The 144,179-nt window shown below is 37.9% G+C and overlaps 1 protein-coding gene and 1 non-coding gene across 51 annotated transcripts; both read left to right on the forward strand.

Annotated features, from left to right (window-relative positions):
• Positions 1-1,836: 1,836 nt before the first annotated feature.
• On the forward strand, positions 1,837-114,857 carry KTN1 (kinectin 1). Of its 50 annotated transcripts, XM_078334998.1 has the most exons (47): positions 2,191-2,335; positions 18,274-18,374; positions 19,002-19,080; positions 35,595-35,737; positions 36,143-36,695; positions 40,888-41,025; positions 42,408-42,578; positions 43,604-43,734; positions 57,812-57,928; positions 59,519-59,659; positions 62,979-63,085; positions 64,885-65,017; positions 66,809-66,896; positions 67,512-67,678; positions 68,063-68,131; positions 69,480-69,517; positions 70,178-70,268; positions 70,611-70,679; positions 71,140-71,177; positions 71,330-71,411; positions 71,898-71,966; positions 76,898-76,932; positions 77,322-77,412; positions 78,080-78,148; positions 79,057-79,094; positions 79,586-79,676; positions 79,824-79,892; positions 81,138-81,175; positions 82,094-82,184; positions 82,263-82,331; positions 83,147-83,184; positions 85,964-86,054; positions 88,432-88,500; positions 89,826-89,863; positions 91,608-91,698; positions 94,042-94,128; positions 97,349-97,438; positions 101,043-101,123; positions 101,890-101,979; positions 102,108-102,200; positions 102,926-102,997; positions 103,218-103,301; positions 103,460-103,543; positions 106,060-106,143; positions 108,551-108,643; positions 109,766-109,886; positions 114,365-114,857. In XM_078334998.1, exons 5-47 carry the CDS (start codon positions 36,173-36,175, stop codon positions 114,367-114,369), a joined length of 4,074 nt encoding a protein of 1,357 aa, XP_078191124.1. In that variant the 5' UTR covers positions 2,191-2,335; positions 18,274-18,374; positions 19,002-19,080; positions 35,595-35,737; positions 36,143-36,172; the 3' UTR covers positions 114,370-114,857. The 50 variants fall into 50 exon arrangements, with proteins under 50 accessions (XP_078191126.1, XP_078191127.1, XP_078191131.1 ...); XM_078335009.1 differs by lacking the exon at positions 103,460-103,543; XM_078335012.1 differs by lacking the exon at positions 94,042-94,128.
• Positions 82,607-82,710, forward strand: LOC118145264 (U6 spliceosomal RNA). The gene has a single exon (XR_004730392.2). It is a non-coding gene; the product is annotated as a U6 spliceosomal RNA (small nuclear RNA).
• Positions 114,858-144,179: the final 29,322 nt, after the last annotated feature.

A 144,179-nucleotide genomic window follows, 5' to 3' on the forward strand; every position in this document is an offset into this window, starting at 1 on the left:
GATGGAGTTTTGCTCTTGTTACCCAGGCTGGAGTGCAATGGCGCGATCTCGGCTTACCGCAACCTCTGCCTCCTGGGTTCAGGCAATTCTCCTGCCTCAGCTTCCTGAGTAGCTGGGATTAGAGGCACGCACCACCATGCCCAGCTAATTTTCTGTATTTTTAGTAGAGACAGGGTTTCACCATGTTGACCAGGATGGTCTCGATCTCTTGACCTTGTGATCCACCCACCTCGGCCTCCCAAAGTGCTGGGATTACAGGCATGAGCCACCGAATCTTTTTGTTTTGATGTGAATAAATAGAAAGCTTATAAAAAATAAAGCATTCAATCACTTCCCTTTCAATAGTCAAAGTTCGAATGCCAGAAAAGCTGAAATAGCTGATACAAAGTCATCCTTGAATATAAGCACTAGTATATTTTGAGAAAATCTTAAAACTTCACTTACTATCTTACAAGTACACGGAAATATTGCCTTTGAATGTCACTGTGGTTTTACTGATCAGGAAAATGATATAAATTTTTAATTCTAACCTAAAACCTGCTTTAGTACTAACCTGAGGAAATTAATGGTTGTTTGTAAGCTAATCAAGAGCCCTTAAACTCCATTACAGAAACGACACACTTCCCCTTTGTATTAAGGAACTAATGGCTTCGCTTTTCAACAAAGCTGGATCTTCTGGCACACGCTCAGAAGACAGCCAGTACTTGAGAGATAGATTGCTGTGAGGGCAATGGAGCCGCTGAGGGGCAGAGTAATCCTAATGAGAAAGGAAAAAGAGGACGCCTCTGGAGTTAAAATAAGACAGAATGCATCTGTGGAGAACACAGTGACTGAAGACTGGCAGAATTCTCAATATCTCAGGTCACTACACACTGTGGTTTTCATTTGTAGTTTGAAAGTGCTCTAGAAAACTTAAAAATGATTAGAATGAAAAGTATAGATACTGTTAACTAGCCCATGTACAAGAAATTCTGTTGGTGTAGAAGCGGTTCTGCTGTTCATTCCTTAATTGCTTCTGTTCCCACTTTGTCAGGAGGTGGTGGTCGTGGGTCCCAATTTTTTGTATCTCTATCCACACTCTGGAAGCATTTGGATCATTTTGAGCCTTCATGATATTTGCGGGGAGCTTGGAGCGTTTTGTTCATATAGTGGGCAGTGCCCGGCCTTCTGTGAGAGATTGAAAATCGGTAAATAATCCACATAAAACTCATTTGCCACTGGACCAGGAGGATCGCTGCCATCCTTTCAGCAAAGAGCAAACGAATAAGAGATCCGGGCCCATCCCTCCTCGCGCAGCAGTTTCTAGATATTTACCCCAGCTTCAGGAATGCCCACCAGCTGGCAGAAACAACACTTTCATAATACTTGCACACACCTTATTTGGGTAGCTTTCTTTTTTTTGAGAGAGAGAGAGAGACGGAGTCTCATTCTGTCGCCCAGGCTGGAGTGCAGTGGCTCGATCTCGGCTCACTGCAACCTCCATTTCCTGGATTCCTGCGATTCTCCTGCCTCAGCTTCCCAAATAGCCGGGACTACAGGCGTGCGCCACTACGCCCAGCTAATTTTTTTGGTAGAGATGGGGTTTCAGTGTATGTCGGCCAGGCTGGTCTCGAACCCCTGATCTCAGGTGATCTGCCCGCCTCGGCCTCCCAAAGTGGTGGCATTACAGGCATGAGCCACCGCGCCCATTAACTGGGTCGCCTTCTAAATTCTTTCTCCTTTTATCGCTAGCGTTGCCTGATGGAGAATTCAAAGAGAGGTCCCCTGGAGACAAGGACGGAGGAGGTGTTTTCCATTGATTTATGGGGGAAATCTGGGACAGTCGGGGGTAAATGTAGTGCCGTTTGCTGAAGTTAAAGGAAAGGCATGGGGAACGAGATGGTGCCCGGTAGCAAGGGCCACGCGAGATGAGACCAACCTTCTGGAAAAGAGAGAGCAGGGCTACTGAACGCAGGGCATTCCGCGGAGCCTCCAGCCGTTGAGCGCCCACCCTCGGCCCAGCTGGGGGACGCGGTATCGGGAGGAAAGCCCGGAATCCCGAGGCGGCCGGACGCTAGCTGCGGGTACCGGAACGCGTGGACGGGCGCGCTGAGGTAGAGGCGGGTGGGTGTCTGTCCCTTTAAGGGGCCGGTCTCCGGGCGCCGCCGGCCCAGACGCCCGGACGTGCCGGGGCCGCCCCGCCCCGAAGCCGCCCGTTTCCTGCCGAGCGGCGCGGCGGCACCTGAGCGACTGCGGCGGCGGCAGCGGCAGCGGCGGCGGCGCCTCCGAGCGGGCGGCCCGGGCTGTAGTGCCGGCGCCGCCGCGTCTTCCCGGTCTCCTTTCCCGGACGCGCAGGGTGAGGGAAAGCAGGCCGCACCGCGCCGGGCGCCGGAGGCGGCGGGGAGCGCGGGGGGAGGTGGCGCCGGCCGCGGGGTCCTGGGGCAAGCCGGAGGGCCGGGCCGGGCGGGGGGGCGCGGCCGTGGGGCTGGGGCGCCTCCCGCCGGGTAGGCCTCGGGCACGGGGTCGCCGGCGCCCCGGCCCTTCCTTGGGCCGGGACGCCGCAGGGGGCGGGCTCCGAGGGGCCTCCTCGGCCTCGCGGGGCCGCCCAGGGCCTGACCTCGGCTCTTTTGCGGCGCTCGGGGCGCGGCCGAGGTACACCCCCCTCCTCTGCAAGGACGACTCCCGAGGGCGAGGTCGGCCCGAAAGGGCCCTGGGGTGACCGAGGCACCTATTTTTAGCCAGGCCTGAGGGCCCCCGGGAGGGAAGGTGGATTACCGTCGCCTCGGCCGGTGGACGGACGCAGCGCGTCTCCGGCGGTGTCCCCGGGCCGGAGCTGGGCCACGCTTACGCCATGCTGGAATTCCAGTCCTCGCTGTTGCCTCCGGCTGCCCGGGGAGCCGGCCGGGGCGCTCGCCTCCTTCCCTGGCGCCCCTCCCGCTGCCTAGTGTGAGCCCCCGGGTCAGGGCGGGAGGCGGTTGGGCACTGAAAGCAGAGTGAGGGGAGACTTTGGAAAAATCCATGGAGCACCCTCGAGATTGGCGAAGTTATCCCTTCCTCTCTCCGAGGGGTGTGTCTTAGTGATTCTGCCGGACCCCTTCAGTTTCTCACAGTGAGATTTTTGGCCTTGGGACCTCGCCGGAAAACTACAGGAGTAGTCTGGAGAAGTCGTCTGGCCCTCAGCCATGCGCTTGGTGTGGGATGTGCAGCCCCGCACGCTGGCGGTGGAGGCGCTGGGTGCACTAGACGCGGGCAGCCCTGGACGCCGGCAAAGGTGTCCCAGCCTCGCCCCGCTGCACCTTGACTAGGTTAGGTTAAAAGTAAGCTGATCAGTGTTAGCCCATCTTCCTCTTGGGAGGATGGGGGAATCTAAATTCATAACTGTGTTGGGCTTATATCATAAACGGATTCTTTAGCAGCTGTTTGAGTTAGTAGTGCTTAAAAAACTGTAGTTGAAGTTAACTGTTATAAAGTTGTGGATTTTTTTTTTTTTTTTGAAATGACTTCGTGGAAAGCCTTGAGAAATTTATACACCTATAGCCAGCTCAGATAAAGATAAGCATCTTGAGGTGAACGAAACGTTACGAATTGTGTAGGAGTTGACTTAAAGTTAGAATTTTGGCTAAATTAGATTGCATTTGTTTTCCTTCACTCACCTAGCAAACAAATGGCAACAGTGTCTCCAGTTTGGTCCAAACAGTAGCTAGTGAGACTTCGGATAATGTTTTGGGTAGACATGCCTTGTAATAGTGTTTTGGGATGAGTGTTTTGGGTAGACATGCCTTGTAATAGACTTTCATATTTGATGTGTTGCGTGGTAAACAAGGCTCTCCCCCCCCCTTTTTCCTTTTGTCTTTATTTTAAGGATTTAACCTGAAATAGCTGGGTCTATTTTGGTAAGTTCCCCTCCCACCCCAACTTTGAGTTACAAAAGTCTCTTCTAATTTTGTACTTTAAGCAGACAATACCTTATCAAGTGAGCTCAGAGAATAAGATGTTCTACTTAATTTATTTGACTGATAATGAATCTGAAAATAAAACAAGCTATTGAAAAATTTTCTTAAATATTAAATACTTGAAAATTATAAAGAATATCAAGTATTTAACTCTTAATGATTCAGGGTCAGCATTATGAAGGGACATTTATTTACGATTTTGTTTCCAATTTAGATCTTTATATATTCTTTTAATACCGGTAGTCTCGTCTGTTTGATGTGTTTTTCCCTAAAATTTCCTCACTTCAGGCCTCTTTCTAGTTTATAGGCTTTAATCTGCTGTTGGTAGGGAGATCGTTTTAATAATTATATGTTTAATACTAGTTAATATGGCTTTTTAAAAGCGTCTAAAACGTGAAAAACTTTTTGAGGCTTAACTTCTAAAGAACCCCATATTAAGATTGTCACTGTTAAATTCTTAACTTGAAATTTAAGTTATGGTTAAAAGGTCTTAATCAGCTTGTCATGGTTAAGATGGCACATAGAATAGTGAATCAAACTTTTTTTTTAAAGTTGAGTATGTCTTGCACATTTCCTATGTGTAAGTTCTTAACTTGAATGGAAGGTGTATTTTTCGTTGTATGCTTATAATTTTTATAGCAAATGAAATTGTAACCTAAAAGATTTCCAATACTTTGTAAAACTATAAAATTGTTACTGAACTTAATAGTTTTAGTAAGGTTTTGGTTCTCTTGGGAATCTGACCTAATATGTAATAAATGAGAAAAACTGTGCTTTGCAAGATCATTCAGATGTTTGCTTGTTCTCTGTACTGTTTTCAGTGACTTTGAAGGTAAATCCAGAGTATACTTAGAGGATAGAAGCAAGTAATTATTTCTCTAGAAGTTGGCCGGGCGCTGTGGCTCACGCCTGTAATCCCAGCTCTTAGGGAGGCAGAGGCGGGAGGATAGCTTGAGCCCAGGAGTTCGAGACCTGCCTGGGCAATATAGCGAGACCCCGTTCTCCACAAAAAGGAAAAAAACAAAAAGACAAAAAAAAAAAAAAAAAAAAAAAAAAAAAAAAAATAGAAGTGACATTGATGATCACTCATGCACAAAGAAAATTGCATTTCATTGCTTCCTTTTTCAGTTTCTGTGAACATGACTTTTGAGTGTCCTGATCAGAAAAATGTAATTTATTTGTAAATCACCAGGAAAACAATTGGTTTAGATGAGAATATAAGGCTTCCCCCCTCTATAACTAGAAAATTAAACAGTAAGGAGAAGAACCTTATGTGCTGTGAACTAAGGAGTTTAATTTAACCTTCAGTATCTGAGGTCTAGAAGAAGAGAAATAATGATAGTATACAACTGTGTGCCAGGCTGTTGTGCTTAAATGGTACAAGTGTTTAATTGGCTTTATGTAAAAAGAAAATAGGCAAGATCTACTTTTAATTCTAACAATAATTTTAGTAGACACTCTGATAGGAAATATAATGTTCCTAGGAAATATATAGGATATACTGTGAAAAAAAAGTTATGGCTTAGTATTTTACGACTCACCTTAACTACTACAGGCTGATTAAGAACTTTTAACCATAACTTAAATCTGGTTTCAGCAAAGTGATTTATACACTAAGTGTAATTTGTTTGCACTCTTCTTCCAGGACATTCTGCTTTTTGGGCTTTCTTCTTACTAATTGCTTTGTTCATTGTATCTTATGGATTATCTTCTACTCTTAAAGTTGACATGCTCAGTCCTTGTTTCACTTTTCTTTTTATATTCCTCTGACAATCTTATCGAGTGTCATGGTTTTAAATACCATATGCTGATGCCTCCCATATTTATATCTCCAGCCCAGACTTTCCACGCATCTCGTTAGGCCTATCCACTTGGATGCGCAGTGGTCAACTCCAACTAAACTTACATATTTGTCCTTAAACCTACCTCATATGCAGCCTAGCCCATCTTATCTGGTGGCAACTCCATCCAGCATTCAGGTAAAAAAACTTTGGAGTCATCCCTGACTTATCTCTTTCACACTTGGCATTCTGTGCTCTGTCTTATCTTGAAAATATAACCAGAATCCAGTCAGTACTTACTGTCTCCACTGCTCACTAGCCTGGTCCAAGCCATTCTTATCTCTTACCTCAATTTCTATTAGCCTCCTAACTGATCTCCCTGCCTCTGCACTAGCTCTCTACAGTCTTCTCAACACAGCAACGGGATTGTATCACTTACCTTCTCAGAATGCTACAGTGACTTTCTCTGTGCAGAGTGAAAGCTGAAGTTCTTAACGTCATCAAGGCCATACAGAATCTGGACGCTTCTGCTCTCCCCATTCCCCCTTACCTCTAAGGTTAGCTACTATCTTCCCTCTGTTTATTTCCCTCTGGCCCGATTGGCTTTCCTAGGGGCAGCTATATATGCCAGATACTGCCCTAAACACTTAGGATCCATCAATAAACAAAACAGATGAAAAGCTCTGCCCCAATAGTGATGTAATAGTGTGTGTTTGAGGGCAAGGGAAGGAGGTGGTAAACACAATAATGAGGAAATTATATAGTATTTCCTTCACCTGGGAAGAAGGTGACAAGTGCTATGGTGGAAACTGCTGTTTTTTACACTGGCTGTTGCCCGTCTTTAGGTCACTTTTTTTCTGAAGATACATGCATGACTTACTGTCTTTGTCTAGTCTTTGCTTTTAAAATGTCACTTTCTTTAAAAGATCTGCTTGTTTTATTTAAAACTGCACTCCCCTACGTCTAATTCTTGTACTTTGCTCTGTTTTCTTTATAGCACTTGTCACCTTCTGTCATACTGTATAATTTCCTGATTGTGTTTATTGTTTCTTCCCTGTACTCCTGTACACATAGTATTATATAACTTCTGTGAGGGTAGGCTTTTTGTCTGTTTTGTTTATTGATGACTCTCAAGAGTTCAGAGCAGTGTGTAGCATGTAGCAGGTCCTCAATAAGGATTTGTTGAACAAAATGATAAAATCCTGGCTGGGTGTGATGACTCACATCTGTAATGCCAGTACTTTGGGACCAAGGTAGATGGAGTGCTTGAGCCCAGCAGTTTGAGACCAGCCTGGGCAACATGGCAAAACCCTGTCTCTACAAAAAATATAAAAATAGCTAGGCATGGTGGCATGCACCTGTGGTCCCAGCTTCTTGGGAGGCTGAGGTGGGAGAATTGCTTGAGACAGGGAGGTAGAGGTTGCAATGAGCAGAGATCCTGCCACAGCGCTCCAGCCTGGGTGACAGAGTGAGACCCTGTCTCAAAAAAGAAAAAAAGAAATTCTCATCTTGCATTTCTTCCTTTGATGGATACCTCGTTATTGGATACATGTAGTTTACAGTTTGCTGCTTTCCTCTTTTAGGGATGGGCAGAGAGTGGAAGAAAGTGTCATGGAGCCTTTGGGAAGTGCTTGGTGGAGGGAGTGATATTAGAGTGTGGTAGAAATCCTCTTACATACCCCCCATCATTAGGACAATTCATTAGTTAATTCAAAAAGTTGGTTAAAGCAAGGACTCAAACTATATGTACACCTTAAATATTTTCACTTAAAACATTTGCTTCTACTTTTATTTGTCTTTTTATTTGTACTGATTTCTTAAAATAAAGATTATCCTGATTTTCCTTTCATAGATTGTACTTTGAAAGCATTATCTATGATTTTTAGTATTGGTTTATTTTCTCTTTTATTTTTCTTACACGGAGTCTTGTTCTATCGCCCAGGCTGGAGTGCAATGGTGTTTTTGGCTCACCACAACCTCCGCCTCCTGGGTTCAAGCGATTCTTCTGCCTCAGCCTTTTAAGTAGCTGGGATTATAGTTGGCTGCCACCATGCCTGGCTAATTTTTTGTGTTTTTAGTGGAGATGGGGTTTTACCATGTTGGCCAGGCTGGTCTCGAACTCCTGATCTCAGGTAATCCGCCCACCTCAGCCTCCCAAAGTGTTGGGAGCTGCCGTGCCCAGCCTGATAGTGGTTTCTTTAAAGTGGAATGAAAATGTAGGAACTGGGAAACTCTTCAATTATAAAATCTTTATGGATTTTTTCCAGTTATTCATCAAGGCTTTCCAAAGGATTTAATGTCATTTTTATAGAAATAATACCTTTTGACTCTATTTTCACATTTAATGGATTGATAGAAATAAGTGAGTAGAGAGTAACTGCTAGCCAGAAACAGCTTTCTGAAGACACCAGACAATGTATTTTTACAAAGGAGGAGAATGTCAGTTAATCCAGTGAGAGAGCCTTTAAGACAGCTTCCACTTTGAACACTTTGAATAGGTTTCGTAGGGACCATAGGATCATAGCAGCCTAATGATTACTAGAGGAGAATGTTATTTACCTGTATTTATTTATTTTGACTCTGAGTAACATCTACAATTAGTTATCAGAACCTAACATGAATTCAAGTAAATACATTGTCTGTCAGGAGACATGATGCTATACTATATTTTCACTGGAAAATGTGGGACAATTCTTCCTACATACGAGTCAATGAGTTGTCAAGGAAACAGTCTGGTCTGGTATAACAGGCTGGAATTCAGTAGTTAGGAGACCTACAGGTCTTAGACCTTATTAATTCTAACGTTTTATGCAAGCTCTTTATTGTCCAGTTCTTTAATTACATAGTGTCCTGTGCTGTAGTGGAAAGAGCGTGAATGCTAGGGAGTCTGAAGAACTTGAGCTTGAATTTAGTTTTGCTAGTCGTTGCCACTTACTGCATGTGTGATCTTAACCTGTATTAACCTGCCTACGGCTCACTAGGGAAGTATTTTATCTCAGTAGTTGCCTCATAAGTGATAGCTAACATTAGAGTACCCATTTGCTGTTAGATTATAAATGCTTTATGTGCATTATCATATTTAGTCCTCTCAATAACCTTATGTGGTAGGTACTGTTTGGTGAAAACCAGGGAGACTAGTTAGATGATTTGTTCAAAGACGCAGCAAATGTCTTTAGGAGGAGCCTGAATTTTAACTGATGCATTCTGACTTAGCCCATTTTTACCCATTGAGCTGTTTTATAAGAATGCTTTCTGAAAAAAAAAATAAAATGCTGTCTGTGTGTAGTTTTCTAATGTTAGGTGTTAAAAAGCTATATTAAGGTTATAAGGATTCCTCCCCACCATGGGAGTTAGAAGATTAACTGTTTAGTGTTTAAATTTAAAGGCTTGAAGTTTTTCATTTATTATTTTCAAGAGAAAATAGTAAAAGCTACTTAAACCACATGCTACAAAATATTTTAGTTACATGAAAAGCAGTAGATAGAATGTCATCCGTTTAGTTACCAAGGCATTTTTCTGTCTCATTTCCTGCGTATGTTCATTATGAGTTATTCTTACGTGATCTTACAGACATTTCTTAATGGTTACTTCAGAAAAGCTAACCCTGGTTACATTACCTAAAATGCATACCCTCCCTGTTCTTTGTTGCAGCCTTATTTTTCTCCATTGCACCATCAGTCACTACCTGACATTATAATATGCTTATTTCTTTATATAGTTGGTGTCTAACCTACAAGAATATAAGTGTTGTGAGGCAGGGACTGTGTCTTGTTTGTCACTGTGAGCTATATGTCTGACCCTTAGGTAGTGCTTAATTTGAATGAAGGATGCTTGAAAATGATTGGGACTCATTGAGTTTTTTGCTTTACTTGCCATCTTTTATTAGCATGGCTGAGTGGTATTTGGAATGCCATATGAAGTGAAACTCTAAGAATAAGGGTTTCATGGAATACTATGCAGCCATAAAAAGGATGAGTTCATGTCCTTTGCAGGAACATGGATGAAGCTGAACACCGTCATTCGAAGCAAACTAACACAGCAACGGAAAACCAAACACTGCATGTTCTCACTCATAAGTGGGAGTTAAACAATGAGAACACATGGACACAGGAAGGGGAACATTACACACTGGGACCTGTTGGAGGGTGAGGGGCTAGAGGAGGGATAGCATTAGGAGAAATACCTAATGTAGATGACAGGTTGATGAGTGCAGCAAACCACCATGGCATATGTATACCTATAATCTGCACATCATGCACATGTACTCCAGAACTTAAAGTATAATAATAATAAGGGTTTCAGGTTTTTACTCTTGGGAGAGTGAAATGGAAAACAATTTAAAACATGAATTTCAACAAAATACTTGTGCTTAGGTTGGGTGCGGTGGGTCACGCCTGTAATTCCAGCACTTTGGTAGGCTGAGGCGGGTGGATCATGAGGTCAGGAGTTTGAGACCAGCCTGGCTAATATGGTGAAACTCCGTCTCTACTAAAAATACAAAAATTAACCAGGCGTGGTGGCGCAGCTGTAATCCCAGCTACTTGGGAGGCTGAGGCAGGAAAAGCATTTGAAACTGGAAGGCGGAGGTTACGGTTAGCTGAGATTGCGCCACTGCACTCCAGCCTGGGCGAAAGAGTGAAACTCTCAAAAAAAAGAAAAAAGTAACAAACTTGTGCTCAGTACCAGTTAATCTTGTTCATCAGTAATGTAAGTGTTCTAAGTGGAATCTGTACCTAAATAATTCAGTGAATGCCTGTGTTTAGATCTAATTAACTTTTGAAATAAAATTGGACAGAGTAAGCTGTGCACCAAGAACTCCCTAGTGTTCTGAATGCTGTGTTGCAGAACATTGAAGATGTTTCCTTAAATCTGTAATGTCCACACAGATTGAATTCACTTACGTGCTACTGACTTGTACTTACCTGCTTTATTGGGAAGTCATATTCATTTGAAATGTTTCCTATAATTATTTTACATAGTTTTCTATAGCCTGGATCTCTTTGGGTTGGCTGAATGTCATGATTTCTGTGAAGGGAATTTCTCAAAGTAATATTTAGTGCTCTTATTTCTGGGTACAGTTTCAGGTACTGTGCTGTATAATCTGCTTGGTACTCCATTGCTGGGGAATCATTTCTTAAATAGCTTCCAGTTTGACCTAGTTGTTTGCTGTAAATTTTAAGTTTAAATTGGATACTTCTGTGAAAGTGGCTTAGTTCTTTCGCTTTGTTTTTTTTTTTTTAGTCTAAATAATTGGATTTAGTTTTAACTTGAAATATTTCTGAGCTTGAAAATTTTGGAGTACTTTTCAAATAAAAAAATTCAGCTGACCTTTGGACAATAGGGGCTCCAGCTCTCTGTGCAGTCAAAAATTTTTGTGTAACTTTTGACTCATCAGAAACTTAACTACTAGTACCTTACTGTTGACTGGAAACCTTACCAATTATAAATAGTCAATTAACATGTATTTTGTATGCTTATGTATATTATGTACTGTATTCTTACAATAAGAAAACAAAATGTTACTAAGAAAATCAAAAGACAGTACATTTTCAATACTACTGTTTATTGATACCATAAGTTTATATCATCTGTTTGTAAAATGAATCATCTGTCTGAAATGGTGAGCAACTGCAACTGTGGACCTCAGTCTACAGTACATATCAAGTCATTCAACTTTTCCCCTCTAACGTCATGATTTTTCTCTGCTTCTCGGGAGTACTTCCTAGCGTTACTAGTGGCACTTGGCATGGGTCCCATGGTGTTATTCAGGGTTTACAGTGTTGTGCTAAAAAAAGATGAAAAATAATGCAGGAACTACAAGAGATCAGTTTTTGCTGTGATACTTTTACTTGAAGGACGGACTACTCATATGGAGATAGAGTCATGGTTAGGAGTCAAGGATATTTCAGACACTTGAGCTGACAGTAATAGCAACAGGAGGTGGCTACAGAATTATTACAGTGGTACAATAGCTACTGCAGTTAATTTTATGCAGTTGTAATTTACTACTGTATCTTTACGTTTGTTTACATTTCCTTCCATTGCAAATGGCACCATGTACAGTCACCATATAGGGTCTGGTTTGTGTTTGTGTAAGTTTTTATAAATTTTAACTGATTTGTGTATGTTTTATGGTAGTAAATTATAAAATAGACCGATATCTGCATATATTTTATGTATTAATGACATACCTTTTTCTTAATTTTTTAAATATTTCTAGGCTGTGGTTTCTTTGCAAGTTTTTTTCAATTTGTTGCATTCTCCAAAATATTTTCCAGTATAGTTACTGAAAAAAAATCTGCATGAATGGACTGACATAGTTTAAACCCATGATGTTCAAAGGTTAGATATACATTCAAGATTAGCCTTGGAATTATATGTAAAATAAAGCCCAGGCATTTATCCTGTCTGAGGTGTTGGGGAGAAAAGAAATAATTCATAAATCTTAAGTTAGCTGTAAAGTGATGAAAGCTGAATTTTTGTCTATTCTTCTAGGATTAATTGCCTGGCATAAATTGGTAGTTATATTTCTTATCCTTTCAGTGTTATGTAATCTTCATTTAAGCAAGAAGTCCTGGCAGCATTCAAAATAACATAGTACTTTTGGTATAAAGGGATTCTTTTTTTTGAAATGGAATCTCGCTCTGTCACCCAGGCTGGAGTGCAGGGCACAGTCTTGGCTCACTGCAACCTACAACTCACTGCAACATCTGCCTCCCTGCCCAAGGGATTCTACTGCCTCCCAAGTAGCTGGGATTACAGGTGCCTGCCACCACACCTGGCTAATTTTTGTATTTTTAGTAGAGACGGGGTTTCACCTTGTTCGTCAGGCTGGTCTTGTTCTCCTGACCTTAAGGGATCCGCCCGCCTCAGCCTCCCAAAGTGCTGGGATTGCAGGCATGAACCACCATGCTGGGCCAGAGATTCTTTAGTTATTATTCTTCATTACTGTATCTGATTTCTTAAGATAGCTTTGTACTAGGTAAAACACACACACAGCCACCCACCCAGATATTTTCTGTAAATATTTTTAATAGATTTCTTATGTTAAAGTACTTGTTTTTCTTTTTGAGAAAAATTTCTTGCAAAGTAGGAATACCTTTCTAGAATTATTCAGTGCTTTCATTGTAATTGTATAAATTAAGAAGTAGGGAATCTTAATGTTTGTTTGATTGATTGTTTTGGTTTACATTTTTTCTCTTTCTACTTGTCTTTTTATTGTTTTCTTCTTCTTTTTTTTATTTCCAAATGATTAGGCAACTAGAATCTTTTTATTGTTAAAGTTAAAACCACCATTAAATGATTCAGACATAAAAGAGAATATATAATGTATACGTACAGTTTAAAGATAAAATATAAAATGAACATTTGTGTACTGAACACCTGTGTACCTTTCAGCTTTATTTCAATTTTTCTTTTAAAATACATATAAAATAATGTTTTAAAAATATGTGTAAGATACAAAGACATAATGAACAGCTTTGTAGCTAATACACAGTTTAAGAACGTAATCCTTTTTATTTCTTTATGTCCCTCCCCACACTCTTAACTACTACTTTGCTTTTCTTTTCGTTTTGCCAGATCTATTTGTATCCCTAAACTACTTTGTTGTTTTGTTGGTTTTTGAACTCTAAATGGAATCCTTCTGTATGAGTTTATTTGTAACTTCCTATTTCCCCTCAACTCTATTGTCTGGATATTCTTTTTTGTTGTTGTTGTTTGTTTGTGATGGAGTCTCTCTCTGTTGCCCAGGCTGGAGTGCAGTGTTGCGATCTCTGCTCACTGCAACCTCCACCTCCTGGGTTCAAGCAATTCTTCTGCCTCAGCCTCCCGAGTAGCTGCGACTACAGGTTTGTACCACCACACCTGGCTAATTTTTGTATTTTTAGTAGAGACTGGGTTTCACCATGTTGGCCAGGTTGGTCTCAATCTCCTGACCTCGTGATCCACCCACCTTGGCCTCCCAGAGTACTGCAGTTACAGGTGTGAGCCACTGTGTCCAACCTCAGATATTCTTTCACCATGTTGTATGTAGCTGGAACTGATTTACTTTTGCTACTTTATCTACAAATATTTTACAGCCTATTTCCCGTTGTTGGACATTTGGGTTTTTTTAGTTATTTTTGTTGTTAGAATACACAGTGCTGCGATGAACACCTGGAATAGCATAGGTCTTTTTGTTGTACTTGTGTCTCTAGGACAGTGTTTTCTTTATTTTCAAACTTTTTGTTACCACTCACAATAAGAAACACGTTTTAAGTTATGACTCACTATATTATCAGGTGTACTATTCCATGCTATTCTGTTTTATTAAAAGTGAAAATGCTGGTCAAGACTTAAATTTTTTGCTAATCGTTAATGAGTTGAGACTTAAGAGTTTAGATAGTTTGGGGACTTAAAACTAGTAATAGAATGCTGGATTGTAGGAGACATATATTTTCAACTCTACTAGTAAGTGCAAACTTGTTTTCTTTCCAATGTAAGTGTGTCAGTTTATTCCCATCAGCAGTATATATATGTGATAGTTCTGCATTCTTCCTTATACATGATGGTGGCAAAAACTAGTCAGCCTATTGTGTGTGAATTGATACATTGTGCATATTGTGTTTCTTTTTTTCCTTTTGCAAGGAAGTTCCCTCTTGTTGTCCAGGCTGGAGTTCAATGGCTTGATCTCTGCTCCCTGCAGCCTCCACCTCCCGGGTTCAAGTGATTCTCCTGCCTCAGCCTCCCAAGTAGCTGGGATTACAGTCATGCGCCACTACGCCTGGCTAATTTTGTATTTTTAGTAGAGACGGGGTTTCTCCATGTTGGTTGGCTCCTTTCGAACTCCCAACCTCAGGTGATCTGCCCACCTTGGCCTCCCAAAGTGCTGGGATTACAGGCGGGAGCCACCACACCTGGCTTTGCATTTCTGATTAATGAGAAGAAACATATTTTCAGCATTTACTGGGCAACTAATTTCCTTTTCTCTGAAATAACTTCATTTTTCTGTTGGGTTTATCTTTCCGGGTGGTGAAATTTCTTCACCTGTTCTGAATACTAATTATTTGCCAATTATGTGTTATAAATGTCTTCTTCCTACTTGGTGGCTTGTCTTCTGACTTTCTTATGTTGTCTCTAGTAAAAGGTAAAGATTTTAATGTTGAATTCATCACTGTTTTCATTGCATAATTTGCGCTTTGTGTCTAGTTTAAAAAATTCTTCTCTACCTTAGATTATGAAGATGTTCTTGCGTGTTGTCTTATAAAGTTTTATGGTTTTATGTTGTCTCACAGTTTTTTCCCTGGAATTGATTTTTGTTTCTTCACCTTTATGCTGTTTTCTTTTCTCCAGGATTTCCACTACTGACCATTTCAGTGTTCATAAGGGCTAAAATGTGTTTATTTACTAGATGCTTTGAAACAATACTTTAACAGTTCACTACAATATGGGGTTGTTTTGAGATTCAAGTTGCATCTACAGCTTACTTTTAGAGTCATAAGAAATTAATTGCAGTTGACCCTTGAACAATATGGGTTTGAACTGCATGGGTCCACTTATACGTGGAGTGGGATGGTGAAATCTGAGTAGATGGACTATGGGACTTGACTGTGGCAGATTTTGGTATACCTACCTGTGTTCTGGAACCAATTTTCGGTGCATATTGAGGGATGACTATATGTAGGAGTGTTTTAAAAAAGAAACTTTGGATAGTTATTCGGTAAACTTTGAAGTCCCTCCCTTTCCTGGTCCCTTTTTGATATCCTAAGTGTTTTGTAAACATTTCAAAGTGATGCCAGTGTTTGCATGTAGTTTTTCTTAAATTGTTTTGCACATACATTGTGAAGTAGATCTTTGTGCTTGGTATTTTGAGTAAGTATGAACAAATTTTGTTTATCCAACTGGTATTCAGAGTATACTTACAGTCTGAGGGATTGAATCTTTAATTTTGAAAAACTCTCACCTCTTTAAATTTTGCTTCTGTTATTTTCACTTTTCTCTTTTGCTAGACCTGTCTTAGAGTCTTTTCGTTTATCTTGTGTCTTTAATTCTTCTATCATTTTTTTCTCTTTTCTGTGCTTCGTATTAGGTGAATTCATTACTGTCTAGCAATTTATCATTTTATTCTATTCTGTCTAGTCTAGAGTATATTGTATTTATTGAGTCTATATGCCAGTATCTGTAATTTTCATATTTTAGATTTGGAATTGCTTTTTCATATTCACCTGTTTCAAGTGAATTCTCTTTTTGTTTTGCAGAGCTTTTGCTACTTAGAAAACCTCTGTCTCTCTCCTTCTTTAACATGTTCGAGTTTAAAAATCTTCGTCAGACTATTTCATAAAACATCTGGTGTGAATTCATGTTTTTATGTGATTTGTTTTTTTCTCATTAAATTTCTTGCTATGTTTTGGATTAAAAAAACTGGCTTTACTGTTGGACTGACTCATTATTTTGACAACTAGAAATAAGCAGTTGCCTACTTTTCCTCTGTGATTTGTATCTTGAGATAACCAAATAGGTCATAAGTTTCTATGGATGTGTTCTAGCTAATGAGGAATTAAGGAATTAGAATATCACCATTTTGCATCTCCAAATGAATAATGCCTAGGCAAAGATCACCAATAGCTGCTCATCTGGAAAAGATGTTCGCAACGTTAGGTACTTCCTGATGAAAGTGTGCCACACTGTGTTAATCTTGCATTCAAATCAAGAACCTGAAATTTAGTCTTTGAATTTAACTATGAATTGATCAGAAAGACACCCCCCCACCGCCAAAAAAAAAAAAAAAAACAAGAACTTGTTAAGCACAGTGAGGAAGCTCTCTTAAAAAACTAGCTGCTTTTTTTTTTTTTCCTTTCCCCAACTAAAAGTTCTAAGAATTGTAAGAAACTGAAGTAAAGAAGAAGGTATGGTAGGTGAAAGGAGACAGAGTTTACAAGTCAAGGAATAACGTACTTAGAAAGCAATTGGGAAATGGGAATGAACACTGGCTTTATATTAAGGAGGTACTAATTGTTAATTTGCTGTGACCTTGGATGTTTCGTTGTCTTTTTTTTTTTCAGGCTCAGAGCTTCTATGAAGTTATAACTCTAGATTTGCATTGTCATTGGTGTTCTCTCCTCCCCTCTCCTTGTTTTCCTTTTTATTTTTTTTAAAACCTCTTTTTACAAGCTATCCAAATCCTATTTTTGCCCTACCACTTGGTGTCAGTCCATGAACCCGCTTCGTGTTTTGTTGCTGTTACCTTTAGGGGCTGAGCTATCCAGCCATCTTCCCGTTTCCTTCTTCCCTGTACTTCACCTATGATGTGGGTTACTGTTTGAATTTTTATTGCATGTCTCACCCAGTACGATGTTTATCTTAGTTTTGATTTTAGCCGTATCTTGTAAATAATTTCCCTTTATATTTGTGCAAAAGGTTGATGCAAAAGTAATATTTCACACCATTATTAAGTGTTTGGAAGGAGGATCCTTATTGGAAGTCTTTATCTTCATTTCTACCTATCTTAGTCTTACCTGTTTTTTGAATCCCAGCTTATGTATTCTGGGTAGTATTCATAGTCCTGAGTGCTCTAGTTCAGTGATCTATTCCTTTCCATTGCAAAAATCTTTTAATTTTGTTGAAAATTATTCAACTCTACAGAACACATCTGATTTTAGCATCACACTGATTTATGATTATATAATAATTAGAATCCTTAAGGCTTGAAATGTGATTCTTGCTTTTGCTGCCTGATCTCTTGTCCTGTGTTTCTTCATTCTGTTTTGGAGTTGCTATTCCCACTCAAGCAGATAGATTACATTTTTTTTCATTTTTGAGTTTGTACTGGTATCCATTGTTGTCTGAACTATTTTTGTTTGTTGTCTCCAACTTGAAAATCAAATATTCAATGTTTATAATTCGTTCTTGAAAACCCTGCTGCTAATTTAAAAGCTATTAAATGAAAGCATATTTCCATTAATTTTAGTAGGGAATTACGATGTGGTATTTCATCCCAAACAGTTTTCACACGTAGGTAAATATTAATCTAACAGTGAAGACGAATTTGTGTAGATATATACAAGTTGAAAGTAAATACACCTTATTCATAAACTGTAATGTAGTATAATGAAGGCTAATTGTATTTGCCGGAGGAGAAAGAAAACTTAATAGTGAATGGTGGTGTAGTTGGTAGAGTGTTACTTTTTAGAAAGTCTGTTTCTTCTGTACTGTTTTTTTTACCACTTCAGACTTCCTGGAGTTCAGAGTTATTTTGCATTCAGTCTGCACTTAAGTCGCACAGAAAAGCATTACTAGAGCAATAACAGATAAACATAAGTTGTTTAAAACGTGGGAAATAGAACGCAGGCAGAAAAGACGGAGTGTAGGAGCTGGAAGCTCATTGCTTTCTTGCTCTGTGTATGTACACAAAGCATATCTAGGTTCATCCTGTATACCATATGTACAGTATATATCTGTTCCATATGATATATACTGAGGGGACATAATTGTGTTGAATTAAACATTGAGTGTATCTTTGTCTGAAATCATAAATGTTGAAATTTCACTCCATAGAATATTTTTGTGTTGTGTGTGTTTAGGTAAACAGTCGCTAATTACCAAAAAAGGTAATTTCATGAAAAGTGGTAATTTTCAAGAGCCATTATGATGAAAACTAGTAAATGAACAGCTCATATCTGGGGTAAGTCTGTAGACTTAACGTGTGTATCCCGGCTTGTCTGAAGTAGTTGTCAGAATTTCTGCTATTTTAACCACGTTTTCTAAAACCTTTAGTTGGCTTGCCCTTTGTTCTTATCTTTGTGTTCAACACATTTGTATAAACTGGCAAGCTTATCTTTATCTAAGTAACTGATTAAAATGTTATTAAGGTCAGGCTAAGCACGGAGTTTTTTCGTACATTATTAAGATAGTTTCTAAATCATTAATTGGCAATTTTGGGATATTATTGCTTAACATTTTAAATCTCCAATTCAGCCATGTTCAGGATTTATCAATCTTGTCTCCAAGGATAGCCTGTTTACTTTATTGAGTGTTCTGCCAAAATCAGACATTCTATAATGTGTATTGGTTTTCCTGATTTAGTAACCAACCCTTTTATTTAAAAAGGTATTGGAGTGATTTTCTTTGTCGTTTTCTTCTAATAGTGACTGGTTTATAGTGGATGGCTTTTGATATGCCTAAATTTTTTAGTTAGTAACGTTGTCTGGATTTACCTAAAACAAATTCATCAATTTTAATTTGACTATTTTCTGCTATTTTTAGTACATGATATTTAATAGCTTTTACTTTTCTCCCCCTAACTCTTTAGACGTCTTCTTATAGTGAGGAAAGCAGAAGCCTTTCATGGAACTTGAAATGTAGGATCATGGTAGCTATGTCTGTTGAAGGTAACATACATCTATCTTTGCATGGCTGTTGAGGTGGTTGGGTTGTAAACATGGTTTCTAAGGATGGCCATAGCATAGGAGCCTCTACTTGTGGCTATATTTCAGGTTCTGATAACTGATCACTTTTCATACTCTTACCTAATACTTCCATTGTCTGGAAGGCCTTTGCAATCACAAATTTTGAAGGTGTCCTGGTATGCAGTGTTTTAATTATGTTAATTACATAATTTACATACTTAAACCAGCTTTCAGTTGGTGAAATCACAAGGACTACTTTTCTTGGAGTTAGCTCCCTAAGATGGTTCTTAGTGTTGGTTCTTTCGCTATTTTTTGCTTAAGTCCCCTAAGGTTCTTAGTGGTTCTCTCACTATTTATTTTGCTTAGGTTTCCTATTACTGAGAGTGATGGCGAAAGAATAGAGCCTTTTTTTTTTTTTTTTTTTTTGGGAAGAACTTTCTTTTTTTTTTTTGGCTACTGTAGACTTAAACTTTGTTAATATATCAAAGCTACACTTATTTCCAATTCAAGGTAATTATATCTGTACTTTTTGATGTTTCTTTTGTCACATACTCTTTTCGAAGCTTCAGAAACGAAACATTATAATTAAGTCCATATCATGATAAAACATACTGGATTTTGTGTTTCAGAGTACTTGTGAACACAAATAGGACAATATATACTGTATATATAAAGTCTTATTTTGAAAAAAGGTCCAAAGGGAAGAACTCACAAGGATTACCTATATAAAGTTATTTATGTTAAGAGAAGTAAATATTTGACAACACTGTATATTGGACTCTGTGTTGGGCTCCCAGATAGATGGGAGAACGTACATTTGAAAAGGGGAGTTACTCATTTGACTTAAACTTTGAGTAGTATAAAACTAAACCTTGCATAATAAAGAAGTAAAAATCTTCAGTGAATGTTTTCTTAAGCCATAGTTCTTAAGGTACAATTTCACAGAATGATAAACACATAAGATTGTGAATGTATTAAAAGCAAATGCCTCTTAATTTCAGTAAATCAGAATGAGAATATTTCTTAATTTTATTGGATTCTTCATTTGTACTTGTTTTTAGAATATGTGTGAGATTTTGCTGTTTATTCACAATTTTACTGTTTATATGGACATCAGATGTCTTTGCTTTGTTAAATAGCAATGATAAGAATTTCCTTTTGGAATATGAACATTAAAATTGAAGTGTAGAAGGCATGGTGGCTCATGCCTGTAATCCCAGCACTTTGGGAGGCTGAGGTGGGCAGATCCCTTGGGGTCAGGAGTTTGAGAACAGCTTGGCTAACATAGTGAAATTTCATCTCTACTAAAAATATAAAAATTAGCTTGGCGTGGTGGTGGGCACCTAATCCCAGTTACTCAGGAGGCTGAGGCCAGAGAATCACTTGAGCCCTGGAGGTAGAGGTTGCAGTGAGCCAAGATTGTGTCACTGCATTCCAGTCTAGGTTACAGTCAGACCCTGGCTAAAAAAAAAGTAGAAATGTAGGTTGTAGAAGTGTAAGGTCAGCTGTAATCCCTAATGAAAGAATATTGGTTTCTCAATCAGTCATACTGTGGCTGGAAAGATATACTGTTTATTAAAAAAAAAAAAAATACTTTTTAGATTAGCAAATTTCCTTTAAAGTCTGAATTTTTACTTATTATTTACTAATGTTCATCAGTTTCGTTAGTTGCATAGCTGACAGACTTATACTGCTTCTGAAAACTAATATTCCAATATTCAGCAGGGTATACAATTCTGTGGTAATTAATGGTTATTGTTTCTATGGAGATTTTTATTACATTATCCTTTGGCATCTATTTGTAAGTACTACGTAAGTCTAAATTCCTTTATAGGGTGGTCTTTTCTGTGTTGCTTTCAAGACTTGCTTGAGTTACACAACATTACAACAAGTATGTTTAATTATCTTTTATTCTGTTCAAATTTTGTTGCCTTTCCTGAATTGGAAGATTCATAGCTTTCAACAGTTATTGAAAATTCTCAGCCACTATGTTTCTTTGTTCTTTCCTCTCCTTGAATTCCTGTTTGATTTATTGGACATTCTCATTATATCCTTTATGTCTGTTAGTTTTGCTTTTATATTTTCCCTTATGTATCATTTTTTTGTGATACATTGTCAGTTTTTTGTGGTTTGTTTTGTTTGTAATTTAACTTTGTATAGTTTTCAGGCCATTTAGCTTTTAATTTCTAGTTGTGTGTCTCTGTGTATATTATGTATGCACACAGATAATTTATAAAATACAGGTTCTAATTTTTCTGTTTATTTTAAGACGGGGTTTCACCATGTTGGTCAGACTGGTCTTGAACTCCTGACCTCAGGTGATCCGCCTGCCTTGGCCTCCAAAGTGCTTGAATTACAGGCGTGAGCCACCATGCCCAGCCAATTTTAATTTTTTTAAATGAGTGTTTTCTGTGTGTCTGATTTCTTTTACAGCTCTAATGGCTGAAATTTTTATTTTAATTGTCTCTCACATTCTGTTATCAGTTCTTTGAGATCTACTCCCTGTTGGTATGTGCTACTCTTGTTCATTTGACTGGAAGTTCACCTTTGACAGGAATATATCTGCAAATACTATACTGTGCAGACCAGACTGGATAGAGGTAGTTATTTTCCAGAGAGATTTTATTAATTAGCCTATTGCGTTTAATTTTAATACCCTAGCTAAACTTTTCCAAAGAATGATAAATCTTTGTGAATGACAAATTTTGAGGTAGGTTTTTCTATTTGCTGGTAAATTAAATTTAAATTTAATTATTAAGACTACCTTGTGGTAGTGGGATTGGACAGATTTGTTAAGGTTAGGGTAGAGGTATGACCACTGAGAGATGTTATAGGGTGATGTCATTTTGGATCAAAACTAAAAAGAACTAAAAGAAATAAAGGGGCTTAAATGGAAGGTGTTCATTTCTGTTTTCAAGCATAGGCTGAATGCCCATCCAGCTGGGTATAATCTCTGAGTGGCTAGTTGGATTAGATGGTCCTTTCTAACTCAGAAATCTTGTAAAAGGAAAAGTAGGTCAAGATGATAGATTTTAAGGGGAGAAAAGCTTCTGTACATGGTGCAGCTGTTTTACAGTTACATTATTGGTATGTATTTCATGTTGTAGTGTTAATTTTTGAACAGTTTTGGAGAGGTACGTTCTTTTGTGTTTGAAAACTGATTTTATGTGTGGATTTGTAAGACTGGGTATTAAAGCTTTCAGTTTGTCTAATTATAAATTAGATTTCTTTACAGAATAAACTTTTAACCAGATTATTTCCTATGGAAGTGTTTTTAAATGAGCAATGCCTTTTCCTGAGAAAATGGGCTGGTTTGAGCGTGATGAGTAAGCAAAAGTCTAAAAGATAATTTCAGCAGTTACCAGCCCTGCAATTTCTTTTCAGTTTCTTGGAAAAGCTATTCAAATGGATTTATCTGTTCTCATATTAAAGGGAAAAAAGTTTACTTAAAAAATAGAAGTTTCATTTGTTGTGACATGATACCTAATGGAGAAACTAAATTTCATTACTCATTTCTGGCATTAGTTGTTTTCATTTCAGATTGGGGTAGTAAGTAGTACTTTAGATTGGGTATTTCTGAATAAGGGTGTGTTAATAAGATGTAATTCATAGAAATAACTGTTGCAGTTTAAAATGAGAAATTGTACCGTAGCTTTGAAATTTTAGTATGGTCTATAAAGTTAATTTTAGAAAAGATGTTGTAAATGAGGTTCCTGTGGTGGGGAATTCAATGTTTGGGTTTACTAGTTGTCTTTTGCTTACTTTGAATGTTTTTCCTCTTATTTTAAAAGATAATTACATAATTGTATTATGCATTCTGGGGCCATTATACTTTTGTGTAGTGACGGATTAGGACTGTAGGAATTTAGAGGAGTTTTTGCCTTTTGATGGCCGTTTCAGGAAATGATTAATGCTTTGTCTATTTTTCTCATTGAATTTTTTGTCTTTTTAAATCAATTTGTAGAATCATTTATTTTAAAAAATTCTTATTACAAATGGAATATACTTATAAACATGTAAACATAAAACTATATAAAATAAGTCTGTCTATTTTCTTGTGTTTTCAAGTACTTTATATTTTTTCTTTTCTTTTCTTTTTTTTCCAGATAGGTTTTCACGCTGTTGCCCAGGCTGGAGTACAGTGGCATGATCTTGGCTCACTGCAACCTTTGCCTCCTGGGTTCAAGTGATTCTCATTGCCTCAGCCTCCTGAGTTGCTGGGATTATAGGTGCATGCCACCACACCCAGCTAAATTTTGTATTTTTGGTAGACACAGCATTTTACTATGTTGGCTAGGCTGGTCTTGCACTCCTGCCTCAAGTGATCCACCCACTGTGGCCTCTGAAGGTGCTGGGATTTCAGGTGTGAGTCACCATGCCTGGCCCTCAGTACTTTACATTTTTTTATGTTTGAAACTTTATTTGGATGTTTTTATTTGATCTGAATGATACAGCCTTCTACTGAGTTAAAATAACTTACCGTAAACTAAATTTTTGTATGTATTTGGATTTGTTTTAGATTTTGAGTTCAATTATCTATTTTCTTATCTTTATCACACTGCAGTATGTTGCTGCCTTGCTATATTAGTTGAAACCATTTACTGTCTCATAGAATTCTTTGCATGTGTATGTACATAGAGAGTAAGTGCTTTGGAATTTTAGGAGGAGAGCTAGCTATAGACATGCTATTTGAGCTGGAAGAGTAGAACCTCATCGAGGCTCAAGTTAGGTTTTTTGCTCTAGTTAGGTTTGTAGATACTATATACTTCCTTTCTCAGCAAGATTATAAATTCATTTAAAGTCAACAAATTTATTTGTGAATACCGTCAAATACCCTGCATTCAAAAATTTAAGTGGAACATTGAATGCAACTTATTAGAATGAACAAAATTAACAATAATTATAATGTGTTTTATAAGACCTTCAACACTGTCTTTTTTTTTTTTTTTTTGAGATGGCGTCTCCCTCTGTTGCCCAGGCTTGAGTGCAGTGGTGAAATCATAGCTTACTATAGTCTTGAGCGCCTGTGCTCAAGTGATCCTTCTGCCTTATTTTCCCAAGCAGCTGGGAAAATAGGGACTACAGGTACATGCCACCACATCCAGCTAATTTTTTATTATTTGTAGAGACAGGGTTCTGCTATGTTGCCCAGGATGGTCTTGAACTCCTAATCCCAAGCAATTCTTTCTCCTTGGCCTCCCAAAGTGCTAGGATTACAGGCGTCAGCCACTGTGCCTGGCCACCATCTTTTTTACCCTTATTCTCAGCTAATGACATTGATTTTCATTTCATAAAGAGAATAGTAGATTAGGAATAGAATTTTCACAAACGTCTATACCATCTACCTCCTTTCTGTCCTGTGTCTGTGCTTTTATATTCTTCCTTCTTTGTTTCTACAGATGAACTGGCTGTGCTACCATCTAAGGCCACTCTATCTGCTTGTATGCCAAATTCTGTTCTTTCTTGCTCTTCGAAAACATTGCCTCACTCCTGCATCATTAGACTTTCCCTTTTTTACTGGATCTTTTTTTTGGTCAGCATATTATCGTGCTGTAATTTCTCCCATCCTTAAAAACCAAACTCTTAACCTCATATTCTCCTCCAGGTTCCATTTTATTTCTCTGCATACCCTTCACAGGAAAGCTGCTCCAAAGAGTTGTCCACACTTGCTAAAGTTCTTCTAACTTTTTTTACTAAAATGGTGAGGAAACTGGAAGAGTTCTTCTGACTTTTAAATTCATTTCAATCAGGTTTTGATCACCACTACTCTACTAGGGCTTTGGTCAAAGTCACCAGTAATGTCTATGTTGCTAAATTCAGAAGTCAATTACTAGTTTTCATTGCATTTTACTTACCAACTTCATTTGACAAAATTGATGCATCTTTCCTCCTTAACAGACATTTATCTAGTGTCCAGGACAGCATACACCTGGTTTTCTTTCTACCTCTACTCAGTCTCCCTTGAGAGTTTTTCTTCTTCCCATTGTTGAATTTCAGTGCTTCAGTCTTGAGACCTGGTATGTATCTATACTCATTTGGGATTTTATCTAAGTTTATGGCTTTAAATATAGTCCATTTGCTGAATACTTGCTGAATACTTCCAAATTTATATCTCCAGCCTTCACTTCTCACGTGACCACTCTTACTTAACTGTCTACTGGACATCTCCACTTAGATATCTAACTCCTCGTCCTCAACCTTAACCATGTCCCAGCTACGTTTCCCGTATCTCAGAAAAGGGCAGCTCCTTTGTTTTTGGCCTAGTCTAAAAGCTTTGGTATTGCCTTTGGCTTTGCTTATTCATTCATACCCCACATCCAGTCCATTAGCAAATCATCGTGGCTCTACCTTTATAAAGTATGAAAAATTTGATCACCTTACCTGCTACCATCATTTCTAAATTATTTCAATTGTCTCCTGACAGTTTTCCCTGCTTTCACTTTCTCCCTACACCCTTCCCTATTCAGACCCCTCCAGTAGTTTTCCCATATTACTGAGGAGCGCTAGCCACAGTTCTTTTCCTGTAAGAAACTACATGAATTGTTAACCACAGCCCCTGTCTCTCTCAAATTCTTTCTTTGACTTTGTCAGTTTATCCTTTTGTTCATTCTACCTGAACCACATTGTCTTTGCTGCTGTTGCTCAAATATAGCAGGTTTGTTACGGTCTCATGATCTTTGTGCTTGCTCTTCCCTTATTCACTCTGTTTTCTCTTCACTTAGGTATACAAATAGCGACATGGCTCTTTCACTTATTTCAGGTCTTTATTGAGATGTCATTTTTTAAAAAAATGAAATCCTCCCTGACTATTCTACCCAGCATTTTATTTTATTTTTATATTTATTTTTTTTGAGACGGAGTCTTGCTCTGTTGCTCAGGCTGGAGTGCAGTGGCACGATTTTGGCTCACTGCAACATCTGCCTACGGGTTCAAGTGATTCTCCTGCCTCAGCCTCCCGAGTAGCTGGGACTACAGGTGCGTGCTACCATGCCCGACTAATTTTTTGTATTTTTAGTATAGATAGTGTTTTACTGTGTTAGCCAGGTTGGTCTTGGTCTCCTGACCTCGTGATCTGCCTGCCTCAGCCTCCCAAAGTGCTGGGATTACAGGTGTGAGCCACGGCGCCAGCCTTTACTCTAAATTTTAACCATTAGGAGTTCGAGACCAGCCTGGGCAACATGGCAAAACCCCATCTCTATATTAAATAATTAAAAAATAAATAAATAAATAAAATTTAACGACTGTCCACTTTCCTTCTTCCTGTGCTCCCTATTTCTCTTCCCTGCTTATCACTATTCTTGCTACTTATTACCCTTTTATATACTGCATACTAGTTGTTGGTCTGTCTTAACACTTAGTAGGATGTTACCTCTGTAAGTGCAGGGTTTGTGGCCCTTTTACTGCTGTCTACTCAGAATGTCCTAAAACAGTCCTGCATGGTCACTGCTTAATAATGAATAATAAAGACTACTGTGGAAGAGAGTTGAAATGATATATTCATAGGTTTGATTTAAGCTGGGTTTTGAAGTATAGGTGGGATTTCATACAAAGGACTAGGCAAAGATTTTTAGATTTGATTCCAGGGATAAGGTGAAATGCTTTAAATTGAACTTTAGATGTGGTTCCTTTGGTTGCCTGATTTAAAATCCAAAGTAGCCTCTTACTGCTGATTTTTCCCATTTGGTTGACTGCTGATCTTCTCTAGCTGGTTGTCCCATATTTTCTTCCAAATCTGATCTAAAACTCTCTGATAGGAACCTATTCCTGTATTCTTGTTGGAACCTTACAAGCATGACATGTGGGACTTCTCTTAGAGTCCTCACTCGTTTTCAGATAGTTGCATTTTTTTGTTAGTTGTTCCACCCAAGTATTTGTCTGTGTTGAAATCGATTTACTCTCATCAGATCTACTTACACTACTGAAAGTCGTTTTAATTGGTCTCCTTGCAACTATTTTTAACCTATCCATTGGGTTTTAAATTTTGTTTTTTATTTATAGACCTGCCTAGTCACTTTTGATAGTTTCTGTTCTTTGTTCATTTTCGGATTTCTTCTCTATGTATGTTATTAATAGAATCAGTGTCTGAATTCTGGTATCTTAAATCTTTGAGGATATAATTCTTTAGCTTGTTTCTGCTGCCTCTTGCTCATGATGGCTTATAACATGTTCTCTCATTTTGTATTGTGGGCTCATATCTGGATAATAATTTTTGAAAACCTTAAGGAGCCTGGCTTGGGGAAGGATTCCACCAAAGAGGTTTTACATTTGCTTTTGCTATGGGTATTCTGGGCACTACCAACTGGGGGCCACTTAAATTTTTTGGCTGGCATATCCAAGATCATGCAAGTAGTTTGGACCCTAAAGCTATGTGAGAAGAAAGAAACACATGGTTAAAAATGTTTAAGTAATACCGAGCGAAGGCAGAATTGGTACTAAAAGCCAAGACTCTTGCCTTCCATTTTACTGCCTCATTATGTTGCTATTCACTAATTTTAAAATAATCTACTTTTGCTCAGGATGTATCTGCAGTGTAACACACATACTACAGGTTATCAACTACATCAACTACTTGACGCCTAGTCTTTAATTTTAGCAGGATAAGTTCTTTGTAGCTAAATCTTCTTTGGAATGGAAATTTGATTAAATTATACTTGGCTGCCAATAATAAACTTTTTATCACTGTAGACTGCTTACCATAAATCATTTTTCTTAAAAAATGATTAACTTGTCTGTTAAAAAAACAAGATAGCATTGTGGCTTTAAAGAAAGGGAAACGTGGTATGAAGAGTGTGGCACGGTTGGAATGCCAAGTATTTAGATTCAGTGATCAGATTACAGACAGATTCAGTGTGATCAGATTACAGATAGGTTTTTTTTTAAAATTTATGAACATTATTTTTACAAGTAACCTGCAATACTAGCTTTCAGCTTAGGCCTCACAACTACTTTTGTAATATTTTAACTGTATTCAGATAATCAAATAGAGCTCTTACAAGCTACTCTGGGAGCCTGTATATCTTAAAGATGTATTAATTTAGTTGTTCAGACATTGATTTATACAGGAACTTTTAGGAAATTAATGCATTTCTATGTTGAAAACTACCTTTCTTTCAACTTACTGTTTTTGTTTTTTTCAAATGTGTCTGCTTGCTTTGTATGTTTTTTGGTGTACATCAGTGGAAAAAGACTTGCACTGTGTTCAGATTTCAGTCTCGAATTCTGATGTGTTAAGTTTTTGCCAGTGGTTCTTTTGAGTCACCCGAACTGGTAAAATTGTGTGAAGGACAGAAATATTGATAAAATTTGTTTCTTTGTTACATTGTTTTCAATGTTTTTGATCTGAAGAAAATAGCAGAAGCAAGAGCAACTGAAACACCAGAGTGTTGTACTGGCCCGAGCATAGAAAGTCAACACCAAGACATAAGTATGCCAAATTGCAGGATCTTTATTGCTGGCAGCCACGAACTCGCGTCTCTCCAACCCGTGGCCCAGAAAGGAGGGTGTCAAGACCTTTTATACCTGTAAAACTACCTTGGGAGTGAGGATGAGGGGCAGGGGTAGGGGTGAGGGGCTTCAGATGTTCTAAGGGCTAGTGGATTCTGTAAATCACCTCCTGGGCGGAGATGAGGGTGAGGGGCTCTGGACTCTCTGAGGGCCAGGGGACTTTGACATTCTGCTTGTTACTTAAGTGGTTCACAAAAGTCAAGATTAGCATTTGTTTACACATTGTCTGGGTAGGGTGGAAATTACAGTCCTTAATTACTTATTCACATTTGGGTTATTGAGAGCAGTTTCAACCGAAAGCTGAGGTATGGTTGAGGTATGCAGTTTTAGGGGGCTTTTATCATGTCACAGTAGTAGTAAGAAAATAGAATTCAAAATTTTGAAATTTAATAGTATACTTACCAAACTGCCTCAGTTTTTTTCCTCATAATATTAACTATAATTCTGTGTTTATGTGTTTAAGCTTTTAAAAGTTTCATATTGTACATTCAGGTTGGTTACTTAAATTGTTCTTTTAATGCGAATTTTTTTATTTTGGAGATGAAGTCTTGCTCTTGTAGCCCAAGCTGGAGTGCAGTGGTGTGATCTGGGCTCACTGCAACCTCTGCCTCCTGGGTTCAAGCATTTCTCCTGCCTCACCCTCTTGAGTAGCTGGGATTACAGGCATCTGCCACCATGTCCGGCTAATTTTTATATTTTAAGTAGAGATGGGGTTTCACCATGTTGGCCAGCCTGGTCTCCAACTCCTGACCTCAGGTGATCCACCTGCCTCAGCCTCCCAAAGTGCTGGCCGAACCCGGCTAATGTGAAAATTTAAAAGTTGAACAATTAATTATACAGTAAAATGTTTGTAATAATCCCGCTTCAAAAAATGTAATGATTCTCATTTTTTTGGTATCATCTCTGTGTGTATATAATGCCCATCACAAAACTTTTAGTCTTTCTGCTATGTAATGTATCTTGCTGCATTACAATCTTAATTATTTTAAATGGTTATGTGATGTTTCTTCACATGTCCCACACTGAAGCAATATCATTATTTTACCATTATATAAACAGCGTGGTCTGTCTTTAAATACATAAACATATTATCCTTTTTGGTTTAGCAGTTCTATTGAAATTCTAATAATTGCTGCCAGATTTTAATTCACTTAAAAGTTTAGGTTTCACTTTTTTGTTATATTAATATGAACAGGTCATTGTGCCTTCTGAGAATTTTATAAAATTTAACTCAGTGCTATGTGTCTCAGTTTTTATATTGAACAAATAAAAGTTATAGGAGGGTGAGTAAATAGAATTTTTGTTTTGAGACTGAGTTTTGTTCATTTCCTGGGCTGGAGTGCAATGGCGCGATCTCAGCTCACTGCAACCTATGCCTCCCGGGTTCAAGCAATTCTCCTGCCTTAGCCTCCCGAGAAGCTGGGATTACAGGGCATGCCTGTTAATTTTGTATTTTTAATAGATACAGGGTTTCTCCATGTTGGTCCAGCTGGTCTCTAACTCCTGACCTCAGGTGATCTGCCTGCCTTGGCCTCCCAAAGTGCTGGGATTACAGGCGTGAGCCACCGTGCCTGGCTTAGAATTTTAAAACTATTTTATTAGTATTTGCAATACACACTCTGATGAAACACAACTTACATATTATTTATGCATGTTGTTAACTTATTTTTGTAGTTCCTTTAAGACAGGGCAGGAATGAAAACTTTCATTGTCGAGCAGGGTTTTAAACCTGGGGCGCATGCATATTCTTCAGGGAATCCAGAAACCTTTTGAGCTTATATGTAAAATGTAGTGAGTGTGGATGCTTTTTTCTTTGAGAAAGAGGTTCAGTACCTTTATCAGTTTCTTGAAAGATTTCCGTCCAGGTAAAAGATAAAAGACAGTGGTGTGGAATGTAGTTTTAAAATAGTTTTGACTTGGTTTCCTGTCATTCCATGAAATTTCTCTCCTGATTCTCTTGACAGAAATCCTATTTACCACCACTGGCTGTTTATTACATTCAGATTGGAATCTATTATGACTTACATATGATTAGATTAAAGAGGTAGCTAATATCACAAAGGGTAGTCCAGGCTAGGTGGTACATGACTGTAGTTCTAGCCACTTGGGCGGCTTAAGTGGGAAAACCTCAAGTTTGGTGCTGCAGTATGCTATTATAGGGATTGTGAATAGCCACTGTGGTCCAGCCTGGGCAGTGGATGTATAGAGACCCCATTTCTTAAAAAAGTGTAACAATATTACACATTTTTGTGATAACTAAGGTTGTGAGTTAGCAAAAATCACCAGTATTATTTCTTCCATGTATATGAAAGAACAACATGAGCCTCTACATGACTCTCAACTCAATAAACGTGCTGAATTGCATACTGTAGACTTAGAAAATTTAAACAACCTGGTTCTTATCACCCAAAGCTAAATTAGCTTTGTTTCAACCTCCCCTCCCCTTTTATTTTTCAATTTTGCCTCCCTGCTTTTAAATCTTGCTGTGTTTGTTCTTCCCTGAATTTTCTTCAGTTTCATTCCCGGTTCCTTTTTGCCTCCTTTTTCCTCTTTATGTAACTTTGATGCTCACGGGTAGAATGTGAATCTAAGGTATATTAATTGGTGTTGTAGTATTGATTCAATAAGTACTTGTTTTGCCTTTTAAAAATAACGAATATATGTACATATTTTGTTTACTTGTTTTTTCTTTTTTTTAAGTTCTGGTGTGCAGAACATACAGGTTTGTTACATAGGTATACATGTGCCATGGTGGTTTGCTGCACCCATCAACCTGTCATCTACATTAGGTATTTCTCCTAATACTGTCCCCCTAGCCCCTCACTTCCCAACAGATCTGGTGTGTGATGTTCCCCTCCCTGTATTCATGTGTTCTCATTGTTCAACTTCCACTTATGAGTGAGAACATGTGGTGTTTCATTTTCTGTTCCTGTGTGTGTTTGCTGAGAATGATGGTTTCCAGATTCATCCATGGCCCTGCAAATGACATGAACTCATCCTTTTTTATGGCTGCATAGTATTCCATGGGTATATGTGCTACATTTCCTTTATCCAGTCTATCACTTATGGGCATTTGGGTTGTTCCAAGTCTTTGCTATTTTGAACAGCACTGCAATAAGCACGTGCGCATGTATCTTTATATTAGAATGATTTATAATCCTTTGGGTATGTGCCCAGTAATGGGATTGCTGGGTCAAATGGTATTTCTGGTTCTAGATCCTTGAGGAATTGCCACACTATCTTCTACAATGGTTAAACTAATTTACACTCTAATCAACAGCGTAAAAGTGTTCCCATTTGTTCGCATTCCTCTCCAGCATCTGTTGTTTCCCGACTTTTAATGATCGCCATTCTAACTGGTGTGAGATGGTATCTCATTGTGGTTTTGATTTGCATTTCTCTAATGACAAGTGATGAGCTTTTTTTATGTGTGTGTTGGCCGCATAAATGTCTTCTTTTGAGAAGTGTCTGTTCATATCTGTTGCTCACTTTTTGATGGGGTTTTTTCTTGTAAATTTAAGTTTTTTGTAGATTCTGCATATTAGCCCTTTGTCAGATGGAGAGATTATTCCATCTCAATGGAACATTGTTCAAAATTTTTCTCCCATTCTGTAGTTGTCTTTTCACTCTGACGATAGTTTCTTTTGCTGTGCAGAAGCTCTTTAATATCATTAGATCCCATTTGTCAATTTTGGCTTTTGTTGCCATTGCTTTTGGTGTTTTAGTCATGAAGTCTTTGTCTACGCCTATGTCCTAAATAGTATTGCCTAGGTTTTCTTACAGAGTTTTTATGGTTTTAGGTCTTACATTTAAGTCTTTAATCTGTCTTGAGTTAATGTTTGTATAAGGTGTAAGGAGGGGGTCCAGTTTCAGTTTTCTGCATATGGCTAGCCAGTTTTCCCAGCACCATTTATTAAATAGGGAATCCTTTCCCCATTGCTTGTTTTTGTCAGGTTTTTCAAATATCAGATAGTTGTAGATGTGTGGCATTATTTCTGAGGCCTTTGTTTGGTTCCATTGGTCTATCTCTGTTTTGGTATGAATACCATGCTATTTTGGTTACTGTAGCCCTGTAGTATAGTTTGAAGTCAGGTAGTGTGATGCCTCCAGCTTTGTTCTTTTTTAAAATAAAGAATATTTTATGAATTTCTTGTAAACAAAATTTAAAACTAGAGTATTTAAGGCAAATGAGACTGTACCCATGATTCTGGCACAACTTCTTTGTTACTGAATTTGCATATATTAAATGTTTTGATCATATAAATACATATATGATTTTGACTTTTTAGCAGTATTGAATTGAATTAAACAAAGTTTTAGTGTTCATGGTTTTAATACCTATACTTTGAGTTAATATTTGCTAATTCAAATCATTCTGATATTGAATGTTTTATTTCTTTCTTCAGTTTTAATGTAAAGTTGCTGTGAACATCTTTCTATATGTTTTTTTCTTGCAAATAAATTTCTAGGAATGAAGAATTGGGATTATTGGGTTAAAGGAATGAGAGATTTTCTTCTTCTAAAAAAAAAAAACCAAACAGGATACATATACAGAATGTGCAGGTTTGTTACATAGGTATACATGTACCATGGTGGTTTGCTGTACCTATTGACTCATCCTCTAAGTTCACTCCCCCTCAACCTTCACTCCCTTACAGCCCCCCCTGGTGTGTGTTGTGCCCTTCTCTCTCTGCACATGTTCTCAATGTTCATCTCCCACTTAGGAGTGAGAACATGTGGTATTTGGTTTTCTATTTCTGTGTTAGTTTGCTGAGGATGATGGCTTCCAGCTTCATCCACATCACTATAGAGGACATGATCTCATTCTTTTTTATGGCTGCAGCAAACATTTTCTTAATTCTTAATGTCTTCATGTCTAGTTACGTTCCTCTAAATGCATAGTAAGACTCAGGTGAGCTCAAGTGAAGGTGAATTGAATTGTGTGAAGAGGCACTCCCATGAAAATCCAAAGACAGAAAACTTAATTCGTTTAGGCCTATATATGGGACCTGGAAAAGGAAAATCATCAAATATTTGAAGAATCAGTGCTTCAGAATTCTTGTGGTCTCATAGCCTCTTTTCTCCTTGAATATTTACTACTTTTTCTTTCTACACGGTGAATTTGCTGTGCTTGATCATAATTTCTACTTTCCTAAGACGTAGGTTTGCACAGGGCTGCAGCTTATTCTTAGGCCTTTTTGACTTTGGCCCCTTTTTTGAGCTTCTTTTGTTGCTGCTAAGTGCCTTAGCATCTCTTCTTCACCAAAGCAAAAATGAAACATTCCAACTCATTGTTTGGTGCTTTTTCTTCTTCAGCTCGCCAGCTATGTTGAATAGGCCATGTATTCTATGGATGCTGTGTTTAAAATAAAATTCTTGGCTCTTTAAAACCATTCCTGGTTGACGAATCACACTAAGGCAGGCACAGTAAAATATGTCTAATTTTAAAACCTGGATAGTTCATGTTAATTTGAATTATCAGGGAAACAATTTTGTATGAAATTTCTTTTAGTATTTTGTTAGCACATGATTCCTTTTCCCCCTTGCTATAACTTTGTTTTGGTTAATCTAGAGTTTAATTAGTACTATTAAAATTGCTTATGGAAGTATGAAATGTCACTTCAGTCATAAAGATTAATAGCATGCCTGTTGAATAAACAACAGTCATTCTTTGGTATATGCGGGAGATTGGCTTTAGGACCCCTGTGTATACCTAAATCCAAGCATACTCAAAATCCTGGAGTAGTCCCTGTGGAACCTGAGAATACAAGGTTGACCCTCCATATACTTGGGATTTCACATCCTGTGAATACTGTATTTTCAGTAACAATTTTTTAAAAAAAAATTATGTGTAAGTGGCCTTGTGCAGTTCAAATCCATGTTGTTATAGTTCTGGTGAAGTCGTATATTCAGTAAGCTCACATTTATCCAATTTAAAATCAGATGTTTTCTTAGATGTAAAATAATTCTTAGAAAAAGTTCCCTGTTTAGGTAGAATCTGGTTTCTTTATCTAATCACTACATATCAAGACTCTCCAAATTGATACTTTAAAAACTTTAAAAATTCTTGAATTTATTTTTACATTAAAAGTGCAGAAGTTAACTTTAATTTGCTTTAAGTGTGTCCTGGTGTTTACTTATATCTGTATTCTACACCTTGACTTTTTCTACAACACATTTAAGATGACGTAAGAATACAAGTCACTTTTATGTGGCTTAAGCATGTTTGTAGGAGCATCAATATCTAGAATCTAAACATCAGAATCATTTTTGCTTTGAGATTTAATTTTAGCAGAAACTACCTTCCATGTAAGTGATATAATATCTATATTCAAGGCAGATGTTGGTAGTCAGGTTACATCTTTTTTTCCCACTGTACTTACTGGGTTAATGTAAAAATAGGGCTGGTGTTCCGTCGATGAGGTAAAGCCTTTTATTTAGCATTGGGTAGAATAATGATGGCAGCCTTGCTTTTGCTGTATAACTTGTTTCGTGTACTTTGGGGTGCCTTTAAAAAATTGAGGTAAGTTCCTAAGTTGTAATTTATTTCACTATTTTAGTGTTTTGAGACAAGGCCTTGCTCTGTTGCCCAGATTAGAGTGCAGTGGCACAGTCACAGCTCACGGAAGCCTCGACTTGCAAGGCTCCCGTGATCCTCCCACCTCAGCCTTCCAAGTAGCTGGGACTATAGGTTCACTTCACTATGCCCAGCTAATTTTTTTGTATTTTTTTTTTTTTTTTTGTAGAGACAGGGTTTCGCCATGTTGCCCAGGGTGATCTGGAACTCTTAGGCTTAGCTATTGTGTCTTCAGGGTATTAAAGCTACTTTTATAGTAGGTTTTATTTTAGTGCTCAAGTAATCCGTCTGCCTCAGCCTCCCAAAGTGATGGGATTCAGGCGTGAACCACCGTGCCTGGTAATTTATTTTAATGCCAAATGCAACATCCAAACATTCTGATTTTGATTTTATTATATTTTTATATCCTTGATAGATCCCATCACATCATCAGGCTGATAGTCACTGGTGTAAAGATGCAAGCAGGTTGTGACTGGTCTTAAATCTGTAAATAAACCACCTCTTTTTGTGTGTGTGCATTTCAGAATACGACACTTTTAATGAAGGTCCAGTGAATTGGTAATAGTTAATACCTCTTTATTTTCACATATAGTAGTAGTCATCAACACTGAACAATAAACAAAATAGTTACTACTAATAACGTACTAAATATGGATACTGGGGGAAAGAAAGTAATGAATATTTAAATTTTTTATCTTCAATTAGGATATTTTCACATGATTTAGAAATGAAAGGATGTGTTCCACTCTTTCTAGTTACTACTCATCTTACTTTTCATAGTATATATGAATTGAAGTTGGCAAAGAAATCAAGTATGTGATTTAAAGAACTAACCTGTTTAGATTTGTAAGTCAGGTTAGATTTGAAATGCCACTTGAAAGAGCAGCGGTTTTGATTTTAATTTTTATAAGACTGACAGGTTCTTTTTTGTTTTGTTTTGTTTCCACCTTCTCCCCTATTTAGGTTTTATAGGATTGCATTAACAAAAGTACCATGGAGTTTTATGAGTCAGCATATTTTATTGTCCTTATTCCTTCGATAGTCATTACAGTAATTTTCCTCTTCTTCTGGCTTTTCATGAAAGAAACATTATATGATGAAGTTCTTGCAAAACAGAAAAGAGAACAAAAGCTTATTCCTACCAAAACAGATAAAAAGAAAGCAGAAAAGAAAAAGAATAAAAAGAAAGAAATCCAGAATGGAAACCTCCATGAATCTGATTCTGAGAATGTACCTCGAGACTTTAAATTATCAGATGCTTTGGCAGTAGAAGATGATCAAGTTGTACCTGTTCCACTGAATGTGGTTGAAACTTCAAGTAGTGTTAGAGAAAGAAAAAAGAAGGAAAAGAAACAAAAGCCTGTACTTGAAGAGCAAATCATCAAAGAAAGTGACACATCAAAGATTCCTAGCAAAAAAGTAGAACCTGTCCCAGTTACTAAACAGCCCACCCCTCCCTCTGAAGCACCTGCCTCAAAGAAGAAACCAGGGCAGAAGAAGTCTAAAAATGGAAGCGGTATTGTAATCTATTTAATCTATTTAGTTTTATTGTATGGTTTGGAGCTTGGAATTGAGATATCTGTTTGGTGCGTACATAGAATGTTTAATACTGAATCTGAAACCAAGATTATTCTTTTCCTTATATGTTTGCTTCATTAACATTAATTGCTGGTAGAAATTAATACTGATCATAAAACAGCACTTAAAACTAAACTTCAGGGTCAGATTTAGGGATTCATGCCAAATGCCACATCCAAACATTCTGATTTTGATTTTATTATATTTTTATATCCTTGATAGATCCCATCACATCATCAGGCTGATAGTCACTGGTGTAAAGATGCAAGCAGGTTGTGACTGGTCTTAAATCTGTAAATAAACCACCTGTAATCCTAGGACATTGGGAGGCTGAGGTGGGAGGACTGCTTGAATGCAGGAGTTTGAGACCAGCCTGGGCAACAAAGTGAGACCTCATCTCTACAAGAAACTAAAAGAAAAGAAAATTAAGTAACCCCCCTACATCTTATAAATATCCTACTTTGACTATTTTACTAAAACCACTTAGGACCTGTAAGTATCAGCAGTTACGAACTTCTACATTTACTTCAACCAGCCCTTTCTAAATCATGTGATAAGAATTAAGATGAAAAGCTAAAATAAGATATCATTTCTCACCCCGATTGCTTCATTTTGCAAACATTTGTCATATATCTGTTTTATGCTAGGCATTATGCTAGGTAATAGGGCTACAAAGATGAATACATTTTTGAGGGAGTCATGGACTAGCTGTAGACACAAATAGGTCATTATAAAAGGTTTAGTGTAATAATCTAGATATGTCTAAACCAGTGTAGGAATTTTAAGGTAGACCACTTAAAGCATAAAATGCCAGAAATTTTTAAAGTTTGGATAAATACTAGTTAGATTTTTTTTTTGGGTGAATGGGGAGGGGTAGGATAGAGATTCCAGGGAGAGGGGGTTGATAGGTACAATGGAAAAAGACTTGAGAAATGGCAGGTGATGTGTGAAACTGTAAACAGTTTGTTTTACTTGAAAGGACTTATATGTACCATTAAGTCATTTGTGTGTCTTAACCTGTAGAAGGTTAGATTGGATTTTTTTTTTTTTTTTGAGACAGAGTCTCACTCTGTTGCCCAGGCTGGAGTGCAGTGGTGCCATCTTGACTCACTGTGTCTTCTGCCGCCCAAATTCAAGTGATTCTCCTGCCTCAGCCTCCCGAGGAGCTGGAATTATAGGCATGCACTACCACGCCCAGCTAATTTTCACAGTGTTGGCCAAGCTGGTCTTGAACTCCTGACCTCAGGTGATGCACCCGCCTTGGCCTCACAAAGTGCTGAGATTACAGGCACGAGCCACCGCACTCGACCCAGTTATATTGAACTTTAAATATTTGCATGGAAGCTAGGATCAAGGCATAGTAAGCATAAGCACTACGTGTTTTAGTTGAGGAAGAGTACATGTAAGCCAGTAACAAAATGTGATTTATGTAGGAGACAGAGAAAGTATAGAGGAAATACAGAGGCTAAAGCAACTACTACTTATGCTGGGGTGAAAGGCTTTATAGAGGAGGCAGTGCCTGAATATTGAGTTGCTTCATTAAGCAAATAGGATCTCCTTCCCCATTGGCAGAATATCACGTAAAGGCACAGAGTGCAAGTGTACAGTGTATTGTTGAGCCATAAAATGTGAGGTAGAGAGTGGTAGGGAACAGAGCCAAAAAGATGGTGGTGGCTAGATCATGATGGTTTTTGGATGCAGTGCCAAGGAGCTAAGACTTCTTGGGTTAGCCGTAGTTGAAGATTTTTAAGCAGTTTAGTTACATGGTCAGATTTCTGTTTTAGAAAGATGTTTTTGGCAGAGCTTACAAGAACAGATTTTATGGAGTAGTATTTGATGGCAGCAGACTAATTAAGAGGTTATTGTAGTTTTCTAAAATTAAGATGGAGGCCTGAACTTGGTAGTGACAGAAGAAATAACGCTGAGAAGTATACAGAGCAAGAATGAAATGAAAAACCTTACTATATAGAAGTGTGACAGTTAAAGGAGAAGATAGGATAAAAGCTGATCTCCCAAGTTCAGAGTTAGGTTGGGGTTGGCAAACTGCAACCTGTGAGCCACATGTAGCCCACTTCCTTTTTTTCATGCCCATGAACCAAGAATAGTTTTTACATTTTAAATGGTTGGGCAATAAATCAAAAGAAGAATAATATTTTGAGAAGTGTAAAAATGTAAAGAAAGTCAGATCTCAGTATTCATTATGTATGCAGCTACATTGATTCACTCATTCATAATACGTTTATGACTGGCTTTTATGCTTCAGTGGCAGACTTGATAGTTGTAGCAGAGTCCATATGGCCTACAAGGCCTAAAATTTTTACTGCGTGGCCCTTTGCAGAAAAAGTTTGCCAGCTTGTGCTTGGCAGATGGTTGGTAGCACTAAGATAAGTAAAACTGGAGAGAGACCAGATGTGTATGGAGAAGACAATACTTTTAGTTTGTTTCCGGTGCCTATGGGGCCATCTACATAGACAGCAACTCAGGATGCGGTAGGTTTTGTAAGAGTAGAAAAGTAGATTCAGAAGCCTAAGCATGAAGGTAATAGAAGTCATGGGTGTAGATAACCCATCCAAGGGAAGTATTTAAATTGAAGCCCTAACCCTGAGAACCAGCAGAGTTCAGTAGAGGCAGTTCCCAAAGGATACTGCAAAGGAATATTTCAAGTGTCAAAAGACAATTTTATTTATTTTTATTGTGGCAAATAACATATAGCATGAAATTTACCATTTTAACAACTTTTAAGTGTATAGTTGTGGGGTGGTAAGTACATCCACACTCTTGTATAATCGTCACCACTAGCCGTGTCCAGAACGCTCATGTTCTTCAAATGAAACTCTGTAGAAATTACATACTAATTCCCCATTCCACCTGCCTCCCGGGTCCCCCCCATCCCACCCCCACCCCACCCCCATGCCCTGACCATTCATCAGAGCCTGAGCAACAGAACAAGACCCTGTCTCAAAAAAAAGAAAAGGAAAAGCAAAAGAAAGGGAAGGGAAGAAGAAAAAGGAGGAAGGTAAGGAAGGGAGGAAAGGAAAACCCTTCCCCATCATCATAATTCCCAGCATCCCACATCCATTTCCTTACATATTGACAGAATACTCTTAGTTCCTTTTCTACCAGTCATTCCTTTCTACTTTCTGTCTTTATGAATTTGACTACCCTGGGAACATCATGTAAGTGAAGTTATACAATATTTGTCTTTTTGTCATTGCCGTATTTCACGTAGCATAATGGAGAGGAGAGCGTTTTAAGAAAGGGGTAGAGAACAAAAGTATAAAATGTCAAAGAGTAGTCAAATAAGGATTAATGGCTGTTTGTAGAATACAGCATTTGGGACACTGGGGGGTCTGAGTTAATCTTTTCATGGAATGAAAGAGATAAAAATCAGGTTGCAGTTAGTTGAGGAATGATTGGTAGAAAAGGAACTAAGAGTATTTTGTCAATATGTAAGGAAATGGATGTGGGATGCTGGGAATTATGATGATGGGGAAGGGTTTTCCCTTCCTCCCTTCCTTACCTTCCTCCTTTTTCTTCTTCCCTTCCCTTTCTTTTTCTTTTTTTTGAGACAGGGTCTTGTTCTGTTGCTCAGGCTCTGATGAATGGCGTGATCTTGGCTCGCTGCAGTTTCGACCTGCTGGGCTTAAGCTATCCTCCTACCTCAGCCCCAGAGTAGTTGGAACTACAGGTGTGTGCCACCACACCTGGCTAAATTTTTATTTTTTTTTTGTAAGTTGGGGTTTCACCATGTTGCCCAGGCTGGTCTGGAACTCCTGGGTTCAAGTGATTTATCCGCCCACCTCAGTCTCCCAAAATGCTGGTATTATAAGTGTGAGGAACTGCACCCTGCTGTTTTTTTTTTTTTTTTTTTTTAAGATGATAGAGACTTGTTCATGCCTGTAGGCTGAATAGGGTAGAAAATAGCTGAGGAATGGGAAAGGGAGAAGCAAGTACATTGAAGAACTAGTGTACTGGAATAAGAAAGCTAGAATAAGTTATTGGTGAGAGAATTCTATATCAGACTTTAAATTTCTAGTGGTAAAGCATTCTGGGAATTACTCAGTGATTGCATCTCTTCTGTTATGTTCATTGTTTGCCACAATTACTTTTTTCATGTGTGTTTAATAAAGATGACCAGGATAAAAAGGTGGATACTCTCATGGTACCATCAAAAAGGCAAGAAGCATTACCCCTACACCAAGAGACTAAACAAGAAAGTGGATCGGGGAAGAAAAAAGCTTCATCAAAGAAGCAAAAGACAGAAAATGGTGAGATGTTTAGCTATGTATTATTATAATGCTAATTCTAGAGAAGTACACCAGCACAAGGACCCTGGAAATCTCACATGCTCTTTAGCTCTCACTTTAATGTGTGCTAATGATGACTGTAATACTAATGCAGGTCTAAAATTGTCTTTAGCCTAATGACTTTGTAGTGCTTTGACAGATGGCCAGAGTGTATGTTTGAGATGAAAAAGTCTATCTGCCATTTAAAAAGGGCAGAGCATTTATAAATATTCTTAACTCAGTTTTGAAAAAAAGAAAAAGCATACAGACCATAGAAGAAAAACATTCTTGAAATATTTGTACTTTTTAATATCACTTAAAGATTATGCTTAAGGATATTAGCTAGATTGGGCATTAGCTTACATTTCTAGTTCCTAAACAAACATGCATGTGTATATGGTAAGCATCAAATTATAAAGAATGGAACAACCTTATTCATTCAGAGTTTTCCAGTGAAAGCTTGGTTGTGAATTTTGTGAAGACTAAACAACAGTGATTTCCAAATAATACTGGGCTTTGGTATCAACTAGTGCTAGAAAATAGTAAACTTGGAAAGGGAAAAGATGAAATTCTATTATTTGTATTAAAATTATGACATACCAATTAGGTATGAGAGAAATATTACCGGAATATATATGTTAAAATTAAATGTTAAACACCTTTAAATAAAAGAAGAAAACTATATAAGCTCAAACGCTCTTTTTAAAAGGTAGGAATGAAAAAAATATTTTTCATCTGGGTGTGGAAGTTTGTTATCTCTAACCAGCAGACATTAGGCTTAATGTTCAGACTCTTCAAATTCTTCCCATTTAAATTAGGAACAAAATAAAGAGGTTTCTTCTTCCACTTTTAATGTTATTTTGGAAGTTTTGGCAAGTGTAGATATGCCATGGAAATTAGAGGCATAACTTCAGAAATGAGAAGCTGTCTGCAAGGAACAGTGATTTTTGCGCTTAGTAAGTACAAAGAACTTGATTAAAAATTATCAACTACAGCAAGTCAGTAAAGTACCAACATAAAGACTAATAGTTTTCCTTGAGCACTAATTAAGTGGAAATCATTCTTAAATTAAAACAAAAATTAAGACCTAAGGATGTGTAAAAAGTTTGTAGATACCATTAGAGGAGATATGCTATACACTTCTAGATAACTTAAGTGATTTACTCTAAAATAAGACTTGAACTGGTACTGCTTCATTAGAATGATTGTCTTGACTTGTTAAATGATGAAATAGAATTTAAAACCAAATTGAGCTTCTATTAGAGGTTTCAAAATAACTGCATTTATCATTAAAGTATGCTTGTGTGTCATTTACTCTGTTTTTAAAAAATTCTAATTATGATTTTGTTGAACTTAAATTGCAGTCTTCGTAGATGAACCCCATATTCATGCAACTGCTTATATTCCTTTGATGGATAATGCTGACTCAAGTCCTGTGGTGGATAAGAGAGAGGTTATTGATTTGCTTAAACCTGACCAAGTAGAAGGGATCCAGAAATCTGGAACTAAAAAACTAAAGACTGAAACTGACAAAGGTAATATATGGGATTTATAATCTGTGTTGTACTATAAAAACAAATTTGTGAGTTCTGATTGAGTCATAGATTTCATTTTCTCATAGAAATAATGCATTGCAAAAGATTAATCAAATCCTGGTAGTAGAAGACTTATTGGTAGTCTTTTAGTCCAACCTCCTCAGTTTTGTAGATCTAGAACTTGAATTTGATTTGCTAAAGGTCCCACAGCTATTTTGCTATCTGATGATCATTTTCCAGCTACTACTGTCTCCTGTGAGGTTTCTTAGCTAATTCATAACTTTTTAAATTTAATAGACTTTTTTTTTTTAAGAGTAATTTTAGGTTCACCGCAAAGTTCACTGGAAAGTACAGAGTTCCCACATGTCCCGTTTCCATATGTGCACACATCTACCTTTTAAAACTTACAGTTTAGCTGAAGTATTAAAAGCCCTAGGCTCCTTTGAGTCTGGTGGGTGGCAGTTCCTTTAAGAAGAGGATGTTAGTGCCTGATATGAGAACCTTGGGAAAAATAAGGATGGGTGGGTCAGGAGGTGCTTGATTTAGGGATTTTTAAAGTGTCAGAATGGTTTGTATATATTTGATCTTCATAGAATCAGATTTCCTTTTTATAATTATCTTAGAACTTATTTTCTCATATGTGGAATTATGTATGTCTCAGGATTGTTTTTCACAGTTGGTTGTCAGTGTGCAAGGATTATTAAAGTTGAATGAGAACATTGTGAATATATCTAGTGCAGGTACTAGCATGTACTAGACTCGGAAGTGATTTATTTTTTAAGTCAGGACATACTGGCATTTTAGTGTTTTGCAGTTTGAGCAAACTTTTAGTTAGTATAATTATTCTGTATTATAGATGGTAAACCCATTTTTTTCCTCTTCGCTGTAGTATTTATTTTATTTGACCTGAAGTGTGTATCTGTTTTCTTTTGGTTATTGGCTTTCTAAGCCATGAATTCTTCAGGCTTACCTTTGCTAGAGTTGTCTTTTAAATGCCAATTCTTTTTTTTTTTTTTCTAATTAAGAAAACGCTGAAGTGAAATTTAAAGATTTTCTTCTGTCCTTGAAGACTATGATGTTTTCTGAAGATGAGGCTCTTTGTGTTGTAGACCTGCTAAAGGAAAGGTCTGGTGTGATACAAGATGCTTTAAAGAAGGTAAGCGTGTGTTTTGATTATGTGCATATTTGTGAGCAGTCATTAGAAGTTCACTAAACAAGACTTTAGCCAGAACAATTTATATCTTCTTCCATCCTTAACATCTCAGAACATGTAGTCTGGAATGCCTTCAGAAATTACTTCATATTATTGTATTAGTCCATTTTCATGCTGCTGATAAAGACATACCCAAGACCGGGTAATTTATAAAGAAAAAGACTTTAATGGGCTCACAGTTCTACATGGCTGGGGAGGCCTCACAATCATGGCAGCTGGTTGAAAGCAGGTCTTACATGGTGGCAGGGAGGAGAGAATGAGAACCAAGCAAAAGGGATTTCCCCTTATAAAACCATCAGATCTTGTAAGGCTTATTTACTACCATGAGAACTTTGTGGGGGAAATCACCCCCATGATTCAGTTAGCTCCCACTGGGTCCCTCCCATAACACCTGGGAATTATGGGAGCTACAGTTAAAGATGAGATTTGGGTGGGGACACAACCAAACCATAACATTCCACTCTGCCCTCCCAAATCTCATGTCCTCACATTTCAAAACCAAACATGCCCACCCACTGGTCTCCCAAAGTCTTAACTCATTTCAGCATTAATTCAGAAGTCCACAGTCCAAAGACAAGGCAAGTCGTTTCTGCCTATGAGCCTGTAAAATCAGAAGCAGGTTAGTTACTTCCTAGATACAATTGGGGTACAGGCATTGGGTAAATACAGCCATTCCAAATGGGAGAAATTGGCCAAAATAAAAGGGCTACAGGTCCCATTCAAATCCGAGATCCAATGGGACAGTCAAATCTTGAAGCTCTAAAATGAATGATCTCCTTTGATTCCATGTCTTACATCCAGGTTATACTGAAGCAAGAGGTGGGTTCTCATCTTCTTGGGTAGCTCCACCCCTGTGGCTTTGCAGGGTGCAACCCCCCTTCTGGCTGCTTTCATGGGAGAGTCTGTGGCATTGAGGGTCTGTGGCTTTTCCAGGCACATGGTGCAACCTGTCCGTGGATCTGCCATTCTGGTATCTGGAGGATGATGACCCTCTTCTCACAGTTCCACTAGTCAGTGCTCCAGTGGGGACTCTGTGTGGAGGTTTCAACCCCACATTTCCCATCTGCACTGCCCTAGCAGATGTTCTCCATGAGAGCCCCACCCTGACGGCAAGCTTCTGCCTGGAAATCCAGGTGTTTCCATACATCCTCTGAAATCAAGGCAGAGGTTCCCCAAACCTCAATTCCTGACTTCTGTGCACCTGCAGGCTCAACACTGTGTGGAAGCTGCTAAGGCTTGGGGCTCACACCCTCTGAAGCTACGGCCCACGCTGTACCGTGGCCCCTTTTATCCATGCCTAGAGTGGCTGGGATGCAGGGCATCAAGTTCTAGGCTACATAAAGCAGTGGGGCCCTGGGCCCTGCCCAGGAAACCATTTTTTTCCTTGTAAGTCTCCAGCCCATGATGGGAGGGTCTGCTGCAAAGGTTTCTGACATGGAGACGTTTTCCCCATTGTTTTGGTGATTAAAATTTGGTTCCTCATTACTTACTCAAATTTCTGCAGCTGGCTTGAATTTTTTCTTAGAAAGTGGGTTTTTATTTTCTATTGCATCATCAGTCTGAAGATTTTCTAAACTTTTATGCTCTGTTTCCATCTTAAAACTGAATGCTTTTAATAGCACTCAAGTCATCTCTTGAATGCTTTGCTTCTTAGGAATATCTTCCTCCACAGACACTAAATCCTTTCTCTCAGATCTCTAGGACAAGGCCATAATGGTGCCAGTCTCTTTGCTAAAACATAGCAAGAGTCACCTTTACTTCAGTTCCCAACATGTTCCTCATCTTCATCTGAGATGACCTCAGCCTGGATTTTATTGCCTGTATCATTATCAGCATTTTGGTCAAAGCCATTCGTTCCAAATTTTCCCACATCTTCCTGTCTTCTTTTGAGCCCTGTAAACTGTTCCAACCTCTGCCTGTTGCCCGGTTCCAAAGTCGCTTCCACATTTTTTGGTATCCAGCAGCGCCTCACTCCTGGTACCAGTTTACTATATTAATCTGATTTCATGCTGCTGATAAAGACATACCCAAGACTGAGTAATTTATAAAGAAAAAGAGTTTTAATGGACTTACATGGCTGGCCTCACAATCATGGCGGAAGGTGAAAGGTATGTCTTACATGGTGGCAGGGAGGAGGAAATGAAAACCAAATGAAAGGGATTTCCCCTTTTAAAACCATTAGATCTTGTGAGAGTTATTCACTACCATGAGAAGAGTATGGGGGAAAACACCCCCATGATTCAGTTATCTCCCACCAAGTCTCTCCCACAACATGTGGAAATTATGGGAGCTACAAATTCAAGATTCACAGCCAAACCATATCATACATTCACACTAATCAGTTAACTTATTTAAAATGTCATCTGTTGTCATCTCATTCTTTGACAGAAGCCAATTGCTTAAAATAAGTAAGATGATTTATATTATTATTATTATTTTTTTTTTGAGATGGAGTTTCGCTCTTGTTAGCCAGGCTGGAGTGCAATGGTCGATCTTGGCTCACCGCAACCTCCACCTCCTGGGTTCAGGCAATTCTCCTGCCTCAGCCTCCTGAGTAGCTGGGATTACAGGCATGCGCCACCATGCCCAGCTAATGTTTTGTATTTTTAGTAGAGATGGGGTTTCACCATGTTGACCAGGATGGTCTCGATCTCTTGACCTCGTGACCCACCCGCCTCGGCCTCCCCAGGTGCTGGGATTACAGGCGTGAGCCACCGCGCCCAGCCGATTTATATTATTTTTAAAGTCATTTGGCCTTTGGCTAAACTGTACTGTGCTTTGCTCTGACTAGAAGTGCTAAAGGCAGTGAGATGATTTCTGGATAGCATATATGAACTATACAGTTCATGAAGATCACACCGTTCAAAGAACCTTGGGACTATTGTTGGGTGGGTGTGTGTGTGTGCGTGCGCATGTGTGTGTTTGTGTATGTTGTGTATATGTTCTGTTTGTAATAGTACTCTTCTAAAGGAAATTATTTGGATGGCATAATCACTGCTATGGCTGATATTTTTAAAAATTGTAAAACAAAGACCCCAGGCAGTTAACATCTATATTCTTACAGGTCATGTTTACTATAATATGTATATATCATACTGGAAAAGGTGACAAGTTTTCAAGGGTTACCTGTGTAAAATAAAGTGACATGGTGTCTGCTATTCAGTATTAGATGGTTTATTTAACTGTTTTTATTCTAAAAATACATACATGCACACATCTTTCCCATAACCTCTCACATACTTTCAAACTTTCAGTGGTTTAATTTTTTCTTAAAGACTAGTCTAGATGATTATCTCTCACCTGATTACCTGGAATGGTCTCCAAATTGATGTTTCTCTTTTTCCTCTTAGTTCTCTAACTGGTTTTTTTCCACCTAACTGTAAAGTGACCAGTAAGAGACAAATTAAATTATATTATTGCTTTAAAAAACCCTTTGGCTTTTTTTCTCTTTTGCAGTTAAATCATAAATCCAGATTCCTTAACAGGTCTATGTCCTGCCTGCAGCCTCATCTAATGGCGCTTTTTCTTATGCCCTCAACTGAATTTCACTCATTCGGAGTTTTCTCTGGTTCTGCTCGCATACTAGACTTTTTTCTTCTCTGTCCTGTCTCCCCTTTCCTCCCAAACCCGCCCCCCCGCAATTTGTTCTTATGCCTAATTCCTCCTGTAAGTCTCCACTTAAATGTCCTTTTCTTATATAAGGCTAACCTGAATTCAAAGTCTAAATTATTTGCCCTGTTATTCTTTCTTAAAACTGTCTGGACATTTTGCCGTAGCATTTATCATAGTGTTATAAGTCTGTCATATTTCTGTTGACAGTGTATTTTATACAAATCTATGGCAATTTTACAATGTAGTATACTAGTTAGACAGTCTACATGTGATGCTAGCAATGGCCCAGAGTAAAAAGGTAATCAGAGTAAATGTGACAAATGTGACTTTAGAGTTAATGCTTTTTAAGATTAAAGGTAATTGCTTTAAGTGTCTCTCTTTTAATTAAAGATGGGGGCAAGAGTAATCATTTTATTGTCTGAGACAGCTTTGAACTCTAGAGTCTGGTTAATAAATCATAGACTACCCTTTATCTATTTTAGGCAGGCCTTGGGAGAAGTTGGGAACTGTTAAAGATAGCATAGAGGAAGTGTTTTGAAACTCCACCTTTTTCCCCTTTTCTGAGCCTTTCAGTTTTAGATTAAAATCTTCTTGTTCTTGGTTTGTCATGGGGCGGTTCTGTTCTCTACTGAAGGAACTCTGCCTTTGTAGATGTCCTGTATCTGAGTAAGACTAGGTAAGTTTAATTTCTCTTTTCCTGCCTTAGAAACTGAGTTGGTCAAACCTTTTCACAGATTGTTCAAAGTCCCAGATATAATTGAATCCTTGTGCTGAATAAAGACCACCTTAGAGCAAGAGGGAAGATAAATACAGGGTACTGGCATAGGATAGAGGGGTTAAGGGATTTGCTGACCAGTTGAATGTAGTGGCTAAAGATGAGTCAGTCTATGGTGACTGCTTATTTTCTCTTTTGAGTAACGACAAATTGTGGTGCCAGTGGTGTTTATGAACACTTGGTAGAGAGAGTAGAGGATTGGGAAATTTCAGAAAGCTGTTTTAGACATCCCTTGTGCCATTTAAATGGATATAGTCATTTTACAATTAAATACATATTTCTCTGGAGTAGAAGAAAGGCTATAATGGGAGCAATTAAGGAAGATAATCCACTACATCAGTACATATGGTAGATGTGTATTAGATCAGGGAGGATGTGGGAGGTGATAGAGGGAAGGCTCAAGAATGAACCCCAGGAAACACCAACAATTAAAGAGCAAGGAAGACACTAAAGAGGAGCAAAGTGGGAGGAACACCAGGAGATAGTGGAGTCACAGAAACTTGGAGTACGGCGAGTAGGGAGGTTGGGAGAATGATCAACAGTAACATGTTTTAGAGATGTCAAGGAAGATTAAGATTGTAAAACTGGGTTTGATAGCCTTAATGAAAGCAGTTTAATTGCAGTATAAGACTATAAATAAGTACCAAATGAAAGAGAAAAGTGACAGGGACTGTCCACCATGAATAAGCTGAGGTGGGAAAGGAAAAATAGAGCAAAAGCTAGAAGAGTTGGGGCAAAGATGTTATTTTGTGTGAGTGTACATGTGCCCTTGTTATAAGAGATAAGAGGCAGTTGAGAGTGTGGTTAAGATCCTGAGCTCTGGAGTCAGAGTTCCAGGATTCAAATCTGGATTCTGCCACTTGCAGCTTTGTGGCCATAGGTAAGTTACTTAGCCTCAGTGCCTCAGTTTTCCCATGTCTAAAATGAGAATCATCAAGTTTTGAGAATTAAATAGTAATGCATGTTAGGTGCTTAGAGTCCCTAGCATATAGTAACTGCTGAAAAATGTAAACTATTAATGTAATTATTAGTAAGAAAATGTTTAATTATTTTTTGTCATTGACCTTTAAATATACTTGCCTTTGGTTATATTTTAAACTTTACGTTATTAACAATTTGGGCCCCATGCTATGTAGCAGGAGGAACTGCTGTTATACCACTTAAATTTTCTTCCTAGCTTCTTTCTTCCACCCCCTCAACTTTTGTTAATCATAGCTTTTCTGTTTGTCAGATACTTGTAATATTTAACATTTCTTCTGTAACTACAACTTTCATGTTTTAGTTAGAATTTTATAGTTTAATAGTGGGTCAAAATCTCAAGTTAGTACTTTTGTCATAGCTTCTTTATTTGTCTTTTGGTTAGCTGAAGTTGTTTTTCCTGGGATTTTGTCAAGAATTTAACCTGCCCTTTGTTGTACTTATATTTAAATAATAGTTTGGTGGGGTATAACCTTCCAGAATTTCATTTTCTTTCCTTGAAAAATTTTATGTATTTGTTGTTTTACTGTTCTCTTTATTTATATTGCTGGTTAGAGGTCTGAGGCCAGCCTGCATTTTGTACCCTTTTCATGTATTTTTGTTAAACTGCACTCTTACAATTAAAACATTCTTTGAATAATCAATTACGTTCATTATTTAGTGGATTTTTTTCAGTGTCTGACCTACTCTACACACATCAATGGTTTCAGTTTCTTTGGCATTTAGTAATTGTACTATAATATGGCTTGACATTGATTGCTCTATTAAATTTCCCTTGGATACAGTATGCCTTTTCAATCATTAGATTCAAGTCAGCTTTTTTTTTTACTGGGCATTATATATAATGTCCTTGACATAAGTAAAATAATGGACATCAATTAAATACATGTAGGTTCTCCTTTGCCTATCTTCCTTATCTTTCATACTTTTATTTATTTATTTATTTTTAATTGCATTTTAGGTTTTGGGAACATGCAATATAGTTGCATAGGTACATACGTGGTAGTGTGATTTTCTGCCTTCCTCCCCTTCACCTATATCTGGCATTTCTCCCCATGCTATCTCACCCCAACTCCCCTGCTATCTCTCCCCACTGTCCCTCCCCTATTCCCCCCGACAGACCCCAGTGTGTAGTGCTCCCCTCCCTGTGTCCATGTGTTACCATTGTTCAACACCCACCTATGAGTGAGATCATGTGGTATTTCATTTTCTGTTCTTGTGTCAGTTTGCTGAGAATAATGGTCTCCAGGTTCATCCATGTCCCTACAAAGGACACAAACTCATCATTTTTGATGGTTGCATAGTATTCCATGGTGTATATGTGCCACATTTTCCCAGTCCAGTCTATCATCGATGAGCATTTGGGTTGGTTCCAGGTCTTTGCTACTGTAAACAGTGCTGCAGTGAACATTCGTGTGCACGTGTCCTTATAGTAGAACGATTTATAATCCTTTGGATATATACCCAGTAATGGAATTGCTGGCTCAAATGGAATTTCTATTTCTAGGTCCTTGAGGAATCGCCACACTGTCTTCCACAATGGTTGAACTAATTTAGCAGTGTAAAAGTGTTCCTATTTCTCCACGTCCTCTCCAGCATCTGTTGTCTCCAGATTTTTTAATGATCGCCATTCTAACTGGCGTTAGATGGTATCTCCATGTGGTTTTGATTTGCATTTCTCTAATGACCAGTGATGATGAGCATTTTTTCATATGTTAGTTGGCCTCATGTATGTCTTCTTTTGTAAATTGTCTGTTCATATCCTTAGCCCACTTTTGAATGGGCTTGTTTTTTTCTTGTAAATCTGTTTTAGTTCTTTGTAAATTCTGGGTATCAGTCCTCTGTCAGATGGGTAAACTGCAAAAATTTTTTCCCATTCTGTTGGTTGCCGATTAAGTCTAATGACTGTTTCTTTTGCCGTGCAGAAGCTGTGGAGTTTGATTAGGTCCCATTTGTTTATTTTTGCTTTTGTTGCCAGTGCTTTTGGTGTTTTGGTTATGAAGTCCTTGCCCACTCCTATGTCCTGAATGGTTTTGCCTAGATTTTCTTCCAGGGTTTTGATGGTGTTAGGTCTTATGTTTAAGTTTTTAATCCATCTGGAGTTAATTTTAATGTAAGGTGTCAGTAAGGGGTCCAGTTTCTGCTTTCTGCACATAGCTAGCCAGTTTTCCCAACACCATTTATTAAATAGGGAATCCTTTCCCCATTGCTTGTTTTAGTCAGGTTTGTCAAAGATCAGATGGTTGTAGATATGTTGTGTTGTCTCCGAGGCCTCTGTTCTGTTCCATTGGTCCATATCTCTGTTTTGGTGCCAGTACCATGCTGTTTTGATTACTATAGCCTTGTAGTATAGTTTGAAGTCCAATAGTGTGATGCCTCCTGCTGTTTTCTTTTTGCTTAGAATTGACTTGGCTCTGCGGGCTCTCTTTTGGTTCCATATGAAGTTTAAGGTGGTTTTTTGCAGTTCTGTGAAGAAGGTCATTGGTAGCTTGATGGGGTAGCATTGAATCTATAAATTACTTTGGGCAATATGGCCATTTTCACGATATTGATTCTTCCTAACCATGAGCATGGAATGTTTCTCCATCTGTTTGTGTCCTCTCTTAACTTCGTTGAGCAGTGGTTTGTAGTTCTCCTTGAAGAGGTCCTTTACATTCCTTGTTAGTTGTATTTCTAGGTATTTTATTCTCTTTGTAGCAATTGTGAATGGTAGTTCATTCTTGATTTGGCTCTCTTTAAGTCTGTTACTGGTGTATAGGAATGCTTGTGATTTTTGCACATTGATTTTATATCCTGAGACTTTGCTGAAGTTGCTTATCAGTTTCAGGAGATTTTGGGCTGAGACGATGGGATCTTCTAGATATACAATCATGTCGTCTGCAAATAGAGATAATTTGGCTTCCTCTTTTCCTATTTGAATACCCTTTATTTATTTTTGTTGCCCGATTGCTCTGGCTGGAACTTCCAGTACTATATTGAATAGGAGTGGTGAGAGAGGGCAACCTTGTCTAGTGCCAGATTTCAAAGGGAATGCTTCCAGTTTTTGCCCATTCAGTATAATATTGGTTGTTGGTTTGTTATAAATAGCTTTTTTTATTTTGAGATACATTCCATCAATACGTAGTTTATTGAGGGTTTTTAGCATAAAGGGCTGTTGAATTTTGTCAAAGGCCTTCTCTGCATCAATTGAGATAATCATGTGGTTTTTGTCTTTGGTTCTGTTTATGTGGTAAATTACGTTTATAGACTTTGCATATGTTGAACCAGCCTTGCATCCCCAGAATGAAGCCTACTTGATCATGGTGGATAAGCTTTTCGATGTGCTGTTGCAATCGGTTTGCCAGTATTTTATTGAAGATTTTTGCATCTATGTTCATCATGGATATTGGCCTGAAGTTTTCTTGTTGAGTCTCTGCTGGGTTTTGGTATCAGGATGATGTTGGTCTCATAAAATGTTTTGGGAAGGATTCCCTCTTTTTGGATTGTTTGGAATAGTTTGAGAAGGAATGGTACCAGCTCCTCTTTGTATGTCTGGTAGAATTCGGCTGTACACCCATCTGGGCCTGGGTTTTTTTTGTGTGGTAGGCTCTTAATTGCGGCCTCAATTTCAGATCTTGTTACTGGTCTATTCATGGTTTCAGCTTCTTCCTGGTTTAGGCTTGGGAGGACGCAAATACCTAGGAATTTATCCATTTCTTCCAGGTTTACTAGTTTATGTGCATAGAGTTGTTTGTAATAATCTCTGATGATGGTTTGTATTTCTGTGGAATCTGTGGTGATATCACCTTTATTGTTTTTTATTGCATCTATTTGGTTATTCTCTTTTCTTTTATTAATCTGGCCAGTGGTCTATTTTGTTGATCTTTTCAAAAAACCAGCTCCTGGATTTATTGATTTTTTTTTTTTTTTGAAGGGTTTTTTCTGTCTCTATCTCCTTCAGTTCTGCTCTGATCTTAGTTATACTTGTCTTTTGCTAGGTTTTGAGTTTTTTTGATCTTGCTCCTCTAGCTCTTTCAATTTTGATGATAGGGTGTCAATTTTGGATCTCTCCTTGCTTCTCATGTGGGCACTTATTGCTATATATTTTCCTCTAGAGACTGCTTTAAACGTGTCCCAGAGATTCTGGTATGTTGTGTCTTCATTCTCATTGGTTTCAAAGAACATTTTTATTTCTGCCTTCATTTCATTGTTTATCCAGTCAACATTCAAGAGCCAGTTGTTCAGTTTCCATGAAGCTGTGTGGTTCTGAGTTAGTTTCTGAATTCTGAGTTCTAACTTGATTGCACTGTGGTCTGAGAGACTGTTTGTTATGATTTCCGTTCTTTTGCATTTGCTAAGGAGTGATTTACTTCCAATTATGTGCTCAATTTTAGAGTAGATGTGATGTGGTGCTGAGAAGAATGTATATTCTGTGGATTTGGGGTGGAGAGTTCTGTAAATGTCTATCAGGCTTGCTTGTTCCAGGTCTGAGTTTAAGTCCTGGATGTCCTTGTTAATTTTCTGTCTGGCTGATCTGTCCAATATTGACAATGAGGTGTTAAAGCCTCCCACTATTATTGCGTGGGAGTCTATGTCTCTTTGTAAGTCATGAACAACTTGCCTTGTGTGTCTGGGTGCTCCTGTATTTTGTGCGTATATATTTAGGATTGTTAGCTCTTCTTGTTGCATTGATCCTTTTACCATTATGTAATGTCTTTCTTTGTCTCTTTTGATCTTTGTTGCTTTAAAGTCTGTTTTATCAGAGACGAGAATTGCAACTCCTGCTTTCTTTTGCTCTCCATTTGCTTGGTAAATCTTCCTCCATCCCTTTATTTTGAGCCTTTGTGTACCCTTGCGTGTGAGATGAGTTTCCTGGATACAGCACACCAGTGGGTTTTGGTTTTTTACCCAATTTGCCAGTCTGTGTCTTTTGATTGGGGCATTTAGTCCATTTACATTTAGGGTTAATATTGTTATCTGTGAATTTGATACTGCCATTTTGATGCTAGCTGACTGTTTTGACCGTTAGTTGATGCACTTTCTTCATTATGTTGATCCTCTTTACCATTTGGTATGATTTTTGGAGTGGCTGGTACTGGTTGTTCCTTTCAATGTGTAGTGCCTCTTTCAGGAGCTCTTGTAAAGCAGGCCTGGTTGGTGACAAAATCTCTGAGTACTTGCTTGTTTGCAAAGGATTTTATTTTTCGTTCACTTCTGAAGCTTAGTTTGGCTGGAAAAGAAATTCTTTTCTTTAAGGATGTTGAATATTGGCCCCCACTCTCTTCTTGCTTGTAGGGTTTCTGCTGAGACTTCTGCTGTGAGTCTGATGGGCTTCCCTTTGTGGGTGACCCGACGTTTCTCTCTGGCTGCCCTTAGCATTTTCTTCTTCATTTCAACCCTGGTGAATCTGACGATTATGTGCCTTGGGGTTGCTCTTCTTAAGGAATATCTTTGTGATGTTCTCTATATATCCTAGACTTGAATTTTGGCCTGCCTTGTTAGGCTGGAGAAGTTTTCCTGGATAATATCCTGAAGCATATTTTCCAGCTTGGATTCATTGTCTTTGTCACATTCAGGTACGCCTATCAAACATATATTAGGTCTTTTCACATAGTCCCATATTTCTTGGAGACTTTGTTCATTCCTTTTTGCACTTTTTTCTCTAATCTTGCCTTCTTGTTTTATTTCATTGAGTTGATCTTTGACCTCTGATATCCTTTCTTCTGCTTGTTCAATTTGGCTGTTGAAACTTGTACATGGTATATGCTTCGCGAAGTTCTCGTATTGTGTTTTTCAGCTCCATTAATTCACTCATATTCCTCTCTAAGTTGTCCATTCTTGTTAGCATTTTGTCACATCTTTTTTCAAGGTACTTAATTTCTTTGCATTGGGTTAGAACATGTTCTTTTAACTCATAGAAGTTTCTCATTACCCACCTTCTGAAGTCTGATTGTGTCATTTCATCATACTCATTCTCCATCCAGCTTTGTTCCCTTGCTGGTGAGGAGTTGTGATCCCTTGTAGGAGGAGAGGTGTTCTGGTTTCGGGTGTTTTCCTCCTTTTTGTGCTGGTTTCTTCCCATCTTTGTGGATTTATTCACCAGTTGTCTTTGTAGTTGCTGATTTTCAGATTGGGTCTCTGAGAGGATGTCCAGTTGTTGATGAAGTTATTTCTGTTTCTTATTTTTCCTTCTAACAGTCTGGCCCCTCTGCTGTAGGACTGCTGCTTGCCTGGGGATCACCTGCAGCAGCTGCAGAACAGTAGGGTTGCTACCAGTTTCTTCTTCTGCTATCTTTGTCCCAGAATGATGCCCCCAAATGTCAGTCTGATCAGTCCTTTGTGAGGTGACTCTTTGGATATACGGGGGTCAGGGGAGCTGCTTAAGGAGACAGCCTGTCCTTTATAGGAGCTCAGGTGCTGAGATCTGAGCTCCGTTGTTCAGAGTTGCTGGGCAGGTATGTTTAAGTCTGCAGCAGCAGAACTCATAAACCCCCCCTTTTTTTCCCCAAGGTGCTCTATCCCGGGGAGTTAGGGTTTTATTTATGAGTTTCCATTGTGCTGCTGCCTTTTTTTTCAGGGTTGTCCTGCCCAGCAAGGAGGCAACTTAGTCACTGTCTGCCTGCAGAGGCTTTGCTGAGCTGCTTTGGGCTCTGCCCTACTGCCATGTGAACTTCCCTGCAGTCCTGTTTATATGGATGTGGTTAGAACTGCCTCGGCAATGGTGGCTCTCCTCTGTAATGGCGGACTCTCTCTGTAGTGGCAGGTTGCCTCGGAAATGGCGGGCTGCCTCAGCAATGGCGGACTACCTCTGTGGGGGTGGAGTGCCTTGATAATGGTGGACGCCCCTCCCCCACAGAGCTGGACCATCCCGGGTTCAGCTGTTGCCTCGTGCTTGCCGTTAAACTCTTGGCCCAATGTGTTTCCATTTGCTATTTTTTTGGGGGGTGGGACCCCCTGAGCCTGATTGCCTGGCTCCTTGCCTCAGAGCCTTTTTTTTTTTAAGTTGAACGGTTGACTCTCTCCCAGGTGTTTCAGTCTCCTGTTGAAAAGGCGCCGGGATCTGTGTGATTTCCTGTGCTGCGACCCACTGCACTGGCTGAAACAACAGTGCTGCCTGGGAATCTCCTGGCCTGACTCCCTGTTTAATCAGATGAGCGGGTGACTCTGCCTCTTCGGAGCTCCAATCGCCAGCTTAAAAGGGCAACCAGACCAGTGTATTTTGTACAGAGAACTGCCATGCTGGGGCACCGGCAAAATAGCCGCGCCGGCCAAGATAGCTGCACTGGCGACCCGTGGGGCTCCTCTGCCTGGGAATGTCCTGGTCTGTGGGCAATAAATATCCGTCTGGAAATGCGATGTCCACTCACCCTCTGCGCTTTCACTGGGAGCTGCAATCCTCAGCTGCTCCTAAACTGCCATCTTGGATTGATGTCCTGAAGCTGCTATCCATACTTTTAATAAAAAAAAAAAAACAAACCTAACACATAACCAAAACTATTTGTATTTTTTATTTACTTCTCTCCACCATGGACTCTGTGGCTGTTACTGTAATTACAGCAGCATATGCTTTTCTGTTTGCTGCTTATAACTAGATTATATGTCTGGGATGGTGTTACTTTTACTTCCACTTTAGTTTTGCCAGCTCATGTTTGATATCATTTTGTGTTATCTTTTCTCTGAGGTCTTTTATTTTCCAGAGATGATTCCTATATTATATTTTTAACCACAATTTTTATCTGCTCTTAGATATCCTTTTTCTCATGATTTTTTTTACTTGTTTATGTTTTTCTTCTTCTTTCTTTTTTTTTGGTATCTTTTATAGATTCTGTTTTATTTATTTTTTTACTCGTGCTGTTCTTCCAATGAGGGGTGTTTTTCTTGGATTATCTTTATTCTAGAGCTTGATATTGTTGGAGGGTCGAGCCTGACCGGTGTTCCCCTTGGAGACTGTGTATGTGTAATGAGTTTCTTTTTTAGCCTTTACTGCTTTTCAGATAAGAGACCTAGGGCCTCCCTGTAGAGAGAGAATCTTTTGACTGCCTCAAAAGATTGCCTTTGAGTGATGTTTTTTCTTCGAGATGTGTGATTTTATCTGACTCTTTTTCCTTCTTGAGACCTTCTTCCAAGAAAGTTCCTGCTTTCAATCTTTGCACTTGTTTGTTGTTGTTCCCCATGTCAAATTGGGGATTGCTGGTTTTGCCTTTCATGATGTGCCTGTTCATTTCAGAGAACTACACATTTATGGAACCTGTATATTCTCACAGGGTCATAGAGCATCTGAAATTGATATTTACTGTATTCGGCAGTCTTTCCTCATATGCTTTGAGATTACAGGTTACTGTTTCATTCATAGCAGCTTACATTTTGGTTTCTTATTCTCTCTCGATCTAGGAGGAGAAGCAGGAAATTGACTCTGAGTTTAAAACTGGAATTCCCATAGTTCTTTGTAAAAATCTGTTTCTTGATTGATGTGTACCTAGTTGGTAATTTCAGGATGTATAACATTAAAGAGATTTTTCTGAATATTTCACTGATCAGTATTTAATAGTCATTTTACTTTTTATGTGATACAGAACTCTGCATTGACCCAAGCATGACACTTGATGCTAGATACTTCATTTTCATAGGTTTTACATGGTAACTATTACTAATTCTGCATTGCTTTGTCAATTGCAGTCACATAAGGGGGAATTGACTACACTCATACATCAGCTTCAAGAAAAGGACAAGATACTCGCTGCTGTGAAAGAAGATGCTGCTGCTACAAAGGATCGGTGTAAGCAGTTAACCCAGGTGAAGGCATTCTTATGTACAAGGGATGTACTTTCCAAATCAGAAGCAATGAGAGATTTTAGAAATTGTCCATAATCAGTAATTTAAATATTTGTTATATATATGCAACAAAAGTAACTTTCTTTTAGAGTTTTGGAAGGGTAGATAGAGCTGTCTCTCTCATGATATTATAGCCTACAGTTGGATTATTTAAGATAAGCGTACTTACAGATATCCTAACTTCAGAATAACAAAAGCATTCTGTACAGAAACATGGGGATTTGTTTTAATTGGATCTGACCTAGATCTGTTCTCTATAGAAACACAAAACTTAGTGTGATGTTGTGTAAGTCTGATTAATGGAATAAATGTGAACCCCTTAACATAGATAATTTATTTATGGAGGTTCTTGTGATAAATACAATTTTTTGTTAAGTTCTTCATACCTCAGAAATTTTACTTTTGAGAGGTTAAGAATAAAAAAAAAAAAAACCAGAAAAGCCAGTCTTTAAAACATCATGAAACTGAGAGAAAAGAATTGAAACTATAGTCATTCTTCCTGAAGTGCTTATTTCTCTTTCTAGGGATTAAATGCAGTAGAGTACATGATGTTTATTTTTGAGTCATTCACCTAGCCACTTGATGACATTGTAAGAATGAATGGCCTTGTTTGAATATAAATCCTTTACATGAATTTGAAGTAAATTTAAAAAGTTAATGGAAAAAGTTGGCAAGATTAAAGTTGTTAATAAAATTAGAAACTTTAACGTAGTTTTATGTGACTATATGACTGTATTTTAAAAATTAAAAATTAGGTTAAATAATTTGATAATTCATTGAGCTGTATACTTAAGATATGTATACTTCTAAGTATGTTATACAGGAGTATAACAATTTATAAATATGAATGAACAAACTCTTGCAGGCAACCATACATTATGTAATATCTCAAATTTTGTCAAATAGTTGCTTTAGAGCAAGGATGTGAACTAATCATGCCTGCAGCTAACTTTAATATTGCTTGGCTTTCATGTACTTTGATAATTAATATTTGTTTTAGGAGTTCTTAGTACTGGCAAAACAAAATGAAATCCCTCATTTAAGATTTGACTTAGGAAGATGGTAAAACTTTGGTTTCTGGTTTTTACTTTCCCTTGTTTCAAACTTTGACTCTAATATAGGCTTACCTTATTCCTATTTCTTCTCTTAGGAGAGAGATTTCTGTTTCCTTTTAGGCCTTTTTTCCCTGAAAGAGAACTTGTACCTGGGAATGATAGAGAATAAACTGTTGTGTTTTAAAAGGTTCTTTCGTGTAATCAAGTTAGAATGTAGGATTTATTCTAGGTTCACAGTCTTAACTTATAATAAACTAGAAAATGCATTTAAGACTGAAACACAGTGGTAATGTTTATGAAGTGAATTGGTGTGAAGAGCAGATGAGATGCAGAAGACTGTTTATAAAATCTTTTGACCTTGTGTTTTTTAAGCAGGTACTTAATGTTTTATCATTCATGATTATTTTACTGATGTTAAAAATATTTTCTTACTGTTGCAGGGTTATAATACTTTTTTAATAACAGCTTTTTAGTAATTTTTGCCATATTCTTTTAGGAAATGATGACAGAGAAAGAAAGAAGTAATGTGGTTATTGCAAGAATGAAAGATCGGATTGGAACATTAGAAAAGGAACATAATGTATTTCAAAACAAAATACATGTCAGTTACCAAGAGACTCAACAGATGCAGATGAAGGTATGTTTTCATTCTTTGAAAACAAGAAGAAATGTGTGCATTCACTTTATTAGCAAACCTTTAAGTAGCTAGTATGTGCAAGGCCCTTTGCTGGGCCATCAACATACAGTGGTTAGTGAAATTCACTCTGTGTTCTAAGTAAAACAGCTTTTCTAGGTGGGGATGAGGTAGGGAGGCTAGACGTAGATAAATATGATGATAGAAATAAGTATTGGCTAATTTAGAGCAATGGTAATGGGAGGTAGGGAAGAGAAGGATTGATAGGGAAGACTTGTTAGAAGTGATACCCAGACTGTTCAATCTTTTAAAACAATTAGGCATTATCAAGTAAGAGGGTAAAGAAGTGGGCACTGAGGATAAGAGCTACTTGGTGTGACTTCTTGGTGTATTTCTGGAGATGATGGTTCAATGGGTATATTTTGGGACCCAGGATTGGATTTTTTAATGTTTGCACTCCAGGTGTTACCAGTACAGATTATCTAGAGTAACTGCTCTATGAGACATACAGTAAGAGTTGTGGTATTTGGGAATCAGGGCTGAAATGAAGAAGGCGTGTAGAGAGGTAGATAGAGGCCCCATCTTAAAGAGCCTTGTACCTGAAGGCTGGGGAACCAGTGAAGGAGTTTGAGCAATGCAGCAGTTGCTGGGATTATACTACTATTTAAAATTTTTACCTTGGCAGCAGTGGGGAGAGTAGAGCAAGGGATATTGGAAGATTTTTGCCAGAATTCAAGTCAAAGAACAAGGGCTTGAAGTTAGATGTTGACAATGAGAGAATGAGTTTGAATGTATAGAGAGATAGTTAGATTGGGCTTGGTGTTAGTGGGGAGGGGAGAGGTGATAGTGAACTATGACTTCCAGTGTTTTGGCCTGAGTGACTTTGTTGTTACTTCCTACTCAGTTTTTACATTCTGTCTTTTGTATATATCTTCCATTTTCATTATCCTAGTTAGGATTTGACCAGTGTTTTTTTTTTTCTTATTTTTAAAAAGATTGAAATATCTTTATTACTGCTAAAGAGGCTATTAAAGAATATGGCTTGGGTTTGCTTGCCTAGTGGTCATATAATACTTTTCTTAATTTAAATTTCTTGACCAGCGACTTTTTGAAATTGTTGCTTCCATCTGCTGGCTGATCCTTCAATTTGGAAAATCTGTCATTACCTCAGATTTAATATATGTCTAAAAACTCTTGTCTATTGATCGGGTTGTTTTTTTCTATACATACATATATATATTTTTTCTATATATATGTATATTATTTTTTCAGGCAAATCATGAGCAATGATGTTTTTAATGTTTTGAGGCATTATTATCTTTATGCTTGAATCCTTTGACTTCTCTCTGCCTCACTCAGTCTACGATTTGCTATGAAATCTTAAAGACATTTTATTTCTATGGCCAAGTGCCATGGCTCATGTTTGTAATTGCAGCACTTTAGGCAGCCAAGGTTGGAGGATCACTTGAGACTAGGAATTTGAGACCAGTCTGGGGAACATAGTGGGACCCCATCTTTACAAAAAAATTAAAAAGTTAGCCAGTTGTGGTGGTGTGCCTGTGGTCCCAGTTACTCAAGAGGTGGAAATGGGTGGCTTGAGCTTGGGAGGTCGAGGCTGCAGTAAGCCATGATCACACTGTTGCACTCCAGCCTGGGTGACAGAGTGAGACCCTGTCTCAAAAAACAAAAACTCCAGACCACTTTATTTCTAGTTACTCTTGCATTTAATTGTTAGACATGTTTTTATTGTTACCTACTAGGATAATTATAGCCCATATTAATAGGTTTGTCATTTCTATTTCATCACATATTTGGTACCAGATTTTGTGTGTGTGTGTGTGAAATATTGCTTTGATAGTATCGCCATTCAGCTGAAACTTTTAAATTATTCTTTGCTGCTTTCAGAGTCCCAATATTTTCCTGATAGCAAAAAATAAGTGAATGATGCTATTTTCATGTTCTTACCGTATCCACTGCTTTTAGCGTTTAACTAATTCCTTCATCTTCTCATCCCCCAGCAATTTGAATTATTGAAAAACTGATTTTCCTATCCTCAAGTGATCTTTTCTTCTTAATTCTTACTTCCTGTTATTTTGAAAATAAGTCAAATACCTGTAGCAACATCTTTTGTTGAAGGTGAAAGTTATTTCAGTGATTCATCCTTTTTTACTTGATTACTTACAGATGTCAGGATATAGATTGCATAGGATAAATTCTGTGAAATTTCGGATTGGCTCACACCTGTAATCCTAGCACTCTGGGAGACTGAGACAGGCAGATCACAAGGTCAAGAGATAGAGACCATCCTGGCCAACATGGTGAAACCCCGTCTCTACTAAAAATACAAAAATTAGCTGAGCATAGTGGCGCATGCCCGTAGCCCCAGCTGCTCAGAAGGCTGAGGCAGGAGAATCACTTGAACCCGGGAGGTGGAGGTTGCAGTGAGCCGAGATCGTGCCACTGCACTCCAGCCTGGGCACTCCGTCTCCAAAAAAAAAAAAAAAAAAAAAGGGCTACAGTTTATTTTGAAAGAATTATTAATAAGATTATTTTGTGTTCTTTATGAGAATGTAAGAGTTAGTGTGCTTTATCCTCAGATTCTTTAATCCAAAATTTAAGTGGTAGTTGCTAGGGTCTGTGGGGAGAGAGGAATGAGAGTTACTGGTTGAAAGATGTGGAGTTTTGTTTCACACAATGAAGGGAGTTATGGTGATGAATCATGGTCATGATTACACAGCATTATGGATCTATTTAATACCAGTGTACCATATACTTGAAAATGATTAGAATGGTATGTTTTATGTTAGGTTTATTTTACAACGTGAAAACTTGGAAAAAAGAGGTCAGAATATTTTAGCAAGCAGGTTTTTGTGTCATCTATATGATTATGGCTCAATTGGTAGCTTAATATAAAGTATACCAAACATTTTCCGTTTTTAAACTTTGGCTTACTAAAACCTTGATATTGCTAACATACAGTTGACATGGGATCAGGACAAGCTTAATTCTGTATGAATCTATTTGGTATGAAAGAAGTCCTAAATTATCTTTACTTCTAAAACATTATCTCTAAGCATGTATTGTATTTCAATTATGATAGCAGCTAGCATCTATCTATTTGTATTCTTGAATGCAGTGACAGTTTATATTTAATTTTCAATATCACTAAGAAAATAATTCTTTCTTTAAATTTGTTTATATTTATTTGAGATGATTCTAACTTCATTCTGTTGATGCTTTTTTACATTCTATAAAGTTTATTTTAAAAGTTAGCTTTGACAGTCTGTGTTTCCTAAATCTTACATGTGTAAAATAATTTTAGTTTCAGCAAGTTCGTGAGCAGATGGAGGCAGAAATAGCTCACCTGAAGCAGGAAAATGGGATACTGAGAGATGCTGTCAGCAATACTACAAATCAAATGGAAAGCAAGTATGTTTCCAGTTGCCTTATTTTTAATTGAATGGCAGAGTATTTTCTTGAATCATCAAAATATTAAATGTGTTTGATAGTAATTGGTTAGACTTTTGTTTTTTTACATTTGTTTCTAAAATGAGTTACTTTTCAAAAACAATTCTCTGGCTTTGTGAAGAACTTCTTCAGTTATACATATATAACCTATGTTACATACAATGTCATACTACTATATACTTATACAAATGCATTAATATATATTACATATGTATATAAACATGTATGTGTATATTACATATAAACTACATAGTAAATACTAGTACCACCAATGGAATGGTCTACAAGCTTATGAATTTATAAATTTTTTTTTTTTTTGAGTCAGAGTCTTGCTTTGTTGCCAGGCGCCAGGCTGGAGTGCAGTGGTGTGATCTTGGCTCACTGTAACCTCCGCAGGGTTCAAGCAATTCTCTTGCCTCAGCCTCTTGAGCAGCGGGGACTATAGGCATGCGCCAGTACGCCCAGCTAATTTTTGTATATTTTTTTTTTTTTTGAGATGGAGTTTCGCTCTTGTTACCCAGGCTGGAGTGCAATGGCGCGATCTCGGCTCACCGCAACCTCCTCCTCCTGAGTTCAGGCAATTCTCCTGCCTCAGCCTCCTGAGCAGCTGAGATTACAGGCACGCGCCACCATGCCCGGCTAATTTTTTGTATTTTTAGTAGAGACGGGGTTTCACCATGTTGACCAGGATGGTCTCGATCTCTTGACCTCATGATCCACCCGCCTCGGCCTCCCAAAGTGCTGGGATTACAGGCTTGAGCCACCGCGCCCGGCCTTAATTTTTATATTTTTAGAAGAGATGGGTTTCACCATGTTGGCCAGGATGGTTTCAATGTCTTGATCTCGTGATCCGCCTGCCTCTGCCTCCCAAAGTGCTGGGATTATAGGTGTGAGCCACCGTGCCCTGCCGAATTTGTAAGTTTTAAACCAACCATCTGTTCCCTTTCACAGTAGCTCCCAAACTTCATTATTTTGAAGAATACCTGGCATTCTAGTTAAAAAGTATATTCTTGAGTCCTATTCTTAAAAGATTATGATTCACTGACTCTGAGGTCGGGAATCTACATATTAAGACATTTTCTGGCTGGGCATGGTGGGTCATGCTTGTAATCCTAGCACTTTGATTGGCCAAGATGGATGGATCACCTGAAGTCAGGAGTTCGAGACCAGCCTGGCCAACATGGCAAAACCCTGTCTCTAATAAAAATACAAAAATTAGCTGGACATGATGGCATGTGCCTGTACCTTCAGCCAGTTGGGAGGCTAAGATAGGAGAATTGTTTAAACCCGGGAGGCGGTGGTTGCGGTAAGCCAAGATCATGCACTGCATTCCAGCTTAGGCAACAGAGCCAGACTCTATCTCAAAAAAGAAAAAGACACTTTCCTTGTGAAAGTGATTGGGTCTGAGGCCATACTTTGAGAAATAGTACCTTAGAGAGACTAGTAATATGGTTGCACAGTACCCTGACTGGTCGATTTTTAATATGTTTTCAGAAGACCAGTTTGAAGGTGACACTGTCTATTAGTTTGTGGTCATGTATTTTTCTTGATATTTTACATTGATTTTAGAATTTGTATAACTCATTAGAATTGTGAAGGAATTACACAACTAAATTTTTAAGTAGTTACTTGTGTTCTGTTTCAGTTGGCTGTAAATGGAACTACTAGCTTAGCTCAGCAGAACTAACAAAGTATGTCTTGTTTATTCCTTATATATATTTGTAACAATGGAAAGCTCCTAATCCAGATACTGTTTTCAGGCAGTCTGCAGAACTAAATAAACTGCGCCAAGATTATGCTAGGTTGGTGAATGAGCTGACTGAGAAAACAGGAAAGCTACAGCAAGAGGAAGTCCAAAAGAAGAATGCTGAGCAAGCGGTTACTCAGTTGAAGGTGATATATTCCCACCTTTATTTGTCATTTAATGAGTAAGATAGGTGTATTAGTCTGTTTTCATATTGCTATGAAGAACTGCTTGAGACTGGGTATATTTTTAAGGAAAGAGGTTTAATTGGCTCACAGTTCAACATGGCTGGGGAGGCCTCAGGAAACTTACAATTATGGCAGAAGGTGAAGAAGAAGCAGGGCACCTTCTTCACAAGGTAGCAGGAAGGAGAAATGCCAAACGAAGGGGAAGAACCCCTTATGAAACCATCGGATCTTGTGAGAACTCACTCACCGTGACAAGAATAGCATGTGGGAACCAGGTCTATCATTCTCCCTTGACACATGGGGATTATGGGGATTACAATTCAAAATGAGATTTGGTTGGGAACATGGAGCCTAACCATATCAGTAGGTATTTAATTTATTGACTTAAACGTATATGTAGGTTTGAGAAATACAGTTTGAGGCTTAGTGGGACCTGTAGTCTAAATGCTATGCCTTGATGAAAGAAAAAGAAGCATGTACTCTATTGAAAGAGTTGAATATAGGCTTGAATTTGAACTTAAAGACCATTCGAAGATACGGTATATGATGATAGCTGATTGACAGGTGTAAATAGTAGAATTTCATCTTATATATGGGGGTTAGGGTCTACACATATAAGGCAGAAATCATGTAGTTAAACTTACCTTTAATACCAGTTTATCACCAATAACTTGGATTTTTCAGTAGGTCCAATAGAACCTGTTTTTCTTTCATCATTGGAATATAGGTAGTTTTTCCTTTGCTTCAGTGCAAGACTAAGTAGTGCTCCATTGACTTGCACTTGATCCATGATGTACAGAAATCACATACTGTAATGTTAGACACCGGAGTATCACTTGGTTTGATGAGATGGTCATACTGTGAAGAGATGCATGGCTTTGCTCATGCTGACTGAGAGAGGAGCAGATTAATTTGTCTCATTTTATATGCATTCTGGAGCATATGCACATTGAATAGAATGATGAGTATAATTCTCTTCCTCTTTTTATTAAAGAGGAGATTTGTTGAAAATATAGTTCAATTTGTATAAGTTAAATGCTATCTCATTATATTAGGTAGATTCCCACCTAGGTCATTGATACAGTTGTACTTTGGTACTGGTTCCAGAGTAGGAGTTAAAAAGGCTTCAAGAGTAATTAATAAGTGGAAAATAGTGTGAATAATCTTTGTTTTTCTTTTCTTGGGTCTTGTGGGAGGTTGGTATAAGTATCCTTTCTTTTATTTAATACTGATCTTGGCTGGTGGGTTTACTACTGGCATAGATATGGAAGTCTGCTCTCTCTGGATATGGATAAATAATTAAGGATTATAGTCTTGATTAGAGTGTTGTGTTATAAAAATAACTCAACATATGAATTTTAGCTACTCAGATTTAGTAATAAAGACACCATCCTGTCCTTTGGAAGCTTATCAGCTGAAGGAAGATTAATGGGAAACAGGCTATTGCTAAGTGGATCAGATATGTATATAGTAATAACTATCTTGATCCAAACTCAGCACAAATATTGAGTCTCTGAAATAATCTCCAAACTGTAAACCCTGTAATGTTGAAGGATAGAATGGCTATGGCTGATAAATAAGTGCCTTTCAGACTGTGTATATCTGCCTATCTTATGACAATGTAGGAGACTAGTTACAATAAGCAGTTTTATGATACAACAGTAAAGGTAGAGGATGCTTCCCCCCCCTTTTTTTAAAGTAGAAATTCTGTGTTTCTGCTGATTTATCCTTTCTACCTTTTAAAATACCAAGGTTCAACTACAAGAAGCTGAGAGAAGGTGGGAAGAAGTTCAGAGCTACATCAGGAAGAGAACAGCAGAACATGAAGCAGCACAGCAAGGTAAGGTGAAGAGGTATTCATGTAAACTTTGTATATAATTTTGGGTAAAATTTCCTCTCTCCTCCATCTGTGAAGAAAGTATAATTTGGCATTTTGGTTATAGCTCAATAAAAATAGCTTTTATAGTTTCAGAATATCTTTCTTTCTTTGACATTTGTTAGTGGTTTAAAGTTAAGTAACGTACTAGCTTTGCCTGAAGCATTTATGTTGCAGGCAAAATTACAGCACATGTTAGGGTAAGGGAATCCTAGCTGTGTGTGTTTCTTTTCTGTAGTTATTCCTTTGGTTCTTTGGTTAATTCTTCATTTTACTTTTTGTGCCTAAGAAAAGACTCACTTCTTATTTTGAAGAGAAAAAAATAGTAACTTTCACTAGTCATTTATTCTTAATTTTATGGATCTATGTGGGGATAATGGAGTACGTGTTATGTGTAATATTTATTTCTCTATTAACTCCCCTTCTCCCATGAGACGCAAGTATAGGTTGCTATAGGAGCATGCAAGAGCAGAAGCAGGAGAGATTCAAAGATGGGTTTCTAGAGGAGAGAATGCCTGCATTAAGATTAGTACCAGTAGGCAAAGAAAGAGACCTCTAAAATGTAGTGTTTTATTTCAGATTTACAGAGTAAATTTGTGGCCAAAGAAAGTGAAGTACAGAGTCTGCATAGTAAGCTTACAGATACCTTGGTATCAAAACAACAGTTGGAGCAAAGACTAATGCAGTTAATGGAATCAGAGCAGAAAAGGGTGAACAAAGAAGAGTCTCTACAAATGCAAGTTCAGGTATTTTTCCTTCTTTAAAAAAAATACAGGTGGTCAGTTATTAGGTCTGTGTGTCTAGAAGAGAAAGGTCTACCTTATCTTAATTCTGAAATGATGAATAATTTTAACTTTGTCCTTGAGCCATTGTTACATATGGTGTGTTTGAAGATGTGCTCACCCATAGTCTTAGGCTCCTTGTATTAGATTAGGAATAGCACAAACATGTCCTTAACTTCTGTTTTATAAGCTAACTTCAAATGTCTAATTATTGTTTAAAATAATGCCTTTTGGAATCTAAGAATGCCTTTTTTTAAAGATAAACATGTACCTATAATACATTGTATTCATGTACATGGGGGTATTTATTAGCATGCTTTTTCTCTTTTTGGTTGCTATTTATAAAAGGATATTATGGAGCAGAATGAGGCTTTGAAAGCTCAAATTCAGCAATTCCATTCCCAGATAGCAGCCCAGGTAATGATGCTTTCTTATTGCTTATGATTAATGATGTCCAGCCATTTAAACACTCATCTGATTGCCTGTTGAGTGCCAATTACTGGATTAATAGCTGGAAGACTTGTCAATTAATCAACAAATGATGATCCAAAGTGCTAAACACTTGCTAATTGTGTATGGTGCTAAGGGAAAACACTTAAGAAAGAAATCCATAGCCAACTAATTGGATGAGGGGAAGGTTAGAGAGCTTTTATTACACACAAAAATTCCCAGTTCTATCACAAAACAAGGAAAGAATTGGCCACATGCTATCTAGAATAGTGGCTTGTGTATTACAGATGTTCATTAAATATCAGCCAGCTCTGGAAAATCCTCATATATCAGCAGAGGGAACAGTATGGTAACCATAGTTCACAGATTATATTTGGAAAAGGATTCATTGAAAATATTGTACCTCAGTTTAGTTAGTGATTCAACCTTCCAAAGTTTGCAGGTGATGGTGTAAGACCTGTTACTCTTTGACGTGACATACATGTCTTTATAAATAATATAAAGAAAATCAAGTAAAAAGAAGTTAAGTACCATGAATTTTAAGCTTCAGTTTTTCAACTTGAAAATTCTAAGACTTATTTGTAGTAAAAGGTATTAGCTTAGAAGTCTGACATTTCTGTATAAAAAGTGGTTTTAATATTAAAATTTTGTTTTTAAGGTTCAGAGAAGTTCAAACTCTCAAAGCTTTGAACCATGTAAACGTATTTTTTCTAATTGCTTTATTTGTAGAAATCCTAGTTTAAAATTAATTTGAAAGAATTAATGCAGGAAAGGGTACTGGTGTGGATGTGTATGTTTATGTGGATTATCAACTCAAATTGGATTGTGATCTTTAGTTATTAGCTGAGAAGTAGGTCTAAAAAAGTGTATCAGGAGTTAAATAGAGAATGCTGTAAAGTACCTTTTAAATAGTAAAGATGAGCATGGGTATTGCCAAACTACTTTGTTTTAGTCACGAAATGGATAATTTTATTATTAAAAGTTGTTACCAAGGAGGAGAAACACAGGATGACAAATGGCCTTTGTCTGTTTTTTTCTACGCATTTGTTACTTGTCAGTTATTTAGTTTCCAGGCCTGTCAACTTGTTTTATTCTAAATGTCTTGTGATATGTAATTCCCAACTACTGGCTGTTGGTGATTAAACTTGCTTTCAGAATGATAGTTACCCTATTGAACACTTACCATGGGCCAATACTTTCTTAACAATTTATATACATTAGTTTCTCTTAAAATTTAAAGCCCTGTTATGATTATTGTATAGCTTTAAAGCTTTTTCTTAAATACTTTTATGTTGACACTGTTTTTCTTTCTTAGACCTCCGCTTCAGTTCTAGCAGAAGAATTACATAAAGTGTAAGCCTGCCTTTTGACACTCTTCTAATTTTGTAGTCACCACTAAATGATACTTGTTAGAATGACACAATTAACTTTATACTTCTGACCTGTTCAGAAAATACTCTGAACTACATTTGGAGCAACTTTTGCTTTTTTGTTTTTTTTTTCCTTTTTCCCATTAGTGAGTTGGTCCCTAAACATTATGTATTCTGCTTTTATTTATGTATTTATTATAAAAAGAGTTGGGGAGACTTTAATTTGAGTCTTAGCAATTATGTGGAAGAGGTAATTGTGTTTAGAAAGTAGTGGAAGTAAATTAATTTTGTTGTTTAATAATTAGTTACAGTTCTTCTGTGACCAGCTCTGTGGTAGTATACCCAAAACAAAGTTGTTACATGCTTTTTTGTGCTGTGTAATTTTGCATAGACATTGACCACTTATTGCTAGCCTTAAGCTTTAACAAATTAACCTCTTTATCTCGAGTTTTAAAATAAGGGTATGTATTTTAAGGAGTTACAGTAATATGTATGACAGTTTATAGTAAACTGAAAGGGGCTATAGAAATGGAAGGTATATGAGAACTACTGAAGTAAGGATGATTCTCTTTAAGGCTTTAAATTCTTTTGATTTGTGACTTCTAAATGTTTATTGAATGTTCAAATGTCTTTCCTTCTAAAGGATTGCAGAAAAGGATAAGCAGATAAAACAGACTGAAGATTCTCTAGCAAATGAACGTGATCATTTAACAAGTAAAGAAGAGGAACTTAAGGTATAATAATTTGTATAAATGGCTGCAATATTTTACAGAACTGAAATTTAAATTTCCTTGATCCACATAATCAGTAAGTATAACATGAAGAATGGAAAATAGTCTAGAGTTCATTTGAAATACTGTTTTCTAAACTACAAAAATCTCTAGCTGAGGAAAAATTATAATTTATAATAATATACAATAATTTGATAGGAATATGCTAAAAGGAATTGGAGGTTTCTCTTAGGAAAAAATTTTTAAGTTGAGACACTTGTTTAACTCTTTTATAGAAAAGATGCTTTACAAACTTTAAAAATCAATTGTATTAAATGTTTCAAATGCTATTTTTCCTTGTTCTAGGATATACAGAATATGAATTTCTTACTAAAAGCTGAAGTGCAGAAATTACAGGCCCTGGCAAATGAGCAGGTAGATCTTTATTGCTCTTGGGCATTGACGTCAGAATTTCAGTTTGTCTATTTTTACTTTCATTGATATTGTGAGTTCCAGTTTTATTTGTGTACGTAAAAAATATAATGGTTTCTTTTCTTTGGCTGCATGGTTTGATGTTAACTATTTTTATGTTGAAATAAATGTTTGATCCAATGAATTAATCACTTGATATCACAGGAGTCAATTAAAATGACCTTAATATGCTGGTTTGTTTGAGCCTCTTGCTGTTTAATTAAAAAAGAATATATACCTTTTACTAGGATAAAAATGAGAAGTAAAAAATATCGAACAGCAAAACATGTTACAGAAATGTATGGTATTGCTGTAACTTCAAGTATATGGAAATATAGCTTTTTAATATGTAAAGGTTAGTGAAAAAAATAGTTTGGAGCATTTCCTGAGAAGTGATATCATTTTCCTCTCATTCCACACACAGGCTGCTGCAGCACATGAATTGGAAAAGATACAAAAAAGGTGACTGAAGTATTGTGCATGTAACCATTCTTACATTTATCTTCAAGTATAATTGTTGCAGAAAATGTTGGTACTTACAACTGATAGTTGTGCCCAATGTTTTTGTAGATTTTTTGAATGTATGAAGTAATTTATTTTTTTCACTCTTACAGTGTTTATGTTAAAGATGATAAAATAAGATTGCTGGAAGAGCAACTACAATGTGAAATTTCAAACAAAATGGAAGAATTTAAGGTGTGTGAGTAAGCTTGTATGTAAACTTAGGTTTCTTAGAACAACTTTATGTAATTTGCAATTTTGTGAATCCAGAAGTACTACTTTTTATGTGAAGTCACTCTGAAACAAATGTTTCTGATTAGGGGACTTATATAAACCATGAATTTTATCATAGACTTTTCCCCTAGATTATCTGTTCTTTTAGTAGAGTTTAGAGATTTATTTTGCTCCCCAGCCTTTTCTCAGCTGATAGTTTCTATTTAGGACTGTCTTTCTTGTCTCCGTTGTTACTGTAGTTCTAGTTTCTGGTCATGGCCAACCAAGTGCTAGGGTGCATCTCTGTGTCCAATGAAATTTGAATTATGTCAATGTTTGACATAAATGACCTGTCACTTTGAATACTGAAAGCAGCGATAAAGGTTTAATTGTTCAAAAACTCATTCAAATGATTGCTTTATTGCCTTTTTTCTTAATAAAACAGTAAATTGAGATTATTTCTTCCAGATTCTAAATGAACAAAACAAAGCATTAAAATTAGAAGTTCAGAAGCTACAGACCCTTGTTTCTGAACAGGTAAGGTTTTTACTAAATTACAAGGTAAAATACTTAATACATAACAGGATCTGGTTCTTCTTATTTAGGTACCAAATCACTAATTGAGAAATTTTGTTTAAGCTTAGATATGTCTGTTAATTGCCTTTCTATTCATCCAGTATCTAAAGTAAGGAAAATTTTTCTCCCTGAGGTGAAGCTAATGCCAATCTGCTCAAAAGCACATTCCAGCAAAACAAAAAAGTATATTAGGATACATAAAAATAATTTAAGCCATTTTGATACATTTGACTCTCAGAATAAATGTCCTGCCTTACACCTGAGGCCTCAGCTTTTTCTTTTAGGCAGCATGGTGTCTTTAAAGGTTGAAACTTAATACTAGCACTTAAAAGCAGAGTGATGTTGATCAAATGGCTTAACCTTTCTGACACCTCTCATTCCAAGTCTTTCACATGGGGATTATATTAATACTTACACCATAAGGTTGTTAGATTTGAAAGGAGAAGCTTATGTATCGTGGTTAGCCGATACAGTGCTTTGTTTACGGCAGGTATCTAAACCGCAATTCTTTCCCCTTAGAATATTTATTTTATTCATCTCATCTCCATCCCCTGTTACCATCACTATTCATTTTATATTTATAGCAGTGCATCAAAACTGTACCAGCTTTGAATAAGCATGGTTCCATAAGTTAGAGCTTAGTGGTATCTGTTCTCTGCTTATTCCTAAGTCCTGCCTTAATATTCTTCTCCTACACAGCTCTTACAATTACAGTTTATTGATAAAACAATATTCTGGAAACTCTTGATGACACATTAGAAGTTTTGCATTTGTTCCTAATATTAAGTTTTTGGATTGTATTTTTATTGGAAGATGAAATGTAAGTTATTATAAATGATAGCACTTCCTTTAGCAAATGCATACATTCTTCTTTCATTTATTTTAAAATTCACATTTATGCAGATATTGAGCTGGTGTAAGTAGCTGTGCCTCTTGAAGTATTTTGTTAACTTGTCAAGAAATAATCCATTTATTCTATCTCCCCATATGATATTGAGTGCATTATTGCATAGTCTTTATTACTTTGTATTTGTTTTATCCTTGTAAACTAAAGGTAATAAAGGAGAAGATGCTGAAGGGATGATATTTAGTTTAAATTCTCATGCCTCAGCCTCCTGAGTAGCTGGGACTACAGGCGCATGCCACTATGCCTGGCTAATTTTTGTATTTTTAGGAAAGAAGGGATTTTGCCATGTTAGCCAGGCTGGTCTTGACTCCTGGCCTTAAGTGATCTGCCTGCCTTGGCCTCTCAAAGTGCTGACATTACAGACATGGGCCACCATGCCCAGCTGAAGCTTATTCTTGTCTTACTTCCTTTTCCAGTATAGCTTACAAAAGATATGATATCTCATCAATTATAAGATTTCCCCTTTATCCTTCCCCCCTCCCCAATTTACCATCTGTGAAATACAAATGTATCTTGTAGTCTCTGGTTACAGTTTAGTTGGCAACATTTAAAATTTTTACTGTTAAATAGCAGTGGTGAGATATAACATTGGTGACTTGACTTAGTTAGATTAGATAAAATGTAATAGGTGTGTGTGTGTTTGTGTGTGTGTGTGTGTGTGTGTGTGTTACTTCTTACTTGGAAAAACAGAGTACAGTTTCTGTGTGTTAGTCACCAGAGATTTTTGAAATGCCGATTTCAGTATATAAAGTTTTAACCTTTCTAAAATTAACTTCATGAAGGTAAAACAAATGCTTAGAAACTTCTGAATCTGTCCTAGAATTCTTGTATTTTAGTAGTAACCAGGTGATGGTGACTGTTACTTAAACAGAAAACTTTTTTATTCTTTACTAAAAATGGTATTCTCCTTCATTAGATAAAAGTAAAACTACCAGCCTTAAATTTTTCTTTTCCCTTATGATTAAAAAAAATATAATACCTTGAGTAATGCCATTATGTTATGTAAAATTCCCAATCATATTTATGAAAGTTAATACTATTGCTATCTTATTAAATCAGCCTTCTATTATAAGGTTTCTGTGTACTTTTAGATGTTCTGTTAAAATGACAACTTTTAGTATGAGATGTACTTTTGTTATGAAGAATAACAATTCACAGAATAAAATTTTATAGCCACAGTTTTTTACTTATTTAAAATAATTACTTGATAAGAGGAGAAACTCATTTTGTGGTATTAAGATCTGCAATTGGGTAATTCTTAGATTGTTCTAACTCTGAAAGCTTCTTATTAATAGTCTAGAAAGCATATGACTGATATTCTGGTTATAGTTGTGACTTTTTCATCTTGGCAAAGAATCATCTTTGTGGCTTCTTTAGTTGTTTTTATTCTTGTTGCTAGTGAAAGAAGAGAAAAGATTGATATAACCTTAATTTCTGTCATTTCTGCTTTTCTTTAACCCCTTTCTATCCTGCAGTCAGAATTCCAAGTGACAGTTGAGAGATTGAACAGTTAAGTTATGTAAAAATTTTGGTCCTTTTACCTCATGGATTTTTATTCTGGAGGAAAAGATTAAGTTTATGAAGGCAGAAGCCAATAATGGTGCCAAGTTATTGTTTCCTCAGGTGTAGGAAACAGAAAGATAACAGGTACCAGGTAAGGTATCTGTTGCTACTCTAAAGGAGAGAAAGCTGCATTTAGATTTAGGGTTGCCCATGGTCAGATAATGCAAATAAGTCATTTACTAATACCTCATTTACTGAGAATAAGACCTTTTTTTTTTTTTTTGCTGGGGGAGAGCACATATGACTTTTAGTGAAAGAGCGGCATGACTTTTTATTCTTATTCCAGAAGATTTTTAAGATTCAGTGGTCAAGATTAAGGAAAAACTATAGGAATTTTCTTCTTTTTGCCCTGCTGCGTTGTTATATTGTATTGCAGAATAATTTATTATTGTATATGGTATAGTTTTGGAAGTCATCTAGGGAGGAAATAGTAGGACTGGATTAAATCAATAAAGTATGAAGTAAAGTAAAAACGTTTGAGGAGATGCATACTAAGCTGGGTCAGTTTTATGCAATTGAATATTTGATGAGCTGAAGACTGAGAATACTTTTTAAACTGTAACTTCATTAAAGAGATTAAATTCATCAAATACTTATTTACTAGTTGAGTATATGCTAGGTAGTTACCTATATGCTGAGGCTACACAGATGAATGAGACTTGATTCTTGCCTTCTTAATATGGAGATAGATGTGTTAAACAGAAAATTATGGTGAATAAAATTTCTGAAGTCTGTGTACAGGTTTAGAGGACGAGATAATGCATTCTATTAATATTTGAAGGAGGTGCAGAGTTAACACAGGGAACGACTAAACCTGATTTTGAAAAATAAGCACGAATTTGCCAGAGAGCTAAGAGGCAGTACAGGCTGAGGGAATACAATGTTCAAAGACGTGACAGTGTGGCAAGATTGGCATATTCAGAGTATTGGTATATTGTAGAAGTACAAAATACAGGAAGGATGTAAGGAATAGAGAAAGATTTGCTAAGACCTAATTATGAAGGACTTTGCATGCTCTGTGGGGACCATGAATCTGATGTAGCATGTTGTGAGCCACTAAAGGGTGTTGCAAGGATAAATGAGCATTTACTCTAACATTTTAGAAAGAATACTCTGGTAGGTAGGACTGAGTAAAGGTACAATATAGTGAATGGTTAAGGTGCAGGTAACTTAGTATTAAATAGTGTTATATATTTTTGTGAGATGGCATTCATTGTAAACAAAGATGACAAAAACCATCTTATGAATGATTTAAAAGCTTAGTGCGTTATCTGTTTTTCACAGTATAAATCTGATTTAATGTATTTTTGAGAACTCCTCTTTCCCTTCTGATGTTTGGATTATTTTCTCCTTTTGGGAAGTTTTTCCTATGCCCCCTACAAAACAGTCCTTATGAACTGGAAGCTGGGAGAAGAATTAGGGTATTATGATATTTGAGATGAGCAAGCTGAGGGCCTAAATTTAGGATTAAAGAGAAGGGTTTAATTTCATATATATTTAAGGAGTGGACTTTTAGGACTTGGATATGGCAATGGAAAATTAATATTATTTGTGAAAAATGATTGTGATAACATTGAGAAAAACAACAGAAAACAAAGATTGGGGAAAGAAGAAACTAGCAAAATTGGGAAAGGGGTACACAGAAGAGAATGTTCTAGGAGAAAGACCCTAAATCTCTTTGGTCAGGCTGCTTGGCTGTCTGAAGATATGGGAATACTGAGGGAGAAATTTCCACTTTGTACATAAGATAAATTTTAACAGTGAGGACTTGTGTGTGTACTGGGGGGATGCCAGGAGAAAGTTCAAATGGAACTCATCTTACATGTCATGTATGCTTTATAAAGAGAATGTATTCCTGTTGCTTTTGCAGTTTACAGTTGGTTTTAAAATACTTTATATCTTGATCTGGTTGGTATATGCATAATATCTATCTACCAAAATTCACTGAGCTGTAAACAGGATTTACACACTTGCTTATATAAATGTTATACCTTAGTATGGGGGAAAAAAAAATCAATTAAAAGAGCCTCCCCCCTCTACCTGCCCCCACTTCTTTCACAAGGTCTTAGAGTCTGGGCTCTTTATATTTGAAGAATTGAATTAATGTAAAGGAAGTGAGGCAAATTATCTTATCCTTAAGTTAAGGTTATCTCTTCTAGTGATTAAGATTTTTTTCATAAGATACTAATTCATTTTGCCAGCCATTTTATAGTACTACTTTTTCTGTGTCTCTTGTGTAGGTGTATCTCTTCTGTTGGTGTTTTCTGAATTCAGTAATTATCAAGTCTTCAAATAAAAGTTATTGTCCTTAATTTTGTATCTATTTAATAACCCTAAACAATTTTCACAATTCTATTTCTCATCTGGTTTTATTCCATACATATTTAGTAAAGTTAAACTTTTTTTGTGATTTTTATTTTAGCCTAATAAAGATGTTGTGGAACAAATGGAAAAATGGTGAGTTTAGTTTTCTTTTTATATTTTGATGAGTCACTTCTGTGAAATTAACTACATTAATCTAGATTCTTAAAATTCTCTTTACATTTTGTAATGTAACAAAATGTGTAATGCTGTTGATTTGGGATTTTATTACTGTTTGTGGGTTTAATGTGTGGCAGTAATTTTACTTGTTTAGGCTAGCATGTAAGCGTTAATTACTTGAATATATTTTACTTTTAAAGAGGCAGTATCCTCAGACCATGATCAAGGATCCTTAGAAATCTTTCTAGAATTAAAAGATTGTAAGAAATGATGGACAAAGGAGTTGATCCGTGTAAAATGTTTAAAAATAATATGATTAACCTTAAAAAATAGTTAATACATGTGTTATAAACTTATAATTTCAGCATTCAAGAAAAAGACGAGAAGTTAAAGACTGTAGAGGAATTACTTGAAACTGGACTTATTCAGGTGGCAACTAAAGAAGAGGAGCTGAATGTAAAGCATTTTGTAGTTTTATTTTCCCTGTGATTATTTAGTGACTTAGAGGGATTTCACTGTAATTCGTTTAAGGTTTTTTCCATAGATCTTAAACTTAATAGTAAATATTACATTTTCTAAATTTATATAGTGCTTTTTTTATTAACAGTTTATTTTAGAAGTTAAAAATACATGGTTGATTGTAACATTCACTGCCTTAATGAGGTAGATACTATTGTTACAGTTTATCAGTTTCCCCTCTTGCACCCATGTCCAAATGATAACTGAATAACCAGCAGACTTATTCATGAAATGGTATTAGAGGCCAGAGAAGAGATTGCCATTCTAATTTATGTTTGTCATTAGCTTTAACTAATTTGATTGGGAAGGAATTGCAGGAAGAAGTAAGGTAAAAAATGTATTTGAATTTAGGGGAGAGGAGTAGCTTAATTAACAAGAGGTATACTATGTATTTTTGGGGTTCAGATATGAGTAGAAATATATCTGGGTGTAATTAAATTAAAAATCCATTTGGATAGCTATAGAAGTTATAGAATTATACACACAGAAAAATGAAAGTTTTAGGTCTTCCAGAGAGGAAAAGAAGCAGCTTAAATGTATTTTGAAGCTACCTGTATTTTTTCAGAAAATAAAAGCATGTTTTGCTTATGTGTCTTTGAAAAAGGCAATAAGAACAGAAAATTCATCTCTGACGAAAGAAGTTCAAGACTTAAAAGCTAAGCAAAATGATCAGGTAATGTATGTAGTAAATTTTTACAACTATTCTTTCTCTCATTTTTTTTTTTTTTTTTTTTAATTAAAAGAGGTGGGGTCTTGCTCTTTTGCCCAGGCCAGAGTGCAGTGGTATAATCATAACTCAGCTTAACCTTGAACTCCTGGGCTCAAATGATACTCCTTTTTCAGTCTCCTAAGTAGACAGGACTATAGGCTCATGCCACAATGCCGAGCTAATTTTTCTCTTAATTTTTGTAGTGATAGGGACTCGCTATGTTGTCCAGACTCACACAAACTTCTGGCATCAAGCAATCTTCCCCACTTAGCTTCCTAAAGCTCTGGGATTATAGGCATGAGCCACTGTGCCCAGGCTGCTCTCTTTTAAATAGTGGGCAAACTTGCATAAAAACAAGTCTGTTGTTTCTTTTTTCCAGGTTGGAATTCATTAATTGTAGTTTTAATTTATGAATGATAATCGGTAATAGAGGCTGCAGTTTAATACTGATTGTATGCCAGATACTGTAATGAATACTTCAGATAGGATGCTGTTGCCTCTTAGTAGAGTGATAAAAAAGTTCTAAGTATACAAATGTAAAGTAAGACTCTAGTAAAAGAGGCTGGCTGAAATTAGGCAGTTTCCCAGTTGTATTTTTTCTATGGTTGGAACTGTTGATTAAATAATCTTAACATTTACCTAATGATTTTTTTCTTTTGGCATATTTATAAGTGGCCTTAAAATTGCTTATTTTCAAAATGCTATTTATTGTCATTAATATGACATTTAAAAAGTCTTGAAAAAATGCCTGGGCTTGCTTTTCCTATTTGGATTTTTATTGTAGTCAAAACTTTAAGGATAATGTACATTTCTATTTCTGACCCATTTCTATTTTGAGCAAACTACTAAGTAGGATACTTTCCTATTTCTAGGTTTCTTTTGCATCTCTAGTTGAAGAACTTAAGAAAGTGTAAGTGATAACATTATTATTAACTGACCTTTTTTTTTTTTTTGCTCCATCTTTTTTTGTGCTCAGAAATCTAGTTTTATTGTGCAATTGGGATAGCTGATGTATGTTTAACTTTCACTCTAGAATTTTTCTTAATGGAATATGAGAACTTAGCTGTGCTTTCCCAAATTCATATAATTAAAAAAGATCTATATCCAGAAATTGGGAGTCAATATAGTTGAATGGAACTTGATTCTCTCCTGTGTTTCTCAGGGTCCAAATCTCATATTTCTGATGTACTTTTGACTTAACTGACTTCTTGTGCATATAGGCTTCAGCTCTCTGTTAGGAGGAGCTTTAATTTCAGCCCGAACTGTCTACAAAGATATGTTACTATTTTATTTAAAATGGGGAAAGGGTTGATTTGGAGAGCCATTTCATTATTTGGTGGTATTTTTATATCTTGGTGGATCTTGGTGATTTCTAATCAAATTATACTGCATTTATTTAAGGATTCACGAGAAAGATGGAAAGATCAAGTCTGTAGAAGAGCTTCTGGAAGCAGAACTTCTCAAAGTTGCGAACAAGGAGAAAACTGTTCAGGTATTGGGAGACAGAGAACTGTGTTTTATATTTTGTTTATCAACTTTAGTTAATATCATTTAATTTCATGTGTTTGTCTGTGTATTGCATTTTATGTCAATTTCTGTGTTTCCATTGTCCAATCTTGTCTGTTTTGTCATTGTCAAGGATTTGACACAGGAAATAAAGGCTCTAAAAGAAGAAATAGGAAATGTCCAGCTTGAAAAGGCTCAACAGGTAAAAATCCCAGAGCCATAGCATGACAGATTTATTAGTTATGTGTTATTTATGAGCTATTTGGTTTTTTTTTCTTGTTGCTCAGAAAAATCTTTTAGTAGTATGCTGTAAGCATATTGGGTGATGTGCTTTTGATTTTATTTTTTGCCTGATTTGAGAAAGTATTCTTGATATTTTAATCTAGATATCTTAAAAATTTTAACTGTTAATCGTTATTTTCTAGAACATTTTTTGTGTTAATGTTTCATTTTAGTTTGTCAACTAAAAATGAAACACAAAACACTTTGGCAATTTTTTTAAATCCTCCTCCTTTGAAAAACAACTGCATGGACCAAAATGTTACTTGAATATACTTTGCTCAACCTCTGTATTAGAACGAAGTTTCATTGGGATTTCAGACATACATGTGATTACTGGAAATTGATGAGTTTTGCTGATTTTAATTTGATAAACTTGCATTGAAAAAATGGTGAGATTTCATTGAAGAGATGATTGATTCATCTCAGATTTATTCAGCAATATTTATTGTCAAAGCAATACTTGTCGAAGCACTGTGCTTGTGATTGGTGGATCATTAGCTAGTGATTGGAGATAATCTGTTGAGTGAAACAGGTAGGATGAAAAGATCATACTTTTCTGATATAGATTGAGAGTCAGGAAAGTCTTCTTCTGAGAAACTGACATCTAAGCCAATAATCTGAAGGGCTGTGAGAAGAGATTGGAATATAAAAGGTTTTATCAGACTGTGTATGATTAAGAAAAAATTTAAAAAGAACATAGAGGACTGTTGAGTAGTTGGCCTTGAAAACTGGGATGGAGAAGAGCTCTGATATGTTAGGGAGGTATGTGGAGAGTGAATATTCTAATTTTCATGACTGTAGAAGCATCATGGCTGGTCTGAGTGCAGTGGTGTTTACAACTAATCGATCACAGCCAGTTACAGATACCTTTGTTCCTTCTCCACTCCCACTGCTTCACTTGACTAGCCTAGAAAAGAGTGTCACATTAGTTAGACTTATTATTCATAACTATTTTCCTTGTCCCTCCCCCTTATTATTTTTAGTTTGTTACTTTTATTGTTATTGGAGTTTAGGAGGAGGTGAACTCAAAACACATCTTATTTTGTTGTGAACAGTTTAGCTAGTTTCTTTGTAATTTGAAGTGTACACATTCTATAAAGACTTACAAAGCTTAGAAAGTTAAATTGAAAGGATTATGAATTGATTTCTGTGTTTTGTATTTCAGTTATCTATCACTTCCCAAGTTCAGGAGCTTCAGAACTTGTAAGTAACATTTATCTCATTTCCTTTTACTATTTCGTTTTCATGAGTTAAATAGAAGTATAATGATAATTATAGCTTCTTGATTTCAAGTAGTGTTTTAGAAAATTCACAAATATCAAAATTCAAAAATACCTCAAAAGTCCTTAGGGTCCTGAGTTTCTCATTTGGCTTTAACTTGTACATTTCTTTTGAGGGAAGGAGGTAGGAAGTCTTACTTTTCATGATTTATAATTTGAATATAACTGTAAATTGAGATGTTGCTCTTTGCCTATTTTAATAGCCATATGAAATTGGTATCTATTTCACATCCAGATCAATTGTAGTAAGTTTTCCAAATTTATTTATATTGATTTAAACAAGGTGATATAAGGTAGAGTTACAGCTAAACTAACTTATCTGGGTATTCAGTGATGGAATGGTTTTCCTTAATCATCCTGTATCTCTAATTTTATTGTCTCCAAAATCTTATATTCCTTTTTTTTTTTGGAGACAGAGTCTCGCTTTGTCACCCAGGCTGGAGTGCAGTGGTGTAATCTCGGCTCACTGCAACCTCCATCTCCTGGGTTCAAGTGATTCTCCTGCCTCAGCCTCCCGAGTAGCTGAGACTACAGGTGCATGCCACCACGCCCGGCTATGTTTTGTATTTTTAGTAGAGATGGGGTTTCACTGTGTTAGCTAGGATGGTCTCAATCTCCTGACCTCGTGATCTGCCCACCTCAGCATCCCAAAGTGCTGAGATTACAGGTGTGAGCCACCGCACCCAGCCTTGTATGCCTTTATATTTGATAAGTTTTAGTTTATTTTAATCAGTTTGGATTGTGAGTACTACCCAAAATATACTTTTTTCAATGTCTAAAATTTGTGCTTTTTATAGTCATGTAACATTTTCATTTAGAGTTCTGATTAATTTATTATCAGATTAAAAGGAAAAGAGGAACAGATGAATACCATGAAGGCTATTTTAGAAGAGAAAGAGAAAGACCTAGCCAATACAGGGAAGTGGTTACAGGTGAGAAGTTAAAAACAATAAAAAAATCGATTTTTTTATATTTGACTATCAACTTAATTTACACCTATTCTTTTTAAGGATCTTCAGGAAGAAAATGAATCTTTAAAAGCGCATATTCAGGAAGTAGCACAACATAATTTGAAAGAGGTATAGTATAAACAGATTACCAGCATATTACATAAGGAATGAGACACCTTTGTTTAATGTATAAGAAAGTAAAGATGTAAATAGGATCTGAGTTTCTTTGCCAGAAAAATTATGTTGTCATAGTTTTGTTGTTGTTTAAATAAGTTAACTTTTATTTCTGATAAGTCACTTAACAGCTTAATTTGTCAACCTGAGCCTGAAGGATTTCCTTATCTTTACCTTTTCAAATAGACTTTTAGCTCATCCTTAACCATCTGTTTAAAGTATCAGTCTTTGTGCTCGCTTTGGCAGCACATAAACTAAAATTGGAACGATACAGAGATAAGCATGGCCCCTGTGCAAGGATGACACGCAAATTTGTGATGAGTTCCATATTAAAAAAATAAAGTATTAGTCTTAAATGTTTTAAGAAATAAGTATTAAAAATTGTTTAATAAAACTGATTCTGTCCTTGCTTTATAAATGGCCCAATCTTGTATTTACTGCATATAATATATTTTTTTTTGGCCAAATATTAAGAAATTACAAAAAATAAATTGATTAATAGAGAACTAGAAAGATAAACCTCCAAAAGAACTTCTAAGAGAGAGAGGAAAAAAAGTCCTAGAGGAGAAAGACTGATATGGAACAAAGGAAGGCGGGGGAGAGGGAGGGGGGAGAGAGAGAAAGAGAGAGAGAGAGAGAGAGAGAGAGAGAGAGAGAGAGAGAGAAGGTTTTTGTTTTTATTGGTGGGTGATTCTTATTTATATGTTGTAGCACCAGTTTTTATTTTTCTTATTAAATGTTAGCATTAAAAATGTGATTCTGTTTCTCAGGCCTGTTCTGCATCACAATTTGAAGAACTTGAGATTGTGTAAGTATGCTTTAAGCCAGCACTTTGAAGGGAAACAAACATCTCATTATTTTCCAGAATGTGCTTGAATATGATGATGAGTTTCCTGTATATCATTAACTTTATTGTTAAGTGGAAATTATAATCCAGACGCAAATAGGCTAAGTCTCTGTTGGGTAAAATAAAGGCTCTTTAAAGCTTTCAGATATCTGGAGACTTTATTCTTTCCAAATGCATCAAACCCATTTTTTTCAATTATTCTTTCTGTAAATGTGGACTGGTTTTAAGTTTTTTTTTTAAAAAACAAAGTATGCAATTATTATAGAGATTAAACTTACTTCAAATGAAAACTAGTATTTGAAAGTGTTAGTAACATTTCCGAATTAACCAGAGGATAATCTTAGCCATAATCTTGATGCAATGAATTTTAAACTTTTCTATAATTTTAAATTATTTATAGGGAAAATAGAACTTGTCATGTTAATTATCCTGTGCTGTATAGGAAAAATACTGAATCTAATCAGCATAGGAGGTGTCCGTTTTTGTAGATACTCATCTTAGGAAATGTTTGATTCTAGAGAGTCTGTTGTCTTAAGCTATAGCAGGTTACATTGGTGAGAAAGGGTATCTGGACCTGATCTTTTTGGCCTACTTTAAAATTGCTTTTAACGAATTTTTCTTGGTGATACCATTAGTCTTTATTGGTATTTGTTTTAAAGAAGTGCCCATTCCCTCTGCGCCACCCCCCCCCCCCCATTTTTTCTTCAGACTGAGTCTTGCTCTGTTGCCCAGGCTGGAGCACAGTGGCGCGATCTCAGCTCACTGCATTCTCCGCCTTTTGGGTTCAAGTGATTCTCCTGCCTCAGCCTCCTGAGTAGCTGGGATTGTAGGTGTGCACCACCACGTCCAGATAATTTTTTTGTGTTTTTAGTAGAGATTGGGTTTCACCTTGTTGGTCAGGCTGACCTCAAATCCTGACCTTTTGATCTGCCTACATCAGCCTCCCAAAGTGCTGGGATTATAGGTGTGCACCAACGTGCCTGGCAAGAGGATGTTGAGGATATTTATTAGGCCTTTATCTTTCTGAAAACAAACGAGATTATTCCATTCTTGGAACCAAGATTGCTCATTTGTACAATTATTCTTTGTCTTTTGGGCATTGTATAACTGTCAAGGTGCTTATCTCTCATTTGCTTGGAAAGTTTAGGGCCACATTTCTGGCCTATTTATAGTAGAGAGATGTAGATCATTAAAGTAGGTAATTTTAGATATATTCTGCCTTACATTTTTTTTTGCCATTTTCTTTTTTAAATTAATATACTTTATTTTTTGTGGTAGAGCAGTTTTTATATTTATAGGAAAAAATGAGAGAGAAATACAGTTTTCATATACTCTTCCCAATTCCCCCTACTATTAACATCTTGGATTAGCATGGTACATTTGTTACAGCTGATGAACCAATAGCAGTACATTGTTATCATTGTTACTAAAAACTGAAGTTCATAGTTTCCATCAGGATCACCATCTGTGGGTTTTAACAAATGTATAATGACATGTATCCATCATTATGGTATCATACAAAACAGTTTTACTGCCCTAAAAATCTCTTATGTTCTACCTATGCATCCCTTCCTCTCTTCCTCCACACCCTCGAGCCACCCCCCCGCAACCAGTGATCTTAATGTCTTCAGAGTTTTGCCTTTTCCAGAATATCATAATTGAAATCGTACAGTGTATAGCTTTTCTAAATTAACTTCTTTCTTTTTTTTTGAGACAGAGTCTTTCTCTGTGGCCCAGGCTGGAGTACATGGAATGCAGGGGTGTCATCCTGGCTCACTGCAGCTAGGACCTCCTGGGCTCAAGTGTTCCACTCACCTCAGCCTTCGGAGTAGCTGGGACTGCAGGCACATGCCACCATGCATGGCTAATTTTTTAGAGACAGGGTCTTCCTGTGTTCTTCAGGCTGGTCTCAATCTCCTGGGCTTGAGTGATCCTCCAGCCTTGGCCTCCCAAAATGTTGGGATTACAGTCATGAGCCACCATGCTCAGCCTTATATTGGCTTCTTTTACTTAGCAATAGGCATTTAAATTTTTCCCTTTTTATACATTTATCTGACTCTTCATGTATGCTGTTTTGTCATTTTTTTCATATAGATTTATAAGCATCTTGAAATTAATTCTAGATCAAGTTTGGTAAAAATAGTGTTCAGTTTAGTGAATCCTTAGGCTTTCTGGCCTTGGGGATACCAAAATAGATACGATTTCCTATCCTGAGGAAACAGTTAAGCAGATCCTTTTGATGGTGGTGTTATGCTAGAGGTCTGTTGCTTAGGATGACTAGGGCAATTGAGATTCACTTGAGCTAGATAGAGTAAGATTTACATCAGCATTGGGTAAAGGAAAAACAGATTAAATTATATACATAGCATCTTGTCAGTACAAAGGTTAGACATATTTTGTAATTTCCAGGGTCAATAAATTGTGACTAAGATTCCTGGGGGCAAAACTCCTTTCTTTAAGTGGTAGTTTTTGAAACGAGTTGGTCAACTATAGTTTTGTTCTTAGTCTTTGTTTTAGAGTTTCTTCCTAGATTAAGTCACATCTGCTTAAGAAATGTTAAGTATGGCTGAGTAGAATGATCCTAGAAATATTTTTTTTAAAAAGTCTAAGTTGATACAGTATGGGAAAAAGTGTTGGTATGTATTGTTTCTGCCATCTTTTTTCTTAGGAGTGATGATGGAATCTGGTTTTACATTTTTTATGTACTTCAGTAAATGTAGATCTTTGTAAAAAATTCTAGGTTGAAAGAAAAGGAAAATGAATTGAAGAGAGTAGAAGCCATGCTAAAAGAGAGGGAGAGTGATCTTTCTAGCAAAACAAAGCTGTTACAGGTGAATATGATCACTTACAATTAATTATTTTATAAATTATTGTCTTTGCATGTTTTAAAATAATTTTTAACTGCTGCCAAAAAAAGTGGAGTCCAGAATGAGTTTCCCTCCCTCCCAGACACTAGGTCTTGTTATTGGCATTATTTTTTTTGAGTAAGTACCCATGCATAAAATGTGTGTATGTGTGTATACTTACTTGTTTATAAAATACTCTGTTTAACTATAGTAACTTGTGTATTTTGCTTCCTTCACAATTAAGAGTGTTTTTAAGATCTTTCCATATATGCACATTTCTGCCTTAACTTTTAATAGCTTTATGGTATTGGATGGTTACATCATCTCTCTCTTTCTCTCTCTTTTTTTTTTAGACAGTCTCGCTGTGTTGCTTAGGCTGGAGTGCAGTGGCATGATCTCAGCTCACTGCAACCTCTGCCTCCTGGGTTCAAGCAGTTCTCCTGCCTCAGCCTCCGGAGTAGTTTGGACTGCAGGCGCGTACCACCATACCCAGCTAATTTTTGTATTTTCAGTAGAGATGGGCTTCACCATGTTGGCCAGGATCTTGAACTCCTGACCTCAGGTGATCCGCCCACCTCAGCCTCCCAAAGGGCTGGGATTACAGGCATGAGCCACTGCACCCAGCCTATATCATTTGTATAACCAATCCCAGTTGATGGATACCTAGATTAGAGTTTTTTTTCCCTGCACAAACAATGCAGCAGTGAATATCCTTGCACACATTTTGAATACTTTTACTTGTTTATCTGTAACCTAGAAGTGAAATTCTTGATCAAGGCTTATGTAGGGTTTTTGTTTGTTGAAAGACATAGTTAAATAGAAAATCCGTATCTTCTCACCTTCATGCAGTTAGTATTCAGGGTGCTTACAGAACATTGATTTGAAGTGATAGCAGATTTGTAGATGCCTACATTGTCTTGGATTATTCTTGCTGACATTACATGCTTCAGTGTTTGAGTCTGTCATATTTCTTCTCTCTCTCATGTAGGTTCATTTTAAATTTTGTTAGACAATGCTAAATAGACCTCCAAAAGTGTTTTTACTAATTTTCACTCTCACCAGCTAAGGGCCATTTCCCCTCTTCCTTTCCAACATTGACAAGGATAAAAATATTTGATACTATACTTGAAAGATGGTAAGATCATTTTTATTTTGCATTTGATTGTGAGAGAAGTTAAGCCTTTTTCATATGTTTAAGCCATTTTTATATGAATTGTCCTTTAATTTTTCCCACTGGGTTGACTTTTTCTTATTAATTTATAAAATCATTTTTTGTAATAAGGGAAATTAACCTTTTGTCATTAATTAAATGGGGTGATTTATTTTCCTTATTTGTTTCTTCTGACTTCATTTGTGTTTTTCCCCTTTTTGGGAAATTTGAGACTTTTACGTACTCAAATGTAAGTAATTTCCAGAGTTTTAAGTCTTGGGAAGAAAGTTATCTCTTATTCTATGATTATAAAAATATATTCGGATGGGCGTGGTAGCTTGCACCAGTAATCCCAGCACTTTGGAAGGCCGAGGCAAGTAGGTCTCTTGAGGTCGGGGGTTTGAGGCCAGCTGTGGCCAACATGGTGAAACCCTGACTCAACTAAAAAAAAAGACATAAATTAACCGGGCATGGTGGCAGGCACCTGTATTCCCAGCTACTCTGGAAGCTGAGACAGAAGAATCACTTGAACCCGGGAGGCAGAGGCTGCAGTGAGCCAAGATCGTACCACTGCACTCCGGCCTGGGTGACCCAGTGAGACTATCATCTTTTAAAAAAGTTTATGTTTTCTTCTAATGTGTTTATAATTTTGTTTTAGATTATTTATATGTAACTTATTTCAGTAAGCTGTAACAATAACATTGTAACCATTAAAAAGGGAAGGCTAGCCACATAATTAAAAAATCCATCATAACAGTAGTGATTCTGCTCCCCAGGGGACATTTGTCAGGAACTGGAGACATTTTTGGTTATCACAGTTAGGGCAGGGGTGCTGGGGCTTCTAGTGGATGGGTGCCATGGATGCTGCTAAATGTCCAACAGTGCATCGGATAAACCCCCACAACAAAGAAAAACAGCCAGCCCAAAATATTACCAGAGTTGAAGTTGATTTGAAATGTCGCTTCATACTAAATTCTTAGAGCTATTTGGGTATATTTCTGGATTCTATTTTGTTCCATTGAGACATGCAAACTCTGCTGCTAGTACTAATATAAATACTCTGATTTCATCATATGTTTTAATATAGAGCTTATTTACACCCCTTAAAATTATTGGTATTTTGGAATTTTTATAGCTTATATGATCTGTTTCTAAAGTTTATGTGGAAAAAAAATCTGTTTAGATACTGATGTCTAATTTTTATTTAATTAGGATGTACAAGATGAAAATAAATTGTTTAAATCCCAAATCGAGCAGCTTAAACAACAAAACTACCAACAGGTAGGTGCTATTAGAAGTCTTGCCTTTCATTTGTGTGGCAAAAACATTGTATAACCAGTGACATATAAGTATTCTTGCCATTTCTGCATTTTCATTGAGAATAAAGTGTATTGTTTAATTAATGTTTATCCAATTTTATACAAAAGAAAGCAATTTGCTATTTCATATCTAAAGTAAAAATCTATAAAGTGTACACAATATTATTACCTATATTTCAGATATGTTTTATATCAGTGTGTGTTTTCTGATCTTAGAATTCTTAGCAAGTCAGTTTAAATACTGTAGAGGTTGGCTTAAAGATATATGTACACATTATCTCCCCTCCCCTCTTCCCAAATGAAACAGTAACTGGAGAGAAACTAACAAATGTATCATAAGTGATAGGGCTGGGCACAGTGGCTCATGCCTATAATCCCAACACTTGGGGAGGCGGAGGCATGTGGATCAGAAGGTTAGGAGATCGAGACCATCCTGACTAACACAGTGAAACCCCATCTCTACTAAAAATACAAAAAATTAGCCAGGCTTGGTGGCACATGCCTGTAATCTCAGCTACTCAGGAGGCTGAGGCAGGAGACTCGCTTGAACCCGAGAGGTAGAGGTTGCAGTGAGCTGAGATCACACCACTGTACTCCAGCCTGGGTGACAGAGTGAGACTCTGTCTCAAAAAAAAAAAGTGATGGTCTTCTATTTAAAATAGCTTTACAAGTTATAATTCTGCTTGGCAAAAACAAAAATGTGTTTTTGTAAAAGATGCTACCCCAAATAGCTTTTAAATTAATTTATGAATGTATATGGATAGACTTGATAGTATTTTGAGAAACAAAAGGAGTCCTTGCAAACAAGAAGTTTGAGAGATTATAGTCATCAAGAAATAAATATCATATGTGAAGGTCTGTGTGTACCTTTGCATGTTGACAACTTTTTGTTAAATGTGAGGAAACTTAACCTCTCCTAGTTTTCCTTTTGATTTCATTTCTGGTATTTTTTTTTTAACTTTTGGAAGCTTAACATTTTCATATAGTCAAATATGAATTGTGTGGTATGAAAATTTAAGGTATGCTTCCATGCACGTAGTGAGAAATTGATAAATACTTATTAAGTGAGTTTATGTCAAGACAGTGAAGGTTGGATTTAGCATTCAATACATTTTACAGATTAGTACATGTTTTTATTAAAATCACTTAAGTCAGGGTGACTGGCATATGAAATATGTACTATTTTTACTTTTGTTGTTTTCTTAATTTATATCTGAGAAAAGCTTCAGTATTTTGTAAGTCTTCTGGAAAGTTTTGTTTCGAAATAACATTTAACTCTTTTAATAGGCTTCTTCTTTTCCCCCTCATGAAGAATTATTAAAAGTGTAAGTAATAAGTTTGATTCATAGTTTATAAAGTGGTAACTATTTTTTTATGTGTTAAACAGTTCTCAAGCAATTTAGTGTAACTGCAGATGGCACCTGATTTTTACAGTTCTATTTAGGTATCTTGAACTGCAGTTTAGAGTTGAGTGATACCTTTGGCTAAAATGCCTTTTTAAGGGTGTTCAAATATGAATATTTCATTGAGGGAAATGTTTTTGTTCTTTAGGCATTCAGAAAACATCAGGTTAAACTATACTTTGCAGGTTTTACTAAATCACCTTTTGTTATCTCAGTTATCTTACTGGCTCTTCTTTCTTCTAGATATGATTGTGTAATTGAATGATGCAAATTTTGGCCTAGCTTTATTTTTTTAAAGAAATTTTAGGCTAGATATGGTGGCTCACACATGTAATCTTAGCACTTTGGGAGACTGAGGCATGAGGATTGCTGGGCCCAGGGGTTTGAGACCAGGCTGGGCAACATAGTGAGACCTTGTCTCTACAAAAAATTTAGAAATTCTGAGTGTGGTGGCATGCACCTGTCACAGGTTCCAGCTACTCGGGAGGCTGAAGTGGGAGAATGTTTTGAGCCCAGGAAGTTCGCACCATTGCACTCCAACCTGGCACCAAGAAAAAAATATTATAATCTTTATGATTATTTTTCTTGAGAATTTTTTTCTTTTGTTTTAACTGAAACATTTTTCTTGTTGGCCTATTCTCTGTGAGGCTACATTTAAGGTCATTTCAGGTAAGTTTGTTTCAACATGTTAAAATGTCAACCACATTAAGTATATTAATAGATGATTTAAGTTGTCTGTCAGAAATATTGTTAATTTTTTTTTTAAGTAATCTAAATGTTCTTCCATCTTGGTTTGTTTACATAGCTGCTTGTTTACTAGGTTAGATTAATTGATTGTAAAATTGAGTCTTGAGTTTGACTACATAGAGCATAGGTTTGCAAATATTTTCTTTAAAGGGCCTGATAGTATTATAGGCTTATGGGACACAGGTCTGTTTTATATATGTGTATATGTATACATATACAAACAAAACAACACTTTAAAAGTTCTTAGTTTGAGTACCTACAGAAACAGACTGGAGTGGGCCCATAGCCCTAGTTTGCCAACCCCTTATATAGAGTCTTATTCTTAGGGAAGAGCTATTTGTCATTTAACTTTCTACTCTAGCCACTCTCAACTATAACAGAATCCCATTATTAATCTTTTCCATTGCTTTCTGCATTTCGGGAAACAGTTCCAGAGAAAAACATTAATGCTGCGATTGGTATGAAAATGACAAGAAAGCACTGAGCTCACTTCAGTATTATACTTTCGTTGTGGTTTAGCCATTTAAAGCTATAACTGATGACCCCCAGGAAAAAATATTTAAGGGACTGCTTCTACATCACTTTTAACTCTTCTGAAAATAGCTACTGTGTACTGACCCAGGTAAAAATAGAAATAGCAACAACATTTCCTATATTCATAAACTGTTTCTTAGAGGATGAGGTTTCTCTTTAATACAAAACTGGGCATGCCATATTGGGTATAAACTTACATTAAAAATCATTTCTGAAATTCACAGGATGTGCTTTCTTTGGTAAACTGTAGGTAGACTCTTTAGTTAATGTACTTTTCAATTACTTCTTCTTTATATTTTGTAGTAACAAATGTTGATAGGTAGGGATCTAAGTTGTATTACTGTTTACCTAAAATCTTGCTACATGTATTCGTGTTCTGGTTTAGAATTTCAGAAAGAGAGAAAGAAATAAGTGGTCTCTGGAATGAGTTAGATTCTTTGAAGGATGCAGTTGAACACCAGAGGAAGAAAAACAATGTAAGTAAATATCAGAATGAAGCTTTTCTTTATTACTTTGACATTGAAATATAGTTAAGGAATTTTTTTTTAATCTACTTTTACTTTAGATTTCTTAATCTTTGTAGAAGGTACTCTTTTCTGTGTGTAGCTTTTTTGAGGGAGGGTGTTATTGGAGAATGGTGTTTTTTTTTCAATAAGTGAAAAGTGAATTCTTATTCTTACATCATTTTAAATGTTGAATCTATGATTATTATACCTTTAGTTTTTTTAAGAAGCTGAAAGTGAAATTGACTTTTTGTTGAACTTTTATTTGGAAAAACATATTTTTCAGCTTGATATTTTAAAATCAAAGATATTTCCTCTTATTAGATTGGGCTGGCCTTTTTGTGAACTAAAAGTAATGCCAGTATTCAAACCCAGTATACTCAGTAATGAGGTCTTTTCAAAGCCTTCTGGAACCTCCTCCTGCCTTTTTTTTTTTTAAATTGTTGTTGTTGTTTTTAAGACAGGGTCTCGTTCTGTCACCCAGGCTGGAGTGCAGTGGCATGATCTCGTCTTACCGAAACCTCTGCCTCCTGGGTTCAGGGGATTCTCCTACCTCAGTCTCCCGAGTAGCTGGAATTACAGGTGTGCACCACCACACCCAGCTAATTTTTTTTGTTTGTTTGTTTGTTTGTTTTGTTTTACTATGTTGGCCAGTCTGGTCTCGAACTCCTGACCTCACGTGATCCGCCTGCCTTGGCCTCCTAAAGTGTTGGGATTATAAGTGTGAGCCACTGCGCCTAGCCAGAACCTCCCATTTTTAACTGAGAGGTGGCTCAAATTTTGGTAATTAAGTGTGTTAGAAGCTTTAGAACCTAAATACATTTATATTAGAAAGGGAAGGGATAATACTTTTAAGAAATATGAATTCTAATAACTTACTGAATAGACAAATAATGAATTTAATAGAATTTCTTAAATTTTCTCATACCAGAGGGTGACTCTTATAACTAGAGTCCAAGCATTCTTGCTAGAGGAGGAGTTTTTGTACACTATAGTGTGATTGCTAAGACTTGAGCAAGGATAAAATGTTACTGAAATCTAAGGGAGTATTGCTAATAAATGGATGTGTGTTTCCTATGTTTCAAAGTTTGTGTTAAATTGTTAATTTAACAAGTTGACATTTTCTTATACCCCTGAGTTTGTCAAAATTAGGTATATGAATTGCTGTTTGCGTGTTGGTATAACAATATTAACAGCACTGCTTAGCCACAAAACTTGAGGTGAACTTGCCGATATACTGCTAACATGTTAACTGTGTTTTATTGTTGGGATTCTGAGATAAGGAGGGCATGGTAATGCAGCAGCAGCAGCAGCAGCGCTGGAGGCATTGAACCCATGTGAAAAGACTCAGGACAGTGGAGACCAGCAGATTGCAGTGTCAGTCTTTCCTTCTAGTTCTGCCACTTCATTTTCTGTGTATACTTGGCTCAGTTTCCTAACTTATTGAGCTATGGTATCTATAGAATGGGAATAAATACCTCATAGGGTTGTTGTAAGGGTGAGAATTTGTGAAGTGCCAAGTACAGTGGTTGGCATATGTTAAGTAATAAATGGTGATTATTGGTTTTTAATTTTTTATTGTTGATTTTTATCTGTTTAGATTTCCATTCTGAAGAAAGGCTGAAATATAGCAGATTATATTTGCAAAGGAAATGCTGTTAAAATCCAGATGTCTCAATTTTTGATAACCTCTTTCTCCTCTAAGAGAATCTGTAGTTTTCCAGCCTTCTTTGCTTTGATCAACTAGCTCATACAGTTAACGTAAGGTTGTTTTGTGGCATGAATATTTGGCCATGCCAAGAAAGAGATAAAACACAGCGAGTTACCATGGGATTCCTGTAGATTTGAAACACATTAGTTGTATTAAAACATACAGAAAAAAATGTTACACTGCAGTGGAAAGTCCTATGGGTGATACTGGGCCTTGTTTAAAAATCACATGAAAAGCTTTTTTAATACTTATATATTTGCTCTGTCTTTAATCTTCTAATGTTCAGTGTACCTGAAATCATATATGTATTCTTTGTTTGTGTCTTTACTTTTGAATGCTTCCTTCTTTGTCACATATGCATAGTAATTATTTTAAAAGCTGGCATATTTGGTGTATATACTAAAACATGGAAAGTGGGCGTCTTTACTTTCTCATTCAAACTTCTAAACATTGCTTTTTATTTTTTTGCTAATATGCATATTTTCCCATTGAAATAATTTTGCAGTAACCAGCATTTAAATGCAGTGCAAAATACTGATGAAGTAAAAAAGCAAAAATCTTTCAATAATGGATAAACTGAAATCATTCTTTCTAAAAATGATTAGGACCTTCGGGAGAAAAACTGGGAAGCAATGGAAGCATTGGCATCAACTGAAAAAATGCTGCAGGACAAAGTGAACAAGACTTCCAAGGTTGTAATGCTAACTCCTAGAAACAATCCACTGAACAGAGAAAATCTGCAGCTTGTCTTAAAATCAGACTAAAGCATTTACTTTTACTGCAATTTAAATATAAAATCTCCTTATCCACATTTATCATCTCTGTCATCTCTGCTTTTTTCATCTCCTTGAAGCTCTAATTTTGGGCATGCTGATTTGTTGTGATTACCTGATTGTTTGGGCTTTGTTGAGCACGACTCTAAGCTGAAGAGTCTCAGAAGACCTGTGTTAACCTCTTGTCAGACAATGTGCGCCTTTTCGGTTGGTTAAGAGAACTTTTATGAAAACTTTGAACCAAAGAAATCTAGGTGAATTAACAAACGCATTTGAATATGTTGGATGTGCCATAAACTAGGTGTTTTGGAGGGCACACCAAGATGTCTCAAGTAAGGTAGCAAAATGATAAAAGTCTTAAATACAGGAAAGCCATCAACTCTGGGTGTGTTGCTGGGAATGGTTCCTTAGAGGTGGTAAACTGAAACTTCATATATTACTGGATAACAATGACACCTATGGCATGTTTAGATGAAATATTACTATCAAGGGATAATTCTCTTGACTATAGCATGTAAAGTATTCCTGAAACATATAGCCCCCTATGTCTTCAGAACAATGGAGGACATTCTCCTTGAGCTCAAGTTGTACCATTGGGTGTGAAGATTTCCAATGAATTGTAATAGAGAACTTGTTTTTAAAGACTAAGAAAACTAAATCTGCCAGTCCAGTCAGGGATTTTGAAAATTCCTGCCAAGAATAAATATGAAACAGGGATACTCAATTTTGCAGATAGGTAAATGAAGGAACCGGAATGATTCATTTTAGCACTGTGAAAATATTTTGTGTGCCATAGTAATCCATTGAATCTTTGATGTAAGTCTTACTGACACTTGAAGGAATTTTTAAGCATAATATAGTAATGTCATTTTTTTTTTTTTTAGCAAGTATACGTTTGTAGTTTCATTTCCTATGGCTTAATGGATTTGTATTTAACTATATCCCTATTCATCTGGCCATAATTTTCACTAGAGGTTAAATTTGAGACAGCTGACCAGGTATATTGGGAACAGGGATCAGGAACATTTAGATCAGTTAGGACATTACTATTTAATTGGGAGTGGTTGCAATTGTACAGTCATTTCTGTCAGCCGTGAAGGTTTTAGTGTGTTTTCTGGTTGTTTCTATTTGGTTTTGACTGTTAAGAGATGCTGTTTGGTTTTAGTTTTTTAGTGAGACTGAGTATCTGGGTGCTAATCATGCCGTTCCTGCAAGAAGTTACATGCCACTTGCCATAGGCATTTTTGCATTTTATGATTCTAAAAAAAAAGCTAGAATTTTTATGCATAATGCTTTCTTGCATAGCTAAAGATCTCAGAGAGTAGAATTGAAAGTCTTCTGTATTTCAGTGGAATTTAGACAGTTCTTAGATAGCATAGTTGTAAAGCAATGTTGATTGACCCAGTGTCGTAAACTATGCTGTCATGAGAAAGAACTGTGTGAAACACTTGTAATATTTTAACTAGATATAAGTTATGGTCGACTTACCTAAAATGTAGATAGGATGATATTTGCCATCTTTACAGGATTATTTTTAAAGTCTGACTACTCTTGAGGAGCTGCTGTACTTTTATACTACTGAAAGATACTTTTATACATTTCACTTAACGATGATATGCAAATTATAGTTCAGTTTTTAATATTAGATCTTTCCCAGATGTTAAAGTGGAATGGAAATTGCTATCTATAACCAAACTACTATGTCAGATGAAAACTTCTTAGCTAAAATTGTTAATACCAAATAACAGTAACTTCTCATGTTTATAGCTCCTGGTTATGTTAGACACTTAGTTCTTTTAGTTAGTCTTTTTTTTTTCCCTGGGAAAGTTTTCAAAAAGCTATTGTATTTTTCTAACTGGTTTTCTTTGAAGATTATTACTTTAGTCAAATGGTAAAAATTACCTCTTAATGTCCTTGAAATAGCATTAATTATTTTCCTTGAATGAATATGCCTTATTTTATGCAGTTAGGTGTATTCCTGAAAATTAGTGGACTGTATTGAATTATTGAAAATACCCCATTAAAACACCTATTGTAGAAATACTGCTGCTGATCTTTAATTAACAGCTTTTTATGTATATGGAAAATGGAAAAATCTGTAGTTGTTGATTGTGTAAATTTTTATCTGATTAGATTTTCCAAAATTGAAGTGTGGAGACCTTGAATCAGTGATAGATTTCAAATTTCACATCTAAATGGTGGGGGAAAGATATAGTTGAGATGTTTCTAGCTTGCTTGCTTTCTTGTCACCTGTTGAACTTTGTAACTTGTTTTTAGATGATATTTTGGGGCTTGGTTTAGATGTGCGTTTTTATAGGGGTCTTTTTGTTTTTTAAATCTTGTGGAGGTAGTTTGGATATAGTTTTTTTTTTTTTTTTGGTATGTGATAAGTCATTACCCTAATTTTGACAAACCATGATTTTGAGTTTATAATTGATATCCATTAGACTTGGAATTAATATCAGCAAATTTATACTTACACATTTGTAATATCTGTAAATTTATAGCAGTCTGTATACAAGTGTCGGAACTAGCTTTTATGATTGACTTGTGGCATTAGTGAAGTAATATGCCATCAGTTGCTCCTTGTTCTTTCTTTTTCCCATTTACATCATCTATCACATTTTGATGGTCCTCCTTGTTTAGCATAAATAGCTTCACTTGACCTTGAAGTTGGAAATAAGAAAGTTGCCATTTTAATGCTATGACATTACATAGTACATCAGTGATGCATTTTTAAAAAGAGATATGCCAGCCAATAAACCTCAGTTATGTTCTTCCAATTTGTATTTTCTGATATAGGTAGTTTATCAAGTTTTAGCCATAAGAAATGTTTTTTGTGTGTCCGTTTTTAAATTGTTCCTGGACAGGCAAATCACTTGCTTTCTAAATGCCAAGGAAAATGTCCATGTTGTCAGATACTGCTAAGGCATTATTTGATATTTAGGATGCTTTAGAGATTTTGCAGATTTTTTCTTATGGAAGCATTTTAATATCTTAAAGTGGGAAATGTTAACATTTGTCAGTATTAAATTTTTTTTAACTTTTTCTTCCTGTAGAATTTTAAATACCTTAGTTTTCTTTTTTTAAAAAAATTCTGTGATCTTGTAAGTTTGATTTGGTTCATCTTCTGCTTTAGGAAAGACAACAACAGGTGGAAGCTGTTGAGTTGGAGGCTAAAGACGTTCTCAAAAAATTATTTCCAGAGGTCTCTGTCCCTTCTAATTTGGTAAGACTAATTTATTATTTTCTTAACCTGATGACATGTATGAATAAGCAACATCATTTGCACTCTGCACTTGGTTTCAGTAGAGTGCTGATTGCTTGATCTTTTTCATTGGTAAGCTGATACTTTTCAGTAAAGACTAACAACTTGGTTCAAAACTCATTTCTATTTATCTCATACTTTTGTTTCTATAACATTTATATATGAGACATTATTTAGAGGGTTAAAAACATCATATTTGAGAAAGAAATGTTTCTTAATGCTAATAAAACCAATATGGTAACATTCTTAATGGCTTTATTTAAAAGTTAATTTTAAGTGATTGCTTCTTAGTTTTAGCAACACTTTATTTCTTAATGTACTTGACACTATTAACCAGGATATTTTTCCAAGATTTTTGGTCATCTATTACCTTCTTCAAGGAAAAGCCTTACAGATAACATAGAACAACTTGGTTTACTTGAGGTCATATATGTTCTGAATGAGAAAAGTTATCTTTGGTCAGAGAATTAACAATAATTATTGGAGGGCAGAGAAAGCCAGTGAATGTGCGTACGCATTTCCTAAAATAGAGTGGAGGTTTTTTTTTTTTTTTTAATTTAATGGAAAATTGTTCAACAGTAGAGACACAAGCATAATGAGGCCCAGTGTACTCAACATCTGTCTGTAGCACTTAGCAGTACGTGGCATGCATATAAGCAATCTTGTCTTACCTCCCACCCTGCACTCCCCAGATTATTTTGAAGGAATTCAGACATTAGAGTGTTTCATCTGTAAATATTTTGGTACACATTTCTAAAACATAAGTGTTTCTTTTTAAAAAGTATCATATTACACTTAATAAAAATATATTCTTAATTTTGTATAGTATGCATTTCTCCATACATCACATAAATTGTCTATTTTAATTAATAATTGATTGTAGTTGCTTAATCAGGATCCAAATAAGGTCACTATGTAACTGGTTTGAGACATCTCTTAGGTCTTTAATCTACACGTTCCCCCACTCTTTCTCAGCAATACCCCACCTCCTTTAAAAAAAAAAAAAAACTTGGTGGTTTTCTCTTCTTTGAGATGGAATCTCGCTCTGTTGCCAGGCTGGAGTGCAATGGCGCAATCTGGGCTCACTGTAACCTCCGCCTCCCAGGTTCAAGTGATTCTCCTGCCTCAGCCTCCTGAGTAGCTGGGATTACAGGCGCCTGCCACCACGTCCAGCTAATTTTTGTATTTTTAGTAGAGATGGGGTTTCACCTTGTTGGCCAGGCTGGTCTTGAACTCCTGACCTCGTGATCCACCGGCCTCGGCCTCCTAAAGTACTGGGATTACAGGTGTGAGCCATCGCTCCCAGGCAACTTGGTGGTTTTCTATGAAGTTTCCAACAGTTTGGATTTAGTTGACTGAATCTTTGTGGTGTTAGATTGTTCCTCTTTTATGTATCCTTTATGTATCAAATCTGTAATCAGGAATGTGATTCCTGGTCAGATTAAGGCTCAGTATTTGGGGGTAGGTTAGAGTACTGGTAAGACTGCTTCATAGGCAGTGGTGTGCACTCTCATCAGGAGATTTGTAATGTCTACTTGTCTTCTTTTGGCCCGTTGGAACTTATTTAAGTTGATGCCAAGTCCTTTTGACACAATGCTGCTAAACTTTGATAGCTTCTGTGCTTTGTGGTATGATAAGGTGCTCCAGATTTATCATATACATTTCCTGCCCCAAACTTAGAATTAACTGTTTCTCCAAGGAGCTCTGTGGGTGCTATGGGTGGGGTAAGTGAACTTAATGGCTTGTTCTATTTGTAGTCTGAGTTAAGTATAGCTTACATTTATTTCAAGTAAGGAGAGAAAACTCATTTGTTTCCATTGTAACTATGGCGGATATGTTCAGATTTGATCAGTTTAGTAGCTCTCTACCACTTTTGAATTGAACTGATGAAATATCTAGCACTGAGTAAATGTATAGATGTGCTGTCAGTTCTAGTGCTGTTGTTAAATTAAGCCTAAGAGAAAGGGTTGCTACTAATATATTTAATATTTTTTCCTTTGTGGCATAACCTGTTTTTGTTTCTACTTTATATTTTATTTATGGAAATAATATTGGAGGGTGTACTTTTTTGGCAGTGCTTTATGACCCAAGAGAATTAATGATTGCTAATTTCTGTTCTTCAAAGATTGTATAATATCACTAGCAGTAAACATTTTCTTTTTTAACAGCAGTACTATCCACTCTCAGTAACCAAATCCTTTTGACACTGTAAATTTTTATAAGTCATCATAAGATATGGATGATATTGTTTGACTTTTGTTCATATACTTGTTAAAAGTTGAATATTTCTACATATAGTCTATAAGAAATGTATTAAACTTCCTATGTGCTAATATTAGAGTCTGGCATTTTAGGTTTGTAAAGATATGAAGGACAAACTATTTACCTTATAAACTAATAAGCAATACACTTCATTAATATTAAGATAAATCAACATAATCAGTAGATATAAAAATATATAAATTTTTTACTGTTTCCTTTTGCTGTGTTGCTAAGCAGTCAGCATAGGAGAGATCTAAATTATATGACCTAGAGGGAGATTTACAGACTTTAAGCAACGAAACTAGTTTTTTATCTGATTTTAATTTATGTTGGGTACTAATAGTTGAAACTAATTTGATATTAAAGGTATTGTACTGTGGAGTGATCTGATCTCAGCATCTATTTTGTTTTTTGTTATTTGATAGTTTATAGAGAATCTTGATTCAGCTGCAAATGTAACAGTTTATATTATAGCAGTTAATAAAAATTTCTTGAGAGTTTGTTTTTCTTAATCCAAAGACTTAAAAGGAAGTATAAGAGGAAATTTGATTTAAAGTATCTAACACACAGATACTCTTTATCAAGGTGTAAAATTCAGATAAGCCTCAATAATTCAGAGTAATTTCTTCTGAAATTTAGAGTAAATGCCAAAACCATTACATATGCATATTTATGTCAGCTAACCTGTCGGCATGAATTGAGTTTTTGTTGTATTTAAACAAGTAAATGTTTGTGTATGTGTATCATTTTTCATTAGGATTTTTTAAATACTTCATAATATTTCCTAATTTGAATGAAATATTTTTAGAGTCCTTGGAGCATTTTCATAGAATTTGAAATCCTCCAAATGGAACATCTTAAGTTGAACTTTTACTTTATGAACTCACAATACTTTATTTTCGAGAACTGTTTTACCTGGAAACAGTTTTGAAAACGTATTTATTCTGGTTTTTCTGTGTTTTAAAGATTATTTGTTATGGTGTTAGTGAGTGGTAGAGGCCAGATTTGAACCTAGGTTTTTCTACCTGGAACTGCAGAATTCAATTGAAAATATATAAGATTTTATTTTGATGGTAGTACATAGGTTTGTTTTTAGTGCTGATTTTCAAAACTGGGTTATGTCCAACTTATGCAGTAGTTACATTCCTCTTTGAAATTGTAGCAGTGTCCTGTTTGTCTATGTAGATTTCTTTTATAATTATCTAATTTGGTTATTTAAAATGTTCGATCTATTTTATTTAGTTTTTTTTTTTTTTTTTTTTTTTTTTGGGAAATTAATGATTTTGACTTTTCACGCCCACAGAGTTATAGTGAATGGTTGCGTGGATTTGAAAAGAAGGCGAAAGAATGTATGGCTGGAACTTCAGGATCAGAGGAGGTTAAGGTTAGTTCAAGAAATGAACTGTTTATAAATTTAAACATAGAAAAAAAGAAGCAAATCAGAGTTTGTCTTCATGAGCTTGGAAAAGATGAAAGATACATTAATAGACTAAAGGCTCTTTTGAGAAAGTGTAAGGTGATTTCATTTTGTTTAAATTTTAGTTGAATACAGTACGTCATCTTTGCATTTGATTTGTTTACAAAGCTAGTGTTTGCTATTCCTTTAACTTTGTATTTTGTTTCTAAAATTGAATATTTAATTAATCTTTCCTGTCTTTTTAGCCTAGGTTTATAAAGTAAAAATCAGTTGAGTTAGGTAGAATCTCACAGGTTTGCTGAAGTGTCCCCAGATATATCATTAGAGATACTCAGAAATTGGATTGGTTTTTATCCTTGGCTACTGAAATTGGGGGGATTTATTATTATTGTTTTCTTGTTTCTTAAGTGGCATGAATAAAATCCTCTTTTCCATGTGTGTAACATAGCCATTGTGACCTTTCTTAACTTCATATATGGGTCTGCTTAGATTTTACCACCTGACTAAAGACTTCAATACCAAGACTATGTATTATATATAACGTTGTTTAATAAAATGACCAAAAGGGTTATTGAATGAACTTCATTGCTACTTAGAAAGTTGAAATGTAGTGTTTCATTATAAAACAGTTTGAAACCATTTATCATAATACAGTATTAAGTACTGAAACAAACTTGAAGCATAAAACTTTCTGGTAAAATTACAGAGTTTTTCTTTACTTCATTCTTTGCAGGTTCTAGAGCACAAGTTGAGAGAAGCTGATGAAATGCACACATTGTTACAGCTAGAGTGTGAAAAATACAAATCCGTCCTTGCAGAAACAGTAGGAAATGATTTTTAATCTACATGTTGATTTTACTTTAAATTATTACCTTTTTCCTTCATGGCCTAAATAGTTTATCTTGGCATTAGAATGTGAATTTTTCAAAACAACTATACTTTTATCTGTAGGAAGGAATTTTACAGAAGCTACAGAGAAGTGTTGAGCAAGAAGAAAATAAATGGAAAGTTAAGGTTGATGAATCACACAAGACTATTAAACAGGTATTTACAAAAGAAAAGCTTAGAGCGTTGTCAAAATGTAGGGCTTCCAGCAGCATCAGCATCAACTGCGAATGTGTGAGAGTTGCACATTTTTGGGCCCCAATACAGCTACTGAATCCAAAATATGTATGTGGGGTAGCAGCAGTCTCTGTTTTTATGAGCCCTCCAGAATATTGTAATGCCCACCCAAGTTTGAAAATCACTGGTTTTAAAGTATGAATGTAGAATGTAGAGTGCTAGTTACAGAACTATTGTGTAATAAGGTAAAGAATGCTAGGTTCAAAATCAGTTTTAAAGTGTTGATATTTAACCCATAATATAGAATTCAAGAAAAAAAATTTGTGGGACCTGAATATTATTACACAACCTCAGTTTTTCTCTCATTTACTTCTGTATGATAAAGAGTACCATGTTACTCACTTATTTTTTGGGAGCAACGTGCAGAATTTACAGTTGCTGATGGTACTCTACTTTAATGCACTTGTAGAATAAATACAGCTGAATATCAGTTAATACTAATAAAAAATTAATCACTTTTAGCTGGGCCTAATAAACAAGTGGAGTAGATTTTGACTACAATTTAATCAAGTTCAATGTGACTCATTTTAAAGGTCTTTTAAAATTCAGTATGACTGTGAGATGCATTTCAAAACTTTGGAAGTGTCTTTTAATTGATCCAGAATTCTGCATGGTTTACTTGGTCATATAATTGTTTCACATTTCAGATGCAGTCATCATTTACATCTTCAGAACAAGAGCTAGAGCGATTAAGAAGAGAAAATCAGGATATTGAAAATGTATGTTATTTGATTGTTTGACTTGCAACCTATGGATTTATTTTTTTAGTATTAATGGTTGAAGATCTAGAGTTTAAGATTATAGTTATGCTCTTAATATCTTGGGTAGTGTTTGAATTGATACAGTTTTCATAAGTGTCATAACTTTGTGTTGTGGGGAAATACTGTGAAAAGAAATTTAAGTGTGTTAATGTTAACTTTTCCTTTGTTGCATTGCTAGCTGAGAAGAGAACGAGAACATTTGGAGATGGAACTAGAGAAGGCAGAGATGGAACGATCTACCTATGTTACAGAAGTCAGAGAGGTACTTAAAACAGAATCTTTTCAAACTTGTTTCTCAATTCAGATTAAGTTTATAACAGAGTGATATTTCAGTATAAGTTTGTGGCAGAGCTTCCGAGTAGCATACAAAACATGGGATATCATAAGGAGATCAATCTTAAACTCTAAACTTCATTGCAGCTGAAAGATCTGTTGACTGAATTGCAGAAAAAACTTGATGATTCATATTCTGAAGCAGTAAGACAGAATGAAGAGCTAAATTTGGTAAGAAGCTTGTCCTCCACTGGGCATCAAGTAGGCACTGAAAACACTTGTATTGACATGGAGAAAACATCCAAGCTTTTTTCCCCTTTGCTAACATCTTTAGCTTGGCATTTTTTAAGTTTGAAATAATCTTCATATTCCAGTGATTCCTAAGATATCTTTCTTTTCTTGACTCCTAAAATGATCCTGCTTTTCTTAGCTCCTAACAATGGCATGTTTGGCTTCCAACTCTTTTTCAAAATTTTCAGTGTTTTATAAATCCTATTTTCTCACATAGCAGTCTTTTCTGTGAATAAAGAAATGAAACAAACATTGGCTGAGTTACAAAGATTTTCTTCTCAGACTATCAGTTAATGGGGCCTTTTATTTTCTAACCTGGGAGATTATATTGAAAGTTGAAGATACATATTCTTCATTCAAGGGCAATAATCTAATCCAGTTTCTAATTTTAACCTAGTCTTTCTATATATTACAAATTTTAAAAAGCTCAAAAAAGTTATTTATTATCAACATATTATATAGAGCATAGTAATACTCAAGCATAGACTTTGAGATAAAGTTAGCTAAATGTCTCAAAACATAAAATACCCTGTATTCTTATTCTAAAGTTTTCTAAAAACTTACACTGATTGTGACAGACTTAGCTATTAGACAAATATGGCTGTCTTGCTCTGTTTCAAACAACAATCGTTATGTCTTCCTTGTGAGTCAAAAATTGTTTCAGCACAGGGATTAGATTTTTTTTTAAAGTACCTTAATAAACTCTCATAAGATTACAGTAAGTTTTCTCCTTACCCAAAGTTTACCCTGCCCAGTTTGGAATTTTCTCGTTAGCATTACTCCATGTACCAAGAAAACTAACTCATTCATTTGTGGTTGGTATCCTATGTTATGGCAGAGATTTATGGGAATCAATTTTTAGAGTAGATCTGTATGATATACAGGTTGTGTATTCTGTATCTGGAATTCTTGGGACCAGCAATTTTTGGGGGGATTTTGGAATATTTGTATTATATACTTGTTCTGTATCCTTTATCTGAAAATCTGAAATCTGAAATGCTCTAATGAACATTTCCTTTGAGTGTCATGTGAGTGCCTAAAAAAGTTTAGGATTCTGGAGCATTTCAGAGTTGAGCTTTATATACATAGAGGCACATGCGCACACACACACACACACACACACCCTACACCTCTATTTTTTAAATCTTTATTTTATTTACCAATGTTTTACTTTAGTTTTATTCATTCCCACTGCACTGTGAGACTAGTTTTATGCTATACATTACACAGATTAGGACTGTGATATGTCATGGCTATAAGTCCTCACTCTATAATAAGTTTTGAAAAAATAATTTTTGACTAGTTGTTGGAGATTTTACTTAACTTTGGTGCTTGGTGGCTGACTCAACAGTTGCATGGTTACAGCTCCACTCAGCTTAATGCTTTCTATTTATTTTTTGTTACTCTACTTCTGTCAGGAGAGACCATTTTGAGTGGTTGATTTTTTTTTTTCCCCCCCAATCTTGAGTTTGGAATCTTTACTTTAGTTTTTGTTTGCTCAGGATAACTGTTGCTACTTTTTATGATAAAATAGTTTTGTTTGTCTATAAGTACTTTGTATATTCTTGGGCCAAAAGATTCATTTCTCTGACAGAGAATATTAAAACTCGTATAAAGCAAAATATTTTTGGGTACTTAAATAGAGTTCCCCAGATAAAATTTCCCAATGGAGTTGCCCTCCACCCCATTGCCACCCCTTATTTATTCTCTTTTGGGCCTCCAGAACTGTTTCAAAAGTTATGCCCATGGGTGAGAAGCAAAAATCATTACCTTATGAGAATAAGAAGAAAGTTTTTTGGGAGCAATGTAGTTCATTTTCCTTGGTGATATTTAATTGGAAAATCAGAGAAGCGGCATTATATATTCGCACTGGCATTACAGAATTTTGTAACTGTTTTGACAAATTTGGTATTCATAGGTATATCGTAAGACTTTCTTGGTGGTATAATTTAGGCCCCTGTGATCTTGTACTACCCCTTAGTGAAGCCTTAAAAGATGGTCAGTATTTTGGAAGCTTTTAGTTGACTGGATTTGTAGTATTCTGTTCAATGTCTTTAAAAATATTATATTATTGACTCTTTAATTGAACTGTATAGGTTAAGAAAGCCTTTAAAAAATAATGGGTAAAGTATCTATTTGCCTTTTAATTTGGAAGAATTTCATTGACTATAAATAGCAGTACCTTTAAAAGGCATTTTACTGGAATTTGATGGTTTTGTTTTTTTCATTTGCAGATTTCTACTCTAAACTCTAGTTCGTTTCTGTGGCTTTTCTTATGTTTAGCTTTACAGATGGGAACCTCTACTGCTTAGCCTTTCTATACATCTGGTGCAGCATATTGGCTAATCCACTGTGCATAATAACTGTTAGCAATCCCATTCATTCTTCGGTCCTAGAGGTATCAGCATAATCAAAGAATGATACAAATTAATTGTGATGTTCCTTTATTTTTACAGTTGAAGGCACAGTTAAATGAAACACTCAAAAAACTTAGAACTGAACAAAATGAAAGACAGAAGGTAGCTGGTGATTTACATAAGGTAGGGACTGTTTGTCCTAGAGATGTAGTATCATGAGCCTATGTTGTGTCTTGAATCTTAAGCAAACTTAAGCTGTGAATTCTGGATTTGTTGTTTCGCATCATATTAACCCTTTATAAATGTAAGCTACTTGTTGTCAGTTACTATTTTGGAACGAAACTTTTTGGCTTGTTTTTCCAGGATTCTTAGTTCACCTCATCATTTCATCACATTTCTGTAATTAATTGTTTTATAAAGTACAGAGTAAAATTTAATTGGAGTTACTCATTAAAATTTGGCTGCATCCCTGTATTTTTTTTAAATTGGGATTGCCTGTATTCATTTACAAAGTATGTTTCTATTAGTCTTTTGGATAAAACAAAGATAGAAATTTCTATTTTTTTTTCAGAAGTTTTTCCTTCATTTATTTCTTCATACAAATATATTTTTCCTAATCTTAATGCAAATGGATGATTTTTGGTACTGCATTTCTTCCCATTGGTCTGACAGGTTATTTATAATTCTGTTTTGAGATTTTTTAATAGTAAAATTCACATTTGCTTATATCAAAGCTGTTTTACAGCTATGATGGTGTTTATGGGAGATAACCATAATTAGAAAAAAAGTCACTTTTTGGAATAGCAAGTACAAGAGGTATGCACATCTTAAATTTTGATAGTGTAAATGGAATATCAGAAACCCAATAGTAGTAATTTATACTCGTTTGAACATGGTATGAGAACTTGTGTCTCCCTGTACTCTCACCAGTGTTAGATATTGTCTAACATTTAAATATTTGATATTCTAATAGATTTTTTTTAAAGTATCTCATTTAAAAAAATAAGACTCCTTTCAAAGAGTTGAAAGAAATATTTTTGTTGGTTCTGTATGCTTATAATTGTTATGTATACGTCTAGGAATCCCCAAGTGTTTCAGATTATTTTAGTGTAGACAAAATGTGAATTTAGGGTCTGCTTTAGGGGACAAACTTGGATGCTTAATGTACTGTCAGTTTACTTTGATAGGTGATTTTAATTTTTGCCATCTGGATCAAAATAGAAAGCATGCAATTTAGCCTAGCAACATAGTTTCTTAGAAAGTACTTTAAAAATATTAAATGGGTGCTCAAAGATAATAGATGTACCATCTTATTTACCATAGCTAAGGTGGCAATCATGGGTGACAGTTAACTGCCCCACGCCAAAACAGTAGAAATATTGTACAGCATTTGATTGGAAATGCACTTAAATATTTGACTAAAAAAAGTTTATAATGGCTGGGTGCAATGACTCACCCATATAATCCCAGCACTTTGAGAGACCAAGCTTGGAGGGTCACCTGTGGTCAAGAGACCAGCCTGGCCAACATGGTGAAACCCCGTCTCTACTAAAAATACAAAAATTAGCTGGGCGTGGTGGTGCATTCCTGTAATCCCAGGGACTCAGGAGGCTGAGGCAGGAGAATCGCTTGAATGTGGGAGGCAGATGTTGCAGTGAGCTGAGATCACACCATTACACTCCAGCCTGGGCGACAGAGCGAGATTCTGTCTCAAAAAAAGAAGTTAATAGCATACTTTGTAAAACAGTTGAGTATAAAGCAGCGTGTATGTTAAGGCTCATTTATGTAATATTTTCTATAAGCACATAATATGTACAGAGAGGAATCTAAATTAGGGGTGGGTATACCCCAAAACTATTTTAGGATTTGTGGGTCACATATGATCTCTTTAGAATATTTTTGTCTCTTTTTGGGTCGGGGTAGCCCATTCCTATAATGCCAGCACTTTGGAAGGCTGAGGTGGGCAGATCACAGTGTCAGGAGATCGAGACCAACCTGGCCAACATGGTAAAACCCCATTTCTACTAAAAATACAAAAAGTAGCCAGGTATGGTGGTACATGCCTGTAGTCCCAGCTACAAAGGAGGCTGAGGCAGGAGAATCACTTGAACCTATGGGTTGGGGGTTCCTGTGAGCCGAGATTGTGCCACTGCACTACAGCCTGGTGACAGAGCGAGTCTCTGTCTCAAAAAAAAAAAAAAAATACACACACACACACACACACACACACACAGTCTCTCTTTTAACATAACCCTTTAAAAAGTAAAAAAATATTAGCTTGTGTTTTGTACAAGAACAGGCTTTGGGCCAGATTTGCCTACCCTTTAATATACATTAATACTACCCAAAATAGCAACTGTGGGTATTTGTGTTTTTAAATTTCTTTATATAGTTTCTATATTAAGCTTTTAAAAACAGTGAACATATGTTCTTATAATCTGGTGGGGGCTGAAGCTATTTTCATTTTGGAGGGTAAAGCCTTCTGTTGTGTTTTGAGAGGAGCTTTAATCTTGTACAAAATGAATAAAATTATTTTTTATGTATTTATTAACTGTATTATTTAGTAGGTACCATATTGCTTTCTTTACAGGCTCAACAGTCACTGGAACTTATCCAGTCAAAAATAGTAAAAGCTGCTGGAGACACTACTGTTATTGAGAATAGTGATGTTTCCCCAGAAATGGTATGTATTTTCTTTATCCCCAGATCTCTGAGCTAGTTAGCTTGTGAACTGTGTAGGAACAAAAATGTACAAGGTCCATCTCCAAAGGTCATCTTTCTTGAAAATATCCTGCCCCTAAAATGTAGTGTTTTTATGGATGTTTGATTTCACTTTTGCTTAGTGAGGTATTATGTTAATTTTAAGGATGGCACTGACAGATATGGAGCAGGGGTCCCTAATGCCTGGGCTGTGGACAGGTGCCAGTCAGTGGCTTGTTAGGAACCAGGCGGCACAGCAGATGAGTGATGGGCAAATGAGCATTACCACCTGAGCTCTGCCTCCTGTCATATCAGCAGAAGCATTAGATTTGTGTAGGAGTGCAAACCCTGTTGTGAACTGCACATTGCAAGGGATCTAGGTTCCATGCTCCTTATGAGAATCTAATGCCTGATGATCTGAGGTGGAACAGTTCCATCCCCACACCATTGGCCCCCATCCATGGTAAAAATTGTCATCCATGAAGCTGGTCCCTGGTGCCAAAAACGTTGGGTACTACTGGCTTACAGACTCTGGAGCTAGACTGCCTGTGTTTGAACCCTGGCTCTGCCACTTAGTAGCTGTGTGCCTTTGAGCAAATCCTTAGCCACTCTGTGCTTTAGTTGCCTCATCTGTAAAAGGCAGTGATAATAGTACCTATGCTGTAGGGTTTTTGAAAGAAGTAAATGAGTTAATACATAAAACATTTAAAATAGTAGGTGGCACTTAAGACAGTGCCTAGGACTTACTTAGAGCTCAGTATCAACTTTTTTACTGTTTTGAGTGTGCTTTCTTTTGTGGGGCAAGTTTTTTTTTCCTGAAAGAAAAACTGGATATATTTTTGATATTCATAGATTGTAGGTTTTTTCCCTTTGTGACCAAGTGACAGCATTTATAACATAGTTTTCTTTGGTGCCAGCTAGTTTGCACCACTAGTTAGCAAACAGTATTTTTCCATGTGGTTTTTGCTATTGGTGATTTTCATGCCATTGTTCAGACTTTTTTAATGTTTGCATTTAAATCAGCAGTATAACATTTTCTTTTGTTTGGTTGTACATTTCTTTTCCTTGTGTATGGAGTTAATCATCACTTCCATCTTCTTTTCAGGAGTCTTCTGAGAAGGAGACAATGTCTCTAAGTCTAAATCAGACTGTAACACAGTTACAGCAGTTGCTTCAGGCAGTAAACCAACAGCTCACAAAGGAGAAAGAGCACTACCAGGTGTTAGGTAAGGATAACTGAAATATTGCTGTCTGTGGGTAGCTGACATTAGGTGTATGTGTAATGTACGTTTACCATAAATAAAGGAAACTCTTACTTCATTAGAGAAAATAATCCTTCTTTATCTCTCTCAGAGCTTCCAGATGACAGCCTTTAGCTTTCTTGGATCTTTAGTTCTATTTTGTGCATATTTTGAAGGTCTTGTAGCTTGGAGGGGTTATCTTTGCCTCCTTTGATCTTTTTATCAAATTGACTATCTTGTAACTTGGCTGCCTGGGTTTTTGTTTGTTGCCTTCATACCTACAACTGCTTCATTAGTTTATTCTGATCTTAGTTCAGGGAGAGTATCTATGACCTTTTTTTTCCCGCTCCCTCCCTTCCTCTTTTCCTCCCTCCCAAAATAAAATGACCATAATGTTTTTACTGAGGTAAGATTGCTAAACTGGAATAAAGTCATGACAGCTTCTTAAAATTGAAACCTGGTTTTTATTCAAGTTTGCTTTTGTTAGGTAATCTAAGAAATTCATTAACTCCCGAAGTATGGGTTGTTACTTGAGGGTTTTCTTTTGAAACCTGTTAATGACAGGTTTACAAGCCTGTCATTAACCAAGTCATGCCATGAGCTTTTATTGCTTGTGTTACTTTGGAAGGCTCAGATTTGGTAGCATTTTTAAATGACTTGTATTCTAGCTGGTGAATGCAGTTTTTGTTTCTCTGGTTGTAGGTTTTGGTGGTGGTTTTTTTTTTTTTGTTTTTTTTTGCTGTTGTTGCTACCTTGATTTTTTTCGGTTTTATAAATAAGTCACACTGTCTTAAGTTAGAGTGTGCACAAAAGCATCATTAAAGTATTCAGATATACATTGAATACTTCAGATATTCTTTTGAAGCTATTTTCTCTAAAATCATGATATCCTGGAGACCCTAAGGGGCAACTCATCACTGAATTGTCCCTTTCAGAACCCTTGATAATACTGTGTTGGGCTCTACAAGGCCTCAGGGAGAGCTTAGGTTTCCTGGAGAAGTTGGGATGGACTTCCATTTCGATGTTAGAGGGGCATTTTGTCTCACTTTAGAGTGATCATCCTCTGGCCTACGTTGACACATTCTTTCCTTCAAAATGCTAGTTCAGGTCAGTTATCTCTAACATGATTTTCCATATAATAAGCCCAGCTCATTCTTTAAGATATCAACAAAGGTAATTAAGCCTCATCCCAAATCTTTTATCCCTGTTAAGCTGAGTTCTCTATTTTCCCAGTGTAAAACTTCTGCCACATTTTCTCACTTTTCCAAATTAGAAAATAACCTTGCTTCCTAGGGAAACTCTTGCATCTTTCCTTCCCAGGACTTAAGTGTTTTTCTTTCCACTGGCTCCTCTGTTCAGTCTTGAAAACATGCTCAGATGGTTTATTTTAACCTTGCACTTCCTTCAGGTTGCCACCCTTATGTTTTACTTTTTTACTATTTAATATTCCTAAGAAACTACTCTCTCAATATCTACTTATTTGTTATTGGTTACTTTATCCACTCTAGAATGGCTTTTCTTCCTGCTAGTCCAATGAAATAGTTTTTGCAAAAATCATTAATGATTCCTAATTGCGAGATCCAATATAGGCTCTTCTTTTGCATATGATGAGATACTGAAAGTACTTAAGAGAAATATGTTAAAAATGCTGATGTTAGGCCTTTGTGTTATAAGGGAAGGGTTTCATTTCTAGAAAGCTTAAACAATTAAAAGATTGCCCATTATCCCTTGCCTTTAGACCTCATCAGTATTCTCTCCAGCATCTCATAGATGTTCTTTAATATTTTCCTTTTGTTCCTAAATACATGGTCTTCTCATTTTAAGTCTTAGGAACTATTTGTATTACATTTGAGACTTATATGAATCATTGGTAGTAACACTTTTTCTTGATTTACAAAATTGTAAATTTTTTAAATTTATAATTAAATATACAATTAAAGTATATATTTATTAAAATATATCTGTATACCTTCACAACACAGTTAGCAGGCAGCTCCCATAGGAGCTGATGAACACAAGTCCAGAGTTTGGCAGATGGGTGGTTGACAGTATTAGATCATGAATGATAGGATGGATTGTTATGAAAATAGAGGCCCACCAGGCACTCTTGAACTTTTTCCTTCCTTAGGCTGTAGCTGGCATTGGTGTTGAGAATTCTTCCTTATGTACTTATGTTTTGATTCCCATAGTTCTTCTTTATATCCTTTAAATGTTGGTGTTATCCTCAGGTTTTTATCCTTAGCCATCGGTTTTGCTCATTTTCTCCTTTCTGTGTACTCTGTTTAAACTGACACCAGATGATTAATTTGAAAATACATATTCTTAATCATTAGAATATAGGTAATAGGTTAATATATCTGATGTCAAGAAACCTTTAAAAATATGCACAAGTACTTATGAATTGTTTACAATAATGCTGCATATATTCAGTAAAGGGAAAGTTGTTTTTAAAAGCAAATATGCATGAGTTAATATGCAGGAATTTAGTTTTTGTAAATCCTGATACATAGTACTTAGGTTTCTTAGAGCTGTAGGGATAGGTGTATTTAGCTGAAACCTGTAATTTGTGAAACCTTTTCTTGTGGAATTTTTTTCCCCCATTCCTTATTTTTTCTTCCTCCATCAGAAAAAAAAAGGCTATCATCTTCCTTTTTCTTTTTTGCAGGAGTTGAGGATTAAGGTGCCTTTTATATTAATGGACAGTATTGGCATTTTATAATATACTTTTTTGTTCCCAGATATTTACTCTTTATGTTTCACATTTGCCTGGTTTCTAAGTATTCTAGGTCTATTTCTAACCAAATCAGAAAACTTTATTATTCCAGGTTACCTTATATTGGAACCAGTTTGTAAAATCCTGTTGAGGGAGGATAATAATTTTAATAGCGGACACTTCATGAGTATGCCTGTAAACATAAACATGCTTCCAACATGTGGCAACTCATTTAATCTTCAACACCACTCTGTGCATTTGGTAGGTAGATACTATTATTATTATTCCCATGATACAGTAGACCCAAAGAGATTCTGTAACTTGACCAAGGTCATGCAGCTAATAACTGGGTGAGCTGGGGTTTAAATCATGGTAGTTGGGGTCCAGGGCTTGTGTTCTTAATCAGTGCTTTTCTTCCCCTTAATTCCGGCACTGTGTTCCCTGATCCCTTTTGTCACTGTTTTCTTTTCTCCTGATTTTGTTTCATTTACTTATTTACTTACTTACTTATTTATTTATTGCCAACCTCTTTAAAGTTTTCTCACTCAATTCTGACTTTTTCCTAAAGTTGATATTTGGTTTGTCAGTAGTGTATTTGGAGAGGTTTACAATATTATCCAGAAGAAATGGAGGTGAAGCTCTGTGTGTACTTTCTACTCCCTTTAGCAAATAAATTCTTATGTGATATAGTAGTCTGTTGTTTCTGAAAGAAAAAGTTGTTTTGTAGTGCTTCTGAAGTGCAAGAGTTAATGCTCTGGAGAAAAACTTAATCTTATTTCTACACCAAACCTTGGCTATCACATGGATCAGGTTTTCATTTTCTGTAATATGTTTACGTAGCACTTTATAGTTTAATGTACTAGTGGTCTTTTTAGACTTTCCGATCAACTGTAATAGCCATTGATAACTTTGCTTTTTAATTTTCGAACTGCTTCTTTTCCTGTAAACTTTTTATTTTGAAAAATTTCACACATAAAGTTGAAAGAATGGTACAACACCCGTAAACCCCCACCTGCTTCATCTCTTCTATATGTCGACGTATTTGTTGTTGTTAAACTATTTGAAAGTAAGTTTTAGTCACTATGACATTTTCTCTCTAAGTACTTTAGCACGCATCTCCGAAAACAAGGCATTGTTTTACCGATCAGTGGTACCTTTATTCTATCCAAGAAGACAAAACAGTGGTTACGTAATATCCAGTATTAATCCTTCATTCATGTTTTGTCAATTGTATCCCAAATAGTTTTTTAACTATTTTTTCTGAAACCAGAATCCAAGGCAAAATTTAACATGTTGTGTATGGTTAAGTCCTCTTAGTCACTCTAATGGCTTTTGAAGTTCAGTTTTTTTAGTCATGTTATCTGACTTGGAAAACTTAATATGCCCTAAAAAAAAAACTATCTGCACTTTTATTTATTCATGGGGGTAAGGTTGTATTCAACCTCTTAGTGCTACTCACTTACTTCAGCTTTACATATTCTTGAAAAGGACTAATAAAAATGGATTACTGTTGTTCTCTTAAATATTTTTTAACAATTTGGCTCACATTTAAAAATATCTACCTAAAAGCTTGTTTCCTTTAAAGCCTGAGATTTTTCTCATTTTGATTACCATTAGTGTGAATTGCTTTGAGCCTAGTTGAAAGGGCCATGCTAGATCAAATGGAATGTGTACTTTTCGTGTTTGACAATTATCTTCTGATTGTTGCTTTGTTTTTAAAGTGAAATTCATTCTTTCTGATCTTTTACAGAGTGAAGTAATTCGGAAACTGTTCATTTGAGGATAAAAAAGGCATTGTATTATATTTTGCCAAATTAAAGCCTTATTTATGTTTTCACCCTTTCTACTTCGTCAGAAACACTGAACAGAGTTTTGTCTTTTCTAATCCTTGTTAGACTACTGATTTAAAGAAAGAAAAAAAGCCAACTCTGTAGACACCTTCAGAGCTTAGTTTTATAAAAAAAAAACAAAAAAACTGTTTGAATAATTAGACCTTTACATTCCTGAAGATAAAATAAACATGTAATCTTTTATCTTATTTTGCTCAATAAAATTGTTCAGAAGATCAAAATGGTAAAGACAATGTAAAATTTAACATTTTAATACTGATGTTGTACACTGTTTTACTTAACATTTTGGGAAGTAACTGCCTCTGACTTCAACTCAAGAAAACACTTTTTTGTTGCTAATGTAATCAGTTTTTGTAACGGCGTCAGCAAATAAAAGGATGCTTATTATTCAAACGACTTGTTCTAATTTTTATTAAGCTTTAACAGATTTCATTAATAGTACAGATCAATATAATTTAGAACACAGCTATTAATTGCAACCATTCAACAAGATAGGTTTTATGTAGCTTCTATAACCTTTCTAACTGGTGCACTGGATCCTCTTTGGTTTGGTAATGTAAACTGCCCCAGGAGTGCTGGGGTGTCAGAAAGGACAGGGCAGGCATTTAGGATTTCAGACTTACCACCCACACTTCAGGTAGAGGAGCTGTATTTTTACCATTACTATTATTTTTTGAAGTAATAATTAACTTTTAGTTTTCAGGCACTCTGTTAAACAGTTTACATGTGTTATCTTTTTTGTTGAAAGTTTTGTTGTGTTTTGATACAGAGTCTCACTCTGTTGTCCAGGCAGGAGTGCAGTCCAGTGATCTGGGCTCACTGCAAACCCTAGCTCCCGAATTCAAGAGATTCTCATGCCTTAGCCTCCTGAGTAGCTGGGATTACAGGCATGCATCATCATGCCCGGCTAATTTTTGTATTTTTAGTATAGATGGGGTTTTGCCATGTTGCCCAGGCTGGTCTTGAACTCCTGGCTTTAGTAGTCCACCCGTCTTGGCCTCCCAGAGCGCTGGGATTATAGGCATGAACCCCTGTGCCTGGCCTTGAAAGTGTTTTTAATAATTGGATGAAAATATTTCAGATGCTAAATAACCACTGAGTAATACCTTGTGCCATTGAGTATAACCCATTAGGCTGTGCTGTGGCCATTTGCTACTTTTGTGTGCATAACAATCAGGCTTGTGCGGTGTGACTTTTGCATTTTCTGTTCCGTGTGCTTTGAACTCTCCTCTGGTGTGTCAGCTCCTTCACTATGTTGAAATCTGCTTAAATGTCCCCCTCTTCATTAAGTCTTTCTTGACTATCCACTATCCTTCCTCTCCTCCCTATTCCACCTTATTGTCTGTCATACTTAATTTCCACTCCTCTTGCTCCCACCAGTAAGTGAGTTCCACAAGAGCAGGAAACATCTCTTTGGTTCTTTGCTGTGTGCCAGAGACAGTGCCTGATACTTCATTATGCTCAACTATTTAAATGAATGAATGGATGAAATTGATTTTTGGAGATTGAAGATTATCTAAAGTGATAATACCTAACCTTTTCACTGCACAAATAGTATTTCTAAGGCATATAGAAGTCAACTGAAGTGACTGCTTATGGCCAGTGAGGACTGGTGTGGGGATTCATGCTACCTTTTTCTACCTTTGCTACTTTCAGCAGATCATTGTGAAATTGATCTGAAGTCCAGATACTGTATCATCAGCCTCTTTCCTTCTTCCTTTGCCATAGCGTAAAAATGCTCATGTCTCTGCCACCTGTAACAAACCATTTCTGCCTTCCAAGTTAAAGTGTCTTCTTGCTGCTCTTTCTCTATTCAGAGCTAAGTTCCTAAGAATAATTGTATAATTATTTTTTTCAACCTATGTTTGAATTTAAAAAAAATAAATTTCAAGGGACTCTGGGGACACAGTCCAGTCTCCTTTCAGTTTCTATCCCATCCCTCAGCATCCCAGCCTTACACTCATTCATCTTTTGCCTCTGAAGTAGCAGGAAGTTCACAATATTGCCTTATCTAACTTGACAGCTGTTATTGGTTCTTGCATGACATTATTAAAAGTTGTATCCCTGATGCTTTTACATCAGTCTGTCTTTTCTTATTACAGAATCACATAGGAAAAGCTTATCATGTCTCACTCAGTGACTGTTCAGATATGCAAAGATAGTTCTGTGCTCTACGTTAATTCCCCTTACAGTTAAATATTCCTAGCTCCTTAGTTGCCCTGAGTGCTTAAAGGCCAAACTAGCCTTCTCGCCTCATTAATCCGTGACTGTCCCATGTTTTCTCAGTATATACAAGCATATCTTCAGGAGAGGAAGGGCGCATCAAGAGAAGGAATCCTGTGTCATCAGACTCAAATGGCTCTCCTTGCCACTATCACAGTCACTTGAGGCAGAAAGCCCTACGAATATTAGGCATCGAAGAAAGCTTACAGGAAGAAATAAAGAATAGTCAGGAGCAGAGTTCTTGATCCACAAAAAGAGAAGAGAGAGACATGGAAGGGAGGAGTGGGGATGCCTGTGAAGTTGGCCGTATCCTTGGGTTTGCTGTGGGAAAACTAATTCATTTCCTGGAGATAGTGCTACTGTGTAAAGCATCCAGGCTTAAGCTGTCTTGCATGTGTTTCACTCTAGCTGCAAGAGGCTATGTGGTATATAGCTGTGGGAAATAGCTGTATTGCTCACAGAGTTAGAGCTAGATTTTTCATGTATCTTGGATCCTGGGACAGAGACTGCATATGGGCACCTGCCACTTGTGGAATCTGCCCAGGATGGGGTGTAGGGAGAAGCAGTTACCAACAGAGGAGGCTGCAGTTACACCCTTGGTTAAGACATGTTTGTACCTTGGCCTCATTCATTTAGGTCCCAGAAAAGGGAGGGCAAAGGAGGAATGAAAGCAAAGACGCTTCCTTGTTGACACTATTAAAGCCAGGGGGCAGATGGGAGATAGGCTATTACACTGGATTGGGCTGGACTTGTATTAACTGAGTTACAGAACAAGCTATGGGCTCTGCTTAGGACATGCAGAAGAGGGGGACTCCACAAAGCATGTTGAAGACCATGGTTGGGAAAGGACACTAAGTTCTTAGGCTGTTCTGCAACCTGGGTGGTAGATTTTTTATTTCTTGACTAAATTTTTGTCATTTTTATTTTCCAAGAAAATCTGGCCATATCATATTTGTTGGCAGTTCTGTGAGACAGCCAACATGCCACTCGTACAACCTATATCACATGCCAGACATTTTTAAAGCAGTTACATTAGTTTATTTAATCTTCCCTAGAATTTAACTGCCCAGGGGGTTGTGCTTTCATCATCTTCATTTTATAGATAAAGAAACTGAGGCACAGGGAGGATAATTAAATTGTCCAAGGTCTCAGAACTACTAAGTAGAGGAATCAGGTTTCCAACCTCCAGTCTAAGCTGTCTGGCTTGATTGCCTTATTTACAATGATCAAATTTTTAAAAAAATATATGCATGTATGCATTTACAAATGTGGGTATAATTATATATATGTTAGGAGTGATTTTAAAAATTAGACTATACATAGTCTTCTCTCATTTTGTCTTGATTCTGCTTTGCAAGGGATTACCTACCTTTGTGGTTCTCAAAAGTATGGTTTGTAGACCACTGGGCATGCCCCCAAGATTCTTTCTAGGAGTTTGCAAGTTCAAATTTATTTTCATAATAAGACTTTATTTGCCTTTTTCACGGTATTGACATCTGTGCTGATGGTACCTCAGCAAGTGTTAAAGCAGTGGCTCCCAACTGTGTTGTTAAGTGTATTTACACCACTATTCATCTCAGTAAAAGTCCTAGTACAATGTCAAAGTCACCTAAGAATGTCTTCTGATGAGATCAGTAGTGATGGTAATGAATGTGATTTTGTGATATGTTTATTGAAATGTGCCAACATTTGGAAGATCTGTGTAACTCAGTGAACCAGTATTTTCCAAATGATCAATGCATAGTGTTACAACAAAGTCATGCATGGGTGAAAGGCCCCTTCAAAAAGCAAGACAGAGCTGGGTATGGTGGTTCATGCCTATAATCCCAGCACTTTAGGAGGCCAAGGTGGGCAGATTACCTGAAGTCGGGAATTCGAGACCAGCTTGGCTAACATGACAAAACCCTGTCTCTATTAAAAATACAAAAATTAGTATTTTTTTTGTATTTTTGGCCATGGTGGCAGGTGCCTGTAATAATAGCTACTTGGGAGACTGAGGCAGGAGAATCCTTTGAATCTGGAGGCGAAAGTTGCAGTGAGCCAAGATCACGCCATTGCACTCCAGCCTGGGCGACAAGAGTGTAACTCCATCTCAAAAAAAAAAAAAGGATTTTAATGTAACATTGCAAAAAGTTCATTGATATCGTTTCAGGCTCCATATTGTGATTAATCTTTAATAACTTACCACTTGAGTTTGGCTGTATTGAAGAACATCCACAGTTGTCTGAAATGGCTGCTGCTTGTTTTCCAGGGATATGTCTGAGGCCAGATTTTTTTCATATACTTCAACGAAAACAACATATTACAACAGATTGAGCTCAGAAGCAGTTGTCTTCTATTAGGCTAGAAGTAAATTAAAGAGATTTACAAGACCAGGTGTGGTAGCTTATGACTGTTTGGGAGGCTGGAGTGGGAGGAGGCCAGGAGTTCAAGAGCAGCCTAGGCAACATAGGGAGACCCCTTTACTACAAAAAAGATATGTAAATATGTAAAGCCATGCCACTCTTCTCGTTATATCTTTTTAGTTTTGGTAAATGAAGTTATAGTTCATGAAAATATGTTCATTATATTGTTATTTTAAATTACTAAACTTCCAATTTTCTTGGCTTTAATTTCTAGTACATGGAATATTGATAGAAATAACAAAAACAAGTTTTTAAGTCTAAAGCAGTTCTGAGATAAAAAACTTGAGTCACTGGTCTGGCATGTTAGTTTATTTTTCTAACAGTTTCAAATTATATTGGACAACTTAGCACTATTTTTTATGTATTTTGTTTTATATTCATTTATGTTTTTATAAAAACATAAATGTTTATAAAAACACTCTTCATTCTTTTTCTTTGCCAGCTTACCTGCAAATTTTAATTCATTTATTTGCAGTTCTTGTTTTCTAAAAATTTAGGATGTGCATTTTCCCCTGGACTTCTTTACCCGCATCTCAGATTTTGATACATAGGTATTTTGTTGTATTTCAGTTCTTAATTTTTAAAAATTGTGAATATTTCAAACATAAAGAAAAGCATAGAAAATAAGAGAAAAAGCCTGTGTTCCTCCACCTTCTGTTTGCTTGAATTTGTAAATAAAACGTTAGATAAAGTTGAAACATCTTATATAACCCCCCAACCCATTTTCCTCCATTTCCAGAGGTAGCTGCTGCACTGAAGCTTAGATTTATAATTTAATTTCATGTTGGTATCAATTAATAACATAGGTGGGTATCTATAACTAATGTAATACTATTTTACATGTTTTCAAAATTCATATAAATAGTTCTATTTGCTTTATTCAATATTAACTTTAAAATTTATTCATTAAACTATGAATATGCCACAATTTATATATTCCTCTGCTAATGGACATTTAAGTTGTCACCAGTTTATGCAAATTTTATGTAACTTTCAGTTGGGTTTTCTTTAAGCTTTTTTTTGGAGTGTTATATATTTTTCACATGCGTGGATTTTTAAAGAATTCTTTTCTAATATTGCATTTGTGTCAGTGAACAGGACCTGTATGACACCAATTTCCTGAATTTAGGAGACTTCAGAAAGAAATTATAAACCAAAAAAAAAATTTATTAAGTCTCGGTTTAGAATAAGAATGTATCAACAAGAATGTGAAGCTTTGGCAGGAAATGATTTCATTATCTGAAAGTTTGAGTTTTAAGTTACTATACCAGGCTGCTTATTACCCTCTTCAACTAAAAAATAAGAGGGAGTTGGGGAATATATATTTTCTGGTGATCACAGGAACACAGGAAACAGAGTCAAATAGGTGGGGAAAGGCCTTATTTACATTTACATTTCTGCATTGTATCTTGCTTTTGCTATGAAGAATCTAGCAGTTACAGTTTATGAGTCAATAGCAGGTTCTTCCTGAGCTATTCAATTCAGAGTTCTTGGGATTTCATTCAGTGCCAAATACAAAGTTCATGTTTATCTAGTGAATGCAGTATTCATTTCAAAATAGAGAAAATTTGTCATTGTTGAACTAATCCACAGGCTATAGTTGTAGGAAATGTAAATTTGTTTACTTAGGTTGATAAATTGTGTTGATAAGTTGCATTGCCACCTAAATTGTTCAGGCTTATCAAACCTCTACATCTAGTTTTTCTCCTTGCTAGCTGTGCAAATAAAATAAAAATGTGGCCATGTTAGTAAGTTCTTGCATTGCTATAAAGAAATAGCCGTGGCAGGGTAATGTATAAGAAAAAGTTTAATTGGCTCACAGTTCTGCAGGCTGTACAGGAAGCAGGGTGTTGGCATCTGCTTCTGGTGAGACTTCAGGAAGCTTATAATCAAGCAGAAAGCAAAGGGGAGCTGGAGTATCACATGGCAAGCAGGAGCAAGAGAGGGGAGAGGTGCCACACACTTAACTAGATCTTGGGTGAACTAACTGAGCAAGAATTCACTCACCACCAAGGGTATGGTGCTAAGCAAATCATGAGGGATCTGCTCCAGTGTTCCAAATAACCTCCTGCTAGGCCCCACCTCCACTGGGGATTACATTTCAACATGGATTTGGAGGGGACAAACATTCAAACCATATCGGTGACTAGCAAATTCTAACCCAAATGCATTAATGTGTTTTCTTTAACAATTCCTTTGTTACCAATTATAAACTCAATACCTGTAAATGTTTCAAACTATTGAAAATAAAGTATGTTTTATACTTGTTCAAATTTGTTAACTGATACATTCCCAATTCCCAAGCTGTGTTTCTGGTTCAGTGGGTGTGGATTAGGGTTCAAGAATTTGCATTTCAAACAAATTCCCAGCAGCTGATTTTGCTGGTTTGGGAACCACACCAAAAGTCATACATATGGTTTTCAATTTGCCTTCCTTCTTTTGCAGTTTCTTCACAATTTCTTGTTAAATGAGTGTTCTTGTTTTCAAGATTTTAAAATATTTACTAAGCATTTTTATAACATTTCTATAAATTCTACAAATTTGGAGAGGAACAGAGATTGGAACATGTGCTTGGCTCCAGTTGGTGGTTCGCTTGGTGTTTCTTGATATTTTCTCATCATGTCACACAGGGAATACTTTTTTAAAGCTTTTTTCCTCTTCAGTGAATTTCTTTATTAGCCACCCCCACTAAGTCTGAATATGCATGAATGCTATTCTCCTTCCGTTGACCAATATTATGATTTTTATCCCCTTGAAGAAGTAGTTGCTTGGAATAATGTAAGATGAGACAAATTTAAGTTTTCCCCACTTTTGATTAGAAGGACAGGGTGGTTTATTCACCTAATACTATGAGGACAATATAGGAGCCCAGTTGTAAAGTTTTTATGGAATCTTAGCCTTAATGTTCTGTTAGGGAGCAATCTCTAGACTTAGTCTTCTGTTAAAACAGACGAACATGTCCAGTCAGATGAAACAGGTGTTTTTCCTTGACAACTAATCTTCGTAACTTTCTGCCTGTAACTTGACACCTATTTTGAATAAACTAGCTTGCATTTCCTACCCAGGTTTGCATGGAGAATACAAAACTTTCGCATATGTGCTGAGCACCTGGTTTTAATATCATGAGTAGACTTAACATATAATTGCCCCAGTTTCTATTCACTTTCACAGTGGCCTAGGAGTTACCTTTAAAATTTTTAACTGTATTGTGGCTGATGCTTCTATAAAGTGATTAACATGTATTATTAGTAATAATTATAACAACAAAATAATGGCAACTATAATAATTGCAAACATTTATTGAGTGCTGTTTTCTAGGTACCATGAGTAGTGTTTTAAATGCATGTTTCGTTTTGCTACTGTTCACGTTGGAAGGTTATCTAGAAAGTTATATTGCTGTAGGAGTATATTCTCTGAAGTCTTTATAGAGCTTTCCATTGCCTAAGTTGAGTATTAGGTAATAACTTTCTTAAAATTACTTTTATTAAATATTGATTTGATTGAGAATGATAGTTACAAAATACAGGTGGGATATAAATAACAAGAATGCAGCGCGCACTTGGTCGAAAGAGAGAATGTTACCACTACTTTGAGGTTCCTTGGATATCCTTTCCCAGTCCCATCCAACTCCAGCCACTCACAGACATAATCACAATTCCAAATTTGTGTATATTGTTCCTTTGTTTTTTGTTAAGTAGTGTTTTTGTATAGGTTTACACATCCAGTAGTACATTATTTAGTTTTATATGCTTTTGACTTTTACTAAGATGGATGATGAATGTCTTCTGTGATTTGCCTTTTTTGCTCAACATTATTGTATGAGAGTCATAAATATGGTTGCATATAGCTTGAATTCGTCTTCCTTTTCCATTTTTCTTTCCCCTCTCTCTTTCTTCCTCTTCCGCCTTTGTCTTCATATATAATATTTTACTGAGTGAATACACCAAAATTTCCTTATCCATCTATTCTAAAAGGACAGTAACAGGGTCCAGTTTTTAGAATATGAGCTACTGTGGACATGGTGCTCTGTATATTCTGGTACATATGGTTCTTAGGTATGAGGATATGAAATTTTTTAGGGTATATACCTAGGGATGGAACTTTGGCTTATAGAATATGTGCATGTTCCATTTTATTAGGAACCACTAGACTTTTCTATAGTGATTGCTTTAATTTACATTTCCATAAAAAGTATGTGGGAGTTTCTGTTGCTCTCCAACTTCACAACACTTGGTATTACTCTACAGATTATTTTTCTTTTGCCAGTATAGTGGGAGTTAACTTAGCTCTCATGATTTCTTTTTAAACAGTTTTATTAAAATATAATTGATGTAGAATAAATCACACATATGTGTACAGTTGGATAAATTTTGCAATATGTATACACACCACAATCAAAATAATGAACATAAACATTACCCACAAAAGATTCCTTGTGTATCTTTGTAACTTTTCTTCCCCCGACTTTCCTTTCCCCAATCAATCCCTGCTATGCTTTCTGTCTCTCTCTGGTAATTTGCATTTTCTAGAATCATACAGTAGGTACTTATTTTTTGTCTGGCATCTTTCACTCAACATAGTAATACAAATAGTTTCTTTTATTTCTGAGTACATGTCATTGTATGTATATGCTACAATTGATTTATCTGTTCATCTATAGATCAGTGTTTGTATTTTTCCAGTTTTTGTCTATGATAAATAAAGTTACTGTCAACATGTATGTATAAGACTTGTACATAAGTGTTCTTAAAAACATAAACCAAAATGCCTAGCTATAATTGAACATTAAGAGACGTCCATAAGGATACTCTGTATCAGTCTTTTGCATAGATCATCCTTTTAGTAAGCAGGGCTACTCCAGCAGTCGAATCACGGAAAAGGAAGATTATGAGGGAATGATAATTTGGGATATGGTAGGCAAGAGGGAGTCAAGGGATAGCATCCCTACATTGCCTGTCAGTCTCTCCCCTTCAGAAGTCACTCTTTGACTTCATTTTTCTAGCTCCCTGCTGCCAAGCCACTGCATCTGGAGCTGATTCACCTTATTGATCTTTGTGTTTTTTTGTTTTGCTACAACAAGAATAACAATAGTTAACATATGTCCAGCTTTCCATGTGCTACCACCCTTCTCCCAGTGGTTTATCCTCACCCCATTTTACCCTCACAGCAGCCCCAGGCAGTCAATAATGTTTTTTAATCCCCCTGCCTCATAGGGCTGCTGTAAGGATGAGGTAAGAGAATGCTCCTAAAGTACTCAGGCTAGTGTCTGGAACATAAACTTAATGTCTGTCAGCAGCTACTATTGTTTTTAAAATGGCCGCCTGGATACTAAACCTCTCTCTGTAACCGTTATACACTCTTCATCTGGACGCTGGCTTCTGAGGGCTTTGGGCAGCGGTTTATATTTTCCAAAAAATATTTTCCAGGATTGAAAAGGGCTAGGAGAGGCCAGGAGTCAAATAGAGAATCCCTTACAGTCAGGCTTCCAACCTTCCATTAAAGAAAACATATTGAATTAGTTTTCCTCTTCTCGCTTTTAAGATCTCACTAAAATAATAGACAAATCACAAAAAGGTGTAAACTTGAGGCATTTTCAGGTAGACGAAAGCTGAGAGGATTTATCACCCACATACTTGCACTATAAGAAATGCTAAAGGTTTCCCTGTAGCTGGAGGTAAAGGTAAATAACACTAGATGATGAAAACTTGAATGCATAGGAAGAAATGAGGAGTTCCAAAAAGGCATAATATATGAAAATATAGACTACCCTTTTATTTAAAAAAAACATTTAAAGGTTAACTAAATTTTAAGTAAAACTATAATATATAGATATAAAATATATGACGGAGCACAAAAGATGGGACAAATGGAATTATGTTATTGTAATGTTCTTGCATATGACATGGGGTAGTACCATATTAATCTGAAGTAGGCTGATACATTAAGGAGGCATAACGTAATCTCTAGAACAACAACTAAAAATAATTATACAGAGGGGCATAGCTGATGACAAGAAAGGGAATAAAACCTAATACTAAAAAGAAGACTGGAAAAAAAGCAACAGTAGAAAATAATGATGACAGAAACAACCAATAGCTAAAAAGCTGAACAAAATACAGAATACACCATTTTCAGACACTGGACAACAGACAACAGGACCGTGGTGACTGAGAAAAGGAGGCCAAATGAGATGACCTCTCAATCCCCTGAGTCTCTCTCTGCTTGGGAGCCATGTCCAGAATAAGGTGTGAGGAAGGGAATGTTAAAGAGTCATGCAGCCTCATGGAGTTGAAGAGATAGAAGTCTGAGTTTGAGATAGCCAGACCAACTAATTTGTGAAGCAGAATGCCCAAGAGGAGGGAGTTATAGAGTTCCAGAAATTGAACAGGGATTCCGTTGAGTCTTCGGCTGAATACAAATCTGCTTGTTCTTAGGGCAAAACCCCACAAAGCTAAGCTAGGATAACTTCCAGGGAGATAATTGGCTTATTAAACAGATAATTTGATAAGTTTTGATTGGTACTTTGGTGCCCGTTCAACCTCACAGCAAAAGATTTAAAAATATTTCTTCTGTTCCAGAAAAAGAAAAAGCACGAGATTCTGAACCAGTAGAGACCCCAGAGTACATGGATGTCTTGCTCTCTCTACTCCATACCCCGTATGTCTTCCTCTATTTCTATTAAAATTATTATAGCAGAATTCCAAACACCCGGTTCCTTCCTTGGCAGATAACAGACTTTACTAGACTATCATCAGCCAGTGTGGGCCAATGCTAAGCAGATATTCTCAGAAGAGACAGTCTGAGATTGATGGAGACCTGGGTGTGAGTCCTTGCTTTGTCATGCAGGGATAGTAAAAAGCCTAGTGATTAAAAACCACATTCTCTGGAATAAAGTTGCTTGGGTGCAAATCCCAGTGCTGCCACTTATAAGCCATGTAACCTGGGACTAGTTCCTTAACTTTGGGGCCTCAGTTTCCCCATCTATGAAATGGAGATGATTCTAGTACCAGCCCCACAGGGGCATTAAGTTGATTCAGTGAGCTAATATATGTGATGTGCTGTGAGTTGCTACCTCTCAGTCACTGTGGGTGAGCTTGGCTTGGCAACTTTACTTCCAGAACCTTGTCATGTATCCAGTGCACTTTGTGTTCTTTGGATTATTAGAAACTCTAGCTGGCATGTTGTAGCTTTCTAGGCACCAAAACCTTCTTGTGCTGTCTCCATAGCAACTGCAAGCATAGACTCTAGAGTTGGACACACTCAAGTTCTAATCTGGTGACCTTGGGCACCTGATTTAACTCTCTTTGCTCATCTGTAAAATGATATCAGTAACTTCACATGCCTCTCAGGGTACGGTGAGAATCAAATGAAATAGTGTATTTTTTGCAGAAGCACTTGGCCCCTGGCTCGTAGATGGTGTTTTTGGCTCTTCTTGGAGAGAGGTGACCTATTGGAGAGCCATCTGCTTCTGGGCATAAGCCTGCAGGGAGGGTGTGACCGGAGCAATCCACTCTTGCCAGTAGGACCCTTTGAGTCTTTTCCCCAAGGGTGGCAAGAGCCAGGCACAGAGAATCAATAAAGCCCACCTAGTACCTCCTTCTCTATCTCCTAGCTGTCTGGCTTGATCCAGAAGACTCATGAAGGCCCCCTTCTTTTGCAGAAGCTCCTGCTTGGAACCCATCTCAACAATGGCCCCATCTGCCAGCACCACGATCCAATCAGCCTGAGGCAGGATGTGGAGTGCGTGGGTCACTAGAATCTGTGTCTGGGCAGGGAAGGGTTAGAAGTTAAAACACATGTTGCCAACGTTCCATGGCTCATGCCTGTAATCCCGGCACTTTGGGAGGCCAAGGCAGGTGGATCACTTGAGGCCAGGAGTTCAAGAACAGCCAGGTCACCATGGCTAAGCCCTCTCTCTACTAAAAATACTAAAATGAGCTTGGTATGGTGGCATACACCCATAGTCACAGCCACTTTGGAAACTGAGGCATGAGAATCACTTGAAACTGGGAGGCAGATGTTGCAGTGAGCTGAAACTGCACCATTGCATTCCATCCTAGGTGATGGAGCAAGACTCTGTCAAAAAGAAGAAAGGAAGGAAGGGAGGGAGGGAGGAGAGAGGGAGAGAGAGAAAGAGGGAGGGAGGGGAAGGGAAAGAGGAATGAAGGGAAGAGAAGGGAAAGGAGAGTAAGAAAAGAAAAGTTATACACATGTGCTTGGCTAGCCTCCTGGAGTAGGGGATAGGAGTGCGAGTATTGTCCCTGGACCCAGAGTAGGGAGAGCTCCTGTTCTTGTGCTCCTTCCATCTTTCTTGAAAATAGCATTTCTAAATAGAGAAACAGAGGAGACTCCTTCAGCCTATCTCAAGAAGACAAGGAGTCCATCTGACCCAGGCCAGTCATCCAAGGCAGAGCTGTAGTAGTTAAACCACAGATGCATAAGCAAGAAATAGCTCCTGTTGTAAGCTGAGGGAATCCTAGGGGTTGTTTATTATGTAGTATCATCACAGCAAAAGCTGACCAATACAAAGAGGAAAACTGGACTCAAGTGGAAGGGGGCAGTGAGGGAAACTTGGGTTAGGACTGGATGCTAAGGGCATTCTCTGCCTTTGCCCTGTGCCCTCTGATGCAGGTTCCCAAACTTACTGCTCCCTGGAGTAGCCCACCAGTCCCGATGACATGGTTGAAGATGTGCTGGCTGATGTGGGTGTCCAAAGCCACCAGGGGGTCATCCAGCAGGTACACAGCTCCCTTTCTGTACACAGCCTGGGTGAGGCTCAGCTGCTGCTTCTGGCTCCTGAGAGATTCATGCCCTGTGACCACAAAAGGAACAGTGTCCTGAGTCTGCATCTACAGGGTGAAACTGGGGAGCCCAGGCAGGAGCAGGTTGGAGTACAACTGCCCATCAGGGTGAGGTGTAGCTCCCTATGTCTGTCCCCTGGGGACATGCTCAGCTTCAAAGGCACTCACTCCTAAGCCAGCATTCCCTTCATCCTTACCAGCCTCACTTCTCCCCTTCCCAGCATGCTTCCTGGAGAAAGTTCTCTTTCTCCACTGAGACCACCTTTGATGAGGACACCATTCATTTGCCTATTCCATGAACCAGTGGTAAATTTTCAGTCCTACTTTTTTTATTTTAAATTTTAATTGATTTATTTTAGTTTTTATTTATATGTAATAGTTATACCTATTTGAGGGGCAAATGTGATATTTTGAGACCTGTAGAGCAGAGGTCCCCAACCTTTTTGGCACCAGGGATCGGTTTTGTAGAAGACAACTTTTCGTGGACCTGGGGTCGGGGGGTGGTTTCGGGATGATTCAAGCACATTACATTTATTGTGCACTTCATTTCTATTATTATTTATTGAGATGGAGTTTTGCCCTTGTCATCCAGGCTGGAGTGGAATGGCATGATCTTGGCTCACTGCAACCTCTGCCTGCTGGGTTCAAGCAATTCTCCTGCCTCAGCCTCCTAAGTAGCTGGCATTACAGGTGCCTGCCACCACATCTGGCTGATTTTTTGTATTTTTAGTAGAGATGGTGTTTTACAGGCTGGTCTCAAACTCCTGACCTCAGGTTATCTGCTTGCCTCACCCTCCCAAAGTGCTGGGATGATAGGCATGAGCCATTGTGCCTGGCCTACTTCTATTATTATCACATTGTAAAATATAACAAAATACTTACACAACTCACCATAATGTAGAATCAGTGAGAGTCTCAGCTAGTTTTGCTGAACTAGATGGTCCCTCTGGGGGCAATGGGAGACTGTGGTAGATCATCAGGCATTAGATTTTCATAAGAAGCATGCAGCTGCAGGGCATGGTGGCTCATGCCTGTAATCCCAGCACTCTGGGAGGCTAAAGCATGTGGATCATGAGGTCAGGAGTTTGATACCAGCCTGGCCGACATGGTGAAACCCTGTCTCTACTAAAAGAATACAAAAATTAGCCATGCATGGTGGTACATGTCTGTAATCCCAGCTACTCAGAAGACTGAGGCAGGAGAATGGCTTGAATCCAAAAAGCAGAGGTTGCAATGAGCCAAGAACGTGCCACTGTACTGTATTCCAGTCTGGCAACAGAGTGAGACTGCATCTCAAAAAAAAAGAAGAAGAAGCATGCAGCTTAGATCCCTCACATGTGCTGTTTACAGTAGGGTTTGTGCTCCTATGAGACTCTAACATGGCCACTCATCTAGAGGTGGAGCTTAAGTGGTGATGCAAACAATAAGGAGTGCCTGTAAACACAGATGAAGCCTGTGCTGCTGCTCACCTGCTGTGCTGCCTGTCCAGTTCCTAACAGGCCTCAGACTGGTACTGATTCGTGACTGGGGGTGTGGGGACCCCTGATGTAGACAGTATGTAATGATCATATCAGGGTAACTGAAATAGTCATCACCTCAAACATTTATCTTTTGTGTTGAGAACACAACAATCCTTGTCTTCTAGCTATCCTGAAATTTACAAATAAATTCTCATTCACTATGATTTCCCTTGTGTAGTATTGATTACTATCACTTATTCCTTCTATTTAGGCCTTCTTGTCTTTTATACATTCCTTTTTAAAATTATTTTTATTTATTTTTGAGACAGAGTCTCGCTCTTTCATCTATGCTGGAGTGCAGTGGCATGATCTCAACTCACTCCAACCTCCACCTCTTGGCTTCAATCGATTCTCCTGGGTCAGCCTCCCATGTAGCTGGGATTACAGGTGTGCATGGCTAATTTTTGTATTTTTAGTAGAGATGGAGTTTCACCATGTTGGCCAGGCTGGTCTCGAACTCCTGACTTCAAGCAATCCACCTGCCTTGGCCTCCCCAAGTGCTGGGACTACAGGCATGAGCCACCGCACCCAGCCATTCATTCATTCTTTTTTTTTCTCTCTGTAATCTAGACTACATCTGTGTCTAGATGACACATTCATTTATTCTTACATTAATTCATTCCACTAGCAACTACTGCCTGGTTATCATATCCTCGTCAGGGTTCTAGACTTTAGGGAAACAACAATGAACAAAACAAAGTTTCTGCTATCTGAATGGATCTATCATTCTAATGAATGGGAGAGAGACAGGCAATCCATAAACAAACCAGTAACACAGACAGCACATCAGGTGGAAAGCGCTATGAAGAATAAATACTAAAGCAGGTGCAGCCAGGTATGGTGGCTCACACCTGTAATCTCAGCACCTTGGGAGGCCTAGGTGAGTGGATCACTTGAGGTTAGGAGTTCGAGATCAGCCTGGCCAACATGGTGAAACCCCATTTTTACCAAAAGTACAAAAATGGTGGCACCTGCCTTTAATCTTAGCTACTCAGGAGGCTGAGGTGGGAGTATTGCTTGAACTTGGGAGGCAGAAGTTACAGTGAGCTGAGATTGCATAACTGCACTCCAGCCTGGGGAACACGGCAAGACTCTGTCTCAAGAAAAATTCCAGGCAAGGCAAGGCAAGGCAGGGCAGGGTAGGGCAGGGCAAAGCAAGGCGGGGCAAGGCAGGGCAAGGCAGGGCAAGGCAGGGCGGAGTGGGGCGGGGCAGGGCGGGAAAATTCCAGGCAAGAAAATTCCAGTCAAGCAAGGCAAGACAACATAATTCCAGGCAAGGCAATTCCAGGCAAGGCAAGGCAGGGCAATTCCAGTAAAGACGATTTCAGGCAAGGCAAGGCAATGCAATGCAATGCAATTCCAAGCAAGAAAATTCCAGGCAAGACAAGGCAAGGCAGTTCCAGACAAGGTAATTTCAGACAAGGAAAGGAAAGGCAATTCCAGGCAAGGCAAAACAAGACAAAAAAGTGCTATTCCAGGCAAGGCGATTTCAAGCAAGGCAAGGCAATGCAATTCCAGGCAAGCCAAGGCAAGACAAGGCAAGGCAAGGCAATTCCAGACAAGGTAATTCCAGGAAAGGCAAGACAATTCACCTGGAATTGCCTTGCCTTGCGTTGCCTTGCCTTGCCTTGACTGGAATTGGGTTGCCTGGAATTGCCTTGACCTGCCTTAGTGGGAATTGCCTTGCCTGGAATTGCCTTTCCCTGCCTCTTCTTGCCTTGCCTGGCCTGGAATGCCATTCCGGCAATTACCTTGCCTGGAATTGCCTTGCCTTTCATTGCCTGGAATTGCCTTGCTTGGAATTGCATTGTCTTGCTTTGCCTTGCCTTGTTTTGCCTGGAATTGCCTGGCCTAGAATTGCATTGTCTTGCCTTACCTTTCCTTTCCTGGAATTGCCTTTCCTGGAATTACCTTGTCTGAAATTACCTTGTCTGGAATTGCCTTGCCTTGTTTTGCCTAGTATTTTCTTGCTTGGAATTGTGTTGCATTGCCTTGCCTTGCCTTGCCTGAAATTGCCTTGCCTGGAATGACCTTGCCTCTCCTTGTCTGTCCTTTCCTTGTCTGAAATTACCTTGTCTGGAATTGCCTTGTCTTGCTGGAATTTCCTTGCTTGGAATTGCATTGCATTGCATTGCCTTGCCTTGAATGACCTTGCCTCTCCTTGCCTTTCCTGGAATTTCCTTGCTGGATTTTTTTTTTTTTTTTGCCTTGCCTTGCCTTGCATTGCCTAGAATTGCCTTGCCTGGAATAGATTTGCCTTCCCTTGCCTGGAATTGCCTTACCCTGCGTTGCCTTGCCTTTCTTGGAATTGCCTTGCCTGATATTGTCTTTCCCTGCCTTGTCTTGCCTTGCCTAGCCTGAAATTGCCTTTCCTGCAATTGCCTAGCCTGGAATTGCCTTGCTTTGCCTTGCCTTGTTTTGCCTTGCCTGGAATTGCTATGACTTGCATTGCCATGCCTGGAATTGAAATGCCTGGAATTGCCTTTCCTTTCCTTACCTGGAATTGCCTTGCCTGGAATTGCATTGCATTACCTTGCTTCTCCTTGCCTGGAATTGCCCTGCCTTGCCTTCCCTGGAATAGCCTTGCTTAGAATCGCCTTCTCTTGCCTTGCCTTGACTGGAATTGCCTTATTTCAAGTTGCCTTGGCTTGCCTTTCCTCACCTGGAATTGCCTTGCCTAGAATTTCCTTGCCTTGCGTTGCATTGCCTTGCCTTGTCTGGAATTGCCTGGCCTAGAATTGCATTGCCTTGCCTTACTTTGCCTTGCCTGGAATTGCCTTGCCTGGAATTGTTTTTCCTTGCCTTTCCTGGAGTTGCCTTGTCTGGAATTGCCTTGCCTTGTCTTGCCTTGCCTTGCCTTGCCTCACCTTGCCTGGCATTACCTTGCTTGAAATTTCCCTGCCTTGCCTTGCCTCGAATTGCCTTGCCTGGAATTACCCTGCTTTGCCTTGCCTTTTCTTGCCTCGAATTACCTTGCCTGGAATTGGCCTGCCTTGCCTTGTTTTGTCTTGCCTGGAATTGCCATGCCTTGCCTTGCCTGAAATTTTCTTGCCTTGCCAGGAATTTTCTTGCATTGCCTTGCTTTGCCTAGCCTGGAATTGCCCTGTCTGGAATTGCCTTGCCTTGCCTTGCCTTGCCCTGGCCTGGCCTGGTCTTGCCTTGCCTTGCCTTGCCTGCCATGCCTGGATTTCCCTTGCTTGCAATTGCCTTGCCTAGCTTTGCCTGAAATTTACTTGCCTGGAATTGCCTTGCATTGACTTGCCTTGCCAGGAATTTTCTTGCCTTGCCTTTCCTTACCTTCCCTTGTCTTTCCTTGTCTTGCCTTTCCTGGAATTGCCTTGCCTTGCCTTGCCTTGCCTTACCTTGCTTTCCTGGAATTGCCTTACCTGGAATTGCCTTGCCTTGCATTGCCTGGAATTGCCTAGCCTGGAATTGCCTTTTCTTGTCTTGCCTGGAGTTGCCTTGCCTGGAATTGTGTTGCCTTGCCTTGCCTTGAATTGCCTTCCCTGGAATTGTCTTGCCTTGCCTGGATTGGACTTGCCTTGCCTTTAATTTCCTTGCCTGGAATTTTTTTGCCTTTCCTTGCCTTGCATTGCCTGGAATTGTCTTGCCTGGAATGGCCTTGCCTTGCCTTGCCTGGAATTGCCTTGCCCTCCATTGCCTTGCAATGGACAGGAGAATTACTTGTACCCAGGAGGCAGAGGTTGCAGTAAGCCAAGATCACGCCACTGCACTTCAGCCTGGGTGACAGAGCCAGACTCCATCTCAAAATAAATAAATAAATAAATAAATAAAATTAAAAAAAAAAAGTAGTAAGATTGCAGTCGTGCAGCAGAAGTGTGCTAGTCCTATCCAGGTAGTAAAGGCAGACTTCATACACAAATCTCACAAGAACTTTAATACCCACCCCTGAAAGAAAGCCCTGATTGCCTTCCAAAGAAGCAGTACATGGACAAATGCATGGGCTATCCCAAACAGCGCTGAAAGGATCACCAGAAAACAGGGAGTGACATGCTCAGCCCTTGAGGCCAAAATGCCCTTTTTCAGAGCAGCTGCCAGAAGACAGCGAGCAGGATCAGGTTGGAGGCCACCTGTGGGTGAAGGGGAGAATGGTCAGATCTGGGCAGGGGTGTAGGAGCCTGGGCATCCTCACTGGAACAGAAGAGAGCTGCTCTGTGATGCTCAGCTGACAGGCAGAGCCTTGCAAATCCAAGTTCTCATGGTACAGAGAGGCCAGCCAAGGCGAGGACAAAGACAGGCACTCACAGGAATGGTTTCCTGGAGGACAGGGCCCAGTTACATCTCTCAAATGGGACCAGATTGGTAGGAAGATTAGCTGCTTTGGGCAACCGAGGTACCTTCTGGGTGAGCTCCCAAACTAGATGGTGCCAGGGGCCCTGGACCAGGCAGCTGGACTGGACATCTCATGGTCCTGTATTCCAGGAAACAGCATCTAGCACTTGTCTGGCCAGTTCTCCAAAAGAATCATCCACATGCCATCTTTCCATTTCCCCCCTGTTCACAGACTGGGCAGGGCCTGACCAGAAACTCTCCCTCAGGGTTTTCAGTCACTGCCATAATCGGAGTACGGCAGTGAGGAGATGTTAACATGTGACTCTGGGCCAGGCGCTGCCTTATGCTGTAAACTTGGTGCTTTTGGGAAGCTGAGCTGGGAGGATCACTTGACAGCAGCAGTTCAAGACCAACCTGAAGAATATAGATCTCTACAAATAAATAAAAATAAAAATTACCCAGCTCTGGTGACATGCACCTGGAGTCCCAGCTACTCAGGAGGCTGAGGTGGCTGGAGCTCAGGAGTTCAAAGCTGTGGCTCTGATGTTGCCGCTGCACTCCAACATGAAAGACAGAGTGAGCCCATGTCCTGAAAAGGAGCAAACACACTAGGCATAAAAGAAACATACCTGAAAATGGCCGGGCGAGTGGCTCATGCCTGTAATCCCAGAACTTTTGAGAGGCTGAGGTGAGTGGATCACCTGTTGTCAGGAATTCAAGAGCAGCCTGGCTAACATGGTGAAACCCCATCTCTACTAAAAGTACAAAAGTTAGGTGGGCATGGTGGCGGGCACCTGTAATCCCACCTACTCAGGACTCAGGCAGGAGAATTGCTGGAACCTGGGAGATGGAGGTTGCAGTGAGCTGAGATCCCACCAATACACTGCAGCCTGGGTGAAAAGAGCAAGACTTCATCTAAAAAAGAAAAAAAACAACAACATACCTGAAAATAATGAAAGCTGTTTATGACAAAGCCATGCCTAACCTACTACATAATGAGGAAACATTGGAAGCATTTCCTCTGTAAACAGGAACAACACAAGGATGCCCATTCTCACCACTGCTATTCAACATCACACAATCAGGCAAGAGGAAAAAATAAAAGGCATCCACATTGGAAAGGAGGACATCAAATTATCCTTATCTGATGAAGATATGCTCTTGGATTTAGAAATATGTAAAGTTTCCACCAGAAAACCCCTAGAGTTGATCAATAAATAAATACAGTTATTGCAGGATACAGAATCAATGTACCAAAATCAGCAGCATTTCTATACATGAATAATGGCCTAGTTGGGAAGGAAATTAAGAAGGCAATCCCATTTACAGTAGCAACAAAATGAAAAAAGATATGCCACAGAATAAATTTGACAAAGAGTTTGAAGATTTCTACAAGAAAAACTACAAAACACTGATGAAAAACTTCAATAATACAGAAAGAAATGGACAATAATCCCATGCTAATGGATGGAAGAAACTCGTAGCATTAAAATGATCATACTGCCCAAAGCAGCCTAGAGATTAAATACAACCCCTGCCAAAATACCAGTGTCATCACTCATAGAATTGGAAAATTATACAATTCATATGGAACCAAAAAAGAGCTCAAAGAGTCAAAGGCTTCCTTAGCAAATAGAAAAAAAACTAGAGGCATCCCATTTCACTACAAATTAGAACGACAAAATTTTTGACAAGTGTGTGGTAACTAAAACAGCATGGTGCTAGCAGGAAAATAGACACATAGATCAATGGGACGCATGACAGAGCCTAGAAAGACAGCCACATATTCACAGCCAATTGATCTTCGACACAGCTGACAGAAACACACACTGGGGAAAGGACACCCTCTTCAGTGAATGGTACTGGGAGGGCTGGATAGCCACATGCAGAAGAATGAAACTGGACCCTTTTTCTCTCACCGTATACAAACATCACCTCCAGATAGATCCGAGACTTGAACGCAAGATACAAAACTAGAAAAATATTAGAAGGAAACCTAGAGAAAACTCTTCTGGACCTTGTTTAGCAGAGCCGCCTAACTTTGGCAGGTGTACAGTCTGAGGAGGCACCATGTGCATCACGGGGAGAGGAAGAAGATGGGTTAGAAAGGGTCCCAGCCTGGCTCGAGGTGGAAGTGGTGGGTAAGGAAACCCCTGCGGCTGAGTGTGTTTTGGTGCCCTGGGCTGGCTGTGTTGGAGCAGAAGATGAGGCCTGGGCTGCAGCTGAAGCAGCTGGATGGGAATATGGACGAACCCACCTCAAGGTGTGGGTTCCCTGCTGCTGTCCATGAAGGACCACAGGTTTGGGCTGGGTGGTGGCTGCAGCGGTCACAGGAAGTTTCAGCACTGAGGTGGGACCACTGATCCTCAGTCTGGCCAGGGCGGTGATGAGAGAGTCAGAAGATGGGTTAGAAAGGATTCCAGCCGGGCTGCAGCCCAGGTCGACTTTTTTTTTAGTGGGGGGGCTCAAGGCTGCAGCAGCTGGATCTGAAGACAGACGAGCCCGCTTCAAGCCGCGGGTTCCCTGCTGCTGTCCATGAAGGACCACAGGTTTGTGCTGGGTGGTGGCTGTAGTGGTCCCGGGAAGTTTCAATACTGAGGTGGGACCACTGATCATCAGTCTGGCCAGGGTGGTGATGAGAGAGGCAGAAGATGGGTTAGAAAGGGTCCCAGCCAGGCTCCAGGTGGAAGTGGTGGGTAAGGAAACCCCTGTGGCTGAGTGTGCTATGGTGCCCTGGGCTGGCTGTGTTGGAGCAGAAGATGAGGCCTGGGCTGCAGCTGAAGCAGCTGGATGGGAAGATGGATGAGGCTGCTTCAAGCTGCGGGTTCCCTGCTGCTGTCAATGAAAGGCCACAGGTTTGGGCTGGGTGGTGGCTGCAGTGGTAACGGGAAGTTTCAATAGTGAGGTGGGACCACTGACCCTCTGTCTGGCCAGGGTGGTGGTGGGAGAGGCAGAAGATGGGTCAGGAAGGCTCCCAGCCAGGTCTGCAGCCCAGGTCGACTTTCTTTTGGTGCGGGGGCTCGAGGTGGAAGTGGTGGGTAAGGAAGCCCCTGCGGCTGAGTGTGCTGTGGTGCCCTGGGCTGGCTGTGTTGGAGCAGATGATGAGGCCTGGGCTGAGTCCTGGGAGTGTGCAGAGGTGGCAGGAAGGGAGAGGAGGAGAACAGGGGGGCTGCTGACCTGCGCTTCCTCCCAGGCACAGGAGGTCTAGAGGGGGACCCTGCAGCAGATGCTTGGAGGGCCACAGGGTCCTGGCCGTCTTGGGACTTGCGTCTCTCCTGCTCTGCATCCATTCTGGGTGCTTTAGGGACAGCAGGCAGAGAAGACGTCCCTGTTGCCGGTGAGGACAAAGCATGGGAAAGCAATGAGTCTCTGTACTCCCAGAGGGACTTTTCCACACCCTGCAGTGCACTGTTAACCCACAGGATGTCGGCGTTTTTCTCCAGGTCCAGGTCTTCAGCGGTGACCCAGCTGTAAGGGAGGTGGCAGCATCAGAGGCTCCCCTTGCCTGCCTGGCAGCAGAGGGAACTTTCGTCTACGAGGCCTAGAGGCCTGAGATGTCGAGGAGCCACTCCTGGGGGGCCGGTTTCTCCTCAGGTGCTGAATCTGCTGCCTTTTCACACTGGGCCTGACCCTGAGAGACAGCCTGAGGGCTGACCTCACTCACTGTCTTTGAAGAAGTGAGGGGCAGCCAGCAGTGAGATGAGGCTGGCCCCTTCCTCCTCTTTAGCCACGGGAAGCCTCCCATGGAGCTGTAGGAGCTGGAGATGGCATTGTGTTTGGAGATCCCAGAGGGCTGGGATGTCTTGTCAGATGGGATTTCTGACCTCTGGGTATGGAGGTCTCTTTGCAGGGGCCCGGGCCTGGGTACGAAGGGAGAGAGGCCTCCACTGTTCCGCAGGGGTCTAAATGCAGACCGTGCATCCCTTGTGCCCTCAGGGCCCCCTTTCTGATCATCGGGCTTCTCTTGGACTCTGGGGTCCTTGTCCTGCTCAGGCATCCCTGCCCCACTCTCCATGAGGGCCCTCGACATGATCTCTGGATGGGAGTGTGGGGTAGAGCTGGGTGTTCTGGGCCACAAAAAGGCGATTACCTCCTCCAGGGCCTCTCTGAGAGTCCTTAGGATCCGTGTAATCGCTGTGCTGCCGGACATTCTGGTATAGCGATCACCCAGCACTGGCTTGCTGTGGTACATGTGCCTCAAATTGAAGGCAGGATCGCCGGATGGAACACAGGGCTTGTAGGATACAGAAATCCTTGGAATTGTTTCGACACCAGGCTGATTCCAAGTGTCTGGGTACTTGTAGGATGGCTTGCTACTCCGTCCAGGGGCAGGAGCAACGGAGAGATCCCACAAGCAAAGTGAAGTGAGGGATGCGGGCAGCAGGCTCAAGGCAACTGAGTCCTACTGGTGGGTCCTTGGCCCCAGGACGGGACCGGGACAGGGATAAAGGGCACAGAGTGCCCAGGGAGCACTGCTCCTGGGAGCAGTGGGGTATTTTCGGTTGCTTGAACTCTTAAGAGCTGGGCTCTGAGCGTCCTCTTGTCTGGGGCCAACTGGCCAAAGGCGAAGGGAGCATTCTCCTGTTGCCAGGAAACGCATCATTCAAACCTGAGCGAGTGGGGCGCACGGGCGTGAGTCCCAGATCCTCGCCGGAAGGGCGACCTTAAGGGATTCCCGCTACAAGGTATGCGCGCCAGGCACCCGCTGACAATGCGGAGTCGGTGGCGGGGGCGGAGGGGGGTGGTGTCAAAATATGCGCACGAGGCACCTGCGAGCAATGGCGGCAGGGGAGGGCGCGGGGTAGAAGGGGCGCCTGATAGGTACTGGAAGGAGAGGCGTGCGCACAAAGGACGCCAGACGTTAAGGGTTTGGCAGGCAAGGTTTGTGCGCAAGGCACCTGATGGCAATGGAAGGGGCGGCGCGCACAAGGTGTACTGCAGGGAGAGGCGCGCGCACTAAGGACCTGGGACCTTAACGGATTGGCGCGGCAAGGTACGGGCACAGGGCAGCTACTGGCAACTGCGGGATTGGGGGTTGGGTAGGGAGCGGCGCCCGCACTAGGTACTGGAGGGAGAGGCGAGCACAAAGGGCTCGGAATCTTAACGGATTGGCATGACAAGGCACGCGCACAAGGCCATGATTATCAGTCCACGATTATTAATATCTCTAAGCTTTTGCTCATGCTATCCTCTCCCTTCCTGGAAAACCCTCACCACCTCAAGGGTTATCGAGACCATCCTGGCCAACACGATGAAATCCCGTCTCTACTAAAAATAAGAAAATTAGCTGGTAGTGGTGGCAAGCGCCTGTAGTCTCAGCTACTCGGGAGGCTGAGGCAGAAGAATCGCTTGAACCTGGGACGCGGAGGTTACAGTGAGCTGAGGTCGTGCCACTGCACTCCAGCCTGGCAACAGAACGGGACTCTGTCAAAAAGAAAAAGAAAAAGAACCCAAAACAACCGGCAGAGCCTTGTCCACACCCAGCGCCACAGCATCGACGAGCTGGAGCGGCGGCTGGACGGAGCTGAGCGCGGAGAATCGCTGCTTGCGGGAGCATCAGCAGCTGCTGCAAGCGTAGCCTTCGCCACGATTTCTTACCTGGTGGTCTTCCGGCTGCTGGCCTCCTAGGCACCGGGGCCGCCGCTGCCGGGGCCCAGGAACCTCTTCAGCACTACGGACAGCGCTCTCTCGCCCAGTCACAGCCGGTGCCTCAGCCGGCATCGTTTCAGAACCACGGACAGCTCCTGGCGCAACCCCAGCCGGGCCCTGACGGCAGGGCCCACACACCCCAGGCGCTCCATCAGCACCTGGGCAAACTTGGGGCCAAGGCCAACAATGAGAAGAAAGGTCCCCCGGATTGCCATGCTGCTCCCGGAACCCCTCTTCAGCAAGAATCTCCCTCGCTGTTGCCAAAGACGTCCAGAGCAGCAGACCTGAGTGAGCGGGGAGGAGCAGATGGGCACTGCCATGGTGGGAGCAAGGGAAGCAAGCGGGTGTGAGGGGACAGAGAAATCGGATGTGTAGGAATCTAAAGGACCTGGGTGATGTGGTGTGAAGGGGTGAGAAGATGTTTGGGAACAGAAGCCTAACAGGGAGATTTGTGGGGAAAGACAGGAAAATATCAGTGTTTGAGAAGGTTCGGGGGAATGTTGGAGCAAAAAGGAGTAACCAGATCATCGGTAGGGGCAAAGGAGGAAAGAAATTGGACATTTAAGCCATTGGGGATATTGAAACCTGGCAGCATTTAAAGGGGCTAGACTGGGAGGAAGTTGGAGTGAAAATCAATCTGAAGAAAATAGAACCATTGAAATTTCTTTTTTAGGTTAGAAAAAATTTGGAAGAGAGTTTGAGTAGTAAAAATATTTGAATGGAGAGTGGAATATGAAAAAATCAGAAGCTTGGAGGCATGCGAAGAGTTCTAAAAGGGCTGCAGCCAAGAAAGGGTACTGGGTAAAGGGGAATTCAGAAAGCTGAAAAGCAGGAGTGATATGGGAAGGCAGGGGAGCTGGAAGCAGAGGAAGAGAAAACATGGCTCTGTGCAGTGGTAGTCACAGCCAAGAGTGGCTCATTTGGGGAAGCTTTCTCTGCTCTGACCCAAGCGAGCACCTTTCTTCTGAGCATCGTGAGTCGCCGGGCACGGTGACTCACGCCTGTAATCCCAACACTTTGGGAGACCTAGGTGGGAGGATCACGAGGTCTAGAGATCGAGACCATCCTGGCCAACACGGTGAAACCCCGTTTCTACTAAAAATACGAAAATTAGCTGGTAATGGTGGCACACGCCTGTAGTCTCAGCTACTCGGGAGGCTGAGGCAGAAGAATCGCTTGAACCTGGGACGCGGAGGTTACAGTGAGCTGAGGTCGTGCCACTGCACTCCAGCCTGGCAACAGAACGGGACTCTGTCAAAAAGAAAAAGAAAAAGAACCCAAAACAACCGGCAGAGCCTTGTCCACACCCAGCGCCACAGCATCGACGAGCTGGAGCGGCGGCTGGATGGAGCTGAGCACGGAGAATGGTGTCGGGGGAGGTTCAGGAGTACTCACCTATAGTGAGTTTCACCAACCTCCATAGGAAGAATCTTGTGGGTACCCTAGTGGTTGACTTCCCCACCTAGGCCTATCAGCCTAGGGATGTTTTCTGTTTTCTAGTGTGATAGGCAGAGTAATGGCCCCTAATATGTTCATGTCCTGATCTCTAGAAGATAGGATTAGGTTTTGTCACATGGCAAGGAGGAAATAAGATTGCAGATGGGAATAAAGTTGCTCATCAACTGACCTAAAGATAAAGATATTATTCTGGATATCTGGGTGGACCCAGTGTAATCACAAGGGTCATTTAAATGTGGTAGATGGAGACAGAACATTCAGTCAGGTAATGAGAAGTGACCATGGAAGTGACTTTGGAGTGCTGCGGTGTGGGGACTCATCCTGCCACTGCTGACCTTGAAGGTGGATGGGGGCCATGAGTCAAGGATTGGGCTTTCTGGAACCTGAAAAGGACAAGGAAGAGGGTTCTTGCCTGGAGCCTCCAAAAGGAACCCAGTCCTGTCAGCACCTTGATATTATACCAGTGGAACTTATGTTCAGCTTCTGACTTTCAGGACTGTAAGAGAATAAATCTGTGTCATTTGAGGTTTGTGGTCATTTGTTAGAGCACCCACAAGAAACTAACAGCACCACTTTTGACTGTGGCTTCCTGCCCGTCTGCACCCTGGGTGGGAGTTTTGTGCTTGTGTAACTGTGGACCAACTCTCACCAAGGGCAACCAACAAGCTTCTCTGTCATTTCTGGGCTGCAGCCATGCCTTCTCTATGAGGTTTGAACCTCCCTTTTCAAGTTTGTCTTTTCCTGCAAACTCTCCCTCAGCCTTTTTTTTTTTTTTTTTCCAACAGACTGAATCTTGCTCTATTGCCCAGGCTGGAGTGCAGAGTCATGATCTCAGATTGCTGCAATCTTTGCCTCCCGGGTCCAAGCGATTCTTATGCCTCAGCTTCCTGAATAGCTGGGATTACAGGGGTCCGCCACCACACCTGGCTAATTTTTGTATTTTTTGTAGAGATAGTGTTTTACCTTGTTGGCCAGGCTGGCCTTGAACTCCTGACCTCAAGTGGTCTGCTTGCTATGGCCTCCCAAAGTGCTGGGATTACAGGCGTGAGCCACCGCGCCCGGTCTTGGGTATTCTTTTGTGCTACTTTTTACCCCATATGTAGGTCATCTCCTGTTATAATGAATACCTCTTTATATTGAACTTTCCCTGTTCACTTTTTGTGGGGTTTGTCTCCAGACCATGACTGATCCACTCTTTCAATCAAATATCCTCTCCCAGATTCTCATCCCCACACTGCCTCATGCTTCCTCACCACTGACCCAACATCTTGCTTTCTTTTCACCTGTGCCACTCCACACCTCCTTTTGATAACCCCTTCTCTTGGAAAACTGATACCCCTCCCCTATTCTTTAAAATAAAATTCTCCTCCCTTGAGCCTCATGCTATCTAGAAACATTGCTCTCCTCTTTGCTGTCACTCATTCACCCCCTGGTCACTTCACCTCTTGTGTTAGAAACCAGCACCCACCTTTTGCTTCCTCTCCAGTGCAAATTCCACAGCTGTCACAGGTGATTTGGACACTGTGGATCTCACCCAGCACTCTAGGCTCAAAATTCTTAGACCTTGACTCATGTATAGTTTCTTATGACTGATGAAGCAAATCACCACTAGTGGCTTAAACTAGTGGCTTAAAGCAACAAAATTTTATTCTTTTACAGTTCTGAAAGCCAGAAGTCCAAAGTGTCTCATGGGCTAAAGTCAAGATGTGGTCTAGATTGGTTTCTCTGGCCGCTCCAGGCGGGAGTCTCTTCCCTGACATTCTCTGGCTTCTGGAGGCCCCCCTGCATTCCTTGGTTTGTCAGCTCTTTCTCACAACACTCCAACCTCTTGCTTCTGTCATCACATTCCCCTTGACCTTTGTATTGGTCTGGATTCTCCAGAGAAACAGAACCAATAGGAGAGACATCTGTTTATAAAGGGATTTAATATAAGGAATAGGCTCACGTGCTTATGAAGGCTGAGAAGCCCCATGGTCTGTGTTTGGCAAGCTGGAGACCCAGGACAGCTGACAGTACAGTTTCAATCTGAGTTCAAAGGCCTGAGAACCAGAAGAAGGTATAATTTTCAGCCAAAGTATGAGCCTGAAGTCAGGAGAAGGTCGATGTCCCAGCTTGAAGACAGGCAGAGGGAGTGAATTTTCCCTTACTGAGACTTTTGTTCTATTCAGGCCTTCAATGGATTGGGTGAGGCCAGTTGACATTGGTGAAGGCAATCTGCTTTACTTAGCCTACAGATCCTTATGTTACCCTCATCTAGACACAGCCTCACAGAGAACCTATAATAATGTTTAAATAAATAGCTGGGTACTCTAGAGCCCAGGCAAGTTGACTCATAAAATTAAACATGATCTTGACCCATTGCATTAAACATAAAAGGCTTCTTGCCTCCCTCTTATGGGGACCCTTACAATTATATTTAGGGCCCATTGGGTAATCCAGGCTAATTGTCTCATCTCAAAATCCTTAGCTTAATCACATTTCCTCTTGCTTTGTAACATAACAGATTCACAGGTTCTGGGGATTAGGATGTGGCTATCTCTTGGGGGGCCATTATTCAGACTATTGCAACTTGAAAGACCTTCATCTTTTTTATGCTTAAGACGACAGCTTGAACCTTGCTATTGTTCTCCAGTGTTCTACCCTCTGATACAGTCTCTCACCATTCCAGATTTCTTAGCTGCTAAATTCCACTGTTCCTGTCATTTGCTCTCATGGAGGTGTTAGCTCCTTGACAGCTTTAAAAAAATTTTTTAAATAATATCTATTTCTTTCTCTGTGATTCATCATATATACATGTCTTTTGTTAATATATTAAATTCTTTTACCCCTTGTCGTTCATAGTTTGCAAAGAGCTCCAAATGTATATATATATATATATTAATATATAAGATGGGAAGCTCACATGTATAGAGACGAAATTGAAAAGTGGGGTGTGATTCTGAAACATGCAGGACTGTGAAATGGAAGATGGAAACATGGTGTTGCTACTCCCAGTTCCTGCATCCGTAATCATATCAATGGGAATTAGAAATTAGGAAAGTAGGGAGTTTTTCAGAGATTGCTGTTATTGTACTATGAGTTCCACCCCTGTCAAGAGTCAGGAATGGGGGAATCCTTCATCTAAAGAGGGAGGGACTTCCACTAGACCAGCTTGAGAGTTTGTTATGCATCCTCTGTGTTTGGGAGACTGTAGACTGGGGACTGACTCCATCCTAGAAAATACAAAGGTCAAGAAATGGCTACTTTGATGGCAAAACAAGAGTGGTGGCTATGCTGGAGGGCCTGCATTTCCCACATTTTTCAGAACTAAGGGTGTGTAGATGCCTGCCATGGACCAACAGCCATGCAAAAGGGAAAGCCAGTGGG

This window comes from Callithrix jacchus, chromosome 8, assembly GCF_049354715.1.
Source record: "Callithrix jacchus isolate 240 chromosome 8, calJac240_pri, whole genome shotgun sequence".
Lineage (NCBI taxonomy): Eukaryota > Metazoa > Chordata > Mammalia > Primates > Cebidae > Callithrix > Callithrix jacchus.

Coding starts and splice junctions, on each gene's coding strand:
- KTN1 (XM_078335000.1), top strand. CDS start 36,173: ATGGAGTTTTATGAGTCAGCATATTTTATTGTCCTTATTCCTTCGATA. Junction 71,178..71,329: donor TTGGAAAAGATACAAAAAAG/GTGACTGAAGTA, acceptor TCACTCTTACAG/TGTTTATGTTAAAGATGATA. Junction 79,893..81,137: donor AGCTTGAAAAGGCTCAACAG/GTAAAAATCCCA, acceptor TTTGTATTTCAG/TTATCTATCACTTCCCAAGT.